General features: G+C 36.6%; 1 protein-coding gene across 1 annotated transcript; it reads right to left on the bottom strand.

Moving 5' to 3' along the window:
* Positions 1 to 39,643: 39,643 nt before the first annotated feature.
* On the bottom strand, positions 39,644 to 121,206 carry MYT1 (myelin transcription factor 1). The gene is made up of 23 exons (XM_053716143.1): positions 120,852 to 121,206; positions 95,107 to 95,207; positions 91,612 to 91,666; positions 90,224 to 90,257; positions 88,636 to 88,698; positions 88,005 to 88,261; positions 85,286 to 86,122; positions 84,021 to 84,155; positions 83,389 to 83,479; positions 81,876 to 81,986; positions 81,378 to 81,596; positions 78,031 to 78,175; positions 74,226 to 74,498; positions 73,805 to 73,959; positions 70,543 to 70,605; positions 70,356 to 70,424; positions 69,641 to 69,703; positions 67,281 to 67,364; positions 52,907 to 53,128; positions 52,497 to 52,588; positions 50,651 to 50,754; positions 41,368 to 41,511; positions 39,644 to 39,852 (listed from the first exon to the last, which is right to left on the bottom strand). Exons 3-23 carry the CDS (start codon positions 91,664 to 91,666, stop codon positions 39,712 to 39,714), a joined length of 3,357 nt encoding a protein of 1,118 aa, XP_053572118.1. The 5' UTR covers positions 95,107 to 95,207; positions 120,852 to 121,206; the 3' UTR covers positions 39,644 to 39,711.
* Between the last annotated feature and the right edge of the window lie 6,467 nt (positions 121,207 to 127,673).

Raw genomic sequence — 127,673 nt, forward strand, 5'->3', positions numbered from 1 at the left:
TCTATTTACATATCTGAAATGCATAGAAGAATAGGAGGCCTTTAAAATGTGGCGGCCACTCAAAGGACTTTAAATAAACTGGACAGTATTTTTGTGGAGATTCTACTGGACAGATTGCTGAAAAACTGAAATGTTCTGTTAAATACTGGACACCTAGCAACCCTATTACTGAATAATACATTTGCATATGTTCCCAATCAATAAAAAGTACTTTGTCAAAAATGTAAAGATAAACACAGTGTCCTATGATTATGTTTTAAAAGCATTAGCGCTGGGGAATCTGTTGGCATTCTACAAATACCTAATAATAATAATAATAATAATAATAATAATAATATTAATAATAAAAGCATATGCAGCATTCATCTGCAATTTCTGGTTATGCTGAATGAAGCAGATCAGGTACTTTTCATATACCATTGTAAACTGAAAAGAAGAAGCTATAGCTACTATAAATAACTTTTCTACAATAGGAATATAATTATACTACAGTGCAAAAGGTACTCAGGTAGCCAATGGTATTACTTATACTCTGCAGTAATTTCCAGCAATGTTATTTTTGTACAAATATTATTATTTTTAAAATTCTCTTGATCACACCAGAAATAAGCATTTTCAGGACCATTAAATACAGTAGGATTGCATTATCAACAAATGCTTAAGAGAGAGACAATGCAATAACACTTGCACTGAATTTCAAATCAGTAGTAGATTTTTTTCTGAGAAATTTCAGTTACTTCTATTTTCCCCTCCCCTGTATCATGTGACAGTCATCAGCCAATCACAAATGCATATGCGTATACACTGTGCACTTTTGCACATGCTCAGTAGCAGCTGATGCCTCAGAAAGTTTGCATATAAAAGACTGAGCATATTTTGATAATGGAAATACATTGGAAAGTTTTTTTGTTTTTTTTAAATTGCATGCTTTATCTGATCTATGAAACTTTAATTGTGACTTTAGTGTCCTGTTAAATGAAGCCAGTGGTTTAGATTCTGAAATGCTCATTATATTTTGCAAGGGGCCATGTTGTAAAGTTGAGATAATGTTCATCAAAGTGATAGTAATAGATAATATTAGAAAAAATATATATATAATATGTATATATGCATTACATGTATAAATGTACAGTATGTGGGTTTTTTAAGCTGTCATAATATTTTAAGGAGAGAGTATATCTTTTTTTCCTGCAGATACCTGTACCCTTTGCAAAATCTTTTTTTTCTTCATCTGGGATATAGCAGCTGGCCCAGCCAATGTCAAGAGATGCCACACTTGAATGCATGCTACCAAGTTAGGGTCAAACAGAGTTACCAATTGAGGTTGCGAAGTTCGTCTGAGGATAGTAATAAGCAACATGAGTCACATAATTCATTGTTTACCTCAGGGTTTTATTGAGTGACAGTTTAGACTAAATGCGCATGCGCTCTGGTACACAGTGGATGGGAAACATCGCTGTAGACATTACTACACAACAAAAAGAAATAGGAAGAGGGGAAAGGGAAGAAGAAAAACCGGTATGATTTTTTTTTTTAAATATTTTTTAGTGTAAGTTTTTTTTAACAAAAAAGGAATAGCATTATTTCATAAAAAGAGAGAGAGAGCGATTGTTTGATTGATTGATTGAGCTATAGATACATTTCTAAATGTAAATCGTTAACATCACTTTAAGTATTGGTTTAACTATATTTTCCAGCATTGCAATAGTGGGCGTTTCACACCTAAAGCTGTCTAAGGTGCAATTTACATAATATTGTGTACATCAAGTACAAACCACTAGCAACAAGGAAAAAATAATTACAACAGCAACACTTAGAAATAATGGGTTTTGTAAATGTTTTTATTTGTAAAATATGTTTTTCTGTTTTGTTATGGTAAAAGTAGCCTCGCTGGCAAGGAAGGACTGGCAACTTTTGGTCGAGGGTGCAAGTACAACCAAGGTTCCTTGGAATGTCAACCACCCCCTTTAAAATGCTATTTATTTAATATAAATAAATGTAAAAAAATTGGTAGTGGATCATTGGTTATCACATGGCTATGTTTAAAGCACTCATGCAGGGCAGCCTACAGTTATAGTAGCCAGGACTTCTGTGTGGGGTACAGACATTGGGCTGGTCAGCAATATTTGCCCTCCACTGTGTAATACCAGCGCACGCTAATGTGTGCTGGTTTTACAAGTTATATATATGATTATATACATATATATGTGTTAATATGTGTATATACACATATTAACACATAAATATATATGTATATAAATATATATATATATATAAGCATATACATATATATATATATATATATATATATATATATATATATATATATATATACAGTCATGGCCAAAAATATTGGCACCCCTGCATTTCTGTCAGATAATGCACCGCTTTACCCAGAAAATTGTTGCAACCTTTGTGAGACATTTGAATGGGAATAAGATGGGTTTAATTTTTACCTCCAACATCCAGCCAAACCAAATTGAATTTTTAGACGTTTCCATATCCTGGGGATTACAGGGCGAAAATGTAAAAAGTTGTTACTATAAACTTTTTACATTTTACGAGCAACCATCTGAAAAGTTGGAAGGTGAATATCCCTTTTAGTTAGTTCAACAGAATTAGGAGAAATTGAAGTACATTGGAGAAATATGACAAACAATCTCCCATTTTAGTGGGGAGATTGTTGGCCAAAGGATATCCCCCATCCCTTATCGAACATAGTCAAGCAAGAGCTAGAGATTTAAATAGGTCTGACATACTTAAAGTAAAATAAAAAAAAACTATGGGTGATAATGGAGCTAACCATGGCACTTTGCAACCACGTTTTATCACTCAATATAACTCTAATCATAGAGCCATCAAAAAATCTCTCCAAAAACATTGGCATATTCTACAGAGAGACCCGGTCCTCAAACAAATTTTAGATCCACAACCTCTTTTAACCTTTAAGCAAAAACTTGCCCCCAGTAAAATAGTAATGACGAAAAAATTTGGAATAAAAAGATCTATAAAGAAAAATACCTCTTCAGGTATCTATAGATGTCGACATCCTAGATGTTCAATGTGTAAATATGTAAAACATAGGTCCACATCAGTCATTGCCAATACCACAGGGGAAGTAATAAAGATAAGGGGCAGGATCACTTGCAATACATATTTTGTTATTTATGTATTATCCTGCAAGTGTGGGCTCCAGTACTTGGGGCGTACGACACGTAAAGTTCGTACGAGATGGAGTGAACACTTGCAGTGGATTAAGAAAACGTTACTTTCCCAAAGTGTGCCTAGACATCATTTACAGGCACACTGTGGTGAACCCTGCAGCTTTTTGATTACTCCTATTGAGTATATTTCTCCCTCCCACCTCTACAATAAGTATACTAAATTAAGACAAAGAGAGACTTTTTGGATTTTTAAATGTCAGTCTCTTTTTCCCTCAGGTTTAAACAAAGTAATAGACTATGCTGCTTTAAATTGATATTCTATGAATTTTTGTACACTGGAGTTTAGTGGTGCATACTGGTTTACTGCATCCCTTAATTACATTTTTAATATATACTGTATATATATATATTAATTATTTCAGTTCTCATTTGTTATAGATAGGTGCCCATATAGTAATGGTATTATTTTTTGAGATACATTTATTACATCTTATTTTCTTGTTGTTATTTTACTTGTTTTAAATTAGATTATTTTTTACCTTATTTTTTAGGGAGATTTATCATCATAGCACTCTTTACTCTCTGACACTACTGTCCACTTATTGTAACACACATCCTTTACACTAGTTGATATTGGAGATAAAGCTCCCTTCAGATATTATAGTGCTATATCCTATATGATTTCTCTGTATTAACAATAATAAAAAACACTCGTTTAAGTATAAGCTCCTATAACATACTATAGTGTCATTGGCACACACCCCTTTTTATTATGTCACCTACTGAGTATCACAACTTTTTTAGCACTAGTTTCTATGACATTTCACAGTGTCACTTGGTACACGCCTCTTTTATTGTTCTACTCTAATGAGCTTTCTTCACCACTAGTGTCCATTCGATACACCTACCTTTATCGTCATCGTATTTTTCTTAGTACACATTTGAATGATCTTGGTATGAGAATCTTAACAATAGATCAGAATTGGATCTTTTTATGTCATAATGTTGTTAATATTATTCTTTTCACTGATCAAGTCTCATTAAACACTAACTAACTAACTAACTAACTAACTAACTAACTAACAATTACTTTAGGATAGATTTTCTATAATGATCTTATATATATATATATATATATATATATATATATATATATATATATATAATATATATATATACTCCCCATATTTGCACCTATCAGAGTTAGTCAAATATGTTACTAGTATGCACTCTAAACAATAGGCTCTGAACTTTGGGTTTCCTCCCCTGTAAGGGAGATGACCAGGTGTTTTTCTCCTTAATTGTTTTTTCTTGATTGGTAAAAATGTTTGTATTTAAGGGCTTATTTCAGCCAGTACCTTATGCCTGATGAAACAGCGTTCTGAAGCGCTGAGAAATGCGTTGCATAATTGTGAGGAGGGTTAGCTAGCATACTCTACCTCTGGGTTCCTGTTTTTATACTATCTTTTAATAAATTGTTTTAATTTTTTCGGAACCTTGTATCATGTATCATTACCGATCACCCCCACTGGGAGTTTAAAGCTGGGAGAATCTGCTGTTCACTTGGAGATCAGTCAGCTGGGTGGCTGTTTAAATACCCAGTCTGCTCCTTATAGCACTGTCTGAGTGCTCATATGAAAGTGAGTACCCTGCATTAGGAGTTCGCTTTGTTCCCACATATTTTTGGCTACCGACGGGTTCCTCTTTTCTTGTCTTTCCATATTCTGGGGGTATCTGGCTGGGAGATTTGGTCGTTCCTGACTTCTGGAGACCATTTAGCTGGGTGGCTGTATAAATACCTGGTCTGCTCCTGATAGCACTATCTGAGTGCTTATGCAAAATGTGAGTACCCTGATAATAGGGATTTGTTCTTTGTGTTCACATTTTTTTGGCTATGGATACACACAGGCGCCTCTCTTTTGTCTTTTTATATTTTGCCTTTAATATTAAGATCATATATATGAATTCATATTTGTATCAGTCTACTATGATATAAGAACAAAAAGTAAATTGTAACATCTCATTATGCAGCCTGGGTTGCTAAAGTAAGGATATGTTATTTTTTGCTGATAATAACAAACAGTAGATTACCTCCTGCAAGGCTCCAATATGGGTGAGTACTTCAGCATTATATTATTCAATAGGCTTTGCATCAGTACAGGCATTAATAAAGGAGCAATCAAGTCAAAATTAAACTTTCATTATTCAGATAGAGCACACAATTTTAAACTACTTTCCAAATAATTTCCATTATCTAAATGTGCACAATATTTTTATATACTAGTAGCCCTCAATTTACGCCAGGGTTAGGTTCCAGAAGGAATGGTTGTAAATCGAAACCGTTGTAAATTGAAACCCAGTTTATAATGTAAGTCAATGGGAAGTGAGGGAGATATGTTCCAGGCCCCTCTCAAAATTGCCATGAGTAACACCTAATACATTATTTTTAAAGCTTTGAAATGAAGACTTTAAATTCTAAACAGCATTATAAACCTAATAAAATAATCACACAACACAGAATATTTAATTAAACTAAGTTAAATGAACAAAATCACACAACAAAGACTTCACTTGCATTTTCTGCAAACAGTTATTTCTATGCCTTCCAGTCTGGACTGATTTATAGACAGGAAGATCTTGTTCCTTTGAAATTTGCTCGATAGCTCAGGTCTGGTTAAACTGATTAATTTCAGCTTGCTTGGCTTTGCTACAACACAAGCAGACAGCTCCACCTACTGGCTATTTTAATAAATGCACTGCTTCCAAATGCTTTTCAATAGCAGTCACATGACTGGAAAAAAAGGTTGTTATTCTAAAACGGTGTAAATTGAACCGTTGTAAAACGAGGGCCACCTGTACACACTTTCGGAAACACGAGATACTACTGAGCATGTGCAAGATTCACAGGAGATATGCATTTTGTGATTGGCTGATGGCTGTCACATGATGCATTAGGAAGGAAAATATAACTAACTTTGACATTTGTCAGAAAAAAAATCTACTACTCATTAGAAATTTGAACTAAGTGTTTTTGCATTGTCTTTTTTTTATATACATTTATTGAGTATGCTATTCTGTGTTTAATGGTCCTTTGAATTGCAACTTTTGTTGTTTTTTTTGTTGCTGAATTCTGTACACAAATGGTGTCTTTGATGATACAAAGGCAAAGTCCATTGAGTTAATAACTCAAACATCCTGTAGCTTTAATACATAGCATAGGATCGGCTCTTTCTGTATAGTAAATACAGATAGGCTAAATTTTCACTCCTTTATGAGTAAAGATTTCTAGTTTTGATAGTAGAAAGCTGTAAAACTAAACACGTTAACCTGTGTACTCAACGTATGTCGTATTCTCGCTTAGTAACTGTAAATGTATCATTGCTACTCTTGTACATGTGTGATTGGTCTAGATTCAATTATACTTGTTAGGGAAACTAATATCTTACTACACCTCATCATTGTAACTAAAATATTGTGGGATTCATAAAGATTTACACCCACTGCTCATCACAGCTATGAAGGGAGCTGCATCTTTCCAACAATCGGTAACTTGATGTTGCATAAAACACTGTCAAGGATACCAGCATCACAAAAGTATCTTCAAAACACTGCTAAAGAGAGAAAATAAAGTGAAAAAATCCCTCCTTGTATAAATTAGTCCACTCTGACATTGTATGCACAAAAGAAAACTTGAAAAGAGTTAAAGAGAAATAAAAAACAAGGCAACTCCATCAGTTTTGAATTAGTGAGACACACTCGCAAAGCAAGATGGGAGGGGCTGCTGGGGGAGAACAATAGGAAGGCTAGGTGTGCCGAGTGGGTGTTGTTTAAGAAAGGATAATAGGAAAAGGTTGCTGGGGCCAACGAGTGGCCATTGGTCAGGAGAAATGACAGGGGAGGGGCAGAGCAAAGGGGATATAAGGAGGGGACCAGCAGGAAGTGGTCACTAACCTTTTTTTTCTCTGCTTTATAGCAGAGCAGTTTTTCTTTGTTGCAGAAATGGCTCCAAGGAACAGGGTAATTGATAAGAAATTGAGAAAGAACGTTTTAATGCTGAAGTCTCAATCATTGCTAAATTGCTAGCTGTAACGTATAAATAGGTTTCTTTATAGCAATAGCATAGCTGAAGCTGTGATTTAAAGGTGTATTTTTAGGTATATAAATTAATATTAAATATAATAGTGTATCCTATATAATAATTATACTAGCATTAGTAAATGTATCAATGTAGAAAAGGTTTTTTTGGATTTTATACTCATAAGTTAATTTTTAGTTACTAGTAAATGTTTTAGAAATTGTATTGTGGCTAGATCAGACTTGTTAATGCTGTACTGGTTGATATATTGAATTGTTCATAGGTATACATTGCTCTGGTTGATTATTTAAGTCATATAAGACTATTTTGGTTAGATAGCTATATTATACTGCCAGGAAATTCTATTAGGTTTTGGATATTTGCTAGCTAAGCGTTGTTAAATAAGCCATATGCCGAATGGGTTAATGTTACTGGCTAATTATAAATTGTTCTATCTAGTAACATTAAATTGTGATATTTGATAGTTAATTCATTTTGATTTAAAGTTAATTCCTAATAATATTGTGACCATATCCAGGATACAGACGATTTAATTGAATATAAATTAATCTAAATATTTCTATACCTTGCTTTATATCATAAGTTTAATATGGTAATAATCAATTAACATATATCTGGTCATAATCAATATTCTATTTACGGCATAAATATAATCACTGTGTTTATAAAAAATAACCTGTTCAGAAATTAGGAAATATTTGAATTTGGGATTAAATATTAATATTTGATAATAATCTTATTGTCATTAATTGCTAAATATCTCAATAGTGTTATTTTGGAGTGCGCTACTGAGATTATATAAAATTTGGGTTGCACTGCTAAGATTCTACTAAATGAATTGGAGGTATTGCCGATGAAAATTGTATTGTTATTAATATTTATAATCCATAAATAATCTCATTAGGAGGGCACTCCTAAACTGTACTAATATTTATTGAATACACAGCTGAAATATTCTAACAAACAAAATATCTAATGAAGGGGAGAGAAAGCCAAACTTTTGTGTCAGTCTTTATTATTATTAAATAAAGAAAATAAGTCGGGAGAAGGGAACGTTATAAATGAATGGGAGTACAGGGAATGGAAAACTAAAGTTTAAATTCCTTAGTACAGTGTACTGACAGAATACCAAGAGAACAACTTAAGGAATTTACTTTGTTAGCGGAGGGAAGTAAGTAGTGGTTTGTTGTTTTAAGCTTGGGCATTGTTTAGAAGATTGGTAACCAGATAAGGAGTGGGGGAGTAAGCCAGGTTTACAGTTTCAGCTGGTCATGCTTCTCGTGGATTGATTAATTAATATGCGTGATGTCACTAGGAGGAGGGGTTGCATAGGGGATATAAGATGATGAACACCATGCTATGGCAGAAAAATAATTTTGTCTTTACGATAAGAGGTGTGTTAGAGGGAATTCCTGTAAATATAGGCATGTGTGTAGATATTGTAACGGAAGTCACCCTGGTGTGGATTGTAAAAGGGGCAATGTGAATGGGCCCAGGTATTCCTTTCGAGGGCAGGATAATACCAGCAGTGGAGTTGGATTGGGGGTTGGCCAAAACACAGCTGAAAATGGATAGGTTGTTACAGGAATTACAGGCATATCAGAAGATAGAGGATAGAAAATGTCTAGAGCATGGTTTGTCTGAGGGTTTTTGTGGTACCAGTTCAATTTGAGGTGAAAGGGGCAGGTAAGGCGAGAAAGTCAACCATAGAGTTCCCAGAGGCACTGCAAGAGAAATTGGACAAGGAGGTAAAATAAGGGAGGATGGCATGCCCATTTAAAGAAAAATTGATTGAGGATTTAGTAGTGTCTCCCTTAGGCATAGTCCCAAAGAAGGAGCAGGGCAAGTACAGGATGATCCAACACCTATCGTACCCTAGGGGAGGGTCAGTAAATGATGCAATAGCTAAAAATGATTCATCGGTTGAATACCAGTCTTTTGACAGGGCAGTGCATATGGTGCGTGCCTTGGGTAAGGGAGCTTTGTTATAAAAAATTGACATAGTATCAGCATTTCAGTTATTGCCCCTTAATCAGGAGAGTTTTAAGTTAATGGGTTGCAAGTTCAATGGTAACTATTATGTTGATAAAAGTTTACCCATGGGGTGTTCAATTTCGTGTTCACTGTTTGAAAAATGTAGCTCTTCTTTGCATTAGTTAAGCGTTAAGAAGTCTGGTATGGACAATGTTGTTCACTATTTAGATTAATTTTTGTTGATGGGATTAGCTGGATCTAACGATTGTGAAAAGTTAAAGGTGAATTTGTTGGGAATGTTGGAATTCTTAGGGGTACCGGTAGCTAAGGAGAAGACAGAGGGGCCTTGTACCAGGCTAGCCTTTTAGGTATAGTCATAGACTCCATGAAGGGCCAATGTGAGTTAACAATGGAGAAGGGGAAAAAGGCCAGAGATCTGATAAGGGAAATTGTAGAGAGGAGAAAAATATCGCTCAGGAGGGGGGCTGGGGGAAGGCATAAAGGGCAGGTGAGACAGAAAGCAAAGATCACTAACCTTTTTTCTTTCTACTGAACTTTGCATGTAAAGTCATACCAGTAGGGAGGATTTTTAAAAGGCCTTTGTAGCTAAGCATGAAGGGCGCAAAAAGACCAGAACACATGATTAGGGTGTCAGGGGAGATAAGTGAGGATTTGAAAGTATTGGACAATTTCTTGCAAGAATTCTACGGGGTTAGGATATGGCAAGAGGTGTCCTCAGGGGTAGAGATGGAACTGTATACTGACGCAGTGGGCAGTTTAGCCTTTGGGGCATATTTCCAGGGGAGATGGTGTGCTGGAGAGGTGAAAGGAGACGGAGTGGATTAAGAACCTAGTACTACTGGGGCTATTCCCCATAGTGGTGGCCAATGAATTATGGGGAAAGATGTTATCAAATAGAAGAATAATCTGCTGGTCAGATAATAAGGGTGTTTTGGATGTGAGCAACCAAGTATCAGCGTCATCGCTGCCTGTGGTTAGGTACTTGAGATATTTCGTACTGAAGTGTTTAAGATTTAACATCTGTTTCAAGGCTAAGCATATTCCGGGTTATAGAAATGTGATGGCTGATGTGCTATCCCATATTAAATAGGAAAGGTTTAGGGTATTAGCCCCAATGCCAGACAGAAAGGTGAATGTTGCCCTATCCTTCTTTGGCAGATTGGCAATGGATAGAAGGAATAAAAAAGCTGGTTGAGAAATCTTTGGCACCAAGTACCTGGGCAGTTTACAGGAAATAGTGGGGATGGTGGTGCGAGTTTAAGAAGGGGATAAAAGTGGGGGAGGAAGAACATTTTTTTAAATGGTTGTTGATACTAAAAAGAGAGGGAGTAAGAAAAGGGCGTTTGGGTTCAGTATTAGCATCAATATCATATTTTTTGCAGCTATACAGGGGAATAGATTGGTCTAAGAAGTTTATAGTGAAAAAGATTGCAAGGGCAAGCCAGGGATTGTGGGTTCAAGTCCCATCTGGGGTACCATCAGTATTAGCGGGGATATCATATTGTGCGCAGCTGTACGGGGGAATAGATTGGACTAAGAAGTTCATAGTGAAAAAGATTGTGAGGGCATGGGGGAGAGATGAGGAGAAGGGAACAGATAAAAGGGAACCAATAACAGAAGACAGGTTAGAAAAAATGCCATAAAAAAAAAATAGGGGCATTGGCAGGGGTTTGTACAAGCCAGGACGAGGCACTAATTTTCAGGACGGCTTTCATAGTGGCATTCCACGAAGCAATGAGGATAGGGGAGCTGTTACCAAAAAACAGGAAGTTAGGAAAAGGCGGGGGGGTTAGAAACAGGGGATGTGAGATGCGGGGAGGAAGCAGTGCTGATATTTGTAAGACGATCCAAGACAGACACAGAGGGAAAAGGGGCATGGCTGAATATGGCAGGGTCAGGAGGAACACTGTGCCCGGTGGCCTGTGTAAAAAGTTATCTAGCAACACAGAGGGACAGGGGTCGCACATTCCTGCATCATGCGGATGGGTCAGAGGTAACAATTTTCAATTCAAGAGCGTACTGCAGAAGGTAGTGAAGAAACTAGGTTGGGGGAGTTCATACTTTGTGCCACACTCTTTTAGAATAGGGGCAGCAACCGCCACTGCAAATAGAGGTTGTTCAGGGGAACAGATTAAAAAACTGAGGAGATGGAAATCCGCAGCGTATAAGTCATACATTAGGATGCAAAAAGATGAAGGCGGGAGGGGTTTAGGTACGGTTGTTGTTGTTTTGATGGAGTGCGACGAGGCGTGATAAAAGCATTGGTTAATAGTTACTAACGGTTGAAAAATTTGTTTTATTTCAGGCAAAGCATTAAGGGTGTGGATCGTAGGACATTCCTACATTTATTGGGCGCAGGCTACGGCGGCAGCGTCTGAGCAAGGGTTGCATATAGGTTTCTCACACAAGGAAGTTTGCATCAGATGGATAGGCAAAAGAGGTATGATATGGGACGAGTTAGTTCCAACAATACAGCAGGCAAGGCTAAGATGGGGATGTCCTGATGCCCTGATTATACACCTAGGGGGGAACGACATAGGAGCATACCCGCTCAGAGAGCTAGAAGAGAAAGTGACAGGAGGAATGAGATGGTTAAAGGTAGCATGGCCATCCGTGCAAGTAATATGGTCCAACATAGTGTCAAGAATATACTGGAGGAACACAAATACGAGCAAAGCGGGATATAGATCAAGGAGAAAGGTGAACCAGATAGCAGCAAAGGTAATGAGGGAGATAGGGGGCAGAGTGATAGAGCACCCACTGATAGTGGCGAAAAAGGAGGAGCTATTCAGACGAGATGGAGTACACTTGACGGATGAAAGAAATGACCAACTGCTGGTGGACATCAAAGGGATGTGTCAAGAGTTGGTAAAGGTAAGGAAAGGTCACGGAAGGTGGAAATGTGTTGGCCAAAAGAGGGGCTCTTTTGGTGGCGGTGAAGTTTGGGTCCGGCACGTGGGTGGGGCAGAAAGGGGGGTGGGAGGATCCTGCGGCATACTCAGCCCTGAGGGGTGATCCAGTGGTCTATCTAGGGGACGGGCTGTGCCGTGGGGTTCTCCTTTCTTCACCTGCCCTGCCAGGGGGGGTATTTGTGGTCCACCCCCCCTAGGCGTGGGTCCCAAAATTCTTGGTTAATGCAGTGGTATTGTTTGATGTTTAAATTTGATTTATTGCTGAATTTTGCAATACAAAGCTTAAAGGTGACAAAATTCATTTAAAGGGCCATAATACACAAATGTTTAAACAGTTGAAAGTGATGCAGTATAGCTGTAAAAAGCTGACTAGAAAATATCACCTGAACATCTCTATGTAAAAAAGAAAGATATTTTACCTCAAAAGTTCCTCAGTAGCCACCTCCCATTGTAAAGGATTTCTAAGCTTCATAGTAGTATGTCTGTCCTAGGACAGCTTAGGGGATGAGCCTCATGCACTCTCATATTATTTCACCAATCAGGTAAAGGAAGCTTACTATGAAATCTCATGAGAGTTAAGTCAAATCTCATGAGATCACAGAAAGAGTTCATGACCTCAGCACTGCTGATGCTGATTGGCTGCAGTTCATTTCTTCATTTTTTTTTTATACCTGCAGCTGGGAACAGCTGAGTATAACTTTTTACACAGAACTTACTCTGCTGAGCTGAGATGATTGTGAGGTAAAATATCTTCCTTTTTTACATAGAGATGCCCAGGTGATATTTTCCTGTCAGCTTTTTACAGTTATACTGCATCAGTTTCAAGTGATTTAGCATATGAGTATTATGTCCCTTTAATTTAATAAATCGTGACCTTTCCACATTTCGCCATAGCAACTTTGTCCGTATGTTTATTTTTAGATAAGATTTAGATAAGTTAAAGTTGGGATACGTGTTTGAATTGGGGTTATGGGAATTGATCAAAGGAATGCAGCCTCCTGACCTTAAGATTAAATATAGAAATAAAGATGCTATCATGGTCAACTTTGTCTAAGTGTATTAGAATCTAACTATAAACAAATGATCACTTAAAATCAATGCTAGCAGTTTAAGTTCCTGATTTATAACGCATAATTATCTATGCAAATAAATGCTAATGAGCTTGGCTGTTTGTTTTTACCCGAAAATGTGGTAACATTATCTGCAAGGTTTCTGACTTGCTCCTTTTCTTATCCAGCTAGATGACTTTACCCTGATAGATAACGCTAACATGAAAATATTTTACAACTAGAAACATATAACTTATTTAACTACCATATTTCCTAAGTGCTGCAATGGTAGTAATTATTGTTTTTTCACGTTGTTAGCATTGTGTGAAATAAGACATATTGGGGCACTTAACACAAATGCATATGCTAATGACAGTAACGTCCACTAAATATGGAAATGATAGGTAAAAGGAGCCTCAATTAATTTTAGCAACGAGGCCCCTTGCTAGCCTAACGAGAATCTATAAATCTAGACCATTTTTTTATTTCAAATCTCATCACAGAGCATTAAACAATTTATAAACTATTCTCCATAAACTCCTCAAAAACAAGATGTTGTTTTGCCATTAGTTCCAAAAATAAAACAAATTTTTCATTCCTGCCACAGGCCTCTCACTACCTACTGTTATATTAGCCACATCAACTAACATGAAGAGCCTGGGATTCCTTGAAGATATATATTTTGCTAGAGAAGCACACTGCAGCAGCAATTCTAGTTTCCATAGTTACATTGCATTTTGGCAGAAAAGGCATATCTCTTACAGCTGCATTAAACCCGTCAATTCTAAACAGGTTTCTATAACATAGCTTTTCTATTAGCTGACTGTGTCCAAAGTCACAGCATTCCAACATTAGAGATTCAACAAAGTACCAAGGGAAATTGTGAGACTTTAAAGAGATTGCAAAGTGGCAAAAAAAGCTCTATTATACAAACAAAATGGTGGCTGATCAGAGGGCAAGACAGCATGTTTTCCATTATTAAATATAGCTAAATTCAAAGAGCCTATTTATTTTTGTGCAGAGCTTGTTTGTGCTTTGTTAATACACTTTATGATGAGTAGCAAATACTTGTGGAATTGTGATACTTTATTATAAAATTAAATCATGTCCACTGGTAAGCATTGCTTAGCAAACAGTTACAAGGTTGTTCACCCCTATTATTTATATATATATATATATATATATATATATATATATATATATATATATATATATATATATATACAATCATGCAAAAAATAAAGTACACCCTCTTTGAATTCTATGATTTTTCGTATCAAGACATAATAACAATCATCTGGTCCTTAGGAGTCTTAAAATTAGGTAAATACAACCTCAGATGAACAACAACACATTACATATTACACTATGTCATGATTTATTTAATAAAAATAAAGCCAAGATGGAGAAGCCATGTGTGAAAAACTTAATACAGCCTTAATGCTTCCATAGTATTAACAGGCTAAGTAGCAGACAGGTTCTGCTAATCAAATGCCCTTGATTAATTGGTTATAAGCAAGTGTGACCACCACTATAAAAGCCAATGTTTTAGCAGTTTGCTGATCTGGAACATTCAGGTGTGTGTTACCACAATGCCAAGGAGGAAAGACATCAGTAATTATTTTAGAGAAGCAATTGTTGCTGCCCATCAATCTGGGAAGGGTTTTAAGGCCATTTCCAAACAATTTAAAGTCCATCATTCCACAGTTAGAAAGATTATTCACAAGTGGAAAACATTCAAGACAGTTGCCAATCTTCCCAGGAGCAAATTCACCCCAAGGTCAGACTGTGCAATGCTCAGAGAAATTGAAAAACCCCAACAGTTACATCTCAGACTCTACAGGCCTCAGTTAGCATGTTAAATGTTAAAGTTCATGACAGTACAATTAGAAAAAACTGAACAAGTGTGGTTTGTATGGAAGGGTTGCCATGAGAAAGCTTCTTTTCTCTAAAAAGAACATTGCAGCATGGCTTAGGTTTGCAAAATTGCATCTGAACAAACCACAAGACTTCTGGAATAATGTCCTTTGGACAGACAAGACCAAAGTGGAGATGTTTGGCCATAATTCACAGTGCCACATTTGGCGAAAACCAAACTCACCATATCAGCACTAACACTTCATACCAAGGGTGAAGTGGTGGAGGAGTGATAATTTGGGCTTGTTTTTCAACCACAGGACCTGGGAACCTCGCAATCATTGAGTCGACCATGAACTCCTCTGTAGACCAAAGTATTCTAGAGTCAAATATGAGGCCAACTGTCTAATAGCTAAAGCTTGACCGAACTTGGGTCATACAACAGGACAATGATCCCAAGCAAACCAACAAATCTACAACAGAATGGCTGAAAAAGAAAAGAATCAAGGTGTTGCAATGGCCCAGTCAAAGTCCAGACCTCAACCCAAATGAAATGCTGTGGCGGTACCTTAAGAGGGCTGTGCATAAATGAATGCCCACAAACTTTAATGAACTGAAGCAACATTGTAAAGAAGAGTGGTCCAAAATTCCTCCACAATGATATGAAAGACTGATAAAGTCATACAGAAAACAATAACTTCATGTTATTGCTGCTAAAGCTGGTTCTACGAGCTATTGAATCATAAGGTGTACTTAGTTTTTCACACATGGCTTCTCTATTTTGGTTTTATTTTGTCAAATAAATCATAACACAGTGTAATATGTCATGTGTTTTGTTCATTTTGGGTTTTTATTTACCTAATTTTAAGACCTGCTAAAGACTAGATGATTGTTATTATGTCCTGATACATAAAACTCATACAATTCAAAGAGGATATACATTTTGTATGACTGTATATAGATAGATATAGATATATTTAGATAGATAGATATAGAATAGAATAATTTATTCGCTAAGTATAAAAAAAGAAAAATATACAAGGAATTCATCATGGTGTGAAAGGTATCAGATGAAAATGAACAAACAAATACAATGTAACTCTGTCCACTATGCAATCTTTAATTTTCAGAGAAGAAGGTGATGGAGACTTCTTTTTTTCTAAAATCAATTACAATCTCTTTGGTTTTATGAACATTTAATTCTAAATTGTTTGCTTCACTCCATGTTACCAGCCTGTCTACTTCCAGGTTATATATAGCTCAATTCTTCTTCATTTGAGATAAGCCTTATCAGAGTAGTGCCCTTTGCAAATTTTAATAACTTCACAGATTCATTTGCAGACGTACAATCGTTGTTATATAAGGAATAGAGCAAGGGAGAAATAACAAAACCCTGTAGGACACCAGTATTGAGGAAAACAGGGTCAGAAATATATATATAATAATATATAATATATATATATATATATATATATATATATATATAATATTATATTATGTGTGTATTATATATAATATATATAATACACACATAGAGAAGTGCATTTTGAGGAATGAACAACTAGCTTAATAACTTGTTCTATGACAATTTACCACCTTGTGAAGCTTCTTTTTAGCTGTTCCTGAGAATGTACTTCTCTTTCTATATGTATTTAATCTCACAAAGGGGAAACCAGAAGTAGACTCCTTTCCCAATGTGCTTAGAGGAATGCAGCTGCACCTCACTGATGAGCCCCAATGAAGGCCGAAACAATCATCTAGGGTTGCCATGTTCCTTGTTTAGAGAGGGATTGTTTGGTATTTTTGTTTATATATATATATATATATATATATATATATATACATATTTATATATAATATCTCCAAAGTGCTTAAACATAGTTACTGAAATGAAAACTTCTGAAGATTAGTACAGTTGAATGCCAATGTCGATTTACAATATAAAAAATTATCCAATTTACTTTTATTATAAAATTTACTTCATTCTCATGGTACTCTTTTTAAGATAATACATAGGTACACAGTGTGTATTTGTCTTAAGCACTGTATGGCAAGTTTGTGCTAGCATTAAAACGACCTTTACATTACAAGAGGAGCGCTAATGATTTTGGACACAATATCAGTATTGCTGGACCACACTAAAATTAGAGCACAAGTTGATATTACAAGTCCATGGTTTTAGTTCCAATGGATATCGAGACCATGCTAAATATTGCTCATACTACAAGTTGAATGTTATGTCTTGTACTCAAGTGCAACCCAACATAGAGCTTGGAAGACTAAGCTTGACCTGAAGTAAAGTGTTAGGGCTAGGAAAAAATGTTTCACAAAACACATGCAAAACACATTAAAATATTATTACACTCTTATGTATATATTTTTAATATCAAACATTTTTATATAGAAATGTTTTAAAATGTTTAAAGGGACAGGCTACACCAGAATTGTATTGTTTAAAAATATAGATAATCCCTTTGTTACCCATTCCCCAGTTTTACATAACCAACACAGTTATATTAATATACTTTTTACCTTGTATCTAAGCCTCTGCAGACTGCCCCCTTATTTCAGTTCTTTTGACAGACTTGCATTTTAGCCAATCAGTTATGACTCCTAGGTAACGCCACGGGTGTGAGCACAATTTTATCTATATGGCAGACATAAACTAGAGCCCTCTAGTTGTGAAAAAAGGTTTAGCTTTCAACAAAGACTACCAAGAGAACAAAGAAAATTGATGATATATGTACATTAGAAAGTTGTTTAAAATTAAATGCCCTATCTAAATCATGGAAGTATATTTTTGACTTGACTGTCCCTTTAAATGATGTGGTATATCACAAGGTGTTTTACTGGGAAGGGCTTAAAAGTATATATATATATATATAAATATATACGTATATACAATATATATATATATACACGTATATATATATATATATATATATATATATATATAAAAGAAATAAGAAAGGCACTCTCCGTATTCTTTAGTAAAATAGCTTTACTTTGGTGAACGTTTTCGGGGTCACCCCCTTCCTCAGACCTTACAAAACAAACAATACAGTGAACTATTTAAGTGCTTACCTGGTGACGATCCTGCCAGAGTCTGTGGCGTCCTCCTAGCGCAACTGCGCATGCGCAAGAGTAAGTACAGAGGCCCTGGAGGTTCAAAAGAGTCACCAAGGCAAAAAATCTGAAACCACAAAAAATATAAAAACAACAATGTTAACATGTAAATTAAAATTATAAGTACACAGAGCACAAGATCGTAGAATTGGTGGCTGATAGACAAATACTCTGTAAGTATGGTGTGTGAATAAAATGTGTAGGCATAGAGGTATTAGTAGAAGTATCCGGTAACTAAAGATCTTGTATATAGCGGTATAAGTGTGTTACAGAGGATGTATCCAGATTACACAAAACACTCTGTATAAGGGTAAAAATATTCGAATTATACCCCCAAAAGGGTTAAACATCAACGCAACAAGTATGACAACTGTTACTAGGCAACCATATACAATGCCAATCAAAAACTGACAGATCAGCCGTGACAAAACTCGGCGTACATAGCGGTCAAGATATCAAACTAGCCACACAGTGACCATACCAAATGGTGGACCATACTAGAGAAATCGTTCAATCCGCCGCCTGCTAAAGAGCTAAATTATACCACATACACAATGGGACACTAAATAGTACCTAGTAATCCAATTATTAATAATCACAACACGTACTGGTTGGTTTGGACACCACAACACTGGCCATACAGCGCTAGCTGCATTCAAGTCACTGGCCATACACCCTAACCAGCAGTCATATCAGTGCTCTAAAGAACACAAAGAACTCAAATATTCAATCTCAATGTACATACCCTATGTAGTAAAACATCATATCACAAACAAAATGTTTCAATACTCCAAATAGGAGGACCACCCACACTATAGCTCACACAATAGCATATTGTTACACCATATGTTATATTGTGCCAATTAACTAAAGTAGGTATTAATCATCAAACCCCACATCATTAGCACATACAGTGGTCATGTAATCTTAATCATATATGATGATATTATCACTAAACAAGTGGAATAAAGCATATACACCTAAACCAGATGAGGGACCCAAGAACACCTAAACAGGTAACTACACCAAATAATATTAAATCAGTCATTTAGATATAATAAGACATACCAATATCAAGTATTGTAGACCTCACAAAAAGCACTGCATGTCAAAATGGACATTAAGTCCCTTAGGGACCAGAGTGTCAAGTGTGAAAATCCAGCGACTTTCCCTCTGTAAGAGTACCCTACCTCTGTCACCACCCCTCACTAGGGGTGGGACATGGTCAATGATAATGAAACGTAAATCTGTGTTCTTGTGTCTTGCCTGCAGAAAGTGTCTGGCTACCGGTTGGTTGGATTTACCATTCTCCAATGCTGCCCTAATGGCCGACCTATGGTTGGCCATTCTAGTGCGGGCATCATCCTGTGTCTTACCGACATAGAACTTGCCACACGGGCAGTGGATCATGTATATGATGTAGTTTGTGGTGCATGTGACTCTGTGTCTAATAGTAAATTTTCTGTTGGTCCACGGATGTGTGAAAAATTTACTCTGGGTCATCCCACTACATGTGGTGCATCCACTGCATCGGAAGCACCCATTTTTGGTGGTGTCTAACCATGTTCTAGACTTATAACTTAGTCTATTGTCGGGTCGCATCAGATGATCCCTTAAGGAGGCCGCCCTCCTATAACCAACAATCGGTAAGTCCATGGACTCGCAAGGCAGTTTTTTGTTGGTTGAAATGATGTCCCAATGTTCTCGTAGTATGTTCGGTAAAGAGACCTTCTCAGGAGTAAAGGTGGTCGTCAGTATCAATCGTTCCCTAGATGGTGCCTCAAGTAATGTTTTCTTTAGAGCATATATATATATATATATATACTGTATATATCAGGGCTCAATATTTAAAGTCCTAGGCTAATAGCCAGCCCAAAATGTTACTCGCCACACATGATCCCACCAACTAACCCCACCGCCTCTTTGCATATGTTTAGCCAATGTGAAACACCTTATTGAGCAATGATTTTTTAATATAGTTTTTGTTTTACACCATAAATTAAATAATGCCACATACAGTAATAAATTAACAAAAATAAGTTCATAGCAGTAAGCAACATCAACTAGGGTTCTAGAGAAGACAACAGCTGGAGAGAAAATAAGTTTAACTGAGAGAAAGTAGAGATTGTTGACATTAAAGGGACACTCAAGTCAAAATTAAACTTCATGATTCAGATAGAGCATGCAATTTTAAACAACTTTCCAATTTACTTCCATTAACAAAATGTGCACAGTCTTTTTATATTTACACTTTTTGAGTCACCAACTCCTACTGAGCATGTGCAAGAATTCACTGCATATACGTATATGCATTTGTGATTGGCTGATGGCTGCCACATGATACAGGGGGAGTGGAAATAGACATAACTTTGCAATTTATTTAACAAAAATCTACTACTTATTTGAAGTTCAGACTAAGTGCTATTGCATTGTCTTCTTATCATGCATTTGTTGATTATGCAAATCTACAGTGTTGACTGGTCCTTTAATGTGAGGTCATAGCAGCCCTGGAAAAATTGTTTTATAACTATCATCTCTCATCTATCTTTCTCCACTCCCTCCTCTCTTCAATCTCTCTTTTACCCCCTCCCTTCTCTTTACACTCTTTCTTAACGTTATCATTTTTTCCACTTTTACTTTTCCTCTCCAATCTCTCTCTGCCCCTATTTACCCTCTTAGGAATAACAGTCTAAGCACTAAAGGGGTCCCTATAGCCCTAGATGAATAACATATACTTGCCCTTTCATTGATATATAATATCCTTTTAGATAATATTTGTAGACATTCACTCACCAATGTAAAATTTCCACTTGCCAATGGCTAGTGGGCTAGTGGAAGTTTTGAGCCTTATATATATATATATATATATATATATATATATATATATATATATATATATATAGTCATGGCCAAAATATTGCCACCCCTACATTTCTGTCAGATAATGCACCACTTCGCCCAAAATATTGTTGCAATTACAAATGTTTAGGCATTCTCATATTTATTTATTTGGTTGTATTAGTATGACACAAAAAAGTGGAGAAAAAAAAGCAAAATCTGACACATTCCACGCAAAACTCCAAAAATGGACTGGACAAAATTATTAGCACCTTCTCACAATTGTAAGAAATAATTGCATTCCAAGTTTGTGATGCTCCTGTAATTTGTAATTAAACTCACCTGTATCAATTAACAGGTGCTGACAAAATAGAAATCACACCGGCAACCAGTTAAAATAGTGATTTTAAAATTTACTCAACCTTTCTGTTGTGTGTATTTGTGTGCCACACTGAACATAGAGAAGAGAACGAGCAGCTAAGAATTGTCTGAGGATTTGAGAACAAAAATTGTGGAAAAGCATGGACAATCTCAAGGTTACAAGTCCATCTCCAGAGATCTTAATGTTCCTGTGTTCACTGTGCGCAACATTGTCAAGAAGTTTACAGCCCATGGAACTGTAGCTAATCTCCCTGGACGTGAATGAAAGAGAGAAATTGATCAATGGTTGCAACGGATTGTTCGAATGGTAGATAAAGAACCTTGATAAACTTCCAGACAAATTCAAGCTGACCTTTAGGCACAGGGTACAAATGTGTCAGCTCACACTATACGTTGCCATCTGAATGAAAAGGGACGCTATTGTAGGAGACCCAGGATGACCCCACTGCTGATACAGAAAAATAAAAAAGTCAGATTGTAGTTTGCCAATACTTACCTGAGGAAGCCAAAATCCTATTGGAAGAATGTGCTGTGGACAAAAGAATCACAATTACAGCTTTTTGGTAAAGCCCATCATTCTGTTTTCAGAAAAAGAAATGAGGCTTTTAAAGAAAAGAATACAGTCCCTACAGTCAAACATGGTGGAGGTTCACTGATGTTTTTGTGTTGCTTTGCTGCTTCAGTCACTGGATGTTTTGACTGAGTGCATGGCATTCTGAAATCTGAAGGCTACCAAAGAATTATGTGGTGCAATGTAGGGCCCAGTGTCAGAAAGTTGGGTCTCCGTCAGAGGTCATGGGTCTTACAGCAGGACAATGACCCAAAGCACACAACCTAAAGCACCCAGAAATGGTTTAAGACAAAGCACTGGAGAGTACTGAACTGGCCAGCAATGAGTCCAGATCTCAATCCCATAGAGCTCCTGTGGAGAGATCTCAAAACAGCAGTTGGGAAAAGGAACCCTTCCAATCTGACAGACCTGGAGCAGTTAGCGAAAGAAGGTTGGTCCAAAATTCTCAGGAGAGAGGTGTAAGAAACTCATTGATGGTTACAGAAAGCAATTGATTTCAGTTATTTTTTCCAAGGCATGTGATACCAAATATTAAATTGAGGATGCCAATAATTTTGTCCACTTTTGTGTGGACTGTGTCAGATTTGGCTTTTTTTTCTCCCCACTTTTTTTTGTCATACCAATACAAACAAATTAAATAAACATGAGAATGCATAAACATTTGTAATTGCAATAATTTTCTGGGCGAAGTGGTGCATTTATCTGACAGAAATGCAGGGGTGCCAATATTTTTGGCCAAGACTGTATGTATGTATATATATATATATATATATATATATATACTGTATATATATTCTTATATATTTTTAGCTTTAGATATATATTTTACAAAAAAATATATACAGGGCTCCATGTACTAACCGGCGGGCGGAAAGCTTCTCAACTCGTGAAGCTGTCCGCCCGCCTTCGCTACACACGGGCAGCGGATCTGTGATACCAGTGCTAACATGGGAGCGCTATTGATTTACCTTGAGCACAGTTAATGCTCACGAGTGATAAAATGTATAACTCCACTTGTAATATAGGTCCTTGTAATTGCAAGACATTTATGTTGTGTTGCTATAAAATAGCATATCAGTCTCAATTTATTATAGTGCGATCGGACATGATACGATGTATAGTGCTTGTGCAATGCCGCCCCCTGCAGATTTGCGGCCGCTAGCACGGGGTGTCAACCAACTGGTTGATTTTTGTCCGCTGTCTCAGAGCAGGCGGACAATTTATGAAGCAGCAGTCTTTAGACCGCTGCTTCATAACTTCTGTTTCCGGCGAGCCTAAAGGCTTTCACGGAAACAGGGGCATCAGGCTCCATTTGGAAATTGATAATTCGGCCCCTTAATGTTTTTAAGTCAAATTACATTCTTTTTACTACAATTATTTTTCAATTTGCCTTATTTGGAGGAGTCAATCTGGACTTTATTCCACAGACAAGAAGGCTAGCCAGGGTCATAAGGTCAGTATAAAAGGAAATGTTTTGCAGTTGTCAGTTAAAGGGACAGTTACTCAAAAATGTTCTCCCCTTTAATTTGTTCTAAATTATCCACTTTACCTGCTGGAGTGTATTAAATGGTTTACAAGTATTTCCTTTACCCTTATATTGTAATTTTAAATAGTTGATTTAGCCTGTGGTATCCCCACCTATTCTGAAAGTTTCTGGCCTTAGGTCCAAGCTAAAGATAAGATGTGTATACACAAACAGCAGAATAAATTCCACTTCCAATGGGTTATAGAAGAGATAAGGTAATAAAATGTTAATTTTCCAGTGTTCTCTCCAAGTATTGGTCTTTGGTTGGACAGATATAAGATAAAGCATTTATATGTACATAACGTGATAAAGTAATGAGATCTGATTAAACCAACAAGCTCAACCCATTTTATTAGGTTGTGGCTTCAAAACACAAAAACAACTAATTCATATACACAAATAAACCTTAAAAATTCAAATACAATTTATGCTCTGCAAGTAAAAAAAGTAATTGGCAACACATTAAGGGTCTGACAAAAATTGCTCTATTTTCAGAACTAAAATGCATGGAAAGGAAGGAAAAAAAATAATGAAATTATATTGCAAAGTTGTTTTACTATGCATAGCTAAGTATTCTATATAAAGCTATCAAGGTGTTTACTGTCCCTTTAAGTACTCATGTCAATGTATAACATTGTAAAAAGCATTCTTGCAAAACTGCTGCTTATAGTGCTCTGACATACCCATACTACTGAGCCTGCCTGCCTGCTTATTTCTTAAGGATACCAAGAAAATGAAGTACATTTAATTATAGAAATATATTAGATTTTTTTTATTTTTATGTTACACTCAGTGTGAATATTTAGATTTCATATCCATTTAAGGGGACATGAAAGGTATTTTTTCTTTATTGCAAATAAGTTATTTAAAATTTTGTTTGTCATATGCTGAATAAGTCTAGTTTTTTTAATTCTTGTGGAGGTTTGTGACTGTCCAATAATACAGTAGCTGCAGACATTAACCCTATCAACAAGTGTGCATGAATTCTGCAGTATTATACGAGCAAAAACACTGTCTTTATATACTGCAGTACTACTTGAACAAAACACACATGTTCTTCTAATTTAATTATACAATTAATCAGCTAAAACATTTATGTGTACCTATTTTTCCACATGCTTATAAAATGTTTGCTTTTTCTGTCCTTTAAGGAACTCTAACAAGTTTGCTAGCAGTCGTTGACATTCTAAATCTCTCACAAAGTCAAAGTATCTGAGTATATGTACTTCCCTCAAAGGCACACAGGAGTCTCTTTAGAACTATATGTAAACAATTGTTACAAACAGTCGGCTAGATTACGAGTTTTGCGGTATGGGTGAAAAAGCAGCGTTAAGGCTCTTTTTCACTACCGCTGGTATTACGAGTCTTGCAGGTTTAGCTGCACCGCACACTTTTTTGTCCGGAACGCGACGTAACTACCGCAGCTTTCAAAAAGTCCTTTTTCAATGGGACTTCCTTTGTGCCGGTATTACGAGTTTGTCTGGGAGGCCAAAAAGTGAGCGGTACAGCCTAAAACTACAAAATCCATAACATAAACTGAAAGTCAGTAGTTATGGGTTATGGGTTTTATGCTACAACACCGTAACATAAAACTCATAACTAAAGAACTAAAAAGTACACTAACACCCATAAACTACCTATTAACCCCTAAACCGAGGCCCTCTCGCATCGCAAACACTAAAATAAAATGATTAACCCCTAATCTGCCGCTACGGACATCGCCGCCACTAGAATAAACATATTAACCCCTAAACCGCCGCACTCCTGCATCGCAAACACTACTTAAATATTATTAACCCCAAATCTGCTGTCCCTAACATCGCCACAACCTACATTACTGTTATTAACCCCTAATCTACTGCCCCCAATGTCGTTGCTACCTACCTACACTTATTAACCCCTAATCTGCCGCCCCGAACGTCGCCCCCACCATACTAAAGTTATAAACCCCTAAACCTAACTCTAAGTCTAACCCTAACACCCACTAACTTTAATATAATTAAAATAAATCTGATAAAAAAATTCCTATCATTAACTAAATAATTCCTATTTAAAACTGCTTAGCTGTAAAATAAACCCTAAGCTAGCTACAATATAACTATTAACTAACTAGTCTACCTAGTTAAAATAAATACAAACTTGCCTGTGAAATAAAAATAAAACCTAAGCTAGCTACAATGTAACTATTAGTTATATTGTAGCTATCTTCGGGTTTATTTTACAGGTAAGTATTTCGTTTTAAATAGGATTTTTTTTATTAGATTTATTTTAATTATATTAAAGTAGGGGGTGTTAGGGTTAGACTTAGGGTTAGGTTTAGGGGTTTATAACTTTAGTATAGTGGCGGTGACGTTGGAGGCGGCAGATTAGGGGTTAATAAATGTAGGTAGGTGGCGGTGATGTTAGGGGCGGCAGATTAGGGGTTAATAAGTGTAGGTAGGTGGCGGCGATGTTGGGGGTGGCAGATTAGGGGTTAATAAGTGTACTGTAGGTGGCGCGATGTTGGGGCGGCAGATTAGGGGTTAATAAGTGTATGTAGGTGGCGGCAACATTGGTGGCAGCAGATTAGGGGTTAATAAGTATAATGTAGGTGTCGGCAATGTTGGGGGCGGCAGATTAGGGGTGTTTAGACTTGGGGTTTATGTTAGGGTGGTAGATGTAAACATAAATTTTATTTCCCCATAGGAATCAATGGGGCTGCGTTACGGAGCTTTACGCTCCTTTATTGCAGGTGTTAGACTTTTTTTTCAGCAACCTCTCTCCATTGATGTCTATGGGGAAATCGTGCACAAGCACGTAAAACCAGCTCAAAGCGGCGCTGGTATTTGAGCGTGGTATGGAGCTCAATTTTGCTCAATGCTTACATATTGCCTGCTAACGCTGTGTTTATGAAAACCTGTAATAGCAGCGCTATAGGGAGGTGAGCGGTGACAATAACTTGCAAGTTAGCACCGAGCAGCTCTTACCGCAAAACTCGTAATCTAGCCGAGTGGCTTCCATTTATGAAGCTACAGATGAGGCTGCAGCCACAAGTTAACAAGCAGCAGAATGATCCTACTAGGGTGATTGACAGTCCATACTGTTGTGTGATTGGTTGATTTAGAGCAGGGCGCATGACAGCATAAAAATGTTTTTGTGCAGTCTTATCTTCCGCCAGCAATGCTTTCATCACTGGTGCTGAGCATGAACGGACTGGTATGCTGCATGAAAAACTTGCCCATACACAGCTTCTTAAAGGGACAGTAAAAACCTTGTAATTATAAGACATTCTATTGTGTTGCTATAGAATAACATATCATCCAAGTCTTAACGTTTTAAAAACAAATTTTCATCCTTTGTACTGAAGTTATTTTTCAGCAGCCAAACTCCACCCATCATTTGCCTTATTTGGAGGAGCCATTCTGGGCTTTAGTCAGCAGACAACAAGGCTAGCCAATGTCATAAAGTTAGTATAAAGTGAATTGTTTTGCAATTTTTATCTGATAGGGCCAATTAGGGACAGATATATAGCAGAATTAGCCTTGAGAAAGCTGCTGCGTGCATTCTGATAATAATATATTGCTCAATTTTCAGAGCTAAATTACATAAAAATAGAGCAAAATAAAAAATTAAAATAGATTGCAAAGTTGTTTCATTATTCTCTTTATATAAAATTGTCAAGGTGTTTACTGTCCCTTTAAATGGGTGCCATTGTTGCACACATAGGAGCTATACAATCCACAGTGCTTAAAATGATGTTAAACATGCTAGACATAGTGAAACAACCAAAACAAAGATTAGCCTTAATATATCATGTACGTGTATTTTTATAATTATATTTGTTGTTTAAATATTGAAAATATGTGTAAACGTTTAGTTTCTATAAAGTACTTAGGTTTCTACAAAGTAGTGGGCACTGCTATTTTTGAATGAGTTTTCTATTTATCTCTATGCAAACAAGGCTATGTGGAAACCCTTTTAGATAATCCTATGTTCCACACAGACATTTCTAGACAGTCTCTTTTTCCCTGGACAAGGGGGCAAAATAATCAATGAAAGTATATTGCACAAAATTAAACGTATATTACAGTCTCATATTGTTTAATATCCTTTTAAAGGAACAATAAAGTCAAAATTAAACTTTAACAGGGGGCGTGTCTGACCACCGACCAAGATGGCTGCTGTTTAGCTACATCCGAATATAGGAGCTGATAAAACTGCTAGTTATTTCTCCTAAACCTTCCAAATCTTATCTCTCACAGAACAACTGTGACAAGCATTACTTATGAAACAGATTCATGTGATTTTTATATATCAATAGGAATAAGCAGGCCAGAAAAGAGAAGGTACGCAGAAGAGGCCGTGAAGCGGCCTATACCTTTCTTTACCCCAATACTCTGACTAGTCAGTTTATCCAGCCATTTGCGCTGAAGCACGACCACCTTCTAGAACTTAATATGGATAAGCAATTATGCTGTATGATAACTGAACTTTTGGGTGCACATCTCTCTCGCATGGAGGTGAAGGTGACCGAAGTTTTGCGCTTCTATGAGATTCCTGCTGAAGAAGTAACCGACCGGACAAAAGCATACCATCCGAGCTCCAGGCAGGTCCCCTTATACCAGAAATTGCTGGTAACTAATGAGACTTACCCACGAGAGCCAGAGAAAACACTCAACTACTCTGAGTCTGATATCATAGACCTGCACTTGACGCAACCAGAGGACAGTGGAGTCTAAGACACCTCAGAGAGTGTTACTGAATACAGTTTATGCAATCCAGGAATGTGTCAACATGTATGACAGGAGTTGCCAGGAATTACACAATTCCTATAGCGATTACCCAGCTGATACCCACCGCAATATGGAGAATCCTCTGGCTTTGACACCCCTAATGGATGTGGTAGTGCTGGAACCCACTACGAGGCGGCCAATCATGGCAGAGAAGGCAGCTCAATAAGCACACAGCCTTATGGGGAGTGATAGCCTAGGCATGAAACATCGCCCACAGAGCCAAGAGACTACATGACAACGATATGGGAAGCCAAGTACAACTACGGAGGTAGAAGTGTATAAACTCAGATACAATAATTTTCCAACAGAGACTACTTCCTGTATGTTAAGACATGTTACACCCTACCCCTGTCTCAGTTTGGAGAAATATTTATATTGATGAAATCTCATGATGGCGGCTGGATAATAAGGGACCTTAATACCTATCTATGGATTCAAGTCTGTGGTCTTATCAGCTATGGGCAAAGTTCTACATAGACTCATACACCCTTTTATGATGGCTAACATACCTGAGCTGCCAAGGAAATGTGGGCTATGATATATTCATATGGGCTGGACTGAAGCTAGTATACGTACAAAAAATCTAATTTAACCTATGCATAGCTATAATATCTAAGCCTATAGATATTGTGTTTATTAATAATATATTCTCAAAGACCTCATAGAAATTCTAGCCCATATCCAAGGTAATGTTGGAACTTGATTTTAATCTTGCAAATCTGGTTATCATGTGAAATTTGCTCATATTCATTTTGCAGTCTGTTTGCACATAACATCTTGCCCACAAGTTAACAGGGACAAACAGGGACAAACAACCTCAGACCTATTAATGGTAAAGTAGACACATATCTGACTATAGTAAGATGGGATAACTTTTGTTCTGAACTAATTAGAAAAGCAGCTCTATATCTTAACTTCTATCTTGAATATCGTCTTTATATTCCAAGATGGCTATATACGGAGGTTAATCATTAATCGGAGGCACTAGCAGCATTACATATATGACAAATTTTACTAATAGTACCCTATAGTACCCATAGCACTGAAATAACCTTGTTTTGTATGCAACTAAGTATAAGCAGTATACTTGACCCTTTACATTTATAATCTGATGGGAAGATATAATTTACATCCTATAGTACATATCAAGGACAATACTCGACACAGGTCGGTAACTAGAGATATTTAATAGACTGTGTTAGACCATATAGGGTATACTAGACTATTTAATTTCCATAAGGGATAAACCTCCTATTACGTCTTTCTTGTACCCAACAAACTGAATAAATAAAGACACTTGACAACAGGTTATATGGGCTAAAGACCGGTCACGGTCATATTTATTAATAACAATAAGCCTTTAAAACTAGGCTTATCCAACTATGCCAAATAGGCAACTTTAAATAGATATATAAACTATATTAGTTCTTCGCTGGTGGCGGCCAAGACTAGCTAAATTAACCCTTACTGACAGACGGCCAGGGCCCTACACGGTGTTTGCAATGTGGCAGGCTGCCACGCCCAATTGGCAGGGAGAGAGAGCTGTAAGCTATAGAGGTATTTGCCTAAGATTCGTAGGGGGGAGTAACCCCTAGGTCGGCACCTAGTGGGTGTCACCTCCCCCATCCCATGACATCACTCATTTCGCCCGCTGCCCGCTCTCTAGGCCCTGACCGACCGCCAGCTGGGGCATACAACCAGCCCAGTAAGGCAATCCCCCCCAGAACGGGTCGTAAAAAAAAAAAAAACACGCTCTAGGTGGGTGGAAGACTAAATTACACCCCTGGGCTTATTGAGCTAGTTCAATTAAACCTACCCACGCCAGGGGATAAGCCCTAACCCTACCTAACGCTGCCACTTCTCCTTCCGGGGCCGGGCGGGCGGGGAAAGCTTGCTTGAAGTCTGGAACCAGGAAGAAAAGAGGGCTGGATCCACTGCAGCCAGGACCTATAAAGGTAAGCAGAAACACCGCCCCCCTACATGCAACGATGTAACATCTAGTACCTTACAGACTTCAACTCAGTTATCCCTTAATTTTGCTACAGGCCCACTAGAGGGCCTTCCACTTCCATAAGGGATAAACCTCCTATTACGTCTTTTTTGTACCCAACAAACTGAATAAATAAAGACACTTGACAACAGGTTATATGGGCTAAAGACCGGTCACGGTCACATTTATTAATAACAATAAGCCTTTAAAACTAGGCTTATCCAACTATGCCAAATAGGCAACTTTAAATAGATATATAAAGAACTATATTAGTTCTTCGCTGGTGGCGGCCAAGACTAGCTAAATTAACCCTTACTGACAGACAGCCAGGGCCCTACACGGTGTTTGCAACGTGGCAGGCTGCCACGCCCATTGGCAGGGAGAGAGAGCTGTAAGCTATAGAGGTATTTGCCTAAGATTCGTAGGGGGGAGTAACCCCTAGGTCGGCACCTAGTGGGTGTCACCTCCCCCATCCCATGACATCACTCATCTCACCCCCTGCCCGCTCTCTAGGCCTTGACCGACTGCCACAAGAGTCAACGCCTCTTGCCGCCACAACTGACTAGCTCCTATACAACATATAAATATACCTAACCAAAATTCCTTTTTTTTTTTTTTTTTTTTTTAAACTAAACAATGAAACAAACATTAAAAGTGCTTTGCGAATGTCAGCTATAAAGATGTCCAGACCCTCATCCGTGAGGTGAACGCCGTCAGGGCGGTAAAGAGCCTTATTGTCAGCCGTTATTGCATCGTGCCTAATGGCAAAACAACCTAACGCCGTGACCGTTCTCCCCATCTCCCTGTTAAGCTTCTTCCTAACATTGTACGCAGCCCTCTGATTCACAATGTATCTCCAACGCAGTCGTGCAACCACGTTGGACCAACCAATCTTGACATCAGCGAGCCAAGCACACACCCAGCGGACATCTGAAGCCATCCTCCTAAGGGAAGGACACTTTCCCAACCCCCGCCATCTGCCAAAGAAATTGAGGGCAAATTAGACCTGTGCTTGCTGCCAATGGCGCGACCCTCCTAAACTGATCCCACTGAAATCTAGAGAGAGCATCGGCTATGACGTTGTGAACCCCCGGAACGTGACGTGAATCGTACATTCAACTGCAAGCAGCGCAACACCAGGTGTCGCAGATACGTGACTACCCTGGGTGACGAAGCCGATAACCGGTTTATGGCATAAACAACACTCATGTTGTCTGACCAAAAAACCACCGCCCGATTAGCCAGCTGCTGCCCCCATAGTTCTATTGCTACAATGATTGGAAAAAGTTCCAATAAAGTTAGGTTTTTGGTTAACCCAGCCGAAACCCAATCCTCAGGCCATGGAGCCGCGCTCCATTCACCCGCAAGGTAAGCCCCATATCCGAAGCCCCCTGCCGCATCCGTAAATAGGTGCAACACCTGATTGGAAATAGGGCCCTCCCTCCATATGCACACCCCATTAAATTTCTTTAGAAATTCCTCCCAGACGCTGAGGTCGTCCCTCATCTCGGCGGACACTTCTATCCTCGAGCGCCGTGCGTTAGGGCCCTGCAGCCGACTCTCCAACTGTCTGTTGAATACCCTCCCCATGGGTATAGCCCTGCCAGCAAAGTTCAGCAGTCCCAACAAAGACTGCAACTCTTTGAGAGAGATAGAGCTGGCTTTACGCACCGACAAAACCACCTGCAACAGGCGGTTGACCTTGTCTTGTGGCAATCTACAAACCTCAGCCGCGGTATCGATTTCGATACCGAGGAAAGTGAGGCGTGTGCAGGGGCCCTGCGTCTTGTCGTCAGCCAGAGGCACCCCAAATCTACCCATCATCTCTTGCATGACCTCCATCATGCGTGCGCATTCCTCCGAATCCGCCTTACCCACCAGCAAGAAGTCGTCCAGGTAGTGAGCCACGGCCCCACCCCCAGACTCCCTCTGCACTACCCAGTGCAGGAAGGAACTAAAGCATTCGAACAGTGCACACGAAAGCGAGCATCCCATGGGAAGACATTTATCCACATAGAATGCCCCATCCACCTTCATGCCCATAAGCCTGAAGACCGACGGGTGCAGTGGGAGTAAACGAAACGCTGACTCTATGTCAAGTTTCGCCATTAAGGCCCTCGCCCCTTTGCCCCTGACGATCCCAAGCGCGTCATCAAAGGACTGATAATGCACTGAACTCACTTCAGGGTCAATGGCATCATTCACCGACCCCCCTCTCGGGAAAGACAAATGATGGATGAGCCTAACTTGCCCGTGTCCTTCTTGGGGACCACCCCCAATGGAGACACCACCAAATCCGCCAATGGCTTTGCCCAAAATGGGCCAACCACTCTCCCCAAGGCTACCTCCTTACCCAGCTTCTCCCGGACCACTCCCGGAAATTCGTAAGCTGACTTGAGGTTTCTGTGTATTACGGAACCACGCACGGCCCCTTCAACCGGAATATGGAACCCCTCCCTCAACCCCAACCAGAGCAAATGCGCTGCCCTTTGATCGGGGTACCGAGCCAGCCAAGGCTCCATGGCTTCTGCTCTAAGAGGGGTTAGGGCCCTTGTACCCAGGGCCCCCTCTGGGGGCAGGCTTATCTGCCCCAGACTCCCTGCGCTTGCTGCAATCTGCCCCTGGGTGTGGACCGCTACAGAATTTGCAGATGTGACGAAAGGAGCAGCCAGCCCCCCTGTCACATTGCTTATCCTGGAACTTCCAGCATTCCCTGCCGCGCCTCTTTTGTTTCAGCGCCATTCTAGTAGGACCTTGGTGAGGAAAAGGGGAACCTAACGCACCCCCTTCCACACCCAGCTTTGACCACAGGTCAAGATCCTTAGTACCGAAATGCAGGAGGGGGTTACCCACCATCTTCCTGCGAAAAGCCATATCATATTCCCGCCATGCACCCTCCTTAAATCTGGCATGGATATCATCGATCGTATCCTCATATTTGAAGAGATTATGGCCTTGCGATGGCCACTTGTCAATATAGCAAGTAGCTAGCACCCGAAAGCACCTCTGCCATTCCTCAAATGTTTCCGGCCTCTGAACCTTCTTAGGTCCCGTGCCATCTGCGGCACGCTCCCGAGCCCTACAGGCCTCAGGAGAGAGTTCAAAGATGTTGACATATCGTCCATCCTGAATCTTCTTAACCACCTTAGACTTCAGGTGCCCGTACAAAGAGTGCACCAAGCATGGATAAGTGTCCCCGTGCGACACTACCTTCCTGGGCAAAGGAAGGTCTCCCACCGGCATGGACACAAAGCTAGCATCCTGAGGGGGAGGGACCCCTTTGCTACGCTCAGCCGATGACCCCTTACCTTTCGCCTGCGCCGCTACAAGTTTCTTAATCATCTTGAACATCTCCTTCTGCCCCTTACCCACTAGCCCCAAGTCACCCTCACTCTCAGAACCAGACCCACTAGAGGATGATCCTAGCCCAGTGTGTGCAGATGTGTGCAAAAGGAACTCACCGCTGGGGGCCAAAGGTGGCGCAGCTCCAGATTGCAAACGCTGACTCCTGTCCTCAACAGCCGCTGTGGATGAGACTGCCACCGGCACAGGACCCTGACTGGAAGAAGCAGCCACAGTTGACACCATCTGATCCATAACGAGCGCCTGTGGAAATAAAACAGATTGGGGAGTACTCCGCGCTGATGACTGAGCCCCTGAGGGGCCCCAAACCTGCTCCCTGGACAAACACACACCTAGCGCAGCAGACACAGCCTTACGTATCATCTCCTCCCTTCACACCAGCAGATTGACCATGCAGACCACTCACAGAGCCCACAGACTCACCCCTAATGCCCTGCGTAACATGTGACCCAGTATCCCGTTGCCTAGCTACCCCTGAAGCAGTACCCACAACGTCCAAGAATTCCGTGTCGCCCACAGAATCCCCTTGGCCCACCACAGTTATACCCCTGTGGCTCGCCCCCATACACACACCATGCCCAGATTGAACCCCCGGAGACACACCCGGAGTTACACCTTGCACAGACATACCCCCATTAGCAACAGCAGGGGACCCCTGCACAGTTATACCCCCGTGCGACACACCCAAAGGCACACCCTGAACAGCCATACCCCTGTGTAGCCCACCCGGAGGGCCCTGTGTAGTGCGATTGCCCAAAGTGCCCCTCCTTTTGAGTTTTGCAATAGTGGCCCGCCTACCGCCCACTGTTTTGCCTGTAGCCTTCCTAGCCTGGCCTGTTCGTGGCCCTCCATTGCCCCCCCGGCTGCCTCAGGAGCCCGACCACCCGCACAGAGACTCCCCAACTTACTAGTCCGAGCTCCGTGCGGTGATCTGCTCCTGGTCGCGGCCCGCAGCCGTGCACGTCCGCGCTCCTCCCCAACTGACTCATCACTGAGGGAGGAAGCACGCGACATGATGGCGGAAGGGGCGGAGCTATGCCCCGACACGAGCCCAGGCACCTGAAGAGCCCTGACCACGTGGGCGGCCCGCGCGCCTTCCGAACTTGCTCCCACTATACCCAGGCCCCCGTGGGGAGTATCACCCCAGAGGGCCTGAGCCAACGAAAGCACCGATGCCAAGGCCGCGGGAGACAGGGCCCCAAGCTGCTGCCAGGACACGTGACCGGCAGCAGCCTGGTCCCCTTGCGTCAACTCCTCCCGGGTCTCAGCATCTACGGGGCAAGAGGGCTCCTGCACCTCTGGGAATAGCGGAGGGGAATCGGGAGGGGGAGGTACCCACCCAATAGGGGTAGATGAATAAATATGGGAAGGGCCAGCCACCTCAATTAGACCCGCTCCCCTAGGACTAGCTAACTCAGTCTGGGCCCCCAAACCACCATGGGGGGAGATAACAGGAGGGACAGGGACAGGAGAGGAACCCTGAGCTCCAGGGCCCACTGCAGGGGCCCTGGCTCCCAGCTTCCCCCTGGCCCTTGAAGCCCTTGCTTGCAGCACAGGAGAGACCCTAGGCCTAACAACAGGGGAGGGGGGTACCACATCCTCAGAGCCTAATCCTCCATTGTCTCTTGCAGCTCCTCTCATGCCTGGAACCACCTTCACCACTTCGCTGTAGCGCTTAGGCGGAATAGACTTCCTCTTAGCACGCTCCATCACCACAGCAGAAGAAAGCTTGCTTGAAGTCTGGAACCAGGAAGAAAAGAGGGCCGGATCCACTGCAGCCAGGACCTATAAAGGTAAGCAGAAACACCGCCCCCCTACATGCAACATTGTAACATCTAGTACCTTCCAGACTTCAACTCAGTTATCCCTTAATTTTGCTACAGGCCCATTAGAGGGCCTTCCACTTCCATTATCCCCAAACAATATATAGAGCCTATCTGATTTTAACTGAACTGTCTCTCTCTCTCTCTCTCTCTCTCTCTCTCTCTATATATATATATATATATATATATATATATATATATATATAAATATGTATAACATCTTGCTTCTAAAGCCCCCTCTAGAAAGTTTACACATTTACAGTCAATAGACTAAATAAGTTGACTGATTTAGCCAGTTATGATATAAGCTATCTGATACTTATGCAGAATACAGCAGATAGAGTACTAATGTTCCTCTGAAATAGCTCGCATTGGATTATACTAAAAGTAACGTCTTTGGGTCTCAACATATAGTCTAGTGCTCCTATAGGTGTTATCCGAGATTTAACCCTCCTCATTGACCATAGATAAATAGACCCTATTGTCTCCGTTCTCGTTAAATTGGTTTATATCGAAAGTTATATATGTTGTATTATAATATCATTCATAATAAATGAAGAAAACCAAGGTTCATTATTTAAGACCCAAGAGTAGTCTCCTAATGTTCATGGCTGCTTTTTGTAACGTTTAAGTCTATCTAGTAATGGGGTGTCCAGAAGTGGCCTCATATATCATCTAAAAAGCATATAGTCGGATTGGCAAGTCTTATGTGTACTAATATTGCTAAACATCGCCATACATATATATGCTTCATTTATTTTTGTTAATTTATATTGGCTATATGTATAGTAATAATCTTTTGTATATATGCCTTGAATTGAACCTCAATAAAAATATTAAAAAAAAATAAATAAAAAAAATGAACTTTAACAATTCAGATAGAGCATGCAGTTTTAAGAGTCTTTTCAATTTATTTCCATGAGCATGTGCAAAGTTCAGTGTATACATATATGAGTCTGTGATTGGCAGATGAATGTCACATGAAAAATGTTGCTGGAAAATTAAAGCACATTTTTAAATTTGACAAAAAATAAAAACACCTACTGCTTTTTTTAAATTTAGAGTAAGTTCTATAGTATTGTCTTTTTGTTATGCACTTGATTATTATGCCATTCTACTGTAATAAATTGTCCTTTAAGACATCTGCACAGTCCACACTTCCACTACCTCTTTATGCTGTTATGAAACAGAGCTAAGTTCAAACGGAAGACACCAGGAGAAAGAGGTAACTTTGACAGTAGAAGCAATTTTGAGTATTTACTTTCATATCAATGTAGGCATCTGTTTCTTTACATAAATGTTTTGTAGATGATCCATTTATATAGCCAGTCTGGGAGTGTTTTTGCTTATTTTTAAATTATATTGTGCTTATTTTCAGACTCCTAACCAAGCCCCAAAGTTTTAGATATATACTTATGTCTACAGACTCTAGCTTGCTCCTGTTTGTATAATGGGTCTTTTCATATGCAGGAAAGGGTGGGGGTCTGATCTCAGCCCTTTTTAATGGGTGTCTCAGCCTAACCTCATCAACAGTTGCAAGCTTCTAAGTAAGTTTTTAAAAGGTTTTATACTGGACTTTAATCACAGTTTCTGTGCATATTCTTCTTCATAGTAGTGTCTATTACATGCAGTTATATGCAAATTTGTGTATACTGTCCCTTTAAAGGGCAAGCTTGGTTTAAGATACCATTCATTTTCGATTTTATGAAATTAAAAAAACAAGTTCATTACAAAAAAAAGGACATTCACAGATAGATGTAGATTTTTATTTGTGAAGTGATTTCAGGATTGTATAGTATTTTCCCTGAGGCAGGAATCACAGTATCTGAACACAATAACAGCTAATCTGCTTCAGCCTTCATTACAACTCTTTTTTTTTTTTAATGTTTTTATTTTTTAAATATTAACAGGATTTCTTCACATAAACAATCACGTAACAGACTCACAAACAGGACAAAATAAATATACAAGTTCACAAGTCCTTTTTTCCCTTAAATAATTAATAAATAAATACAGCATTTGATTATACTGTTATCAGTGCCTGGAACATAGTGACCCACTTTGGTGGAAGAGAGGCCTATAGTGACAGATATTCACTGTTGGCCTCTCCAGCATGTAAGGGGTTACACACATTAAATGAAAATAAAATGAGAACAGAAAAAAATACTTTTTTTGCCCTTTCCCAATAAAATTAAAAGAAAAAAAAAAAAAGAAATATCAAAACTAGTTTATTATAAAATATCTTTAAAAAAATTCCCATTGTTTAAAAGAATAAATAACAAAATATATAAAAAATAACTTGGTTTCATCAAAACTATTAGCTGTAGATAGCATTTATATTTCAGTGGAATATAATTTATTGTCCAAAGATTTTTTTATTATTATTATTTTTCTTTTTTAATATTCTTCCTCTCTCCCTCTTTAGTACCATGTGGTGTCCAGTTAAAATAATTAAAAAAATGAATAAATTAAGGTAAACCTTTAAATAAATAGCAAATGTTCACATATGGTTTTTATGAATAAATTACAACAGAACTTGTTATTAAAATTAAATAATTTACAAGAGAGCTAAACTAACTACTTTATTGGTGGAAGTGCAGCGTTTCTACCAGTAAAATACTAGCTGATTTGTATTCACAATTTGCTTAGACTGTATATACACATCAGTCACCAGCCATTTTATTTATTTGCACCTTAATTAAGATTTGAACTGTTTTATATAAATACCCTCCCATACTGAAATAAATAAACAGTGGACCCCTCTCTACTAATTAGGCCTTGTAATTATTATACTTTACCCCATGCAGAGCAGTGTACACAACCTCAAGTATAGATTAATCAAATTATTCTCATTCGGGCATGGGCTCAATAAGGATTTCCACTGTAAGTACTATGACATAAGCAATTTATTTCTGCATTTTAATAATTTTGTTAGCTGAACACGTTCACTCTTTTTGAAGGTCAAACAGACCTTAAAGTGCACAGTGACAGCAAGAAATTAGTGCCTTTCCCCCTTTTAGTGAGGTGAGGGGCTTAGAACACATTCCCTTACAAGGTCATCTTTAGAAACATTAAGGGCATCTCAGAAGTTATCACTTAATAGACATATATGCCATATTCCTATGGATCAACCATTGATCACTTAAGTAGATACCAAGTGCTTGAAGACTAGGGTTTAAACTGTTATTAATATACGTATAGGCATGTATGCATGCTATACTACAGAGACAAACCTCTGAGATGTGTGTTGTCACCTGCAGCTAGAATTCTAGTAGCTCATTCCTTTTGCTCTGATCCCTCCGCAAGATAGGATTAAACAAATCTTAGTAATACTAAAAACTATTACAGGTTTAAAGAAATAGGAAGAGGCTGAGCCGTGTATCAAACCCAGTTGATAAGGATCAAAGCACACCACATTACTGATGAAGGAGTTTCTAAGGCATGAATACTCTCTGCTATACATGTCCTGCTCTACTGCACACAGGGGACAAAGACAAACAGAAGCAGAGCTACTTGAAAACAGAACTGTAAAAAAATTATAGACATTGGATAATTACACATAAACTGCTGGCCCTTCCCCACACGTCTCACCACCCAAATCCCTGACCCTATACCGGCAGCAAATTTTGCCCTTTAGTGTTAAGACAGAAGGAATAATGCAGTTGGGAACTCCAAAAGCTTCCCTGAGAACCTGTAATCCTTTGCGCTTCCATTGGAATTTCAGAACTGCTCATCAAATGTTTCTTACATAAAATAAAAAATAAAGAAGATTTTTTTCTCATTTCTAATACTTATAATGTCTTTATCTGCCCCTGACAGATCATTCACTGAAAGCACAAGTAGCGTGATGACCCAAGCAACACCAGCAGGAATACAGTCTTAATTTTGGCTTCTGAATGAGTTTGGTCCATAAGTAGACCTCTCGGGTTCTGCTGAACGTGAGTGGTTCCATCACCATCCAGTAAACTCAGGTACAGGATGTGCTCCAGCACACAATGAGCCTCTATCATCTCTAATTACATATCAGGTAAAGTTTTCACCAATGTGTGATGGAGCTTGACCTCCTTTTTCAGGATCCCAAAATTGAGACACATACTTTAAAAAATAAAAATGTTCAGTTTCTCTTCATCCTTTGCGGACTGAATTTTTTTTATCTTCTTATTTTGGTCCTTTAGGTTTTCTGATTCAATGCACATGCCACTTGGCTGAAGTCCCTGAATACTGGAGAATAAAGTCTCTTGTATATATTTTACACCTGGATTCCTTTAACTGCTTGTTTGATGCTTTCCAGCAAGGCTTTGTTCTCTGGATTCTGATAACATTCCTGGTTGCTGTACATATCCGTTAGGGTGTTAACATAAGTATCAAAATTCTGTTCACTTATTGGCTCCTATGGGACAAAAAAACAATTGAATATTTAGGACTTTTTAAAATGAAAATGCACAGGTAAAGCAACAATTATTTTTGTGGTTTTTTTTTCCTTAAAATTATACTTTTCATTCAAATACATATTAAAATATATTTAGGCAGAATAACAAACAAACAAAAAAAAAACATTGGGTATATTATCCAATCAGATGCTCTGAGTGCATCTGTTACAATAAATAAATATAACAATATAATATAATAAAACAATGTAAAATCGTATATTATAAAGAAATAAAACTAATTTTCTTTGTTGCATTTTAGAAACTTATTTAAAAATGAATCATAGTTCAGAAAAACCTATATAGATGCTGTAGTTGCCCCCTTTTTAGCCAATGAGTAAATGGTTATTAGGATCAGTTGTGCCCAAATGTACTTGTTGCTATTTTAATATCAGTTTAAACATTTTTGGTAAAAAAAAATCCACATTTATTGCTTCTTTCATGCAAATGAAAGAGCAGCAGGGTTGGGCGGGGTTAGGTCTGAGGTTCCCAGATGACTAGTGATCTGTTTTCCAAAGAAAGTTATGAAGCTACTCACAGGGGAGCAAAAAATGCAATAGGGAGCACCTGGCCCTGGTAACAACATTTCCTTTGAAGCACATACATGTGAAATTGCTCTATTTTCACTTGCATTTACTTCTAGTTTTGCATACTTGTCTTTTCTCTATCTATTTTAGGACAAACCCACCAACTTACATTTGGTGAAATAAAACATTAAGACTTGCAGGTATAAAATGCTTAGAGAATACAATGAGACTTGTGAAAAAAACATTAGGCATGCCCAAGGAATGTCTCTATTTTTATACCATAAAAAAAGTCTTGCAGACTTGGTAAGTGGTATGAACAAAGTACATTTTGAATTTTGTACTTTTTAGTATAATTTTAAATTGGAATTTGGATATTAGCACATTAAATATAAGTGTTATTGTAAACAATCAATATGTTTTTTATTTCTATTTTTTTCTCCCACAAATGCATGTGCTAGAGACAAAATCAGTGTCTCAGCAGCAGGCTGGGTACATATTTACAGTTATCACTGTGACAGTAATGGAAACACTATATATATATGTATGTATATGTGTGTGTGTGTGTTTTATTTATTTAACAATACTCTTCAATTTAGTACACTCTGGAATTATCTAAACATTGTGAGCATGGCTATACTGTTACCCCCACAGGTTTATCATTGTCATAGCTGTAATTGAACAGTATTAGGATAAAACATAATGTCAAAATTAAAGAGTATACACTACCAATAGGATTTATGTATTTATGGAAAAAAGTGCCCTAAATAATTTATCAACCCTACAAGTTTCAACCAGTAGTGTATATTTTATATATATATTTTTTTAGATTTTCAAATTACCATGGTTTTGCGAACCATTATCTCTTATTATAATCTTGTTATGTCTCCAATCTTCATGGTACAATATAATACTAGGCAGGTATTATTGAGAATAGATGTTAAACAGACTCACCATATGTGGGAGGCGAATGTTGGTAAGACTTCTGATAAGGGCGTGGCTTAACCCTGAAAGTTCTACAAACAGGGCATCATTCTGCTCCTCTATAACTTTGTTTTCCTCTTCAAAGTTTTTCAAGTTCTTCTCCATTGTCTTTATCTGTAGAAATTGACTAATATTAATAATCTTTATACGTATCTCATTTACAGCTACAAATCATAATGAAGAAAAGTAACCTAGTTCTAGCTAGTGATATTTATTAATGCTAATTAAATGCAGAACAGAATTGTTGAAAAACAAACATTCTTCCATATTAGACTTGCACAAGACATTTAGTTTTTTTAATATTACTGTACATACAAAAATACATTTTAGAGGTACTATACGATGAGTTACAAAGATAGTTACCATATGTAAATGTATAACACACTACGTTTCAAAAAGTTCAATTAAATTAGCTCTTGCTAGTTGAAATGGAAAACTGCCGACACTCAATAAAATTAAATTTTCATTATTCAGATAGAGCATGCAATTTTAAACAACTTTCCAATTTACTTCCATTAACAAAATGTGCAAACTCTTTTTATATTTTAACTATTTGAGTCACCAGCTCCTACTGAGCATGTGCAAGAATAAGTGTGTATGCATTTGTGAATGGCTGATTGCTGTCACATGGTATGTGTATGCATTTGTGATTGGCTGATGGCTGTCACATGGTAAGGGGGAGTGGAAAAAGACATAACTTTTAAAATTGTCAAACAAAAAAATCTGCTACTCATTTGAAGTTCAGACCATGGGGGGTAGTTATCAATGTGTCAACTTTCCTGCCTTCGCCGGCCCAATACGCCCGCCTAAGCTCACCTACCTTCGCCGCCGCGGACCTGAAAAAATACGCCTAATTTATCAAAAAAAGCTGTCAAAAAGCCGCGGGGCGATGAGCAGCGGACTGTGAGAGTTATCACTCATCCGATCTCGCTGCTCTTCGGCTGTTTGACAGCTTTCTTGCTAGCCTGTCACTAAGCACTCACACTAACTACACTATTCTACCCCCTATACTGGCGCCCCCGGAGCCCCCCGCAACTAAATAAAGTGACTAACCCCTAAACCGCCGCTCCTAGACCCTGCCGCAAGTCTTATAAATGTATTAACCCCTAAACCGCCGCTCCTAGACCCCGCCGCAAGTTTTATAAATGAAACAGATTCAGTACAGGACTGAACAAGCAATGTACATGGATAGCACTCAACAATTAGAAAAGCTTGTGTCAATATTAGATACTGGATAGAAAGGATCCATGCAAGAACATTCTGTCTGCATAGAGACGTTTAAAACTTAACTTTTATTTCAAAATAAAAACCAATTGAAATGATACACACAATTAAAAACACTGTAACATAAAGGGCCCCCCCAAGTTTGGAGAGTAAGGTACTGCTCCAGGTAGCAGTGGAATAAGAGAGTATAGGTACTCGGTACAATATAGTAACCTCTTAACAGTATAAACAATATAACCTGCCCACTGGGAGTGTGTGTCTATTAACAATATTCAAATCACACAGTGCCCAGATACTAGAGAAAGGTCTATGTCTAAGTGATTGTTATTACAGATCTCCAACCGTCTAAGTAAGATCCTATTAGTAGAGTGGCACCTCTAATAGGGTATAATAGTAGGGTACAATGGCTACACCCAGAAGGCGATGAATTTAATATTATTAGAGTCAATATATCTGGTGCCTTATAAATTGGGTTAGTATATATTAATATATAGACCCTGGATAGAGGAGGTACAGTAAAGATAAGATCAATCCCTTACCCTCGTAAACGGAAGTAAGAATATAACTTGTAACTTGTAGCTGTAATCTATGACAGTCACCACTAAAAGGTAGTCGTATTATTCTATAGGTGCAATACCATAGATAATTAAGTAGGTATACTGTAGTTTAGGACGACAAACTACCCTCTCCCAATTAGTTAGGGGGGATAATTAGTAGTCAAGATTTTTCTTATAGTAAAAATTTGTCCAAGGTAATTAACTGTACATATGCTTACTTAGAGGTAATGGTATAACACTGTGGGTATTACACCGGAGACAGTTGAGTAGGTATATTATTAATATTTATATGCCCGTTTTTTCTATAGTGAATAGGCGATTTGAAAAACAATATATTTTATTTCAACTTAGCAACAATCAGGTGTGTTTGGTGTGACTGTATTTATTTAGAAAGTACAGATCCGACTCCCAATTGGTTTTGGGGGGGATCATTAATATTCAGGAGACCCAGCTATATTTGCACGTGTGCAGTTTAACTTCTATCAGGTGTTAACCATAAACACAATATCTATATATATATTTTTTGAGAGAAGAATGCAGTGTCAAGTAGATCAATTTAACAGTCTGCCACAGTTGTCATGTGACTTTATGAATCAGTGTAATTAAACACCGCCAAGTTCTCCCCACTTTAAAGTGCTTCCACTGAGTATCTTTCTCTTAAATATCTATGATTGTATCGTTCAAAGATAGTAATTAATTATTTAGATACTAGCCAGTGTAAGAGCGTGAAGGTTACACCTTAAGTAAGCGCATAAAGTTTCTACTGGTACTCCCAAGGGGGTAATATTTGCGAGATTGTTACCAAATAAGATAAAAGATAATATTACCTATTATACCGTCCTGTCATTGACAGGAAATATTACAAAATAACAAATACCAAGGGTACCGGAGCAGCACTAAATTATGTTTTGATAAAGCTCTTTTGCGAAACATGTTAGGGGGAGTAGGGACGCTTAGGTCCCTCTCCGGTTGTGTGTTTTAAATTGCTGTAACGGCCCTCGCGGGTCTACCTATAGTTCCTTAAACTTATTTTGACTTGTTACTATTAGGTAGTCCTTCAAAACATAATTTAGTGCTGCTCCGGTACCCTTGGTATTTGTTATTTTGTAATATTTCCTGTCAATGACAGGACGGTATAATAGGTAATATTATCTTTTATCTTATTTGGTAACAATCTCGCAAATATTACCCCCTTGGGAGTACCAGTAGAAACTTTATGCGCTTACTTAAGGTGTAACCTTCACGCTCTTACACTGGCTAGTATCTAAATAATTAATTACTATCTTTGAACGATACAATCATAGATATTTAAGAGAAAGATACTCAGTGGAAGCACTTTAAAGTGGGGAGAACTTGGCGGTGTTTAATTACACTGATTCATAAAGTCACATGACAACTGTGGCAGACTGTTAAATTGATCTACTTGACACTGCATTCTTCTCTCAAAATATATATATATAGATATTGTGTTTATGGTTAACACCTGATAGAAGTTAAACTGCACACGTGCAAATATAGCTGGGTCTCCTGAATATTAATGATCCCCCCCAAAACCAATTGGGAGTCGGATCTGTACTTTCTAAATAAATACAGTCACACCAAACACACCTGATTGTTGCTAAGTTGAAATAAAATATATTGTTTTTCAAATCGCCTATTCACTATAGAAAAAACGGGCATATAAATATTAATAATATACCTACTCAACTGTCTCCGGTGTAATACCCACAGTGTTATACCATTACCTCTAAGTAAGCATATGTACAGTTAATTACCTTGGACAAATTTTTACTATAAGAAAAATCTTGACTACTAATTATCCCCCCTAACTAATTGGGAGAGGGTAGTTTGTCGTCCTAAACTACAGTATACCTACTTAATTATCTATGGTATTGCACCTATAGAATAATACGACTACCTTTTAGTGGTGACTGTCATAGATTACAGCTACAAGTTACAAGTTATATTCTTACTTCCGTTTACGAGGGTAAGGGATTGATCTTATCTTTACTGTACCTCCTCTATCCAGGGTCTATATATTAATATATACTAACCCAATTTATAAGGCACCAGATATATTGACTCTAATAATATTAAATTCATCGCCTTCTGGGTGTAGCCATTGTACCCTACTATTATACCCTATTAGAGGTGCCACTCTACTAATAGGATCTTACTTAGACGGTTGGAGATCTGTAATAACAATCACTTAGACATAGACCTTGCTCTAGTATCTGGGCACTGTGTGATTTGAATATTGTTAATAGACACACACTCCCAGTGGGCAGGTTATATTGTTTATACTGTTAAGAGGTTACTATATTGTACCGAGTACCTATACTCTCTTATTCCACTGCTACCTGGAGCAGTACCTTACTCTCCAAACTTGGGGGGCCCTTTATGTTACAGTGTTTTTAATTGTGTGTATCATTTCAATTGGTTTTTATTTTGAAATAAAAGTTAAGTTTTAAACGTCTCTATGCAGACAGAATGTTCTTGCATGGATCCTTTCTATCCAGTATCTAATATTGACACAAGCTTTTCTAATTGTTGAGTGCTATCCATGTACATTGCTTGTTCAGTCCTGTACTGAATCTGTTTCGTATGTCTCTCTCCACATATGTACAGCACCCGCCCTCGAGTTATTGATTATGGTTCCCCCTACTATGTGGGACTGATTATAATTATTAGGGCAACTATTCCAGTAGTGCCATCGTCATCCCTTTTCTCCTTGTATGACAAGTTTTATAAATGTATTAACCCCTAAACCGCCGCTCCCGGACACCGCTGCCACCTACATTATACCTAGTAACCCCTATCCTGCCCCCCCTATACCGTCGCCCTCTATAATAAAGTTATTAACCCCTATCCTGCTGATCCCGCACCTCGCCGCAAATAAATAAATAGTTTAACCCCTAAACCGCCGCTCCCTGAACCTGCCGCAACCTATATTAAATTTATTAACCCCTATCCTGCCCCCCCTACACCGTCGCCACCTATAATAAATTTATTAACCCCTATCCTGCCCCCCACTACACCACCGCCACTGTAATAAAATTATTAACCCCTAAACCTAAGTCTAACACTAACCCTAACACCCTCCTAACTTAAATATTAATTAAATAAATCTAAATCATATTTCTATTATGAACTAAATGAATCCTATTTAAAACTAAATACTTACCTTTAAAATAAACCCTAATATAGCTACAATATAAATAATAATTATATTGTAGCTATCTTAATACAAAATTACCTGTAAAATAAATCCTAACCTAAGTTACAATTAAACCTAACACTACACTATCATTAAATAAATTAAATAAACTACCTACAAATAACTACAATTAAATACAATTACATAAACTAACTAAAGTACAAAAAATAAAAAAGCTAAGTTACAAAAAATAAAAAAAATAAATTACAAACATTTAAAAACATATTACAACAATTTTAAGCTACTTACACCTAATCTAAGCCCCCTAATAAAATAACAAACCCCCCCAAAATAAAAAAATGCCCTACCCTATTCTACATTAAAAAAGTTCAAAGCTCTTTTACCTTACCAGCCCTTAAAAGGGCCTTTTGTGGGGGCATGCCCCAAAGAGTTCAGCTCTTTTTCCTGTAAAAGAAAAATACAACCCCCCCCAACATTAAAACCCACCACCCACATACCCCTAATCTAACCCAAACCCCCCTTAAAATAACCTAACACTAATCCCCTGAAGATCATCCTACCTTTAGTTGTCTTCACTCAGCCGAGCCACCGATGGAACTGAAAAGGACATCCGGACCGGCAGAAGTTATCCTCCAAGGGGCGCTGAAGAAATCTTCCATCCGATGAAGTGATCCTCCAAGCGGCGCTGAAGAAATCTTCCATCCGGGCGAGGTCATCTTCCAAGAGGCACTGAAGAAGTCTTCTATCCGGGCGAGGTCATCGTCGAAGCCGGGTCTTGAATCTTCATCCCACCGACGCGGAACATCCTCCTTTCCCGACGAACTACCGACGAATGAAGGCTCCTTTAAGGGACGTCATCCAAGATGGCGTCCCTTCAATTCCGATTGGCTGATAGGATTCTATCAGCCAATCGGAATTAAGGTAAGAAAAATCTGATTGGCTGATGGAATCAACCAATCAGATTCAAGTTCAATCCGATTGGCTGATCCAATCAGCCAATCAGATTGAGCTCGCATTCTATTGGCTATTCCGATCAGCCAATAGAATGCGAGTTCAATCTGATTGGCTGATTGGATCAGCCAATCGGATTGAACTTGAATCTGATTGGCTGATTTCATCAGCCAATCAGATTTTTCCTACCTTAATTCCGATTGGCTGATAGAATCCTATCAGCCAATCGGAATTGAAGGGACGCCATCTTGGATGACGTCCCTTAAAGGAGCCTTCATTCGTCGGTAGTTCGTCGGGAAAGGAGGATGTTCCGCGTCGGCGGGATGAAGATTCAAGACCCGGCTTCGACGATGACCTCGCCCGGATAGAAGACTTCTTCAGCGCCACTTGGAAGATGACCTCGCCCAGATGGAAGATATCTTCAGCGCCGCTTGGAGGATCACTTCATCGGATGGAAGATTTCTTCAGCGCCCCTTGGAGGATAACTTCTGCCGGTCCGGATGTCCTCTTCAGTTCCATCGGTGGCTCGGCTGAGTGAAGACAACTAAAGGTAGGATGATCTTCAGGGGATTAGTGTTAGGTTATTTTAAGGGGGGTTTGGATTAAATTAGGGGTATGTGGGTGGTGGGTTTTAATGTTGGGGGGGGTTGTATTTTTCTTTTACAGGCAAAAGAGCTGAACTTTGGGGCATGCCCCCACAAAAGGCCCTTTTAAGGGCTGGTAAGGTAAAAGAGCTTTGAACTTTTTTAATGTAGAATAGGGTAGGGCATTTTTTTATTTTGGGGTGGTTTGTTATTTTATTAGGGGGCTTAGATTAGGTGTAAGTATCTTAAAATTGTTGTAATATGTTTTTAAATGTTTGTAACTTATTTTTTTTATTTTTTGTAACAGCTTTTTTTATTTTTTGTACTTTAGTTAGTTTATGTAATTGTATTTAATTGTAGTTATTTGTAGGTAGTTTATTTAATTTATTTAATGATAGTGTAGTGTTAGGTTTAATTGTAACTTAGGTTAGGATTTATTTTACAGGTAATTTTGTATTTCTTTTAGCTAGGTAGTTATTAAATAGTTAATAACTATTTAATAACTATTCTAACTAGCTAAAATAAATACAAAGTTACCTGTAAAATAAATATAAATCCTAAGATAGCTACAATGTAATTATTAATTATATTGTAGCTATATTAGGTTTTATTTTACAGGTAAGTATTTAGTTTTAAATAGGAATAATTTATTAAAGTATAGTGTAGTATTAGGTGTAATTGTAACTTAGGTTAGTTTTTATTTTACAGGTAAATTTCTCTTTATTTTAGCTAGGTAAGCTATTAGATAGTTAATAACTATTTAATAGCTATTGTACCTAGTTAAAATAAATTGAAAGGTACCTGTAAAATAAAAATAAATCCTAAAATAGCTACAATATAATTATTATTTATATTGTAGCTATATTAGGGTTTATTTTATAGGTAAGTATTAAGTTTTAAATAGGATTAACTTAGTTAATAATAGAAATATTATTTAGATTTATTTAATTAATATTTAAGTTAGGGGGGTGTTAGGGTTAGTGTTAGACTTAGGTTTAGGGGTTAATAATTTTATTACAGTGGCGGCGATGTAGTGGGGGGCAGGATAGGGGTTAATAAATTTATTATAGGTGGCGACGGTGTAGGGGGGGCAGGATAGGGGTTAATAAATTTATTATAGGTGGCGACGGTGTAGGGGGGGCAGGATAGGGGTTAATACATTTATTATAGGTGGCGACGGTGTAGGGGGGGCAGGATAGGGGTTAATAAATTTATTATAGGTGGCGACGGTGTAGGGGGGGCAGGATAGGGGTTAATAAATTTATTATAGGTGGCGACGGTGTAGGGGGGCAGGATAGGGGTTAATAAATTTAATATAGGTTGTGGGGGTCCGGGAGCGGCGGTTTAGGGGTTAAACTATTTATTTAGTTGCGGCGAGGTGCGGGATCGGCAGGATAGGGGTTAATAAATTTATTATAGAGGGCGGCGGTATAGGGGGGCAGGATAGGGGTTACTAGGTATAATGTAGTTGGCGGTGGGCTCCGGGAGCGGCGGTTTAGGGGTTAATATGTATAGAGTAGCTTGCGGTGGGTTCCGGAAGCGGCGGTTTAGGGGGTAATAACTTTATTTAGTTGCGGCAGTGTAGGGGGGACAGATTAGTGGTGTTTAGACTCGGGGTACATGTTAGGGTGTTAGGTGTAGACAGCTCCCATAGGAATGAATGGGGTGTCTGGCAGCAGCGAACTTGTACTTTCGCTATGGTCAGACTCCCATTGATTCCTATGGGATCCGCCGCCTCCAGGCTGGCAGTTTGAAAACCAGGTACGCTGGGCCGTAAAAGTGCCGAGCGTACCTGCTAGTTTTTTGATAACTAGCAAAAGTAGTGAGATTGTGCCGTACTTGTGTGCGGAACATCTGGAGTGACGTAAGAATCGATCTGTGTCGGACGGAGTCCGGCGGATCGAAGTTTACGTCACAAAATTCTACTTTTGCCGGTCTGAAGCCTTTGATAACTAAGGCGAATCAGCCTCGCCACAAATACGCTGCGGAATTCCAGCGTATTCGAGGTTGACGGCTTGATAACAACCCCCCTAAGTGTTATTGCATTGTGTTGTTATCCTACATTTGCTGATTATGCAAATCTACAGTGTTGATTGGTCTTTTAAATTATGTATAACTTGTTTATATAGAAATATGTGTTTTGTGGCTACTTTCTTTTCTACTTCCAATAAACATTTTAAATGTTGATTATTATAAAATCTCACACTAGGATGAGGCAGAAATATATCAATTATGTCTAAATGTCCAAAGTTACTTGTTTATTTAATACTACTCTGACTATTACTACTACTAATAAAAAAGAATATATATAATGTTTGCATCTTTTATAAATTTAAAGGGACAGGAAACCTACATTTTTTGTTTTGAAAGAGCATGCAATTTTAAACAACTTTCTAATTTACTTCTATTATCTAATTTGCATTATTCTCCTGATATCCTTTGCGGAAAAGCATATCTAGATAGGCTCAGTAGCTGCTGATGGGTGGCTTCACATAAATGCCTCATGGGATTGGCTCACCCATGTATATTGCTATTTCTTTAACAAAGAATATCTAAAGAATAAAGCAAATTAGATAATAGAAGTACATTGGAATGTTGTTTAAAATTGCATTCTGTATCTGAATCATGAAAGAAAAATGTGGGGTTTAATGTCCCTTTAAAATATAGTGCTACAATTAATTTTATACAAATGACTCATATTCAGAAAAATGTGTAAGCTCTGCTCATGAAGGAAACTAGACAGTAACAATAAAACTGACCTGAGACTGGAGATTCACCATATCCGCTTCCATCTCTGAGTTGGATTCGTTTAGTTCATTTATTTCCTTGTTAAGCTGTTTAATTTCCTCGTCGTTTTCTAACACTGTGGGGAGGAGACGCGGGTTAGCTTTAATTGTAAATCCATTGTAGTAAGAAGACAGAAAGCAGAATTTGTGCAACTACTGAACCTGCAGAATATTTTTTAAAAGGGAAGCATCTTTAAAGGGACAGTATAATGTAAAATTGTTTTTCCCATAATGTGTTTCCAATCACTTGTTATACCAGCAGCGGGATATAAAATGTCTTTACTTTTGTATATAAAAATTGCTGTTTTTGTTCTTTCACACCACAACCTATCAATATGGGTAGAGCTTGCAGGGAAATCAGATTTCCTTATTGTATCCCTTTCTGTGCACTCAAATGCTTCCTTATCTTATCTCTGTCTGTATACCAAATCCCAATACTTAGGGCCTGATATTCAAATGCAAGCTGGCATGTAGAGAAATCATGCAAAATCTGTAGGGTTTTTTTTAGACCGTATATTGTAATGTGTGTGTCTCTCCTTCACATACAAATATCTTTGAAATTAAAATTTGTGTTTCTAACATTGTTTTTAGGGACCTACTGACAAGACGTCTTAGATCATCATTTGACAAGAGCAGTGAGCTTTTGAATATCAGGACATAAGAGTGAACAATTGAAAATTAACATTTTATTACTTATCTCTACTACCTTCCCACTGGGAGTATAATTTATTTTTCTGGCTGTTTACAGAACTTTTCTATAGTCTATACTTAAAGGGAGTGTAAAGTTATAATTAGATATTAATGATTTAGACAGAACATATAATTTTAAACAACTTTCCAATTAACTTCTATTATTTAATTTGCTTCCTTCTCTTGTTATCATTTGCTGAAAGGTTTATCTAGGTAAGCTTAGAAGCAGCAAAGAACCTAGGTTCTATCTGCTGATTGGTGGCTGCATATAAATACCTATTGTCATTGGCTCACCCATGTATTCAGTTAGAAACCAGTAGTGCATTGCTGCTCCTTCAGCAAATGATATCAAGAAAATGAAGCAAATTTGAAAATAGAAGTAAACTGAAAAGTTTTTTAGAAACAGTATTTTCTACCTTAATCATGAAAGAAAAATGTTTCATGTCCCTTTAAGAATAGCAACTTTCAGTATAAGTAGGGATACCACAGGCAAAATTAGCTATTTCAAAAGCCGATAAAAGGTAAAGTAATTATTTGTAAACAATTTAATATACTCCAGCAGGTAAAATGGATCATTGGGAACAAATTAAAGGGGACAAAAGTTTAAGATAAACTGTCCCTTTAACATTTTTTTTTTAATATTATTATTTTATAATTTGAAAATCTTTAACAAAGTTTTCCAGACCCATTTTTTGTTTGAAGTTGATGGATATATCCAATAAAAAAACAGACTTGTTTTTACACTAAGGTCAATTAGATTAGGCAGTGATGATGCTGTTATACTTATTTATTCATTATCTATTTTTAAAGAAGCCAAAGAGTTTTTTAAAAGAAGAAACAAACAGGATCTCATGACACTACTGTAGAACTGACAATGGTAAAAGTACTGATCAGACAAGATTACACTCACACTCTTGGCTCCCAGTGGCATATTAAGGTGTCCCACTGTACTGTAGGCACAGAAATCCTTGATTTATAGTTACATTTTCTGAACCAGGGTTTTTCTTGTCAACACCAAGATTGTGATTGCTTGTTAGCTGTGTTACCAACAAAGATGCGGAAATGTCCCATCTTGGGAAATCGCTGCTTATTGATTGTGATATTGCCCCAATCAATGAGCATCACCTACCATCACTGGTCTTGAACTTTGTGCCAAGGATATCATCACCAGAAAGCTTCCCCTTCTTCCCGGCAAAAGAAGCTCGTGGACAACCTGACAAACTAAAGACAATACAGTAAAGTGTTTAATGAGTTTAGATTTCTCATACACCCAGTCATCAACATTCCAGTTTCCTACTAGAAAGTTCCTTCTTACTAATTTAGAGCTACCTAAGTTAAATAGAAATCACTGTTACTTTTTAATCTTGAAAAAATAAGGTTTGAAAAGATGAAAGAGCTGTGTATGTTGTAAGGAAATATATTTTCTTTGACATTAATGTGTCTTATTGCTGTGTGCTTGGAATTTCTATGGAAAATGTTTATGTTCTGGGGAATAATAGGTGTAAGTTGTGATAAAAGAGAGTTGATATGTGCGTATACCTCCTGTGAGTGAGGAAGCTCCCGTTAGCATGTCCTGATCCATCACATCCTGGAGTTGGGCACGTAGGACCTTCATTCTTCAATGATTTCCAGGAAAATGCTGAGCCGTTAAGAGCTCCTTCTTTCTGCCGACGAGCAGCCAGTGGGCAACCAGATGCACTGCGGTGTGAGGCATATTTACCGCTGATGTGTCCTAGCCCATCACAACCTGGTACAGGACACCTGTGTGCACATAGCAAGAGGTGTGCATTAGGTATAATAGGTGATCAACATTTTATTCAAGGAACCAAAAAAAAGGGGTTAACAATATTTTGAATTTACTGTTCATAATCATAGTACTCAACTCAAATATTTTTTTGGCTTTCTTACAAGTTCATGACTAGCTAAATTCTTGTGCTTGACTTGTATTACATTAAAACTGTTTAATTTGATCTTGAGACAGGATGTACATAGTTGTGCAAAACTGTTTTCTGTGATAGGCGCTCACTGGTTTATATGAACTCCCACAGTTCCACTGGAGAACAGTAACAAGCCCCACAAGCATAAAGACAAAAGTTGTTTTTTGTTTCAGCACAAAAACACTTATTTAAAAAAAAATAAAAAAAAAATAAGCATATTACTTAAAGGGACTCTAAACACCTTAAATCCTCTGCATCTTGAAGAATCCATATCTTCTAAATTAGAGCATGCAATTGTTTCAAGGGACAGTCTACTTGATTTTTTTATTGTTTACAAAGATAGATAGAACCTTTACTACCCATCCCCCAGCTTTGAACAACTAACATTGTTATATTAATATACTGTATAACCTTTAAATCTCTACATTTCTAATTGTTTCTAAGCCTCTGCAGGCAGCCTCTTATCTCATTGAATTGTATCAGCTTTTCACAGCCAGGCAGTGCTAGTTCATGTGTGCCATGAAGATAACATTGTGCTCATGGGCGTCCGGAGTGGGGGGCAATGTGGGGCAACTGCCCCCCCTATATTGCTGTCCCCTTTCTATTATAACTGCTGCTGGCTGCCTGCTGGACAATGGATTCTACAGTGGGTGCGTGTAAATTGATTCAGTGCTCCCTGGCTACTCACAATGCCTCACATGATCGGATTGCACTGACTTCTATCACTCTCACTAATGCTGACACTGAAAGACTCACTCACTACATTACAGGCTGTCTGTGAGCGAGTCGAACCCCAGCCTGCTGCTGCCTAGCCTAGACCACCACAGTCTACTCGTGCAGTCATGGTCACAGGCTTGGCCTCCTCCCTCTGCTGCTCCGGTCGCTGCCGAGGTACCTGACAGCTGTGCTGCTGCAGCCTGCCCTGCAGCCTGGGCAGTGGCAAGTGGGCTGTAATTTTAAATAACTTACTGTAAGTAATTGTAAGTTACTGCGAGTTGTGCAGTACAGACCATCACGGTCACAGACTCTTCCCCCTGCTGCTCCAGCCAAGGTACCCAAGGCTTAGCTGTGCTGCTACAGGCAGCCTGCACCCTATGTGCTGTATATTTAACTTAGAAGTAGTTTGCATGGATCAATGTAACTAGCAGTAGCAGCATCATCATGAATGATTAGGGAAGTGGAAAAACATATTAGGTAGGTGCACATACATCCGTCCCACCCACCACCAGCTCCCTCCTAGCATTGCTGGCTATTACAATTTATAGCTTCTCAATTCTCAGACAGTTCTGCATCTCCTTTCTCTCTGCCCGAATGCGGTACTGACAGCCCTTCACATGAGGCAGACTCTGTGTGCCGCTTATCCTACAGGAAAGCAATAAATGGAGCTAAGAGTGCCGGTGGGCTCAGCAAAGGTTTGTACTTTGTTCATTTCTAAATGGAATTCCCTTTGATGCATTCTGCAGTGCAGGGGGAGTGCTCCCAACCTCCCTCACAGGAGGTCATGGCTTTTTAACCCCTTAACTCTTAGAGCTGGTGAGCTACAAGTACTGAAATATATGTGTGAAAATCTTCCCCTTTTAAGAAATCAGTGGATAGATATGCTCTGATTAGGATAAAGTGTTTGAATGTGTGACAGGTGACAAAACATCTCTATTCTCTCCTCCTTTTATGTCCCCCTTCTCTCATTTCTCTGTTTCCCTTTCGCTACAACTCTCTTTAATGTAATTTTCACCACCCTATCCATGCATCTCTCTCCTCTCCAATATATATATTCACTCTCATTCAGATAGTTTACAAGTTTACACAGCAGCCAGAGTGGGCTTTCCACTATATATATTTATGTGAACTAGTTATTATACATACACACTGCCCTCAGGACTGGGTTTTTTTCTGTTATATTTTCTGGTATCTACAGCCCTTCTTCATACTGGTGACACAGCTAAAAAATTATAGTTTACTGAACATATCATATATATATGTACTGTATATAAATATAAGGAAGATTGATGTGCTTTATTCTCTTCTAAAGCACATGGTATATAGTAATAGCATATACAAATACTCTGAGGATATAAAAGCACCATATTCCATGTCCATTACCCTATCACTTTAAAGGGACAGTCAACACCAAAATTGTTATTGTTTAAAAAGATAGATAACGCCTTTACTACCCATTCCCCAGCTTTGCACAACCAATATGGTTATATTAATATACTTTAACCTCTAAATTTCTGCCTGTTTTTAAGTCACTACAGACAGCCTCTTATCACATGCTTTTTATTTGCTTTTCACAACATGCTAGTTCATGTGGGCCATATAGATAACATTGTGCTCACGTCCGTGGGGTGCGCACAACAAAGCACTAATTGGCTAAAATGTAAGACAATAGATAACAAATACAAAGTAATGTGATCAGGGAGCTGTCAGAAGATGCTTAGATACAAGGTAATCACAGAGGTAAAAAGTATATTAATATAACAGTGTTAGTTGTGCAAACCTGTGGAATGTGTAAAGTTGACTGTCCATTTAAATCATTGTTTTAGTGGTGTTTGCATTTAGAGATCCCCAAGGGCTTATAATGTATCACATAAATATTGAAAATAACAAAAACATTATTAGCTGCATAATTTTTCATCATAAGTCTCAGTGATACCTCAGCCTGTGTTTTGGTACCATGGTTAAAGGGACAGTCTACATTAAAATTGTTATTGTTTAAAATTATAGATAATGCCTTTTCTACCCATTCCCCAGCTTTGCACAAGCAACATTGTTAGATTAATATACTTTATAACATTTAAACCTCTAAATTTCTGCCCATTTAAAAGGCTCTATTGATAGCTTCTTAATCACATGCTTTGGTATTTGCTTTTCACAACAGGAGACTGGTAGTTCATGTGGGCCATATAGATAACAATGTGTTCACGCCCGAGAAGTAATTTAAAGGGACAGTAAAGTCATAATTAGACATTCATGATTTAGATAGCTCATACATTTTTATACACCTTTCCAATTTTCTTCTATTATTTAATTTGCTTCCTTCTCTTGTTATCCTTTGATGAAAGGTTTATCTAGGTAAGTTTAGGAGCAGTAAAGAACCTATATTCTAGCTGCTGATTGGTGGCTTCCTGTGTATACTGATTGTCATTGGCTCACCCATGTGTTCAGTTAGAAACCAGTAGTGCATTGCTGCTCCTTCAACAAATGTTACCAAGAGAATGAAACAAATTTGATAATAGAAGTAAACTGGAAAGTTTTTTAAAAAAAATTGTATGTTCTACCTAAATCATGAAAGAAACATTTTGGATTTAATTTCCCTTTAAGAGTTAGCACAACACAGCACTAACTGCAAGTCAATAGATTTTAAACAGTCATGTGATTAGGGGGCTGTCAGAAGATGTTTAGGTACAAGGTAATCACAGAGGTAAAAAGTATATTAATATAACTGTGTTGGTTGTGCAAAACTGGGGAATGGGGAATGAAGGGATTAGCTATCTTTTAAAACAATAACAATTCTATTTTAGACTGTCGCTTTAATCATCTTTCTATTTTAGCTTGCCCTCCCCCCTCAGAAAGATTTCTGCAGACCCCATGATTGTGCTCAATCCAGTGGAGTTATTTATGAAACAAAACTAATTGGCAAAAATGCAAGGGCGCGATCCGATATCGATCGCAGTTTGCGGCGCAAGCGAGGAGACCGGCGTCGCCCGCAGTTTCAGCTCGCAACTCGAGCCATCCCATATAAGTCGCCGTCAGATGCTAACGTGCCGTAAGTCTCACAAACCAGCGATGTCCAGAAATCTGCGCAAGTACAAATTTCTGGCGTCGCCAGTGACTTGCGCCACGTTAGAATCTGCCGGCGCCTATAAAACCTGACTAAAGTCTAAAACACCCGCACTGTCTAACACGCCTCCCTAACATAGCCCGCACTGTCTAACACGCCTCCCTAACATAGCCCGCACTGTCTAACCCTCTATCCGCTATCCCCCCTCACTATCCTAACAATAAAATAGCTATTAACCCCTAAACCGCCGCTCCCGTACCCCGCCGCAACCTAATAAAGTTATTAACCCCTAAACCGCCGCTCCCGTACCCCTCCGCCAGCTATATTATATCTATAACCCCCTAAAGTGAGCCCCTAACACCGCCGCCATCTATATTAATATTATTAACCCCTAATGTAAGCCCCTTACACCGCCGTCATCTCTATTAAAATGATTAATCCCTAATTTAATCTACCTACCCCGCCGCCAGCTATATTATCTATATTAACCCTAAGTATATTATAGTTAATATAGGTATTACATTATATATATTAACTATATTAACCCTAATTATATTAGGGTTAATATAGTTAATATAGTTACTATAGTATTTATATTAACTATATTAACTCTATCTAACCCTAACTAAATTTATATTAAATTAATCTAATTCATTTATAAACTAAAATATTCCTATTTAAATCTAAATACTTACCTATAAAATAAACCCTAAGATAGCTACAATATAATTAATAATTACATTGTAGCTATGTTAGGGTTAATATTTATTTTACAGGTAAATTGTTAATTATTTTAACTAGGTATAATAGATATTAAATAGTTATTAACTATTTAATATCTACCTAGTTAAAATAATTACCCAATTACCTGTAAAATAAATCCTAACCTAAGTTACAAATACACCTACACTATCAATAAATTTAATAAACTACTAACATCTATCTAAAAATACAATTAAATTAACTAAACTAAATTACAAAAAAAAAACAAACACTAAATTACAAAAAATAAAAAAAAGATTACAAGATATTTAAGCTAATTACACCTATTCTAAGCCCCCTAATAAAATAATAAACCCCCAAAATAAAAAAAATTCCCTGCCCTATTCTAAATTCAACAAATTTCAAAGCTCTTTACCTTACCAGCCCTTAAAAGGGCCTTTTGTGGGGCATGCCCCAAAGAATTCAGCTCTTTTGCATACAAGAAATACAATACCCCCCCCCATTACAACCCACCACCCACATACCCCTATTCTAAACCCACCCAAACCCCCCTTAAAAAAGCCTAACACTACCCCCCTGAAGATCTCCCTACCTTGTCTTCACCACACCGGGCCGAACTCCTGATCCGATCCGGGCGATGTCTTCCTCCAAGCGGCAAAGAAGAATTCTTCCTCCGGCGACGTCTTCCTCCAAGCGGCAGCAAAGTCTTCATTCTTCCGGCGGCATCTTCAATCTTCTTTCTTCGCTCCGCCGCCGCGGAGCATCCATCCCGGCCGACTGCTGAACTTGGAATGATGTACCTTTAAATGACGTCATCCAAGATGGCGTCCGCCGAATTCCGATTGGCTGATAGGATTCTATCAGCCAATCGGAATTAAGTTAAAAAAATCTGATTGGCTGATTGAATCAGCCAATCAGATTCAAGTTCAATCCGATTGGCTGATCCAATCAGCCAATCAGATTGGGCTCGCATTCTATTGGCTGATCGGAACAGCCAATAGAATGCGAGCTCAATCTGATTGGCTGATTGGATCAGCCAATCGGATTGAACTTGAATCTGATTGGCTGATTCAATCAGCCAATCAGATTTTTTTAACTTAATTCCGATTGGCTGATAGAATCCTATCAGCCAATCGGAATTCGGCGGACGCCATCTTGGATGACGTCATTTAAAGGTACATCATTCCAAGTTCAGCAGTCGGCCGGGATGGATGCTCCGCGGCGGCGGAGCGAAGAAAGAAGATTGAAGATGCCGCCGGAAGAATGAAGACTTTGCTGCCGCTTGGAGGAAGACGTCGCCGGAGGAAGAATTCTTCTTTGCCGCTTGGAGGAAGACATCGCCCGGATCGGATCAGGAGTTCGGCCCGGTGTGGTGAAGACAAGGTAGGGAGATCTTCAGGGGGGTAGTGTTAGGCTTTTTTAAGGGGGGTTTGGGTGGGTTTAGAATAGGGGTATGTGGGTGGTGGGTTGTAATGGGGGGGGGGTATTGTATTTCTTGTATGCAAAAGAGCTGAATTCTTTGGGGCATGCCCCACAAAAGGCCCTTTTAAGGGCTGGTAAGGTAAAGAGCTTTGAAATTTGTTGAATTTAGAATAGGGCAGGGAATTTTTTTTATTTTGGGGGTTTATTATTTTATTAGGGGGCTTAGAATAGGTGTAATTAGCTTAAATATCTTGTAATCTTTTTTTTATTTTTTGTAATTTAGTGTTTGTTTTTTTTTGTAATTTAGTTTAGTTAATTTAATTGTATTTTTAGATAGATGTTAGTAGTTTATTAAATTTATTGATAGTGTAGGTGTATTTGTAACTTAGGTTAGGATTTATTTTACAGGTAATTGGGTAATTATTTTAACTAGGTAGATATTAAATAGTTAATAACTATTTAATATCTATTATACCTAGTTAAAATAATTAACAATTTACCTGTAAAATAAATATTAACCCTAACATAGCTACAATGTAATTATTAATTATATTGTAGCTATCTTAGGGTTTATTTTATAGGTAAGTATTTAGATTTAAATAGGAATATTTTAGTTTATAAATGAATTAGATTAATTTAATATAAATTTAGTTAGGGTTAGATAGAGTTAATATAGTTAATATAAATACTATAGTAACTATATTAACTATATTAACCCTAATATAATTAGGGTTAATATAGTTAATATATATAATGCAATACCTATATTAACTATAATATACTTAGGGTTAATATAGATAATATAGCTGGCGGCGGGGTAGGTAGATTAAATTAGGGGTTAATCATTTTAATAGAGATGGCGGCGGTGTAAGGGGCTTACATTAGGGGTTAATAATTTTTATATAGGTGGTGGCGGTGTAAGGGGTCAGATTAGGGGATAGATAAGGTAGATGGCGGCGGTTTTAGAGGCTCACAGTAGGGGGTTAGTTTATGTAGATGGCGGCGGGGTCCGGGAGCGGCGTTTTAGGGGGTAATAACTTTATTAGGGATTTCGGGGGGGGGGGGGGATCGCGGTTGACAGGGAGATAGACATTGCGCATGCGTTAGGTGTTAGGTTTATTTTAGCAGATCGCGGTTGACAGGGAGATAGACATTGCGCATGCGTTAGGTGTTAGGTTTATTTTAGCAGCCAGTTTAGGAAGTTACGGGGCTCCAATAGTCAGCGTAAGGCTTCTTACGGCTGCTTTTTGTGGCGAGGTGAAAATGGAGTAAGTTTTCTCCATTTTCGCCACGTAAGTCCTTACGCTGCATATTGGATACCAAACTGCGCGGGTTTGGTATACCTGCCTATGGCCCAAAAAACTGCGGGCGACGGCAGAAATATACGCGCGTAACTTCTAGCTTACGCCGTATATAGGATACCAAATCCGCGCAATTATTGGCGTCGCCGGCTTTTGCGGGCGACGATTTTTATCGGATCGACCCCCAAGTTTGTAAATAGCACTGAGATAAGGGGGCAGTCTACAGAAGCTTAGATACAAGGTAATCACAGATGTAAAACATATATTAATATAACAGTGTTAGTTATGCAAAACTGGGGAATGAGTAATAAAGGAATTATCTATCTTTTTAAACAATAAATATTTTTAGGTAGACTGTCCCTTTAACTCTTGCGGCCAGGTAATTTAGCATCTGCTTGTCTGTACAGCCTGCCTTGCTGACTTAAAAAAGTCTCACACTAATAGATAGATGGAACAGCGTAATTTAGTACTATTCTGACAAAAAAGACTGCCAAAAATCCTAGTAAGGGTTTATCATTTTGTGTTTAGCGTCTCTTTAATGTATGTTCAATATATGCAAGCTTTTCCACAGCAGATTATTTGTAAAACTGAAGAATAAAAGGTTACTATATCTATCTATCTATCTATATATATATAACCTTCTAAAGAGTGTTTTATCTAGAAGGTGCTTTTTCACTGCATTCCATTCTATCTGGTTTCTATATTTTTTGGCTCCTCCACTATAAACAATACAGGACAGACTGTACGTATGTTTAGCATTCTGTTTTAAAATATTGATCCCTTTAAAGCATTTTATATTGTTTGTTCCTTTCCAGATGTTCGGTTCATTGCATAATAACCTTATTACAAATCCTGTTATCTGAAAACTCAACTAAATACGTCAATAATGATGGAAAATGAAAGTTCTGCGTCAAGCATAAGTAATGGGCTGTCATCTCACTCACTGGTTCAAATATATGAGAGCTTATTAATCTTTTGTGTTTTGCCCCCTTACAAATAATTGTTTTCCAAATCATGAGCAATGAAGCTGCCCCATCGTTTTTATAAAGTTAATCTAGAAAAAAAAAATGCTGATCTGGGTTTTAATTGTTTGCAAATACAGCAAAATTCTATCCTAATATACTTGCCAGCAGGAACCGTGGAAAACTCATAAAAGCCCTGTGCGTGTGTGATTCTAAGAAAATTACCGAATCCCTTGGAGACCAACCCTGCGTTTACTGTTACACCTTTATAGTACTAATGTGAGACAATCCACAATGTTAATTTTACTTTAAACCACAGCTATTACAGGCATTCAACATATGTCCAATTGAATGCTTCAGCCTATTGCTACATTGTTTTTATTTTGTGAAAGATGGAATGAAGGGTTAGCATTCAACATTAGCTTTCAGCCAGTCTTACTCTCGTTTGCTTTTGAAAATGGATCATTTTAAAGATGGGAGTAATTTCCTATCACATCTGCAGTCATTTACTTGAAGGATGATTAAGAAACTAAAAGGAGTGAATGACTCTCCTCACAGCAGGGGGACACGGAGCTGAGTCGTGTTCTGAGCAGCTTGGGGTACTCTGATAGTGGCACGGAATCACTAGTATTCCACTTAAGTGCCTGAAAGTTCAGCCCAACTGCTGAGGTAACCACGGCTAGAAGCCTGTTTGCCAACAACCTAGAACAATATGCACTTGGCAACCACAGAAGATTCTAAATGTTTGGTCATTGTGTATCGTGATTGTGCTCTGTTAATGTCACTTCCACTGGGTAACACATTTATAGAGTTATTGACTTGATTGACTTGATTGTTTAATTAATTTAGGTTTAATGCATTGTATTTTCAGAACTGCCAATAAACTTCCTTCTTTTGGGCATATGTTAGAAAATCACACTGGTTTGACTAGGCTTCCCAAATCCAGTCTTAACATCCACATACAGGCCAGGAGGTTGAAATTACACCCCAGGTCCATGGATTGGAATTAGGTAATTATGGGTTAGTAGATGTTAACATAAGCAGATTCATTCTTAAATTAAACTATTTCCAATTCACTATATCAAATGGATTATTTCTGGTAAAACATGGTTGTATATTTAAGTTTTGCACTACCCTGGGCACAGAGAAACTTACTTACTATTTCTCCACCCCTACCAATTTTACATGAAAAAAATGGTGTCATATATATTTTATACAACTGAGCAGTTACATATTAGATAGGGAGGATGTTCCACACAGGTCAAAATGGCCAAAAGCCAGACTAAGCATTAGGGTTCAATTGTATAAATAAAAACAATGGCCTCTAGTTATCAAGCCTTCAACCTCAAATACGCTGGAATTCCGCAGCATATTTGTGGCGAGGCTGATTCGCCTAAGTTATCAAGCCCTGATGCCCGGCAAAAGTAGAATATAGTGACGTAAGCTTCGATCCGCCGGACTCAGTCCGAGACAGATCGATTCTTACGTCACTCCAGATGTTCCGAAAGCAAGTTCGGCACAATTTGACTACTTTTGCTAGTTATCAAATGACTAGCAGGTGCGCTCTGCACTTTTCCGGCCCAGTGTACCTGGTTTTCAATACGCTGCCCTGGAGGCGGCGGATCCCATAGGAATCAATGGGAGTCTGACCATAGCGAAAGTTCATGTTCGCTGCTGCCCGACATCCCATTGATTCCTATGGGAAACGTCTGCACCTAACACCCTAACATGTACCCTGAGTCTAAACACCCCTAATCTGCCCCCCTACACCGCTGCCACCTACATTAAACATGGTAACCCCTAAACCGCCACTCCCGGAGCCCACCGCCACTCTAATAAACTGATTAACCCCTAAACCGCCACTCATGGACCCCGCCGCCACCTACATAATACCTATTAACCCCTATCCTGCCCCCTCTATAATAAATTTATTAACCCCTATCCTGCCAATCCCGTACCCCACTGCAACTAAATAAATTGTTTAACCCCTAAACCGCCGCTCCCGGACCCTGCCGCAACCTATATTAAACTTATTAACCCCTAATCTGCCCCCCCCTACACCGTCGCCACCTATAATAAATTTATTAACCCCTATCCTGCCCCCCCTATACCGCCGCCATCTATATTAAACTAAACTAAACCTAAACTAAACCTAAATATAACCCTAACACCCCCCTAACTTAAATATTATTTTAATAAATCTAAATAAAATTACTATTATTAACTAAATTAATCCTATTTAAAACTAAATACTTACCTATAAAATAAACCCTAAGATAGCTACAATATTACTAATAATTATATTGTAGCTATTTTAGGATTTATTTTTATTTTACAGGCAAAATTGAATTTATTTTAACTAGGCACAATAGCTATTAAATAGTTATTAACTATTTAATAGCTACCTAGTTAAAATAAAGACAAATTTACCTGTAAAATAAAAATTAACCTAAGTTACAATTACACCTAACACTACACTATCATTAACTAAATAATTCATATTTAAAACTAAATACTTACCTGTAAAATAAACCCTAATATAGCTACAATATAACTAATAGTTACATTGTAGCTATCTTAGGATTTATATTTATTTTACAGGTAACTTTGTATTTATTTTAACTAGGTAGAATAGTTATTAAATAGTTATTAACTATTTAATAACTATCTAGCTAAAAGAAATACAAAATTACCTGTAAAATAAATCCTAACCTAAGTTACAATTAAACCTAACACTACACTATCATTAAATAAATTAATTAACTACAAATACCTACAATTAAATACAATTAAATAAACTAACTAAAGTACAAAAAAATTAAAAAAACTAAGTTACAAAAAATAAAAAATAAATTTTTTAAGCTAATTACACCTAATCTAAGCCCCCTAATAAAATAACAAAGCCCCCAAAATAAAAAAAATGCCCTACCCTATACTAAATTACGAAAGTTAACAGCTCTATTACCTTACCAGCCCTTAAAAGGGCCTTTTGCGGGTCATGCCCCAAAGTATTCAGCTCTTTTGCATGTTAAAAAAAATGCAACCAACCCAACATTAAAACCCACCACTCACATACCCCTACTCTAACCCAAACCCCCTTAAATAAACCTAACACTACCCCCCTGAAGATCATCCTACCTTTAGCCGTCTTCAGCCAGCCGACCACCGATGGAACAGAAGAGGACATCCGCAGCGGCCGAAGTAATCATCCAAGGGCGCTGAAGAGGTCTTCCATCCGATAGAAGTCTTCATCCAGGCGGCGTCTTCAATCTTCATCCATGCGGAGCGGAGCCATCTCCAAAGCAGCCGACGCGGAGCCATCTTCTTCCACCGACGCCTACTCGCCGAATGAATATTCCTTTAAGTGACGTCATCCAAGATGGCGTCCCTCGAATTCCGATTGGCTGATAGGATTCTATCAGCCAATCGGAATTAAGGTAGGAAAAATCTGATTGGCTGATCCAATCAGCCAATCAGATTGAGCTCGCATTCTATTGACTGATCGGAACAGCCAATAGAATGCGAGCTCAATCTGATTGGCTGATTGGATCAGCCAATCGGATTGAACTTGAATCTGATTGGCTGATTGGATCAGCCAATCAGATTTTTCCTACCTTAATTCCGATTGGCTGATAGAATCCTATCAGCCAATCGGAATTCGAGGGACGCTATCTTGGATGACGTCACTTAAAGGAATATTCTTTTGTCGAGTAGACGTCGGTGGAAGAAAATGGCTCCGCGTCGGCTGCTTTGAAGATGGCTCCGCTCCGGATGGATGAAGATTGAAGACGCCGCCTGGATGAAGACTTCTATCGGATGGAAGACCTCTTCAGCGCCCCTTGGATGAAGACTTCTATCGGATGGATGACCTCTTCAGCGCCCCTTGGATGATGACTTCGGCCGCTGCGGATGTCCTCTTCTGTTCCATCGGTGGTCGGCTGGCTGAAGACGGCTAAAGGTAGGATGATCTTCAGGGGGGTAGTGTTAGGTTTATTTAAGGGGGGTTTGGGTTAGAATAGGGGTATGTGGGTGGTGGGTTTTAATGTTGGGGGGGAGTTTGTATTTTTTTTAACATGCAAAAGAGCTAAATACTTTGGGGCATGCCCCGCAAAAGGCCCTTTTAAGGGCTGGTAAGGTAATAGAGCTGTTAACTTTCGGAATTTAGTATAGGGTAGGGAATTTTTTATTTTGGGGGGCTTTGTTATTTTATTAGGGGGCTTAGATTAGGTATAATTAGCTTAAAAATCTTGTAATATTTTTTTTATTTTTTGTAACTAAGTTTTTTTTTTTTATATACTTTAGTTAGTTTATTTAATTGTATTTAATTGTAGGTATTTGTAGTTAACTAATTTAATTTATTTAATGATAGTGTAGTGTTAGGTTTAATTGTAACTTAGGTTAGGATTTATTTTACAGGTAATTTTGTATTTCTTTTAGCTAGGTAGTTATTAAATAGTTAATAACTATTTAATAACTATTCTACCTATTTAAAATAAATACAAAGTTACCTGTAAAATAAATATAAACCCTAAAATAGCTACAATGTAATTAATAATTACATTGTAGCTATCTTAGTGTTTATTTTACAGGTAAGTATTTAGTTTTAAATAGGAATTATTTATTTAATGATAGTGAAGTGTTAGGTGTAATTGTAACTTAGGTTAGTTTTTATTTTACAGGTAAATTTGTCTTTATTTTAACTAGGTAGCTATTAAATAGTTAATAACTATTTAATAGCTATTGTGCCTAGTTAAAATAAATTCAAATTTGCCTGTAAAATAAAAATAAATCCTAAAATAGCTACAATATAATTATTAGTTATATTGTAGCTATATTAGGGTTTATTTTATAGGTAAGTATTTAGTTTTAAATAGGATTAATTTAGTTAATAAGAGTAATATTTATTTAGATTTATTTAATTAATATTTAAGTTAGGGTTGTGTTAGGGTTAGTCTTAGGTTTAGGGGTTAATAATTTTATTATAGGTTGCGGCGGTATAGGGGGGGCAGGATAGGGGTTAATAAATTTATTATAGGTGGCGACGGTGTAGGGGGGGGCAGATTAGGGGTTAATAAGTTTAATATAGGTGGCAGTGGGGTCCAGGAGCGGCAGTTTAGGGGTTAAACAATATATTTAGTTGCGGTGGGGTACGGGATCGGCAGGATAGGGGTTAATAAATTTATTATAGGTGGCGGCGGTATAGGGGGGCAAGATAGGGGTTAATAGGTATTATGTAGGTGGCGGCGGGTCTGGGAGCGGCGGTTTAGGGGTTAATCAGTTTATTAGAGTGGCTGTGGGCTCCGGGAGCGGCGGTTTAGGGGTTAATACATTTATTATAGTAGCGGCGGGGTCTAGGAGCGGCGGTTTAGGGGTTAATAACTTTATTTAGTTGCGGGGGACTCCGGGGGTGCTGGTATAGGGGGTAGAACAGTGTAGTTTAGTGTGGGTGCTTAGTGACAGCTTATCAATAAAGCTGTGAAAAAGCCGAAGAGCAGCGAGATCGGATGAGTGATAACTATCACATCGCCCAGTACTTGGTGCGCGGCTTTTTGACAGCTTTTTTGATAACTTTGGCAAGCGTTTTCAGGTCAGCGGCGGCGATGGTAGGCGAGCTTAGGCAGGCATATTGGGGCCCATGCATCAACAGTCCTTCTTTTATCCCCTATTCTTTGGATAGTATAGCACAGTTCTATTCCTCCTGATCTATTGTTATATCTTTTTCTAATTGTTCTGGATTTCATCATGACAAACCCAGGTGACTAAACCATCCCCAGATGTTGCACTCACTTCATTAGTTCAGGATCATCCTTGTCATCTTTAGTGGGCGTAACTTTCATTCCGCTTTTCTTGGCACGGGGACAGCCTGACAGGCTATAAATTCAGAGAGAAAAAGGTAATTATTGTCACATGCTTTGCTAGGATTCATCCCCTGACAAATCTCTAGTGGGAGAATGGCTATAGCAGACTCCCCCTATGAACAAATCACACTGCTGTGATATTAAGGCAATAAAATAATGCCATGATTTAGAGAACCCTTCAAACCAGATCCCTATTGATTGCACTTGACATAACCAGATTTTTACTTAATACATTATATTTAAAGGGGCATGAAACCCAACATTTTTCTTTAATGATTCAGATAGACAATACATTGTTAAACAACTTTCTAATTTACTGTTATCAATTTTGCTTAAAGGGCCACTAAACCCAAAATCTTTCTTTCATAATTCAGATAGAGAATACAAATTTAAACAACATTACAATTTACTTCTATTATTTATTTTGCTTCATTTTTTAGATATCCTTAGTTGAAGAAAAAACAATGCACATGGGTGAGCTAATCACAGGAGGCTTCTATGTGAAGCAACCAATCAGCAGCTACGGAGCATATCTAGATATGCTATTCAGCAAAGAATATCAAGAGAATAAAACAAATGAGATAATAGAAGTAAATGAGAAAGATGTTTAAAATTGCATTCTCTTTCTAAATCATGAAAGAAAAAATGTGGGTTTCATGTACCTTTAATTTTTTTGGTATCTTTTATTGAAGAAGAAGCAATGCACTCCTGGGAGCTATCTGAACATATTTGTAAGCCAATGAAAATAGGCATACAAGTTCAGCCGCCAATCAACAGCTAGCTCCAAGCTCCTAAGCCTATCTAGATATGCTCTTCAACAGAGGATACCAAGAGAATGAAGCAAATTAGACAATAGAAGTAAATTGGAAAGTTGTTTAAAATGGTATGTTCTGTCTGAATCATGAAATAAAAAAAAATGGTTTCATGTCCCTTTAACAACAGCCAGTCTACAAGTAAATCATTTTACAGTACATTAGAATAGTACGACTCATTTTGTTATCTATTAATATATTTTTCCTGTAACAACCATTGCCTAGTCCTATGTTTATATTATCAACCTTCCATAATAATGATCCCTTATAAATTTATCTGAAATCACTTTTGCTATATAGGGACTCTGTGTAAAAATTAAAGAAAGAGTCTTTTGTGTTATATAACTTCTAACTTAAAAATATAACTTTATTTTCTAGTATATTTCTTTAATTGAAATATGCTTTCTTAGTATGGTTTGTGGAATTCCATATTTTTCTGAATCACGAGGAGATAGTATGCACCATTTCAAATATGCCAGATTAACTGGTAATAGGCAAATGGAAAGCTTGTCATATTATTTGAGCCATATCCCTTCCCTTCTATAGAACTTTGGGATAATAAGGAACCCAATCAAATGCTCCTTAAAGGAATATTCTAGTCAAAAATAAACTTCATGTTTCAGATAGAGCATGCAATTTTAAGCAACTTTCTTGGTATCTTTATTTAAAAAAGCTGGAAAGTAAGCTTTGAAGCCGGCCCAATTTTGGTTTAGCACTTGGGTAGCACTTGCTAATTGGATAGCTACATTTAGACACCAATCAGCAAGTGCTACCCAGGTCTGAACCAAAAATGGACTGACGACTTCTAAGCTTATGTTCCAGCTTTCTATAAATAAAGATACCAAGAGAACGAAAAACAATTTGATAATAGGAGTAAATTAGAAAGTTGCTTAAAATTGAATACTCTATCTGAATCATGAAAGTTTAATTTTGACTATACTATCCCTTTAAGTGTCCAAAAATAAGCTTTTATATTGCTTCTAAATGAAAGTGAGAGGCTTTTATCATTTTTGAATGCAAACACACCTAATATAAAATGTTATATATTGTTTAGGTAACAAAACCACTATTATATATATTTTTATTTATACACAAAAGCTAACACGTGTAATAAAAGTAGGGACAGCTCTATAATTGGACCAGGTGGGATCAAGGGACCCAGACAGCATTTCACAGGAGTGGAAAATATGGACAGCATATTCAGGCCAATAGTGTTTTTTAAGAAACATTATTCTCATATTTTATTATTCTTTATTTATAAAGTGAAAATATATCTGGTGGGTATCTGCATGTTCATGTGTAATCTTGGAGACTGCTGATTATGGCTTTGTTTAGACTGTAGTGGAGGGAGAGTTGAGAGCGTCAGCTCATTCTTGGACCCAGGCAGCACAATGTCTTGAGCTGGCCCTAAATATTAGGCATAGACCTGCTTGTGAAACATGAAATATATAATTACTCTATGCCTACAGCAGCTCACCTCCGATGAGATGCATAATTCCCTGTAATGTGTCCTGAGCCATCGCAACCTGGAGTTGGGCACCTGGAAAACCCAAAATCAAAAGGAAGTTAGAACTGTGTTAAACATTTGTTATAAATATATTCTAACTAGTATATTTCTTATATGATGCATATTTTTAATATATGATGCCTACAATTGGCTTGATACAATACTTCATGTAACATTTATCCTTTTAAATGTATAGTAATTTAAATAGTGGAATAATGGTAGTACATGATCATGTTTACATAGGTAGCTGTTGTTTTGGTCAATTGTATAGAGAGAACAGATATGTTTATAAGGGTTCGTGATAAATAACCAATTCTCTCATTTCCTTGTAAGGTTGACAAATTTACAGTACATGTACAATGTAGTGTGTGAATTAGGAGTGTTTATGTCTAAGATATGTTTGTGCTAAATAGACCATTTTCATTGCAAAATATAAAAGCAAAACATGCAGAGTAAAAAAGGCGTAACCCTATTATACAAAATCTGCTTAGAGTTCTAGCGATAGATGGACCAGGGCAATTTTGAAGTGAATTTGATTTTTTCCCCCTCCTTTTAAGCTCTTGATTAGATATTTAAAAACTGATTTGATCTCAATTGTCTTAGCAGATTTTGGTAAGCGAGAGGAGAGGGCAAAGCAGCATAGCAGCACAAGGGAAAGGATAGGAATAGTCCAGCGCAGACATACTTGAGATCAGCAGTGTGGGCAGCCATGAGATTTCTGAGACTCTTGTCAGCAAGAGGACAACCAGAAAGGCTGAAAGAGAACAGATAGAAATCTGGATAAGCCAAAAAAGAGGAGTGTGGGATAGAATCAAAACATAAAATAAAGTTTGCAAGCCAGAGCAGGAGAAGGATAATGGTGAGCATCTAACCTGCGGTGAGAGGCATAGTTTCCAGTAATATGTCCACTTCCGTCACACCCCGGTGTTGGACAACTGTATCAAGAGAAGACTTAATGTTACAATTATATAGAAGGAAATTATACATTTGGTGGGATGATTTTGCAGTGATTTATATTATAAAGTGCAGGGTATCCTTTGTATAAACACCTACAGTAATTTATATAAGAGCAGTCTATATATACTGTATATACATACACTGAACCAAGCATGGACCATAAGCATTATGGCTTATCAGTGACATATAATGGGTATCTCAGAAAAGGACAAACCTTTAAAGTAATAAATAATCATAAATGTTTCTAGTCATTAAAATGATAGTGGAATTGGTAGTATGACTTTACTTTAAGCATTACTGAGATATTATAAGGATTAAGGACCATTAGATGACTGGATTCTTGGAATCATGGTTTTTATCTGGAGAACTTTTACCATTAATAAAATGTTTTCTCAGTCATTAATACAATACAGGGGGTAAGCACAAATAACAGGAAGGCTGTTAAAACGTTATTTAATATGCAAGAGAGTGGTCATCAATAGTAACATTTCTCAGCTCTTATTTTAATATAGGGATCAGGGAGAATCAACAAGAAAACCTTTCAATTATTCATTTATATTCTAGGACTAAGCTACAGTGTGCATCTGTTTAACATGATTATTTTGTTCATGTCAATGTTCCATTAGTAAATTTAAATAAAGATTGAATTTCAATATATATTCTTGGGCCCACGTTTTATGTTAACCCAGCATACTATAGATTAAGCTGGTTCTCTGGGTTATTTCAGCTTGTGTTCTGTTTTAGCTTTAGGTACTTTATATTTAGTTGCCTAGATTTAAAAGAAGCTTCAGAAAGTATTGGATGCTTTTTTTCTATGCTAACACTCTTTCAAGACTGGACAGGTTTATGTGGTTTGATTCTTGCTAACAAAGTTATTTCTATCACAATCTCTCAGGGACCAATTTACTTGATTGTTAAATAGGGATTTTCATACTTTAGCATTTCTTGGACTATGGATTTGTAATTTATGTGATTACTGTACTTTAGCTATTTTCAGTGAACTGAAAATAAGTCATTCAGACAATGATTGCCCCTATTTAATGCCACAGATATTTTTTATATTTTATTTATGGAATGCAGCACTAACAAATTTTCATGTTATGGAGACTCAGAGTCACTCATATTTATGTATGCCAACACTTTGTATCTAGCAGGCACTGTATTCTGCTGAATACACTATCCTATTTACTCCATAAATTCATTAGATTAAAATAGTTACTTCCCTAAATAAGGTCAAATCATGGACTACCTGTATGTAGCACCAACCAGAAGTCAGTGACAGAAATACATGATATGTTTATGTAGTTAACCCTGATGTTTAAGTTGTGAATGTCTGTTAGTAATATCTAGCCATGAATTTCATGTGTATTTTTAAATGTAAAAGTACAAGGACCACAGTGCATTACTCACACTTGTTAACCAACAACTAAACTTGAAAAAAAAGTCAAAGTGTTGTCATATATGTGACATACAGACCTTCTAAACAAAGTGAGGCAATTATACACCAGCCTTTATCTTATTCTACTTGCATGGAAACTTTTGCAGGAAACTGAGAACTATCCATTCATGAAAGGAGGGCAAAGCAGGTGGTATCCGAGTAACTCAGATTACCATATTTAGAAGCAAAGGATTCTAAGGTTTCTCAAGTTTATAAAACAAAGGTAGCTACCATTTTTATTTACAGCCTATACACAAAACTTCCCTTTTGGTCACAACAGAACAGCTTAGCTATTCTGACATATGGTTGCGTATTTCTGATGATCACTGTCTATTTGCTTCAACAAAAGTACACAATGCTTTGTCTTCCTCTTGTCTATAAAAACAAAAAGAAGTAAACAATGACTTATCGATAAACGGTTAAATGAAGGAATCCTCTCAATATCTGTTTATGGTTTTGGCAGTACATAATTACAACAGGCCATATCCAGCTACAGAAAAACAGGCTGGAAAAGCTGCACATAGTTAAGTTCTAAAACTATTTTAGTCAGTATTAGTAGGAAGAAATCAGGAGAACTAGAATGCTGGAATTTCAGTATTACAGATTGCTGTGGGAACGTTTTTTTTCTCTAAGTTCTGAGGATACCACTCAGTGTAGTATGAAAGTAACCTGCAGATACATCTGTCCTTTCATTGGGCCTCTCCCTGATATTCACCTTAGCTGTAAGGATATCAAACACATCATTTACTTTTGAAATGCTACTATTTTGCATTGACTAAGATGCTGCTTCTGAAAATAATGGAGCACATGTAACCATCACATTTTGGGGGCATTTACTTTGTGCTAGAAATACCACTGATAGCAAAATGGATTGATTTTTTTCATTGCTGGTGTAAGCAATGTGCATTAAGTGTTTTGATAAACCATTTCATTGTTTGTCCAATACATACAAGCAGTAGCAGGACTTTATCATCAGTGGCTCTCTTGCACTAAAGATAAATAACCCCCAGCGAATTGCATTATATTTCTACATTAATGTATGGTGCAGAACTTACTCATTCAGGATGGTTCCTGCCTTTTTTGCTCCATCGCCCCCTTTTGGACTTGCGCACCCCCCATCGCGTACTGGCCGAATATCCCGTTGTGCAGCAAAATATCTAGGAGAATATCGGTTTCATGTAAGTCCAACGGGAGAAGAGTGTTCTGCCAGACTGAATGCAGGGGGTACGTCTGGGCAAAATGGGGACCATCACATGTTCTTACAGCAGGGGAAAAACAGACTAAGTTATTCAAATACTCCATTGCATTTGCAGAGCTAAACCATCCTTAGCTGGAGAATGGGGTCAGTTCGGTTATCTGGCCCGATTTTCCAGCTTAGAGTAATCTATCTCTGCAACTATAAATGTGCTCCAATGACCATGATAGTTTTAGAGAAGTGATATTTGTAGCATTATGTCACTGAATCTCGTAGATGAAAAATGCAAGGAAGCTAAAGCGTCTCTAGCTGCAGAATGCTAAGTCAACAACAGTGTTGTAAAGTCACTTATTCATCTGCCTTCCCAAAAGGAGTTTATTAAAACGGAAACCTAGTTTATATTGTTATGAACAAATTAAATAATAAATGTAGGAATTGTGGTAATGCTACAAGTGCCTGATACTTGTGCAGAGTTATTGTGTCCCAGGGAATCAATCACTCTTTCACTCATGTACTTCACAGGGCATTGTGGCTCTTTACTTACGTTAGAAGTTCCTTCTTGCTATCCTTAGAGAGAAATTTCATTTTGAAATTTGACAGCGTGACATCTCCTGGATATTTTCTGTCCTCAAAGTTCTCCTCCTGCATCTCCTGGTCATCAGCTTCTGAAGACGCAAAAGATGCTACTGCTGGTTCCGACTTCAAAAGATAAAAGGGTTAGAAATTTATAAGAAGTGTTTAGCTGGATTATTTTCTGAACTTTTAAAGGATAATTATTTACAGAGATGTAAGAAGGGACACTTCCAAAGAGAGATATGCTAAATGTACAGCTAATTTAATATTCAGGATACACTCTGCAGTAGGACTAACCTATTTGAGTTTTAGCCATATGCTGATAGAGCTGTGGTCACAGATAACAAATAACAGACACTCATTTAATCTCAAAGTAAACATCCACCACTTACTTCTTCTGGTTCCTCTTCACGCTGACGATTTGGCTTGGTATAGTCAATAGGGCCATCCCAATCATCTTGTCTGGATGTCTGGCTGGACTGGGGTGAGGTCATGGTGCTGCTAGTGGCACTGGTACAGTTTTGGCGTTGAGACTGGTCAGGGGACTTCATGCTGGGACTACTGCTACAACTACTACTGCTGGGGAATGTGTTTTCTCGTTTCCTGTGTTTGTTCATGCTTAAATCTAGGGTTCCATTTTCATCCACTTCAATGTCCATAGATTGCTGCCAGAAATAAAGAGAACTTTTTAACACCAGCTAATAATCTCAAACTCATACTCAAGAGTAGAAGGTAGTTATTAGACAAGTCCAGCTTGTAGCAGAGAAATAAGTGCCAAGTAACTACCAACATTCATATAGCCGGTAAGATAATTCAAGAAGACAAATGACCTAGTCTGATTTAGTTTTTTTATTAAATAAAAGTTTTGTGGAGAATTATGTTAGCCTTTGTTTAGATCTAAATAACTGGAATGGGGCACAAGAATTCTGTATACAGAATATAACTATTTTAGGGCCAGATAACGAGTGGACGCATAACGTTTGCATACAAGCAAAATCGGGTTTTCACGATCATTTGCTTGCAGGTTACAAGTTGAAAGTAAACCCGATCGCTTGAGCGCAATTCTAGTTAAAGGGACAGTCAACACCCATGAAAACTTTATCCCATACCTTAGATCAACAAAAAAAATGAGCCTGCACCGCATCCCATCTTCAATAACACTAACGTTAGGTGGCTAATCTTCAATGAACATTTAGTTAACAGCGGCAGATATGGCCGCCAAACTCCTCCCCCTGTTACATAGGAGGCTTCTTCTCTAAGTCTTCAGCCAATAAGAATCAAATCCTCAGCTAGATTCTTTAGCCGCGTTCACGTAGACACTGTTCTATTTCTAATAGCGAGCGTACTGCAATTATATAGCGCATGTGCATTAGAAATAAAACAGTGTCCCTGTGAACGAGTATTTATTTAAAACAAGAAGGGTACGGAGGAGGAGGGGGAGGAGTTTGGCGGCCATATCTGCCGCTGTTAACTAAATGTTCATTGAAGATTAGCCACCTAACGTTAGTGTTATTGAAGATGGGATGCGGTGCAGGCATTTTTTTTTGTTGATCTAAGGTATAGGATAAAGTTTTCATGGGTGTTGACTGTCCCTTTAATGCTCATTGGGTTAGCGTGGCCTCAGAGCTCTGGTTAACTGTTTTGCAAAAAAAAGTGTCACAAAACACATAAAAAAATACATTACAAAGTACACTTACACTTATAATAACACCATCTAATAAACATTAATTATAAAACAAATATTGCACACAAAAGTTATAAAGGCTCAAAGATATGAGGTCTTAGGTGATAGAAAAAAGGCAGGCAAAGGATTTTAACATTGAGATACATACATATACATGTCTAAAGATGGATATGTATGTATTTATATATGTCTATATATATATATATATATATATATATATGTGTGTACAGATGTATTTATGCATTTATTTGTGTATATATGTATTTACATATGTATATGTATGTATATATATATATATATATATATATATATATATATATGTGTGTGTGCATTAGAGCCTTTTGCAGTTAAGTAGATGAAAACATGAAAAATGTATGCAATATTCATAAAGTGTTTAAATATGTATTTAATATAAATATTTCACTTTCCAATGTTCTGCACATAGCAGAATATGTTCTAAGTATTTATAAATATATATGTTTATATATATATATATATATCTGTATATATCCACATATATATATATATATATATATATATATATATACAGGGAGTGCAGAATTATTAGGCAAGTTGTATTTTTGAGGATTCATTTTATTATTGAACAACAACCATGTTCTCAATGAACCCAAAAAAACTCATTAATATCAAAGCTGAATAGTTTTGGAAGTAGTTTTTAGTTTGTTTTTAGTTATAGCTATTTTAGGGGGATATCTGTGTGTGCAGGTGACTATTACTGTGCATAATTATTAGGCAACTTAACAAAAAACAAATATATACCCATTTCAATTATTTATTTTTACCAGTGAAACCAATATAACAGCTCAACATTCACAAATATACATTTCTGACATTCAAAAAAAAAAAAGTGCGTTCCACTGTGACACACAGAAGGGTATTACTTGTAATAACACAGGTGGTTTGGATTGTTTGTGAAACACTATTTAAGAGTGAAATGTGGCACTGTAATTTATTCTGATGAAGGGGTCAGTTTGGATCCTGAAACGTCATTAAATTTTGTTTTTTGACTTACTACAAAGAAGCCCTGTGAGTGCATTCATTTGCAACATATATATATATATATATATATATATATATATATATATATACAGTATATTGTACCAAAATACCATCAGATATATATAGAACTATGTATTTTTTAATAAATACAATATAATCTTCTATGTGCAGAACATTGGAATGTGATAAATTCATATTTTCATTTCAGGTTATCATACATTCGAATAAGCGATCGGGTTTGTGCGCAACTTTGGGTTTTCCCCCTTTTTTTCTAAATTGACTTCTTTGGGCAAATAGGTAATTGCACGAGCGATATTCTAATTTCGGCTTTTTGTGCGTGTCGGGTTAGCTCGAGAGCGATAACTTTTTACTTTCAACTCGTAATCCCAGCGCAACCCGATCCATGCAAAAAGTTTATTATTAGCGATCTAGCCAAAGCGCTAATATTTCTCCACTGGCCCTTAGTGTCTAATACTGCGTGATGAAACATTAGGGGTTTATGGAACATTATTTATGTATTTTTTAAAAATTTATGGAGTCATTAAAATGTCATGAAAGTCAAACAGTTTCTGTTCTGCATATAAAACAGAGCAGCAATATAAAAAAGCAAAGTAACATCTGTCTAAATTTACAATGAAACTATCGGGAAATACGGGTTTATATAAAAAACAGTCTGCAGCATACATGCTCATTGGCTGATTGATATACCACTCTTAAACTGTGTTTACTGACAAGGAAATGGCTCAGCAAGCTTATTAGCAGCAGTAATAAATTGTTATTGAATAGTCTACATTTTAAAATATTCACTATTAGATAAAATAATCAAATATTTGTTTATAAGAAAATACTAGTAATTAAATGTGTGTACCATGTATATAAAAGAGCAGCAATGAAGCACTGGAAATATATTTTTTGCATTAAACAATGTTACCTAAAAGCTTTTTTTTTTTTTAATTGAAGCTAAACCTAACAGAAAATGCATGTTTACGAACAATTTTAAACAACTTTCCAATTTACTTCTATTTTCTAATTTGGTATATTTTTTGTTGGTATCCTTTGTTGAAAATCAGCCCTAGGTAGGCTCAGGAGCTGGGGGCTAGCTGCTAATTGGTGGCTGCACATATGCCTGTTGTCATTAATTCTCATTAGTTAATGGGTAATATTAACTGTTATACATTTATATAGTACACAGATCATTTCTCTTCAACATTTTCTTAAAGGTAATTTAATAAGTTTAATTTAAAAATGTATTTTAGTTTTTAAACAAAAAAAAACAGAAGATGAAGACTGGTAGAAAATAAAAAGCAATCTGACGATGTTAGCGCTAACTAACATTTAAACAGCTGTTACCTTACATTTTTAAAAAAAATATATATATATTTGACACACATAAATGCTGTTCTTTGACATCCACGGTAGAATGTTTTTTCGTACAATGCCTTTAATATGTCACATCTTATAAATGTCATTTTAAAACATGAATATACACTCACTTTGCTAGGGAGATCTTGCTGTTTAGTGCTGAGGTTTTCTGGCATCTCCCAGCACCGAGTTGACAAATTCAAGATGGCAGTTGCAGCCATGTGAGCTGCTTCTGCGTCATGAGTGTAGTCAAAACCAGAGGATGAGGAAGAAGTGCTTTTACCATAACTTCCAGATGGGCTGTGACTGGGGGAAGAGGCCTTTGGAAATGGTTTGGCTGGAACAGAGAGAAATGCAAAACACAATAAATAAACTGAATTATTCTATGTCAATACAATTCATCTGGTGAAAACTCAGCTCTTCCACCAGTTCAGACACTTAATACCCACGGAAGTTGTGCATAATAAATTGCATTGCAAGATCCCTTATGAAGCAATAGTTTAAAGTAACCCTTTTGGGAAATAAGAACAGCAGGAAGCGTCATCTCCAATTTGTCACTGCTTTCTCCATGAAATTTTGCATTTAATAAAAATTTCCAGCTTGGATGGATTTTCAATCAGTAAATTAGTGGTAGATGAGGACAAAAATGATAGGACGGTTTATTCGAGTTGCTTTGCTAGAATTCATTTTGTCAGTGCAATTACACAGAGAATTTCTTTCCTAATATTGCAAATGAAGCAATCCTATTCAGCAAGAGAATTATTATTTTATTTTTTTTGCTGAGAAACAAATTACTTTTCCATCAAGCCTAACCCAGGCTGGCAGCGGCACAGTTCCACATTTGTCCCCAGGCCAATATCATCATATTATTATGTGTGCAGGTTTAACTTTGTAATAATAATAAAAAAACAGTGCTTTTTATGTTGCATTAACCAGGGCTCCCTTAAGCATGGGTGCATTTTACTGAGCAGCTGCTCCCGTATAACACAAGGCTCTTGCAAGAGAGGATTATCTACTAGCAGAAAACCCACTCCAGGCTACTGAGCTCTGCAAACAGCATACTTAAAACTTTATATTTTCTCAGCAAACATTTTAAAGATGGATTTAATATGCATTAGGTAAAGAAAATGTAAGAATTACCTTTGCAATTGAGCAATACTAATTAAAAGTCAGTTTTGCTTACTGCTATGTATGCATTTTCCCATATTTAACCCTTCTATTGTTTCTCGTGACACATTCTTTTTAAAGGGACACTGAACCCAAAAATTTTTTTTCCTGATTTAGAAAGAGCATGCTATTTTAAACTACTTTTTAATGTACTTCTATTATCTAATTTGCTTAATTCTCTTTATATCCTTTGCTGAAAAGCATATCTAGATAGACTCAGTAGCTGCTGATTGGTTGCTGCACATAGATGCCTCGTGTGATTGGCTCACACATGTGCATTGCTATTTCTTCAACAAAGGATATCTACTGAATGAAGCAAATTAGACAATACAAGTAAATTGGAATGTTGTTTAAAATTGTATTCTCTACTTGAATCCTGAAAGAAAATTGTGAGGTTTAGTGTCCCTTTAACTTCACACAGTGGTGTGTTTAGGTATATGTTAGTGTGAGTTTTCAACCTTGAGACCATTCCAGTCCTTAAGAAGAACCAGTTTTTGTACAGTTTTTGAATGGTCTATCATGATGAAAAACCAATTTGCATTGAGGACTCTCAGTGGTGGTATTCCAAGTTACCAGAAACGCTTCTTCACACATTTTCACATGAGTTTTGTATTTATCGTGCTTTTGACCTGTTTCACACTACATATTATACATAAATAACCTAGCGAGATATACTTATACCTACATACATTGTTAATCCTGTATTTTGTCTCTTTTATATATATATGCACTCACATATAGTCATATGCATAGATTTTGCTTGTAAATTCATAATAATTAGTTTGTGCTTTGTTCTGCAGATAGCTATGAATACAGCCTGTAGCCGAAACGCGTATACTGCTTGTGATGCTAGTTGTTTTAACTAAATGTGAGATCTTCACAGGAATGTGTCATAAACTACTTGTAGATATTGGGATTAATAGCCAGAATCACTAAGCAGCAGTGCTTTCAGTCATTTTTACACTCTGCGAGCTGAGTCTCATATGGAGGGTGTGCATGACGCAGTAAGGTTGCAGCAGTTCCGTGATAAAGCAAGATGGAGGTTGTACCAAGAGTAGGTAAGAGGCAGTGTATTTAACTGATTCCCCAAAAAGATGTTGGTTACCCGTTACTGGAACATAGTAGTGTAGACCAACTAGCAGTGGATAGGAGACAACGGTAATAAGCCATGTATATGCTGCATGAAACAAGTCTCTCCATGGAACAATCCAGTGGCCAGTTTTTAATTAATATTATATGATATTATTGAAGGATTGTCCACTATTTGGGGAGGTTTCACTTTATAACTATGTGGCAGAAGTATTTTTAAAGACTGTTAAGCAGTGTGTAAATAATGATTGACGAATTGTTAAATACAAGATTTTGGAATCTGTCCACACAGCAACAATTTTCTTTTAAGGCTTAAAGGGACATTAAACCCAAACATTTTCTTTCATGATTCAGACAAAGAATACGGTTTTAAATAACATTCCAATTTACTTCTATTATCTAATTTGCTTCATTCTTTAGATATCCTTTGTTAAAGAAATAGCAATGCACATGGCTGAGCCAATCACATGAGGCAAATATGTGCAGCCACCAATCAGAAGCTACTGAGCCTATCTAGATATGCTTTTCAGGAAGGAATATCAAGAGAATGAAGCAAATTAGATAACAGAAGTAAATTAGAAAGTTGTTTACAATAGTATTCTCTATCTGAATCATGAAAGAAAAAAATTGGGTTTAATGTCCCTTTAATTAGCCATGCTTCAAATTGATTGTAACACCTTAGAAAATAAAGCCAAAAACACCAGACTCAAGCCCAAAGTTTTCATACAACAAATTGTAATGCATTGGAATGTGGACATAATGTATTACCTCTCTATAATCTGAAACATTGTTTCCCAAATCCACAAGGAACTTTTCCTGGACTTTTAAAAGTCCTTTATCAAGCTATAATTATTCATCAAGATCCCCAAATGCCCCATGAAAAAAGAAAATACACAGCTCCTTTTTGCTGCTACATAGCAACCAATAATTTTCAAAAATTACTACTCTAATCTGAACCACTACAACTGGTGCCTTAGAGTTCGGTAAACATATAAATTTATAAACTTCTAATTGAAAAAATTGAAAACCAGAGTTTGAACGTAATTTGCCAAAAATATACATAGAATACAGTAACATGTTCCACTTTTGCATATATTGTACGAGTGGAAATTGTACAAAAGCACGCAAGAATGTTTAAAATTAAAATTTCATAAACATCTATTTCTAAAGTTGTAGCATATTCTGTAATGATATTTCAAAGTAAAAATTATAATTATTCTACTTACATTTAAAGGCTTTGGGTGAGGTTTCGCTTGTTTGAATCTTTGGGGCAAGCAAGCGTTTGCCAAAAACCTGAGCATCAAAACTTGCATAATCAAAAGTAACCTTGGAGTACTTCTCAAGCTCCTTGGCCAGGTTAGCCCTGGGGGTTGCAGGAACCATGTTGGGCCTATAGCTGCCATACTGGGGTATTTCCAATTGCTTCACGAAGCACATGGGCCTATAACAGTGCAACAAGAGAGTGTCAAGTAAAGACAGGTCCATTCTTTAGGAAGTTATTAAAATAAAAAATAAAACGTTACTATGTCAATAGTCAACAATGCAACAATATGATTAAATGAGGAAAATGTAGCCTCTTTTACATGAAAACATTTTGTACATTATTGATCTGCCCCTTCATCTGTAGAACAACAAAAAGAATCTAACATACGGTTTTTAAATATACAACAGCAGTTTCTGTTTAGTTATTCTTCCCAGATTATTTCTTTACATTGCTCACCTGAGTATTCTGTCTGAGTTGGAGCTATTTTTGGTGAGATCCCCTGGCTGCTGCTGTTTTTCATGGGATCTTGCCAATTTCTCAGCCGCAGCGATAGGACAACCAGATAAACTACAAATAATAAAAGTTGTCAGGACTGTGAAAATCAAGAGATGCCAAAACCTCTAGTTTAAAGGTGCAAGGAGGAACAAAACCAATAATTATGGACACATAAACACTAATATTAAATTTTTCTCTGACATAGGCCTAGATTACGAGTGGAGTGCAATATTTAGTTACCAGTGCACAGTAATGTGTGCTGGTACTATAAGTTAGGTGCGATGCGAACACGAACTTGCGTTCACATTGCCTGGAAGCCTTGCGCTCACAAGAATGTGCTTCCATAGGCTCCAATAGGAGCCTCTTTCTCATGCCGTCAGACACGGCAGAGCACCAAGCACAGCGGCAATTTGTGCAGCGTTGGGCCGCGAAATAATATATATGTATATGAATATATACATATATATTTATATGTGTATAAACACATATTAACACATAAATATATATGTATATAAGCATATACATATATATTTATAGTGAAAACACAGTCCCCATTCACCTCAATGTAAAAGTACTTTCAATGCCGGTTTTTTTCTAACACCCCACATCCCCTTACATTAACTCATAACTGTTTTGTGCAGTTAAACAAAATAAAAAAATAAAGATGCTCATCTTTTTATTTTAGATTAAAGAACTGTCCTCTTTATTTGGGGTGCAATTGGGGCAGATGTTTTATTATTAACCAGTGGTCTGACCTCTGGTTAATTGCGCTAAGCACAAAGTGAAACCACAGGCTTGCGGGAGCATTAACCAGCCACTTGTAATGGCTGGATATTTAACGTATGCCCGTAAATTTACAGGCGCACGTTAAAATAGCTCCCCGCTTGTAATCTAGCTCATAATGGTGAAATCTCTGTTATATGTAAACAGCTATCTTTTAAAAGAGATGGACTAGATTGCTAATAGGGTTGTTAAATAGGTGCCTAAAATTCTCATTACTCAAAGGAATGACTGCTAATATAACAAGTATGAAAACAGGAGGATATAGCGACATGCTACTATGTATTAAAGGACCAGTCAACACATTAGAATTTCATAATCAACAAATGCAAGATAACAAGACAATGTAATAGCACTCAGTCTGAACTTCAAATGAGTAGTAGATTTTTTTATAACAAATTTCAAAGTTATGTATATTTCCACTCCCCTTGTACCATGTGATAGCAATCAGCCAATCACAAATGCATATATGTATAGTCTGTGAATTCTTGCACATGCTCAGTAGGATCTGGTGACTCAAAAATTGTAAATATAAAAGACTCTGCACATTTTTTTTAATGGAAGTAAATTGGAAAGTTGTTTAAAATTACATGCTGTATCTGAATCAAGAAAATTTAATTTAACCTGAGTGTCCCTTTAAATACCACACCCACTTTGTTGCATCTAACATTGAGTTCAGGTACAGACACAATACCTTCTGTGTGTATTCCGGTTGCTGTTCACGTGACCCTGCCCTGTGCAGCCTGGAGTTGGACACTTTAGTACATTCTCATGCATGGCCAAGACTTCACGGGAGAAATGAAAGACAAATTAGATAATAGTTTAACCATCACGTAACCATTATTTTTTTTACCTACTGTACATCTGACTATTTGTTTTAATATTATTTTTTAAAATATTTTTTTTTTCTGTATTAAATATTATTTTATCGATTGATGTGCCTAAAATTAAATAGGTTCCCATCTGTTAATGCAAAAATATAAAAAAATAAAGCTCATCTGTCAACTATAACTAAAAACAATTTCTATAGAAGTTTTAGAATTCCTAGAATGCAACTTGTTTTACAGAATGCAGACTCTTGATTTGTGATACTGGCTGCTCACAGTATGTGCAATTAAATAATCATACAAAATTCCATTTGTACACATGTATTTCATTGCCTGAAACAATGCAGTACTTCCCACCTAGATAGTTCTATATATAAATCCTAACCCATCTACCATGATGTCTTGGTTTCTATTCCTTAAGGTGCAAAAGCATTTATTCTATAAGATGCACATGTGGACACAAAATATTGATCATTGTCTTGTGCATGATCTCACTTACTCTCTGGAGGGATTCTGTCCTTGTGAGGGCATCCTGAGAGACTTCTGTGATGTGGGTACAGCCCTGTAACGTGTCCTGTCCCATCACATCCAGGTGTGGGGCATTTAATTTCTCGCTTTTCAGGTCTAGCAGCATCTGAGAAACACAAGCATAAACAAGAAAGGAGATGAATGAACTACAGAATAAAAGAAAAAAAAAAAACAGTTTTCAATTTGACAGTAAATTTATAAGCAATTTGACATTTCATCTAGCTAACATAATAAGGATAATTGGTTCAGATAACATTCTCTCTTGCCTGCATTTCCTAATAATTGTGACAACTCGTAACCACTACGTTTGTACTATTCTCAAAAAACAAACAATCCATAAGACTATATTTTCTTTTATTAGCATTCCTTCTTGTTCTAGAATGTCACAAGCTCTGTGCTTTTCTACTGTCAATGAGCAAAACTGATGTTCAATTTCATATCCAAGCTAAAAATGACACCATGAATCAATGAGAGGGATCGTTTTCAATTTCACGTGTGCTATTCTGTTTCCTGTGAACTAATAGACAACCGCGCGCAGATTATTTTACAGTTTCCCAATCATCCGCAGGAAATGCTGCTGAGAGGAGACTTATGTTCTAACAGCTTAAAAATGAATAAGCTTTGCAAAGGCAGACAAGCACATAAATTGCTTATGAAACAGAAAATGTCAGGTATTACGCTCAGCAATAAGTGTATCTCTACCCTGCAGAAATATACAAAGGATTTTGAAATTCTTTGGAAAGCATCTAAAGATGAGAAATATGATGTGGTTGCAAAATCTGATTTTCAAAGAACTGTAGTATTTCATGTCAGATCTAGAGAACAGTAAAGTCTAACAAAGTGTTTTATATTCCCCATGCTACGATTTTTTTTTCCAAATTTCTAACAGTATTGTATTTAATAGGATCTTGTACTAATTGCTTTCTTTGCACTTTCTAAAAGAATGCATTTCACAATGTATAACCATATGTTTTAATGGTTCATGGGATGAATTAACCATTTTTTTCTAGTCTTGTTTGTGGAGACCTTCCTTTTTTCACCAGCAGAGTGAAGGTCTCCATAAACAGCCATCAATGCTTAAGTACTAGTTATGCATTAAACAGCTTTACTTTAACCTTTGTCATGCAAAAATATATTTTTCACGTTTAACTTGATGTGATTAGTCTTAAGCTATAGCCTAATGTCGCACTATGATAAATGTCCTCAGTGTGTTGTATATTATAGATAAAGACTCACCATAAAATGTTTTTCTCATGCTGTCTAACGATCTTTGTTTCTCATCCGCTTGAAAACTCTTAATGTTTTCTGCTGGTGCTCGGCTGGGTTCCCGCACAGCTTTTACCTGCTCAGCTTTCAGCGCAATGGCTTGCTCTAAAAGTCCCAGATTGCCGCGAGTCATCATGTCATACATTTCAGACTCGTCTGTCACAGCTGACTTCTGAGAATGGCTGTCGTCATCTTTATCGTCATCAGACCTGACCTCCACGACAACAGAATATGCAGGTTTTGGACTGAATTGTCCTTCACAGTGGATTTTGGGTGAGTCCTGAGGAGCACTGGCAGATTCTTGGCTGATTATTTCAGAGGAGTGTTCTTCTTCCTCCTCTTCATCATCATCCAGGTCATCATCTTCATCTTCTTCGTCCACATCATCATCATCTTCTTCATCATCATCTTCATCATCCATATCCTTCTGTAGCTTACACACATCGTCACAGTTTACGTCATCCCTCTGTTCAAGACATGACTCACTGCTGGGTTCACTGGTTACCTCAATTACTTCTTCTGCATCTTCTGTTTGAATGATAATATCTTTATCGCAGACCTCTTCAACTAGAGATTCCTCAACCTCATGTTGCACTACTTGTAAAACTCCGGCACTAGGCTTGGAAGCCTCCAGCTCACTTTCTGGCAAGTGCCCCTCTGACACCAGTGCTTCCTTAGCTATTTGGCCTAGGTTTAAGAGAGAGTTGGCAATGATTTCTTGATAGCTGCTGTAATTGGCTTTTGCAGAAGGACTTGTTTCATTGTTAGATTTAAGCGTTTCAAAAGTTGATTTTGCTGAGCTTTCAGCTGTAACAGAGAATAACAAAAGGTTATCTTCATCCTGCCTGTAATTACTCTTCTGAATAAATGGATCTTGTAATTATGTAGCTAGAACCACTGCTGCAATGAATCTCCCATTAACAGTCACAACATATTGAAACAGGAAGACATGTTCACTGGTGTCCAGCAGATTATATCAGTGCTCTAGTTATATTTATTCACATCTCACTACTAATAACAATGCTACAGTGTTCTATTATAAGGAGTTTATCCAGCTCAAACTAATTTATAGTAACTGTAACACTTTGTCTCCACCATTGTCCAGTGAGAAGAGGAGAAAATAGACAGAAATAAGTTTATTTTTTACTAGGATATAGACATTGCTTTCAGGGGCTGACATGATAACTGGAAATTCTAGCATTATTTGAGCTAGAAGTAAGCTTTTTGCATTTGTCGGGTTGCGCTTATATTACGAGTTTAAAGTAAACTGTTCTTGCTCTCTCACTAACCTGACAAATGCAAAAAGCAGAAGTTAGTATATTGCGTGCGCGTTCACATATTCCCCATAGAAGTCAATGGAGCAAAAAACCTAACACCCCACTGGCGCGCAAACCTAATAACATATTCTCATTTGCACTAACCCGACATGAAAATATTAGTATAAATATTATGTTCTTCAAATACAAGAATATGTTCTATTTTTATATTTCTACATATATCTGATGGTATTTTGGTAAAATATATATCTATACCTATATATATATATATATATATATATATATACACACTATATACACTGTATATACATACACACACACTACATGATTATATAAATATATATATAGGAATATCTATTTAAAAATACATAGAACATATTCTGCTATGTGCAGAACATTGGAATGTGAAATATTTAAAGTACACATTATAACACTTTATTAAAAATGACTATTGCATAAATATGCTTTTTATATGTTTTAATCTACTTAACTGCTAAGGGCTCCAATGCACTTATATATATATGTCTTATGTGTGTACATATGTATTTATTTGTTTATATGTGTATATATGTCTGTAAATATATATATATATATATATATATATATATATATACACATATAAATACATATGTACACACACACACATATATATATATATATATATAAATAAATATATATATATATATATATATATACATACACACACACATGCACATATATATATACCTGAGATCTCATATCTTTGTGTGCAATATTTTTCTGAATAATTTTTATTAGATGGTGTTATTATGAGTGTAACTGTAAGTGTAATGTATTTTTTATGTGTTTTGTGAGACTTTTGTTTTGCAAAACAGTTAACCACAGCTCTGAGTACGCGTTAATCATTCTAGCGTAAATCATGATTGCCCTCAAGCGATCGCGTTTACATTCAAATTGTAATACCAGCCCAATTTAACCTGCATGCAAACGATCATGAAAATCCAATATCACTTGCGCGCAAACATTTACGCTCCACTCGTAATCTGGCCCATAGTTAGATTTGTAATTTTGTGGCATCCCGATGAGGCTACAGCTGGTAAGTAAATGAGATGCAGGCATACACATGTATGCTCCAGTCAGTGATTGTCTCATCTTGAGTGACATGGGGGGTGTTCCAGGAGTGGAATTTTGACTACATATTTAAACCCTTATTAAAGGGGTAAAGGGTTTTACACTATAATGTCCCTTTAAGGATTTATGTGCTTAGACATACTAAAATTAATCAAAATGATAAATACTGGCATAACCATGCTCAGGCAATTATATAATTTAAATGTGACCTCTTTGTGACTTTTGATGGTTAAAGTTTGCCACTCCTGATTTATACAAAACTTTTATGTCAATGTTGTACTTGTTCCTGTATAGAGAATCACCTTCTTCTGCCTCTGGGCTGTGAACATCTTTGGGTTCTGTGTTTTCAGATTCCTCTTCTGTTTCATCCAATGATCCTTCAGAGTCCTCTGTTGCAGTCTCGTCTTCTTTTAACTCAATTTCCTCACTTCCGTCGCTATCAATGTTGTATCCTTCATCTAGTGCAAGCTTAAGTGGGTGTGACTTCCGTTTGGAAAGAGGGTGCTCCATTTCAGATTCCTGTAACTTTCTTTTTCGTGCCAGAGGGCAACTTTGTAAACTGTTGAAGGAAGCAAGATGATGGTAGGGAGATTTAGCACCATAAATGTTTCCAAAATGCAAGCAAGTGGATATATCAAACAGATCAACATATATCACTATAAAAATCATTATTTATTACAACAATATCTGAAAGGTACATATTTTTCAAATTTATTTGGTATGTAAAAATATATTTATTTTGAATTCTTGGTAAGGTGGCAACAATTTCCTTTATATCTCAGCAAGGATTACTGCAACTTTATTTATTAAAAAATGTTTTACCACTGAGATGTTTTGTAAGTTGGTTATCTATTAATGTAATATATTCATATTTTTCCAGCATATCTAAGGACTGGTTCAGCCTTGTATAAAAATGTCTTACACCACATTTACCTTCTATGTCTTGCATACTTTCCACTTATATGTCCTGAGCCGTTACATCCTGGTGTGGGGCAGCTTAAGTGAATAAAAATGAAAGAAATATTAAATGTGGCATCAGTTCTTGAGCCAGACAATATATACAGCAAAGATGGGCCAAATTCCCATTCTCTAACCAGCTATCCATTATCATTCATTTTCATGGACTTTGTGTGTTCATCACCATGTGCTAAAAAATACTTAAACCTGTCACCTTATCTAATTACGGGGTTTATTGTTATTTTATGACTTTGATTAATTGAAGAACTGCATTTACGTAACCATCTCAGAAATCTTACATATGTAAATGAACATTTTGAGTAAAGCAAGAGTTATTAAAAGTTGCCTTAGAGACATACTATGCATATATAAACCAGCTTCATACCTATATTATTTGTTAGCCACTGGAATAAAGCATTAAACAATAGGAAATAAGCATTTTTCAGAGAGTGAGATCTGCTATCATGAAACTTAACATTTCCAATATGAGGAAGTATCTCTAAACTGCAAAGCTGGTGGATAAATTAAATAGTATTCCTAATATTTTTTCTGATGTATCACAAAACAAGAGCCTTCATAATGAGTCCCAATATCTATCTGTTCATATTTTGAGTAGTGTAAGCTGCAGAATGATCAGTAAAAATAGGAATGATCTGTGTATATAAACGACAATATTAAAAACATAGATCAAGATTCAAAACGTATGTAAATCTCCTGCCCCAATATGTGTGTATGTATTGGGTACTTGTAAAGCACGGCTAATCACCCATAAGGGTCTCAAGGTGCTGCTCATTTTATCTACCTCGGAAGGATGAAAGGCTGAGTGGACCTCGCCAGGGATCTAACCTGCAACCCTTGGGTTGCTACAGAGCTCAGCCACAGTGCCTTAGCATGCTGAGCTATGTACCAGGTTTTACTGAGATCATAGCCCATTATTACTGCATATTTGCAAAGCTGTTGCCATATTCTGTAGCGATCTATGTAAACTATGGTATAAAGTGGGTATAGTTATACTCATTTTTTATTTTTTTTTATTACACAAATCAACTTATGAAATCCTTATAACAAGCTACACTGCTGTTATTACACGACAAGCTGTGGGCGATCACTAATGATTACCAATGTAGGTGACTTACAAAGTTGCAGTAACCACAGCTAAGCTCTAAAGCAAATTTCATCAGATTATGAAAAAAAAAAACATTGTCAAAATTATGAAACACTACCAGAATTATTTTATTTCTCTTCATGAAACTTTTTGAAAGCAACTAGTTTGTCTTATAAAGTAATAAATATATGTTTGCTCATAAGATAGGGGCATTTCTGGGCCAATACAGTGTTCAAGGTTGCTGCCCTGCAACAATGTTGCAAAAGGCAATCTGACCAAGTCATACAATAATACTTATAAAACTGAACGATTGGTATTTATTATTGCAGTGTGTATAAAGAATGTCTTCATGTGATCTGCAACTTCTAACACCCAATTGCAATTAAAAACATGGCAGGTGGTGCTTCCTATGGGAATATGGAAAACTGACTGATTGCATCATGCTAGATATCCCATTACCTCAAATCCTGTCCCAGGAGCTCCACTGGGATAACTGCAAAAAGATAAAGAATATATCGTCAGTGGTGTATTTAGGTTTGTGTTCCCCTAGGCACTGAAAAATCTACTTTCTCCTGAATTTTACAAAAAATGTAGTTTAAGGAAAGCATGGAGGGGTCATGCCCTCTAACTACCAAAGATCTTTGATTTGTTTTAATTTTAATACATAAAACATCTGGGGACCTTATGGATGGGAAACATTTGTTACAGAAGAACACCTCAAAATCTGCTGCCCCTCCTAAATCTTGCTGCCCTAGGCATAGGCCCAGCACAGCCCTGGCTAGCCCAGGTCAAAAAATGACCCTGGTATAAGTGAAAAAAGCAGGGGGGAGATCAGGGTATATATTTTAAACATATATTAATTCTAGGCTAGTTTAGATTTTAAAAAAAAATCACTGTGTCAAAATGTGTTGTTATATATGTAGCACGTTATAACATATAACTGTAGAAGTAGAGATACCTCATACTGAGACATGATAACAGTGTTAAAAATATTATTAAATATGTATTGTATCTAGAATGATTACTATGAACAACTGCATTACATAAAAATATCTAGAGCAGGTGGGTTTGTTAGTGGAGGGTGGTAGAGGAGTTTAATCACAGATATTAAAAACTCTGCGGTTATACAGATATAAAATGGGCGGCATTTGGTTATAAATATGGGTACAAGTGAGTCTTATCTTGAGGAACAAGTGGGTCTTATATGGTAACTAATGGTCATATCAACTGAGGTGCAGGTAGGTCTAACTTGGGGTGTGAAGAAAGTCTGATGTGGAGTGACAGATCAGACTGGTGAGGACAAGGAGGTTTGTTTTAGGATGATCAGAACAAAGATGGTGGTCTGATGAGGCAGGCAGTGGGCGTATATAGCTGATCTAGCAAACTGATACATATGATCTAGGGTTGCAGGGTCAGACAAGCCACTAATTTGTGGTAACATTCCACTCTAAAAGTTCAAATAATTAAGATTACAAAATGTTGTAATATATATACTGACTTTAAAAGCAATAAGAGTCATGCTTGAAGAAATACGTTCTTATTTCATGAAGCTCCTTGTTTTTTTTATATTTATCTATATCCAGATTTCTAACCAATGTGTGTTCTAGTAGCAATCCCCAAGAGATCCTGCACACATCATATTCAGCACTGCGCACATGAATGCTTGTAAGTAATTAAGAGCTTTCATAAGTTCAGAATGAATTAATCATAGATCTGGCTTATTATCATGCTAGGATTTTTTGTGAATGAATCTAATGATGTGCAGCTTGCATTAATAAAATGTGGTACTGTCTTATCACAGGGGCGTGACCTACAGTCAGTTTCACAAATAAAAGTTACCCACTTACCTCTGATTGTTTTGGATCGTGTACGTGTTCTTTTGTCGTCATTCTCTACATTCATCTGCAATTATAGTTTCCAGGAAACATCTTATTATTCCAACTTATAACACAACTCTAAATAATTCACATTTCTCATTTTTTTCAAAAACCAATCTCACCATTATAATAATTGTTTTTATATTATTACTTAGATATGTTGCTATTTTTGTTACCAGGAAAAATACATGTTGGCGTTTTTTTATAAGTGCAATTTAAGTATTTAATTATTGCTTGTAATTTACTATGCATTTAACCCTTGCAAAGGAGTTAAGCGCTTTATTAAAGTCAACTAGTAAGTATAAATGCAGCCAACTCATCTGGTGAGCCAATTACATGAGGCATACGTACATAGGCACCAATCACCCGCTAGCTCATTGCTGCTCCTAAAACTATTTAGGTATGCTTTTTAACAAAGGATATCAAGAAAACAAAAAGTGTATTGAAATTACATGCCCTATATGATGTACGAACTTTTACTTTCATGTAACTTTATTATTATTCAGTTATTTAATTGTAATTTGTACACCATAAAAAAATATGTTTTCAATGATTTCAGCGACCTGATCATTTATAGATGGCGTAATAAAATATTTAATAAAAAAGGTGGTCTACTTTTCAAATCCAAAGCTGTTTTCTTCTTCAGCAGCCTTCTAATGGCTTTGTTTCAAGGAATGTACACAAATAACTATAAAAGGAATTATAAACGTAAAATTGTTCAATTGTTTTTCAATGTTAAATATATTTATACTTAGTGCATATTCACATCCAATACTTCTGGTATCAAGCTAGCTCAATAACATAATGAAAGATGACCATTTAAAGGTCTCTCTGGTTCTGTTCAGCAATTTCTATATATATCTATTTATGAGAGTATTGGAGCCCATGAGGTTCATCCATTGGTAACAAAAGACAAAGCTCTATGTATTTGCAATACGTTCATGTAATTCTCCTGGGCAACTTGTCAGCCTATTCCCTTTTCATGTGAAGTTAGTACAGTTATGATGGAGTAATCAAGCAGAGAGCTACACCACTGAACAGAAGGGAAGACTGCCATGCTATGAGGCTCATATTATACAAAGACAACTCTTGTTAATAGAGATTGCCTTATGAGAGGGGTTATTGTTAAGATGCAAAGCTGATACTTAACATGAGAAGTCCAGGACACTGATAGTGACTTTGGTGTTGTGTAACAGCTGATGTTTTTCATGGGGTCTAGAGTTGGAGAATGAATAATAATTTGTTAATGTTTGAATAACCTTGTCTCATAGGATAACTAGTAGGTTCTCACCTACATTCTCTTAGCTTCTACTTCTGACAGATCTTGCCATGAAGCAGGAACTGATAGCTGTAACAACACTAATGCAATTCTTTTATATACGGTAAAACTCTAGTTTTACTAGTCAAGTAAAGAAATTTATAAAGGCCTGCGAGAAAATGTAAAAAGGGTCATGTTGTACAAATCAATTTAAAAATGGAATTGTAGCTTGTTCCCTAGGATAGTGCCCACTAAGGGCTCATTTCCATTGAGCCGCAATTGGGTTTTTGCAAAAACTGCTGTCGGAAGCCATTACACTTATCAACAGTTCCAGATGGTGCGTTTTCTATCATTACCGGCCCAAAGAAAATAATAGAATCCGAAAAGCTCAAATTTACACCAGGTTTCCATTGATAACCAAACAGTTAAACACTGTTGGAAGCTGTTGATAAGGTCTCAAACATTACGGCATGCTTAACTAGGTTTAGAAGAGGAAAAATAACCTCTTTTCCATTGAGATATTAAAGTTTCCAAACAATACAAGTGTTTCACCTTATAAATTTATTGTTATTTGTAATATTTATTGCTGGCTCAGGTAAAGGACTAGTTGGAGTTATGTTCCTATTTAAATATCAATATGTATTACTATTTACATATAAAAATGTAATCAAGCACATATCTCCAAAATTCAAACTAGGCATATGCCTATATCAGCACTTAATATTATATATATCAATACATTTTAACATTTAATAAAAAAATATAAAAAAACGTTTGAAACCCACCTCTTATCTCAGTGCATTTTGATAGTTAGGCAGTTCTAGTTCATGTGTGTCATATAGATAACATTATGCTCACTCCTGAGGAGTTATTTAGGAGTCGGCACGGATTGGCTAAAATGCAAGTCTGTCAAAAGCACTGAGATAAGAGGGCATTATGTAAAGGCTTAGATACATGGAATCCACAGAGACAATAAGTGTACTCACAGTGTTGGTTATGCCAAACTGGGAATCGGGTAATAAAGGGATTATCTATTTTTTTAAACAATAACAATTTTCAAGTAGACTGTCCCTTTAAGTAGAAAAGTAAGTAGAAAAAATAGTTTCAGGTAGTTGTCACATGTAATGTCAGCAGAAAAATCACATTACTGATATCTCTAGATTGGGTATTTTATAAATGTTCCTGAAGCAGAAGTGCTATAATTCAATTTAATGTTGAAGCATTTGAAACCTCATGGGTTAGTTATTTTATGCTCAATCTTGCTACCACCCTGAGGATCTCTCATTTTGGTTTCTCCTATGAAGGTTTACAAGAGGCACATTCAAATTCAAGTTGTGTGTGTGAAATTTGTAAGTGTATTATCTGATGAGCGGTATTCCTGGTAGGAGGGCTTCCCCACTGCTTGGTTTATATATCCCTGACAGTGAGCCCATTGTTAAAGACATTCAGAACAAAATTAAACAGCAGTCACTTCCTCCTTGGCTGACACAAAGGATTCCTCAGCCCGGCTCTCCATCTCTTTTAGAGGATCTCCTCCTCAGTATGTTTCTGGCATATAAATGATCCATAACAGGGCTTACACTAAACACACCCTGACATTTAGCTGTTTTGTGATATTAATGAATATAAAGTACCCAGAAAATCAATGCATTGTCAGATGTAACCCCCAAAAAACAGGCTCCGCTAGTGCTACAACGCTCACATGCACAGAAAACACATATGTTGTAATATGCTAAAGATGAGCAACACAGAAGCTGGTGCAAATATATTTTTTCACTCTGACAATGTTTATTTTGTTAAAATGGCCACTTGCATGTGAGGTTTAGGGAGCTTTCTATTCTGACGAGAATTTTATTAAAGTGGCTTAAAATTTTATTTAAAACCTGATCTTATAGGTCCAAAATGGATGAAAAAGCTTTTTTTCCCCTGTAAGTGAATAAAATAATACACTAATGGGAAAATCATAATGTGCTAGCATGGCTCACTGAACAGGAAATTAGTGGTCCAATTATATCATCCAAGAATGAGAATAGCAATTTGTATTTTTTGAAGAATTTATACAAAAAAAAAGAAAAATCTGTAATTATTCAATCTTCATCAGTAGATTGGCAAAGTATAAACAGATAGACAGCAAGATAGGTGGATATAGAAATAATATTGTTTTATTCTATTCTCTGTATGTGCTACTTATTAGCTAAATGTATTACCTTGGACTCCCTGCTGTTTAACCTTTTTGTTGTTTTGCAGCTGTTGCTTTTCTCCTCGCTTGTCCACCTTTGGTTTAGCAGCTCACCTCGGAACTCATTTTCTAGGGATAAAATACAAGACATAGGTGAAAAGCTTGTTTTAATTCATAACTGTCTCATTTACCATCTCCATAACTATATACTGTCTCCAAGTCACTATTGATGACATCTATATGACTGCTTCCTGCTTGTCTCTGTACAAGCTCCATAACTTTGCACTGTCTCCAAGTCACTATTGCTGACATCTATATGACTGCTTCCTGCTTGTCTCTGTACAAGCTCCATAACTTTGCACTGTCTCCAAGTCACTATTGGTGACATCTATATGACTGCTTCCTGTTTGTCTCTGTACCATCTCTATAACTATGCACTGTCTCCAAGTCACTATTGGTGACATCTATATGACTGCTTCCTGTTTGTCTCTGTACAAGCTCCATAACTTTGCACTGTCTCCAAGTCACTATTGGTGACATCTATATGACTGCTTCCTGTTTGTCTCTGTACCATCTCTATAACTATGCACTGTCTCCAAGTCACTATTGGTGACATCTATATGACTGCTTCCTGTTTGTCTCTGTACAAGCTCCATAACTTTGCACTGTCTCCAAGTCACTATTGGTGACATCTATATGACTGCTTCCTGCTTGTCTCTGTACAAGCTCCATAACTTTGCACTGTCTCCAAGTCACTATTGGTGACATCTATATGACTGCTTCCTGTTTGTCGCTGTACCATCTCTATAACTTTGCACTGTCTCCAAGTCACTATTGGTGACATCTATATGACTGCTTCCCGTTTGTCTCTGTACCATCTCTATAACTATGCACTGTCTCCAAGTCACTATTGGTGACATCTATATGACTGCTTCCTGTTTGTCTCTGTACCATCTCTATAACTATATACTGTTTCCAAGTCACTATTGGTGACATCTATATGACTGCTTCCTGTTTGTCTCTGTACCATCTCTATAACTATATACTGTTTCCAAGTCACTATTGGTGACATCTATATGACTGCTTCCTGTTTGTCTCTGTACCATCTCTATAACTATGCACTGTCTCCAAGTCACTATTGGTGACATCTATATGACTGCTTCCCGTTTGTCGCTGTACCATCTCTATAACTATGCACTGTCTCCAAGTCACTATTGGTGACATCTATATGACTGTTTCTTGTTTGTCTCTGTACCAGTTCCATAACTATGCACTGTGTCCAAGTCACTATTGGTGACATCTATATGACTGCTTCCTGTTTGTCTCTATACAAGCTCCATAACTTTGCACTGTCTCCAAGTCACTATTGGTGACATCTATATGACTGCTTCCTGTTTGTCTCTGTACCATCTCTATAACTATGCACTGTCTCCAAGTCACTATTGGTGCTATATGACTGCTTCCTGTTTGTCGCTGTACCATCTCTATAACTATGCACTGTCTCCAAGTCACTATTGGTGACATCTATATGACTGCTTCCTGTTTGTCGCTGTACCATCTCTATAACTATGCACTGTCTCCAAGTCACTATTGGTGACATCTATATGACTGCTTCCTGTTTGTCGCTGTACCATCTCTATAACTTTGCACTGTCTCCAAGTCACTATTGGTGACATCTATATGACTGCTTCCTGTTTGTCTCTATACAAGCTCCATAACTTTGCACTGTCTCCAAGTCACTATTGGTGACATCTATATGACTGCTTCCTGTTTGTCTCTGTACCATCTCTATAACTATGCACTGTCTCCAAGTCACTATTGGTGACATCTATATGACTGCTTCCCGTTTGTCGCTGTACCATCTCTATAACTATGCACTGTCTCCAAGTCACTATTGGTGACATCTATATGACTGCTTCCTGTTTGTCTCTGTACAAGCTCCATAACTTTGCACTGTCTCCAAGTCACTATTGGTGACATCTATATGACTGCTTCCTGTTTGTCTCTGTACCATCTCTATAACTATGCACTGTCTCCAAGTCACTATTGGTGACATCTATATGACTGCTTCCTGTTTGTCTCTGTACCATCTCTATAACTATGCACTGTCTCCAAGTCACTATTGGTGACATCTATATGACTGCTTCCTGTTTGTCTCTGTACAAGCTCCATAACTTTGCACTGTCTCCAAGTCACTATTGGTGACATCTATATGACTGCTTCCCGTTTGTCTCTGTACCATCTCTATAACTATGCACTGTCTCCAAGTCACTATTGGTGACATCTATATGACTGCTTCCTGTTTGTCGCTGTACCATCTCTATAACTATGTACTGTTTCCAAGTCACTATTGGTGACATCTATATGACTGCTTCCTGTTTGTCGCTGTACCATCTCTATAACTTTGCACTGTCTCCAAGTCACTATTGGTGACATCTATATGACTGCTTCCTGTTTGTCTCTGTACCATCTCTATAACTTTGCATTGTCTCCAAGTCACTATTGGTGACATATATATGACTGTTTCCGATTTGTCGCTGTACCATCTCTATAACTTTGCACTGTCTCCAAGTCACTATTGCTGACATCTATATGACTATTTCTTGTTTGTCTCTGTACCAGTTCCATAACTATGCACTGTGTCCAAGTCACTATTGGTGCCATCTATATGACTGTTTCTTGTTTGTCGCTGTACCATCTCCATGTCAAGTACTCTGCATCACTTGCTATATCATCTATGCATCTCTCTATACATGCAACAGCGAATCAGACTAACATATCATGTGATTCCTAAAGATCATAGCATGTCATATTCACTGAACACAATAGCAAAAGGTTTTCGGAATATATTTATGTAAACTGACCAAGATATATTACATTAAAAATAGATAGAGAAAAACATTTCATAAAAAGCTACGGAAGCAAAACGTAAAACAAAATTTAAAAGGAACATTAAACTCAAAATTAAATTCTCCCAAAAATGTATATGCATAGTAAAGAAACAAAATTGCGCTGTACTTTCATTATTTATTTTGGCACTGTTTTTCATTTAACCCTGAAAATTGTATTTTTTCCACAGCCCACAGAGAAGCTTGAGTTGATTCTGCAGACTTCTGAACTCATATAATTTAACACAGTGGTTGTTTTGTTTACTGTGGGAGCTCATGTATATTTGTCCATAACTGAACATAGCAAAAGATATCAGATAAACAATACTGAATATCAAGATGATTTTCAAGGAGTGTGTCCCTTGACTTCAAGCCAATGAACATTTTTCTAATATAACAATGCTTAAAACATTTACTGTGTATGCATATATTTTGCAATTCATTGCTTATTTTGTCATATATACTGCACATTTCTGTAAAAAAATAAATACATGAATGTTCCTTTAATCTATTTTACCTAAGGAGTTTTTAAATTTTAACATTAGCTTTTATTTTATTATTTAACTAACAAAATGCAAATCAAGAACTCAAAAGAAGTTTAAGAAAATTAGCACTTAGGGCGAGTCAGTTGCTAAAAAGCTATAAATATGAGTGATTTGTTTTCACCTGACATGAGTTATTTATGGATTGTACAAAGGCTGACACACGCAGTGACGTGACATGCGGTTCCTGCCATTCGGGGGGTGGGGGTGCATATCATAAGAAGCAGGAGGAAAAGCTGACTTGTTTACCCATAATAGTTGCAGCTGATGATTGCAGTGGAGCAGGAAACTTGCCCCATTACAGTCACTCTCTCCTTTCTTTATCCCTTTAGGTTTCTCAGTAATGAATCTAGCCTGCAGTTACATTTTCTTCCAAGCAATCTTATAATTCCAGGCAGCTGGCTCTCCCTCCCTATACTTGTTAGACGTAGCCATGTTTCTATCTTGGTATGTTTCCTTATGTGATGGAAAATCACAACAAGTCAATCACTGAGCAAAAAAAAAAGTCTTAGGAAATGTTTAAAATGCAAATTCAGAAAACTGGCTGGTGACAAATATCATCAAACAGTGCTTGGCAGGTCCCTGTTGCTGGCAGCTAAGAGCACAAACTCTGCAGAAACATTCAACAAAAGATAAATTGAAAGCCCCAGATATTTGCTGTTTTATACTGATGGGTATTTGGATGTAATCTTGCTACAAGGCCCATGTTTACTAAACAGTGCTACTCTTTATTCTGATAAACATTTGAAGGGCTGATGCGCTAAACAAGTATTTTAAATGCCAGGGACCAGCTGGCTCTCCTCCGAAACTGCTGTGTGATTTTAAAAACAGACTATTTTTTTTACAGTAGGCGGTACATATAACGTAAAGATTGTTACTACAAATTTGCAGTTTGTTTTGTAACTATAACAATAAAGGAGATTTTTTTAAACCACATTATCAAATGAACATTAATTTTTTTTATATATGAATAGTGTCAGCAAGTAAGTACTACACTACAAAATATTTTATATGCATTGAAAAATTTTGCTAGAACAATGTACAGGGTTTTATTGTGTCAAAGCACTCCAGGGATATACTCATTGATATAACTTGTTGATTGTTTATGTTATCTATTTCCCTGTTGCCAATTAAGACCACAGATGTCCAGAAGCTCCTGCGCTGATCATAGCATAGATTTAAGGGACTACTATATAAAGTGGTATAAACTAGCTGTTGTATAGATTTACTTAAAATTGGTATCTCAGTAAAATGCTGCTTCTATTTAAATGTAGGTGAAAGCAAACAATTTAAAAGGGCGACAAAAGCATGAAGCTGAAATGTAGAAAGATATAATGCACATTTCGAATGCAAATAATAATAACAATAATAAAGTTAGGAAGAAGAAGTATCATTCACCCCTCTGTATAGTCTGCACCCTTGGTATGAAGATATCTGTTTAATTTTTTCACCCACAAATATTATCCTCTTGATGTTCCTGATCATAACTATAACCCTGCACTGTAAGATGTTGTGGCTGTTTCAACAAAGATGTTGTAGCTAGACATGTGCGTTTCGTTTCAAATTTAAATTTGGATGAATTTGTCAAATTCGGAGATTCGGATCGATTTGAATTTCCGAATTACCGGATTTATTCGTAACATTCGGATGGCCATGGACTAATCACAATTACACTTGTATTGTACTGTATATTAGGTTATATCACTCTGCTATGGGTTACACCTAATATTACAGTACATAATACTAGTCTAATACACAGCACATCCCACCTAACACATACCAAACTTCCGTAATTACGAATCGAATCCAAACCGAATACATCCAAATTTATTCGAATCCGAATGAATCTGAAACAAATGCATTCAAATGTATCCGAATTCGAATCGATCCGAAAACGAAATTCTAAAACATCCAAATCGATCCGAAACAATTTTTTTTCGCCGTGCAAAAGTCTAGTTGTAGCAATGTTATAACCTGTGGTAAAATATCTCTAACACTTTTGTCTTATTGTTTTTGCTTGAGATACCCCAAGTACTATATTAGTTCAATTAAATTATACAAAATCAGTATAACATAAAATGGTTAGATATTTATTTAATATTACACAAAATATGTCCCTAACCTCCTCACTATTAAAAAAGGACACACAAAATAATATGACATGAGTAGTTTGGGATCTTTTCAACAAGGAACACTTTTTGAGCTGAGGGTCGTGATGCCCAAGGCTGCCTAGACATCATTATTTAGAAATACAAGCGCCATAAGGCATATGCTATAGTTTTATCTAATGTCAAATATGAGAACTGCAGCATATTCTATAAGTTCTTATACCAAATATCTAAAACTTGTTAGAAAATACCTTAAAGATTTACAGCACTGAGAGTGAAAGCTGACTGGGGACATACAACATAGAAAATATACAGCTGTCATGTTATATAGACCTCAGCAAACATACAACATACTGAATTAGGGCCAACATTAGGTGCAGATGTGTAGCCATAATATAGTGCTTGTGATCTTAATTACTCATGTCAAGAATATACATAACCTCATAAATATTATGCTATGTGTTACACATAGAAAGAAAGGCATATTATTTTTGCATTTGTCCCTATAAAGTAGCTAATGTGCAATATTCCTTTGTTCAGAGCATAGCATAGGCCGGAAGTGCATAGTCAGCAGACATCTGTTTCCACCATTTGGGTCTGTCACTAAAAAGGTGATTATTATGTAGGGTGATATAGATACAAAATTATTTTCAATATACTAAAGAAGTTAATAGCAAATAAGAAATAATGATGAGGTGTATTGAAAGCCAGAGGCTAGAGATATCTCTTTTGTCTCTGATTTATTATCCAACCAACTGACTCCACCTCCTACAGTAAAGCTAGTGTTGCAGGATTTAATGTGAGTACTCTTTATGGGTCAGTAGGTCACTAGTATGAAGCTACCAATGAAAGATGCATATCCTTCAATGGGTATTTCCTCAGTGAGGTGGTGTACGAGAAAATGAAACTTATAAAAAATAATCTGTTTTATATATATACTGTTGGTGAAAACATATATAATGGAGAAATTCTCAGATAGAGGAGTTATTCTCTACAGACAAGGTTGGATTTCGAATTAGATAACAGCTCATTTAACAAAAATAAAAAGTGTGTGTTGATAAAGAGAGAGACACATTGTCCTTGTCCAATTCTGTTTTATTACTTAGTCCCCTGAGTCATGTGAATTAAATATTCACTATCTTTTCATAGATCATGTGATATCGGCGAGGTTTTGGTACCCTCCATTTAAAAAATAGACAGTTGTATTTCAAATAAAGGGTCTTATAAATATATGGATTTATATTTTGCAGAGAGAAAGAGAGGCACTCTCAGGGCCCTCCTATATTCTTTATTCTAACACTGATGTCTAATTAGCTAGGAAACTGCGGCCTCATAACTGCTGTTTCTGGCGAGCCTGCAGGCTTGCCAGAAACACGGGGCATCAAGCTCCATTCTGAGCTTGATAGATAGGCCCCTTAGTGCCAGATTACAAGTGGTGCACTAATTAACACTCACTAACACGCTAACCCGACAAGCGTAAAAAGATGAATTGAGAATATCACATGCGTGTTCACGTATTCCCCCATAGAAATCAATGGAGAAAAAAAAAACTTACCCCGCTCTTAGGCAGAACAGATTGCATGTTCTTATGCGCGCTAACCCGACATGAAAATATAAATATTTCACATATTGCCACATAATACTGACATGTTGTGAAGTCTTTCTAAACTAGCAGAGGTTACCATATGATTTATCACCTTCCTGTACAAATTGACATCATCACTGAGTCCCCATTAGCATTAGCCCATATACAGGTGCTAGACCCCCCCCCCTTTGTATTGAGAAGTCTTGCTGCACAAACCATAAAAATATTTTGGGAGGCACATTACAAAGTTGCTACTTACCCTTATGATAGTGTCTGTATTTTTTGGTTTTATATACTCATTATTGACCAGCTAGCAGGGTTATACCAGTACCATCACACAAAATTTAATTATAGTGAGTGACGCAATGAGAGTAGAGGTCATGCAAATGGCTCTAGGTGATATTTAATATTAATATTGTGTAATATATGTGAAAAAAACCTAATATGTATGCTATGCTTGTATAGTCATAACAGCTAGAGCTAGGGAAACCGCATTTCTTTATTCTGGGATAGACGTTTCTTGGGATCCCTGACTCCTGTTTTTTTTTTTCCTGCTGACTTCTAACATTTTGGATTTATATAAATATATCTCTAAGTAGACTAATTCATGGCTCCTGAATTAAATGTAATTTACATGGCTCCTAAGTTTTAGGCAAAAATGTCAACTCCTGCCTTAATTCACTATTGGGAACTTATAGCACCAAGTCTCCACCACCTAAATGGTGCTGAATATTTACCTGGCAAGCAGTTTTAGTCATGGGCTTTCAGGGTAAGTGTAGTTTACACAGAAATATAGCATTTTTATAGTATATGAAAAACCCAAAAGTTCCACCTAGATGGTCTATACTTACTGCCTTTGCAATAGTCTTACGTATATCCTAGGCATTTTTTTAATAACCTTCCTGTATTCATCGCTAGCACCTCTACCAGGAGACTACTCCATGCATCAACCACTCTTTCTGTAAGACAGTGCTTATGGAATCTGCTGCCTTTTCCATTTTATAAGTCCTTGTTCTGCGTATTCCTCTTTATATGAAAATACTCTCCTCCTAAACTTTTCACTAGATCCGGGTTATCCAGGAATGTGTTACCGTCCCTTCACATCCTGATTTGCAGGAGATATAATAGCTGTGAATGGTGTTGTGGGCAGTGTATCAATTTAGCCTCCCAGCTCTAGTCATGAGCTATGCATCACTGTGTGCTTTATGCGCAAGCTATATCAAACCTCCGGAGACTTTAATATTAATCATCAAAGGGCAGAAATAGATTTTCCCAGCCACACTCCGTGTGCATACATTCATCCTCAGAATGGAATATATTTGCTACACTTTCCTGCTTGCTTCTATTATTATTCTGTAAGCAGAAAAAGTGATGCAGGAAAGCGTGAAAGGGGGAAGGGGTGGTGGGGGGGTTACAATCTAGCGCATTGTAACAGTAATTTACCATTCCATATTCCTCTGTAATTTTTATAGCTTGTGGCTAAATTAAAAAGAAAATGCATTGTTAGTATTCAGAGAAAGAGAGAGATCACAGGGGTTCCATTAGATTTCATGCAAATTTTTACAATCCAGCTAGCTGCCCCTATGCACACCTTATGCAAACTGTTCTGTAGAAACATTCAAAACATGATTGTGGTTCCCGACTGCTTTTCATGTAATACTTCAATAAATAAAATTATTGACAGCACTAGACCTTGTACCGTTTAAACACATACTTAATTTTGAAAGGATTTTTAAAAATTCAAGAGCTTTTTTTTTTATTGCCACTTGTATAGGAAATCAGAAAACCGCCACCCTTTGTCAATCAAATTAATGTTTAAAACAGTCACCAGGTGAATCCAGTCAAATAGCTGGGAAAATGTTCTTGTTTTATTGAATGATTTGTTGGCCCACATAGATATTTGTTTTGCACTAGCATTATGTATAAATGAGAATGTAAACAGCTCTCCTACAGAATGAGAATCTCCAGGTCAACCAACTCTTATCACCTGTCACTTTTTATATTTCTAGCTATGAAGCAGCAGACACACGTTAAATACCCATCTGCTTGAAACTGACAGAATTGGGATGGGAAAGGTCTTCAAACAGTCCTTCTCTTTCTGGTAACATTTTTACTGCTGTCATAGTTACACCTACCACTACCTGCCTTCTACATCTGCCTGTCTTCCCTGGGGTATTAGAGAGCTGTATTCATGACCCATCTGTTACCTTTAGCAAAAGTAATAAGCACAAACAAGTTTGTAAAGAAGGAGACAGATGTGAATATTAAACAACTACAGATCAACTTTCATTACAGTTAAAGCCAGATTCTGGATTGTTTTATCCATCTATCTGTCTATCTATCTGTGTGTATGTGTGTATATATATATACGCACACACACACAGACGTGTGTATATACTGTATATATATAGATATATATATATATACGTATATATAAACATACACACACACACACGTGTATATATATATATATATATATATATATATATACACACACATAGACATACAGATGTATGTGTATGAATATTTATTAAAAAAGAAAAATAGGAAAGTTTATAATACTGCTATACTGAACAGATTTTTTCTCGGACAGTTGAATGGAAGAAGTGTTGATGTGGATGTCTCTGTATATTTTCTGCTCTCTCCACTACTCTCTTCTGGGTCCTTCTGCACTTAATAATAACCAAATGCAGGCTGTGTACTTTAATCTCTCAAACACAGGCTTACTGCTGTGAAAATCATACACATGGAACCCAGTGCATCACATGCTCTGTCTTTTTCCATTTATATGCAAATACTGACCTTTCACCCCAGCTGGGTATAAGAAGAATTTTCCTAAAAATGCAAATAAAATGATGCACTCATTCATTCTCCTTGAATTTTTATTCCCTTTTTATCTTAGTGGGGCTATGAAACACAAGCTCTGGACAGCACAGTAATTATTTTTATGAAGCTACAGTGTACACTGAGTGCAGAGCAGTCAGCTGCTTCTGTAACAGGGAGGGGAATCTGTTGTGTGCGATTTGTGTGTAAGAAGCAGATTGTTCTGTTCTTGAATTTTGCAGTTTGCATTCTGTTCCTTCCTTTGCTACAGCCAAAAGTGTACCATATTAACTGAGTTAAAGAGGCATACAGTATATCTCACATTTAAGGGAAACATATAAACGATAGTCCCATCCCATCTGCTTATTTTATGGTCTGCTATACAATCTCAATGGATAGTTCATTGCCTATCACAAAAATGTTTGATCACTACCACTTTTAGTTAGTGGTTATGCCATGTGTCAACAATGCATTTGATACATTTCTTGCACTTCTTCTAAGCTTCCAACCTATAACTTTACATGATAAATACTCAAACTGATTATTTCATTTTTAGTTAATGACGGATATAGGTATTTCCCAAATCCATTCCCTCTTTGAGACTATGCATTTTAAAGGCATCAATAGTTCATACCAGCTATATCAAGGCTGTAAAATGTTGACCTAACAATCTTTGAAAGTCAAGAACACATGCGACCACTTATTTTTATAGGGCGATAGTGATTAACTAACCGGAAAGTGAAATCAAGTAAAAATTAAACTTTCATGATTCAGATCGAGCATTTAATGTTACACAACTTTCCAATTTACTTCCATTAACAAAATGTGCACAGTCTTTTTATATTTACACTTTTTGAGTCACCAGCTCCTACTGAGCATGTGCAAGAATTCCCAGAATATACGTATATGCATTTGTGATTGGCTAATGGCTGTCACATGATTCAGTGGGAGTGGAAATAGGCATAACATTGAATTGAAATTTGTCAGAAAAAAAATCTTCTACTCATTTGAACTTCAGATTAAAGGGACAGTTCACCCAAAAACTTTCTCCCTTTTAAATTATTCCCAATGATCCTTTTTACCTGCTAGAGTGCATTAAATTGGTTGCAAGTAGCTCCTTTACTCCTATTTCAGCATTTGAAATAGCTGATTTAGCTTGTGGTTTCCCAACCTATACTGAAAGTTTTGATACTGGAGTATATGCTATTGACAAGCCTAAGTAAACACAGTCAGCAGAAGAAGTTACACTCTCAGTGGGATGCAGGATAGTTAAGTAATAAAATGATCATTTTCCATTGTTCTCTCTTTGTATTGAGCTATGGTGTTCTAGACAATTATAAGATAAGGAAGCTAATGTGTGTACACAAAGTTATAACATAATGGGATCTGATATTACCTGAAGCTCAACCCATTGTAATAGGCTGTGGTTTCAAAGCACAAAACCAGCTAATTCATATACACAAATAAACCTGAAAATGCAATTTCTCAAATATGTTATACTCTGCAGGTGGTATAACAAGTCATTGCAAATACATTAATGGAAAAACAATTTTACAGTGTACTGTCCCTTTAAGTGCTATTGTATTTTCTTGTTGTCATGCATTTGTTGATTATGTAAATATATTGTATTTACTGGTCCTTTTACTGGCTCAAAAAATCCACCCAATGCAACCAAATACATTCAGGAAATAGAAACCAGGGCACATAATACTTCCTAAAGAAGAGAGCCTTTGTTACATACCTATTATAAATAACATATAGCAAATATATACAGTGGGCGTCCATAGAATAGAATATTCTCTCTCATTCCCACTTCATTCTGATTTCTGTTGTGTTGTAGTGTAGCCTCTTCCATCTTACCATCATTTTTATTCACATTCTTCTCTTCATCTATGATCCTGTCACAATCTTGCTGTCCTAGCATATATTACCATATTTAGTCTTACATGCGCTTTCATATAAATCTCATTTTGTTTCTGATGATTACATTTCTATTCAGTAAAAAAGACTACAAATAACCTGGAGCTTTCCAAAACCACTCCAATATAACATAAAAAATAGTTTTTCTGATGGGTTAATTTTACAAATAAAATTGTGTAGAGCCACCACAAAACCCACCCAGAAGCATTGCATATGACTGATGCTTTACAAATGAAACACAGGGAAAAAAAACTATTTTTTCTTAACCCATGTTGTGCTGAGTGAAGATCTAGTTCTTTAGGTATGGATAAATCTAAATCATTCACAAGATTATCTTTCTTTTGCATTGTGGCAGTTTGGAAATTCCTATTATATAAACACATTATTTTAATGATAATCTAAATTTTAACTTCCTGGGTATTTCCTACTAAAAAAAAGAAAAATAAATGATTTTATAGTTTGTAATTTTTAAACTTTGTATATTCTACTCTCTTGGTGCTATACATAGTGACATAATCACAAAAATGTTAGGAGCAAGATGCTGCTTTCATCACATTAATAAAAATATTATTTGTTTACTATCTTTTGTGTGTGTAGTAAAGCAAATAATGTTTGCAAGTACCTGATAGTAACTGATTTTTTTTCTCACATTATTTAATTTAACTTTATTTAAATGAATGTGCTGTCCAAATGGGTATAACATTACCCAAATCAAGAAGGCAATATTTAAAATCAAAGTGTAAAAGGGGTTAATGAGTGCCTCAAATAACGGTAAGTAAACAATATGTCTATCTAAAAGGGGATGTTTAAAAAAAATGACTATTCTTATTGACAGATCTATAGATAACACACACTGTTTTAAAGTTACTGCAAGACCATCTGTCATTCCTTACCAAGTATTATAGTATAAAAGTAGCACATGTAAAGGGACAGTCTACTTGAATTTTTTTATAAAGATAGTTAATCCCTTTATTACTCATTCCCCAGTTTTGCTTTACCAACACTGTTTATGTAATACACTTTTTATCTCTGCTGTTACCTTGTATCTAAGCCTCTGCAGACTGCCCCTTTTCCCAGTGTTTTTTTTTTTAAATCTTGAATTTCATCCAATTAGTGCTGACTCAGTTAATGCATAACTCCACAGAAGTGAGCACAATGTAATCTATGTGGCACACATGAACTAGCACTGTATAGCTGTGAACAGCTAATAAAAAATGCACTGAGATAAGAGGCGGCATTTTAGAGCTTAGAAATCAGCCCCTGAGCCTACCTAGGTTTAGCCTTCAACAAAGAATACTAAAAGAACAAATACATTTGATGATAAAAGTAAATTGCAAAGTTGTTTAAAATTACATATCCTATATGAATCATGAAAGTTTAATTTTTACTTTCCAGTCCCTTTAAGGCACATTTCTTGCGTGATAATGAAAGGGTATAAGCCTGTAATTTTACATAATTCATCATATATATACATTGCAAATCCATCCAACTTAACCATGTTACTTCATTCATTTGTTATACCGATTTGCAATGTTTTACATTTGAAACTGGTACATGAAATGGATGAAATTAATTTGTGGGGAAAAAATAGACATAATGCTATGTTGCTATAAACAATAAGTAAAATCACAATAAGAGTGCAAAATCGTCTACGCCACATTATAGTTTCATTTTATGTTTCTAAAAATCCTATTCAAAAGATAAATATTATAAATAAAGTAACATAAAAATTAGCTCTTCTTGGTTAACATTTATATTAAATATCTCATTATATAGGGGGCAAAACATAGAAAACCATAACATAATATTACTTTTGCTTCTTAAATACAAGTTTGAGCAGTACTTAAAGGGCCACTGTAAGTAAATATTTTCTATGCCTGTTACTAACTATCCCAAATACGCTTTTTATCAATAGCATTTCATTAACATATCTCTACCGTATATCAGAAATCTTGTCTGCAAATTTAATTGTTTTCCAAACCCACTCCGTGGGTATCCTTTGCTCTGTACCAATCCGTTTACAATACCTAGGTTTCAAAATGGCGCTTTAAACACAAAGTTATTGGTTTAAGTATTTTGAACACGCAGTGCTGAAAATAGTGGGCAGGAAAACGTGACATCATCGGCGAATAAAAGATATAACTTTTAGAACGTTATGAAACTTCGTTTTGGAGAAAATATAGGTCAGTAGGTTTTAATTAATGTTTATTAACTTTAATATGTTAGTTGTTTAGCTTAAAAATTGTATACAGAAAATAATCCTTTAAGTAAGTAAGTGATTTACTGTGATACTATCTCCTAATGTGCATGCATTACTGCTGCATAGTTTCTGGCTTCGGTTGGTTTCTAGTGAAGTGGATGCATCATTAATACTTGTCATTATCTCGGTGCTATGAGTGTATGCAGAGCTGGAAATTGTCAGTAGCCTGCTAGTCTCAGACTAGTAAGAAATTGCAGCTGACAAGTAAGAAAATATCTATGTTTTTATTTTTAAAGTGACATAAGAGTTCAAAAATTGTTAATGTGTATTATTATTTCACTGGTGCTTGCATATAACTATGTGTTTAACCCCTGCAAAGGGTTAAAGGCAGCTCTATAACAGCAATGCACTTCCTAGTTGAACACATCTGATGAGCCAATGACAAGAGTCCTGTGTGTGTAAACTGACCAATCACCAGCTAGCTCATAATAGAACACTTCTGCTATCTAGGTATTCTTTTCAGCAAAGGATACAAAGAGAACAAAGTACATTTTATAATAAAAATAAATAGAAAAGTTTCTTAAAATTGCATGCTCTGTTTGAACCATGAAAGTTTAATTTGTAACTTTCATGTCCCTTTACCATTGTTTTTGTTCCTGTGGCTGCATTAAACTGTGTATAAAAGTGAAAAGCAAAGATGAGTTTTGTGTTATTAGTAGAAAAAAATTTTTTATTCTGTAACATCAAAACATTTTGCAGTAGTACAAGTCTTGTTTACAATGTGACATCAATTTTAAAGTCTCAAAATGTAATATATTGGGTGTGACTCCACGAAAGAAAAGTTGCCAAGAAAAAAAAAAAAAAAAAGCACCTGCCTAATGTCGGCGTAGTCAGGAAACCAAAGACAGCTGTACAGGCTGAACAAGCTGATTACAAAATGTAATGGAAATGGGAGCAGATGAGTGTAGTTTATCCAGTAAATAAATCCCTGAGGAGGGATAGTAATGGGTTAAGAGACGGTTGGGGCTGGAGATGGCTGGGACTGGAGCTGGATTTGCTCACTCAGCAAGTCACGTGTCCTCTTAGCAATAATTCAGAAGCTTCTCTTACAATTTCACCCTATCTAGTTACACTTGCAGCCCAGCAACGCCTCTCCCTCAAGTTCTCTCTCTCTCTTTCTTTTCCACTCTCAATCTTCCCCTTGCCTTGTTATCAGTGCCTTAGATTCATTAAGAGTTTGAACAATTAAAGAAATCTGTCCGATTCCTATGCTGCCCTAGGTAGCTGATTTAGTAAAATAAGAGAAAGCTATCTTTTTCTCTCTCAGTGGCATCATATTAAGGTATTCAAGGGATACTAAACCCAAATGTTTTCTTTCATGATTCAGAATTTCAGATAGAGGATGCAATTTTAAGCAACTTTTTAATTTACTCCTATTATCATTTTTTTCTTCGTTCTCTTGCTATTTGTATTTTAAAAAGCAGGAATCTAAGCTTTGGAGCCTGGCAATTTTTGTTCAGCACCCTGGATAGTGCTTGTTGATTGTTGGCTACATTTAAAATGGGTTTATTATTGAATGCTCTATCTGAATCATGAAAGAAAGAATAATGGGTTTAGTTTTCCTTTAAGATCAGTTGTAATCTGCACTTTTCTGTTTTCAAAAAGGGTGGTTGGTTCATGAAAAAGACTCCCAGGGGAGGTAGTAAAGATGCATGCTGTTAGAGAATTACTTAAAGGGACAGTCTAGTCAAAATTAAACTTTCATGATTCAGATAGGGCATGCAATTTTAAACAACTTTCCAATTTACTTCTATTATCTAATTTGCTCAATTCTTTAGATATCCTTTGTTGAAGAAATAGCAATGCACATGTGTGAGCCAATCACACAAGGCCTCTAGGTGCAGCAACCAATCAGCAGCTACTGAGCATATCTAGATATGCTTTTCAGCAAGTGATATCAAGAGAATGAAGCAAATTAGATAATAGAAGTAAATTAGAAAGTTGTTTAAAATGACATGCTCTTTCTAAATCACGAAAGAAAAAAATTGGCTTTCATGTCCCTTTAAAAAAAGCTGTGAAATGCATAAGGCTCTAATGAGAAGTAATTAAGCATTTCAGAAGTAAATTTGGCCAAACTTAATATAGTTTTTTTTTTTCTTTTTCTCCAGATTTCTCTTTTCCACTTTTTTTGAATCCCACTTAGTCCTAGTTTCCATTGTGGCGCTAATGTTTGGAAACTGGTGGTGAAAACATTTTTCTCCATTAAAGTCTATGGAGAATTTTTATGTTACCACCAGTTAACAAGCTTTAGCACTTCAATGGAAACCAGCCCTTAGTCTTTCATAGGCACTGTCTATATAGCTCATTTGCTCTCTCCCTTCTCTCTCTCTTTATTTGTCTCAGACTCCCACTAAGACTTTCTGTTAAAGGTATATAAATTGCCAATAATAAAATCCTCTAATGCACTGGAACATATTATCATTGTACTATTGCATGCAGGGAAGTATGAGTTTAACCCCTGCAAAAGAGTTAATCACATAAGTAAATTCATCTCTGGATCAGAAATGTGCTACAGTTCTAGAGCTGAACACAGTCACTGAGCCAATCAATAGTGACATATGTGTGTAACTACCAATCACTGGCTGCGTTCGGCTTAGGAGCAGCAGTGAATTGCTGATCTGGAGCAGACTTTAACTATGTGTTGAACTGATTTGTGGGGGGTTAAACACAAACTTCTCTGTATGTAATAGTGTAACAATAAAAAGTTATAGCACATTAGAAAGTATTTTAGTATACCTTTATGTCCCTTTAACATCCACTAAAACTGGAATGGCCCCTTTAGGGTCTCCAGTTCATGCATCATTTTATGGGGTAAATTTATGAAGCTGGATTTGCCCCGTGCCACGTATTTAGCAGAAACTGCTTCTTTTGTCTCTCCACCACCTCAGAGGTGATAAGATCGATCACCCCGACATTCGCTTGTTCGGGGTGACAGACATGCCCTGTTCTTGGTGCAATGTTAAATTTTGCAAGTGGCGATTGCAGGCAGACAGTTTAATTACTTGCAAACCTGCAATCATAATACATTTTGACAATGCATTTTATTCACCAAAGAATAGAGTTGATTGAGCTACTCAACATAAGGACTGCATGGGCTTGTGCAGCCTTAGTAAATCTACTGTTCTGATTCTCATTTGCTTATAGGGATATTTATTAGCATTTGTTATCAATTCTGGCATCTAAAAGAGTCGATTTTAAAATGTACAGAATAAAGCTTCTATGGTCACACTCCATCTACCTATAGTGCTGTGGATAATCTGTCCCTAGGAATTGTGCACAAACATGCACGTCCTGTTCATTTTAATAGCAATGTTAACAGCTTTAACAATTTGTTACCCTGGAATAATAAATTAAACCTACATACAACTTATCATTAAGTGCTGTTCTTTAATATCTAGGAGGAGCAAGGAGATCAGAGTTTTTCTACAATGTCCCATTTTACTCACAGATAGTAGTGAAAATATGAAAATGAATGTATTTTGCAGAAATGTATTCTGCCCCAATGCAAAAAAAGTCCTAGAACTGCAGTAAAGCAGAAAAAAAAAAGAAAAAAACTGTGTTACTTTTTAAAGTGTTAGTTCACAACAAAGAAAAAGGACCAGTCAACACAGTAGAATTGCATAATGAACAAATGCAAGATAACAAGACAATGCAAATAGCACTTAGTCTGAACTTCAAATGAGTAGTAGATTTTTTTTTCTGACAATTTTAAAAGTTATGTCTTTTTACACTCCCCCTGTACCATGTGACAGCCATCAGCCAATCACAAATGCATACACGTACCATGTGACAGCAATCAGCCATTCACAAATGCATACACGCTTATTCTTGCACATGCTCAGTAGGAACTGGTGACTCAAAAATTTTAAATATAAAAATACTGTGCACGTTTTGTTAATGGAAGTAAATTGGAAAGTTGTTTAAAATTGCATGCTCTATCTGAATAATGAAAGTTTAATTTTTATTGAGTGTCCCTTTAATGTTCCTATAACAAATCCCTTTCTTCCACCCCCTTTCTAACTTGGAAATGCAATATGTGCTAGAACACATGCAGTATAGCTAAAGCTTCTGACACACGCTCAGTTCTAACTTTAGCTATACTCTATCTCACGCAGATCTCTTTCATTCTCTTTCACTCACACACTTCATGTATTCATTGTAGTTGTTTTTCCCACTGCAAACCTGCATCAATGTTAATAAAAGGGATAGCCTTGAAATGACACAAGAGAAAATGTTATTTCTTTCTTTTTTTGTATAGCTATTCTGCAAAATGATGATAGTATGAAATAGGCAGATGTTACAAATTGTCACTGAGCACACAGAAATTGCACTGTGCTGTTGTCTCAATGCAACAACACCTTGCTATCTGTGCAGAAGTGAAAGCTCTCAGCCATTAAACACATTATCTCTCATCTCAATTTCAGTAGTTTCCATGATATTTAAATGTCATATTCTGCAAGTTTTACATTGGGAGTGGGGATAATATAACCTTTGTTCCTTAAGATTATGCACTCTAGAAATTCCCTATAGAGAAAGCAATGCTACATGGATTATGGCAGAAAACTAGAATGTTGATGAAGCAATATCTTTGGTGATGTGTGTAATGAGAAATCTGGTAATTAAAGGGACAGTCTACACCTGAATTTTTATTGTTTTAAAAGATAGATAATTCCTTTATTGCCCATTCCCCAGTTTTGCATAAAGAACACAGTTATATTAATATACTTTTAACCTCTGTGATTATCTTGTATCTAAGCCTCTGCAAACTGCCCCTTTATTTCAGTTCTTTTGGCAGACTTTCAGTTTAACCAATCAGTGCCTGCTCCCAGATTACTTCACATGCACAAGCACAGTGTTATCTATATGAAATACGTGAACTAACACCCTCTAGTGGTGAAAAACTGTTAAAATGCATTCTGAAAAGAGGTGGTCTTCAAGGTCTAAGAAATTAGCATATGAACCTCCCAGGTTAAGCTTTCAACTAAGAATACCAAGAGAACAAAGCAAAATTGGTGATAAAAGTAAATTGGAAAATTGTTTAAAATTACATGCTCTATCTGAATCATAAAAGTTTATTTTGGCCTAGACTGTCCCTTTAAGAGTGCAGTAAAGTAGAAGTCACTAAACTGCTCCAATTGAGGTGACCTTAGTCCATTGAATGATCTTATATTTATGCATTAGTTATTGGTCTGAGGTCACATCCTAACAAGGCTTATATCATGTACTGTTCTTAGTGTATTGCTTGCACGGCAGACCCAGCTGTTTTCCTCTCAGTAATTATGACTTACTTGAAGCCCTCAGTTGGAAGTCACCTGGTCCTTCTCCCCTCAGTAATATGGCTTCTACTGATCAGCCATGAAAATCAGCTCCTGACAAATTCATTAGTAAAACAATGCAGAGAGGAGCCCTTGACAGCTATAAAACAGACGCATGAATGTATTGAGCAACAAAAGGAAATGGAGATTGCAGAGACCTTTGTCCTCTACTTGAAAAAAAAAAAACTAATGGCAGAATGAAATGGATCCCAAAAAGAGACATTTAATCACATTTTGGAGTGTGCACAATTCTACATACGTGTAATATGGAAATATATGATGCTCTGTATCTTCTATTCCAACCCAATGTATTTATTGTTGGTAATAGCATTCTATATTAAAGCAAACTACAGAGAGGCCTCTTTGATCCAATGAAAACATTTTGTAAATAAAACTAAAATCACAGTGAGGAGCTATGTTCTAGGACTGCACAACGTTCTCATTCAGCATGTAGTTGACATTTATCCATTGTTATTGTTTATCTTTGACAAAAAATATATAGTTTTTGCTTTGGTAAATCGTATTAACTAAAATATAAATATTATATGTAACATCATTTGAAAGCACACAAATATTTGAGCCCCATACTTACATTATCTAATAATAACCGCTATTTAAATGAGCATCAATGTAAATTTTTGAAGAGAGCAATATATTGATTTATGTGAGTAATGCATTAAATTAAAAGACTTGCATTGGTATATATTTCCTTCTGGTGTCACAAACCTTACACTAGCTGACATAACTATTGTAAAAGAAGAAACTTACTAATACTGTGAGTCAACAGTCCCTCTTTCAGAAGAGGAGTCCTTTCAAGAGTAAACTGCTCTGTTTCTACCAGCCCTGCTGATGTCCCTCTTTTAAAAGAAAGGTTAACTTTTGATGGGAAATTCAACTTTTACTAAAGTCTGAATAGCAACACACTATATTTCGGAATTTATATAATGTCATCTTTGTAATAAAATAGTCCAAAGGTCTATCATTACCTGTTTGAAACATTGAGAACACTTACAATATTGGGAGTTATACTAATACATCATCCATACAACAACTCCAATAACAAAGTTTCATTTTTAAATGCAGCACTGGGCATAAGGAAGAGGGGTTTGGGTTGGTCAGTTAGGTGAGCTTTGGAAATTACTAATCAGGGTTTGGGTGGTCTTCAGTTTCTCCCCTAGTTCATTTTAAAAAAAGAATAATAAAAATGTTGAAAAAGGGATAGTAAGATACATCTCCTAAATTAGGACAAAGCAACAAATGAAAGTATATGCAAAGCATCCATATACTCAGTTGCACAAAGAAAAGAGGAGATCTGTTAGGTATTAAATAACTATCACATCTACACTGTGTCCTTATGCAAGTGCATGTCATATGTTAATCAACCACCATGGGATGCATTTAATGTTTTATCCGTGCATATCTATGGTGAGCTATGATTGAAACACTCACATGTTCTATCATTAGTTTAAATTAACTTGTTTTAAATGTAACATAACTTTTTCCATTAAATATGTGTGATCAAAAGACAGTAACCAGTGTTATTCTCATTTCATTTGGCAAGACAGGAAGCAGGGCAGCTGTACTCTGTAGGTTGCTTTAAAAAGAGTGAAGCAGTCAAGCTATCATTAATAGAGCCAGAAAAGGATAGGATGTACAGCCAGCCCGACATTTGGTTCCAGTGGTATCACTGGGCCCAGAAACACTTTTGGTTTTTTGTTTGTATGTGTGGTATTAATCTATATGGTATGTTAAAAAGATGGATGGTGATGACAGAGAAATAATGAGGGCATGATTTTAGGGATTCACGGAATGATTATGAATATATGCATGTACTGCAGAATCACAAGCAATAGTTGTATGGTTCAGACTGCTAGTTTTTCCTTTAAAAAAATAAATGAAACAGGTTTTAGAAAGTGTTATAGGGACATGAAACCCAAATTTTTTCTTTCATGATTTAGAAAGAGCATATTATTATAAACAACTTTCTAATTTACTTCTCTTATCTAATTTGCTTTATTCTCTTGATATTCGTTGCTGGAAAGCATATCTAGATATGCTTAGTAGCTGTTGATTGGTAGCTGCACACAGATGCCTCCTGTGATTGGCTCACAATGTGCATGGATATTTCTTCATTAAAGGATATCTAAAGAATAAAGCAAATTAGATAATAGAAGTAAATTGGAATGCTGTTTAAAATTGTATTCTCTACCTTAATCATGAAAGAATTTTTTTTGGGTAAAAGTGTCTCTTTAAGTAATTGCTATGCTATATTTGTAATAAAATGTGCCTCATCCTATAAATAAAAATGCACATTTGTATTTATAACCAGAGAAAGGCTGTATGTCATAGGGGATAACTTTATATTAAAACTGTAATTTCCAGGGATTGTTACTAAGCATTCTGAAACATTTGACTGCAGAGATTTGAAAAAAGCAAAGTGTGAGCCTCAGGCAACAGTTCTGTGGCAGCCCTTTATGCTTACTTGCTGTGATTGGTGTAAGTGCGGCAGTTTTGGACTTCCCCATAGCAGCGTAGGGTAGGCTCTGATAAATGATTTGCCTCACAGAAATGCAGGGAAGATTGAGAGCTCACAAATGCTTGCACTCATGCTGTAACTACAATAAATGCATTTGCACTTGGAACGGCTGTATTTCCAAGGACTATATGTTTGAGTTATTTTCCTGCCATCGATAGCACTTAGATGTGTTTTAAAAAAGTGATGAGAGTGGATAAATGAATCTTCTCAAATAGGTTCCTGCTCGATTTAGTTTTCTGATAGCAGAAACAACATGAAAAAATGATGTGCAAGGACCAAAGTAGGCAGTGCTTGCAGTGCATTCTGGGATCTGAAAGATGCTGGGAGTATGAAATGTAAAAATGATATGTAGATTTTCTTTGCTTTTTAACTCTCCATAAGTCACAATTTTAGCTCCCTGGAAAACATAGGTCTCACTGGTTGTCAGAGTAATAATTTGGGAGTTTATTTTAAAATGTCAGAGTACTTACTTGCCATACAGAAATACAGAATCACAGAACAACACACTAATAAACTTAACACTACACAATAATGATTTATATTACATATGTATGCAGATAGGTAGCCCTGTATCTCAGAGCTATAAAGTCATCCCGACCCTCAACTCTATGTTTAGAACCAGATTAACCCCAAGGCAACTACGATGCCTACATATAGTACAATAAAAAGAGGTTTGTTGTTTAAATATGTCACTTAACCACCAGTCCTGATAAATATTAACTTCCACTTGTTCTTAGAATGTACTGTGTGAATTTGCTTGGTGTAATTTCCAAGTTTGATATCAATATGATCAGTAAGGAATTGAAGTATTTTATTGCTATAGGGGCCCCAATATAGCTTCTTATCTGAGGCCTGCTGATCTTTATCCAACATTAGTTACGTGGGCCTGAAAACCTGTATTGAACAAGTAATTACAGTGATAATATTTTACCACATGGCTATCATGACTGACAACACTACCTTGGTGTTCTACATAGGTGATAATTTCCCTAAATTACTTAGAGTGGAATGTTCTTTCCACTTTCTTGTATCTCTGTGTTATCCTCTACAGCCTATTCACTAAAGTTTATGTCTCTATTCTTAGTGAATTAATTGGATGGGCTAACATAGGGATTGGAGAGACTGGAGAAACCTTTCTACAGGGTATTTGCATAGAGGAACCACTGTTGCCTGGTAGCTCTACACTTGCTAATACTATTATAGATGCATCATGGTAGTTTTAAATATAAACAGTGTGCATATCAAGTGTTGTAAATATCAGATGTTTTTATATTTCCTGTTTATGCAACAGTGCAGTAGAGTATAATGTTCCTAAAAAAAAAAAACTATTATGTTTTACTGAACATTACGATTACAGCAAGCTTGAAAATGTTTTGGTTGACCAGCAATAAATGTTTAGCCCCAGGCACTTTGTATCCAAGTGGGCTTCAGGGCCAGCAGCTTTCCCTCAGGCTCTGTAACTTTAGCACTTTCATACACAGGATTTGTGGTCCTCAAACCTTGAAATGCTATACACTAAAACACATAGATGTTATACTTTAGTGATGAATGGACTACTACTATTATAAAAAATCCCAGAATAAAAGCAAGAAATATCTGTATCAAGAAACAATAAATGTGTTTTTTCTTTGCTTCACTCAACACTTACAGCATCCATACATTCAATAAGAAAACAAACTATTTAAAATCTAAAGGTTGCCTAAATTAGAGGGGAGTGGCCTTGTTGCTCTCCTAAATATGTCATCAACATATCATTCATATGTGGTGGTAGCCATGCACTTGATAATCAAAGGGTTACTATAAATTCATAACAGTCCAACATTATCCAAAGCTCTGTGCAAAGCACACCACAAATACACAACACATGAGAATGCTGATTCCAAATTCACCAACAGAAAAAAAGGAGTATAGGATTCAGATTGTAAACATTTATAATTTAAAGTTCTAACATATTAATGATTCATATGTGACAGGTTTGTTTAGCTATAATTAAACATTAAACTGAAGATTTTTCTTATAATGTAATAGATAGTGGTTGGCCAGAAAATGGCTTGAATTTAATATCTATGTTGCATTATAATTCTAATTTAAGCCTTGTCGTGTCACAAAGTTTCAATCTGGAGACCAAGGAAACATAACATTTTGGACTCCAGGTTTGTTGTTACATTGTTACATCTAGTAATTGTTGGTGAACCCATATGTGCACTTTCTTAGCAAGTCATAACACACAAGCATTGCATCTTCATGATGTCACGGAGGGATAAAGTCTATGGTTCATTCACAAATCCTAAAAGCATGTCTGAGATGTACTATTCCATGCTTTTTTTAGTTCAAACATTGTTACTACATAATGTCCTTTAAACAACCTCTTAATATTAAATGAATACCTTGTATGCCCACAGATGAAAAGTATCTTCACAAATAAATATAGGTAATTAAAATAATGTGTATGTGGCTATGTATACAATATATATATATATACATATATATATATATATATATATATATATATATATATATATATACACACACATTAGTTTTTTTATTGAAACTGTAAGCAATTTGTATACATGGTAATACATGGTAATACAAATTGTGTTTGTAATATGTATGTGTGTGTGGGGGGGGAGGGAAGGAAGGAGAGAGTGGAAGAGAAAGAAAAATATCAAATAAATAGTACAAAAACATGCAGCTACATATGCTAGTTGCACACACAACCCAATAGCTAATGTTGTGATGTGTTGTAGCCTGAGATTTGCTGCTTGAGAAACAATAATCACCAGGATACAAAGAGATAGGGCTGGAGGCTGCTCCCATCGCTGGTTTCTATGACAGCATAAAAGGCATAGCATGTATAGCTCTGATTCCTGTATCCCTGCTCTTTGTTTGCCATTAATTAAAGTGACCATATGGAAGAAGCTGATAATGGCAGCAGATGAGCCAGAGAAAAATGAATTCAGAAATGGAAAAGTGTCCTGAAAGGGTTTTCTATCTGAAGATAGATTTGAATAGATTGTGCAGGCCCTGACAATAGTAGTTAGATAACCTTGCAATACCCAACATTTATTCATATCAGCACTAGCATTGAAAAGAAACTAAAAAAATTGTGTTTAAAAAGTAGCAGAAACACAAAAACATAGAAGGTGCACAGTGAGCATAAGAACAAAACAATATGTCCTAAAATAAAACTAAAAAAAAAAAAAACTCATCCAGGCTCTGAGTCACAGGTCAAAATATAATTAAAATAACCAATTTTCCAGTCTAATTCAGAAGAAAAACACAATATATTTTTATTACAAAAAGTTTATTGGATTACTCCAATATTCCACTTTTTTATTTTAAAGCTTTAGAGACCAATGTATAAAGTTTTTTTACTATTATTGCAATAAGATAATCTATCTTACATATAAAATGTCATCTAGTCCATTAGTAGGCAAATGTCCACAAATTATTCCATACAAATTGATACCTAAATATTTTGTTTTACTTTCAAAATAACAGTGCCTACTCCAGGACTAACACTGTCATCTAAATATGGGATGATGAATTGTCCCTTTACAGAAATAACACAAATAGTATAAATAAATTAAATCAACTTCTAGTATTTGCCCAAGTAATAACAGGACAGAACATGTTCAACAAACAACAAAACAAACACTACTACAAAGAATATAAATTTAACTCACATTAGATTTCCATCCAAGAAAATAAATTATTTAATTTTAGACAAACTGTTTTAAACATGATTTGTATTATATATATATATATATATATATATATATATATATATATTTACCTTCAGAAGACTGCCCTTGTGAAGTTGTTCTTGACTTGATCCTTCTCTTACAATGTGTTTGCCATATATGGTGTTCCTACAAAAGGCCTCACTGGTTGTATCTGTTTCCAGATCCAGATATCAGGGCTGTACGGCCAAGCCCCCAACTCTAGATCTCCCTCTGTCATACAACTCATCCAGAGTTTCTCTCTTGAAGTCCAATGTTCTGGATGTTGAAATAGTAAAGGAGCAGAGTAAAGGGGTGGTATGCAGATCTTTCCCCAATTGATGTGTCCTTCAAAGACCGGTTCTCATTCTCATTTGGGAACTGTTCAAGGTGCTGAATTTGATGACTGCTAATTCCAAAAACACAACACTCACCTTATCCAAGCTATTGTCTGACCCTATACATGACATCACGGAGAAAACTCTCGGATTTGAGAATGGCGTGGAGGAGGAGTGATAGGAGCTATCCTCTTCTACTCTTCTAGGAAGCCGCTTGTTTGTCCCAGGTTAAGGTCCACCACCCCTTTCAGTTGGCTTCAACTAGAGCAAGAGCAGTGCCTTATACACCTAATGAGCAGGCTCGTTGATGAAATAACTGCGGGTGTCTCCTGTTTATCAAATACTCCGTGAACTCTCCCCTTGCTATGTATCTGTTTACTCTTCGAGGTGAGTGAAATTTACAGTACAGCATCAAAAAGATGGAGCAGCTCACTGACGCAGGGAAGCACTGTCATGTCCTTCCTGCCACACCAACGCATAATTGTCTTTACTCAACTCAACAGAAGGTGGTGGGTTCAACCAAGCTGATTAATAATTAATATGCAAGCTCGTTTGAGCTTCTTCAAGGGGGTGTGTACAGAAGGCTGAAAACGTTAATAACTGCATTTCCAACCCCCTATGCGTTGTCAGTTTTTGGTACAACCCAATAATTTCTAATAGCAACACCCAGAGAATGACAGATGCCCGGTGTAAGCGGTGCTGAGGAGAAAGTTGCACTCTGAATTCATTGCTCGCTACAGGGTGACCTTTTCCCTGAAGGGAACAATGCATTGAGTGGCCCTTCATCTGAGAGCTATGCTCTGAACGGCCACAGTGAGGATGCCATCAGCCACTGCACTGTAAACATGTACACATGTCTCCATCAGGAGAACATGGAGTATTTGACCCTTTATTGGCCATTCTGACAGAGTGATAACACGTTCTCTACATTTAACTCCTACAAACACAGTTGGGTGGATAACAGATTGCATACTAGTAAATATTGAATACCAACAACTTATGTTTTGTGAATTTTAGTAACAACTGGAAAAAATACAACAGAAAGAGCATTTTCCTTTCACTGACAGTAACAAAATCAGATTTATTGTTAGTGTATTAATATACACGGGAAAGCTGGTTGCTTATCAAATCAGACTTCTCACTAATACATAGGTACAAGTGACAATATGTTTCTAAGACAATTGATAATACATATCTAACACATTCTTGTGTTCGTATATTAGGGTTTTAATCGATTACGAGTATGTGGAATCCATATATAATATGGTGTAAATAAATTACACAAAAATGTTAAATACTAATGTGAACACAAAAATACAAATCGTGATGATTGAGATGACTCTTGTATAAAGGTTGCTCTATTTATCGGGATAATGTTGCTGAACTGTATTTACTTGTAATCTCAGAGAATTATAGTTTTAACTGGGTTTTATATGTTTGTGTTTTTCTGTACCCAAAACGCATACCACAATTCGGAGTCCCACTAACAAGTTTTATGTATTAACCCGATTGCTCTATAAGAGCCTGGAAGTCCGTTAGTGAGCTTTGTGCAAGTAGATCAGCACCAGGAAGTGGACAGCTCCCTCTTTATGCCTTGGTTCAACTTCGCACAGAGAGTGTATTCCAGCGCTTCTCTCAACCAATGTCTCTGGATACTTACTGGGTTGTGAAAAACTTTAAGTTGTTACCCAAATTTAATTATCACAATATTCCAAATGGTTTAAAATGTTATAGAATATTGTTTAAGCATTTACTCTGTTTCCCACGAAACACAATGTGTAAAACTTTCTATCCCTTAATATTGGATATACTGGATATTTTGAGTTATAGATAATTTAGTATCCTTAATGAAGTGTGAGATGACAGATTTGCATTTAACTTTTTAATATAAAAAAAATCCTGCTTTGGCAGAACCACATAGGCAATAAATCACTTATGCATAATATATTTCAAAAGTTCTCAAAAGTTTTCTCAAAAAAAAAAAAAAAAAAAGGGTTCTACTAAAACTTTTAAAGTCACCATTAAACCGTATTACGTGAAAACCACTAAACTATTCCAAGCTAAAGGCAATAATGTATATTACCATCTAAAGTAAAATAAAGAGAATTATATATTATGTAATGGAATATAATTATAATAGTAATCTGATCCTTGATCTACATTGTATCTTATTGTGAGTTTTCTTGTAATGTAAACACATAGACACACACACACAGATATATATATATATATATATATATATATATACAGTATATATGTGTGTGTGTGTGTGTTTACATTACAAGAAAACTCACAATGATGTACAATGTAGATCAAGGATAATATCTACATTGTATATATATATATATATATATATATATATATATATATATATATATATATATATATATATATATATATGATATCATAATTATAAAATGCATAATAAAACAGAATATTATGCGTAAAATAATCATATTTGCTTTATAAAGTAAGAGAGCTGAATTTGCATATTCAAATATATTTAAATTCAGTGTGTTTATGTATGTATTTGTATATATAAATATATATATATATATATATATATTTATATATATATATTAGATATGTATACTATAATGTAAATTAAAAAGTATTATTTCTATATTATTTGTATAGCATATATTGAATACACACACATAACGCAAATAGACTAATGATCTTAATGTGCAGTTCCAACATAAACTCTTTATTGAGTGTAAACTTGAGGCTGAAGTTTGAATATCTCTAATTGGCAGCAAGTTCTACGTTTACCAGCTGGGTGAAGATTTGCTTGTTCCTTTCTCTGTTCCTATGCAGATGGGTTTCCTTATTACTTTAGACTACAATTACTGCTGAATGGAAATAGGCTGCATTAATATTGTATATGGAACAGCTGAAGGGCTTGTGCATGCCGGCAAGGGGAGACCCCTGGCAGATGGAGAAAACAAAAAAGTTTTAATAAGCCCTGGGGCTAACATTGTCATAATGCCCCCTCCCCCTCCCCTCAAATAGCCCGGCCCTCAGGACATGCAACTGCTTTGTCTAAAAACAAAGTCTAAGTTTGGAGTTTTCTTTTTGAATGAGATGACAGATTTGCATTGAACTTTTTAACGTTAAGCAAATCCTACTTTGCTTTCTTTCCTATGAAATTGTAAACTTGGCAGCTTGTCAAAGGATCTGGTCTATCCTGTGAAACTTGCTGGATTTTTTTAATTTTTTTTTATTACAATAATCAGCTATACTTTCCCTTAGTTATAAAGCTCTACGAATAACCGATAATAATAATAATAATAATAATAATAATAATAATAATAGTAATGTGGGATCTCAACATAAAAAATAGAGTAAATGTGAAACAAAAAAGTTTTATTTATTTCAATCTGTTTTTAACCAGAACATCTCAGCATATTGTATTGTTAGATTACACCCAACCCCGTCCCAAGTAACGCTCAATTAGAAATAAAATAAAAATAAAGTTCATATTTAGTAAAGAACACAGCAGACTCTGTGGTATAATAAAACTGTACAGTATTATGTCAGAAGTGGTTTAACTCACAAACAAGTACTATTAGATCTTATTTTATATGAAATGACATCGTTATCTCTTATGCAAGATTATATTCTTTTCTGAAAATACAATACATAACTACTAATAAAAACACTTATATATATCTAAATATTAATTAATTTCACATCTTTCAATTACAACAATGGTACAATCCACATTTCCAAACTCAAACTTTCAATAAATACCATTATTACTAAAAGATCAAGACCAAATAAACCAGAATTTGTGCAAGAGCTCTAGAAATGAAACTTTCATAAAATGAAATAATGATGTGTCAGCAGCTCACTAGAGAAAAACAAAGTAATTAATAGAAAAATACATTATTACTAACCGAGAAATGTTTCACACAGCTTCATTGTGCCCTTGTTTGAGTTACCAGCTCCACTTTAAATCAGCTCAGTCAGAAGTTACTTCATTCCTTTAAAAGTTGAAGCAAGTTGCAAAAACTTATGTGCCTAAGAGGTGAACAGAAGCCTTGCCAGGACCAATCACACACTGGCCTGCAGTAATTGCACATCACTACAACCAATCCAGGGCAGCAGTCCCTGTGTATACTACACAATTGCTATTGAGAAGACAGACAATAGAAAACTCCTCCTTTCCATTCTCTACAAACTGCCTGCTGTAATTCTAAGGCGCTCCATCCCCCTGCTCTGCACCATATCACTTCACTATATACATGTCCTCATATAAATGACACCTGCCTGTGCTTCTATTTAAAAGAGAATTAAATAATCACAAACTACTGTAGAAATGTATACCTCAGATCTAGGTAATGCTATGCATATACTGTGCAGACCTTATTAGCAAGTAAAGTCATACAGGGGCTTGTGAGGTCTCTAAAGATCAATACAACTGCTGAGATTCAGCGCTTTATTTAATTGCTAGAATTATATTAGTCATTTTTTTATTAGCAAAATACATCTGAGCTCTAATCTGAATAAGGAAAATCTATGCTAAGTCCCACAGCTGGCTCAAGCTTTTCCACTTGTTACTTAACAGATTTTACTGTTGGTCCTGCAGATTTTTTTTTACCAGCAGATGTGAGTTTCTGTCCACAGGGATCTATTAGTAGATGTAAATATCTTGATGCATTTGTGGCTCCTGTAAACACAGTGCAAACTCAGCTTGTTTCTTATAATTTTTCTCATCTTGCTAATATTTCCACAGTTACATTTTTATTTACATAAAACTTTTAATCTCATGTTTACAGGTACATGTTAAAACTTTAGAAAACTTTATTACCGCTGTTAAAATTTCTAGGGCCCTCAAAGGGTTAATTATTAATTCCGTCATCCAGTTACTCAGACCTACTAATTGTTCCTAATTATTTGTTACAAATTCTTTTAAATCCCCAAACACAAACATCTATATTCTGAATGTATATAAATATATGCAGGTATATTAAAGGGATATGAAATCCACAATGTAAATACAACTTTCCAATATACACTGTACTTCTATCATCTAATGTTTCATTCTTTTGGTATCATTTGTTGAAGTAGCAGTAATGCACTACTGGGAGCTAGCTGAGCACATCAGGTGAACCACCAATCAAAGGTTTCTGAGTCTATCTAGGTCTCCTCTCCAACAAAAGATACAAAGAGAACAAAGCAAATTAGATAATAGAAATACATTTAAATCATCAAAGAAAAAAAATGTGTTTCATGTCCCTTTAAAGGAATATGAAACACCTTTTTTTGTGATTGAAACAGAGCATACTATTTTTTTTAAAAAAAGTTTCCAATTTACTTCTATTATCAAATTTGCTTCATTCTCATGATATTCTGTGTTGAAGAGCTACCTAGGTAGGCATCTGGAGCACTACATGTCAGGAAATAGTGCTGTCATCCAGTGCTCTTGCAAATGGATAACATTCTTGCAAAACCGCTGCCATATAGTGCTCTAGAAGTGGGCATCCCTGCTTTTCAACAAAAAATACCCTGAAAAATGTAAAACATAAGTAAATTAGAAAGTTGTTTAAAATTGCATGCTCTATCTGAAACATTAAAGAAAAAAATGGGTTTCACATCCCATTAAAGGGACACTAAACCCATTTTTTTCTTTCATGATTCAGAGAGAGCATGCAATCTTAAGCAACTTTCTAATTTACTCCTATTAGCTATTTTTCTGCGTTCTCTTGCTATCTTTATTTGAAAAAGCAGGAAAATAAGGTTAGGAGCCGGCCCATTTTTTGTTTCGCGCCTGGGTAGAGTTTGCTGATTGGTTTGCTACATTTAGCATCCCTTTAATACTGATGTCAGTGTTTGGGCCTCTGTGTATTAGTACTGCCAGCCAATGACGTTTGTGCACTAAATTGTACTGAAACACAAGGTACAGATGAGCCATTTATTCATTTATTGTTTTACTGTTACAATACACTACTACAGAAAAAGAGATTTTGCCCAAATTTAAAGGACACTTAGTGCCTCATGATCAAAAACTCACCAGCATGGGGAGAAATCACACAAAAATTTTAGGGCTTTTTTGAGTATTAAATTGTAATGAATGTGTCTGTCCTTACATCAAAGAACACTGCCAAAAATCTCTATAGAGCAGAGAGTGTAAAATCATTGTGCCCTTAAAGGGACAGTTTACTCAAACATTTTCTCCCCTTTAATTTGTTCCCAATGATCCACTTTACCTGCTGGAGTGTATTAAATTGTTTACAAGTAGCTCCTTTACCCTTATATTGGCATTTGAAATTGTTAATTTAGCATGTGGTATCCCCACCTATTCTGAAAGTTTGTGGCCGCGCGTACCAGCTATAGATAAGCTTTGTAAACACAGCCAGCAGAAGAAATTATACTCCCAGTGTGATAAAGCAGACATAAGGTAGTAAAATGTTGATTTTCCATTGTTCTCTCAAAGTATTGGTGATTGTTTTAAGGACAGATATAAGATAAAGAAGCAGGTATATGTGATACAGTAATGAGATCTGATTATACCTACAAGCTCAACCTATTTTATTAGGCTGTGGCTTCAAAACA

The sequence above is a fragment of the Bombina bombina genome, chromosome 1 (genome assembly GCF_027579735.1).
Source record: "Bombina bombina isolate aBomBom1 chromosome 1, aBomBom1.pri, whole genome shotgun sequence".
Lineage (NCBI taxonomy): Eukaryota > Metazoa > Chordata > Amphibia > Anura > Bombinatoridae > Bombina > Bombina bombina.

Coding starts and splice junctions, on each gene's coding strand:
- MYT1 (XM_053716143.1), bottom strand. CDS start 91,666: ATGAATGTAGAGAATGACGACAAAAGAACACGTACACGATCCAAAACA. Junction 88,699..90,223: donor CTCCTGGGACAGGATTTGAG/GTAATGGGATAT, acceptor TATTCACTTAAG/CTGCCCCACACCAGGATGTA. Junction 50,755..52,496: donor AAAGTTCAAGACCAGTGATG/GTAGGTGATGCT, acceptor TCCTCCCCACAG/TGTTAGAAAACGACGAGGAA.